Below are 121,896 nucleotides of genomic sequence, written 5' to 3'. Positions count from 1 at the left end.
CCTTCAACTGATTAAGACATCTCTCATTGTAGAAGGCAATTTCCTCTGTTAATTGTAGATGCAATCAGCCATAGATGCAATCAATTGACTGGTGATTTCAGTCCATGAAATGTCTTTGCAGTCACAATCAGGCCACTAGTGGCTTGACCAGACAACTGGGCACCAAAACCTGGCTGCATTGACACATGAACTTAACCAGCCTACTGCTTTAACACATTACCACAGACTCAGTGGCTTAAAACAATACAAATTTATTCTCTCTCAGTTCTCAAGGGCAGAAATCCAAAATGAGTCTCACTGGGCTACAGTCAAGGTGTGAGCAGGACTGGTTCCTTCTGGAGTCCCAGGGAGACTCTGCTCCTTGGCCTTTTTCCAGCTTCTAGTGGCCACCCACATCCTTGGCTCACATCCCTTCCGTGCATCACTCCACTCCCCACTTCTGCCGTGACGTAGCCTCCTCCTCTCAGCCTGGCCTTCCTTCCTGTCTCCCTCTTAGAAGGGCTGCTGGCACTGCCGTGGGCCAATCTTCCTGTCTCAAGAGCCTTAACGTAACCACATCTGCAAAAAATATAGACCATTTGCTATGTAAGGTAACAGTCCCAAATTCCAGGGACCGGGACGTAGACCTATCTGGGGGTTGGGCATCATTTGGCTGTATCTGTAGACATTTTTAGTTGTCACAACTGAGGGGGGTGGCGCATGAGCTCTTGGTGTCCAATGGGTAGAGGTCAGGGATGCTGCTAAACCCCTGCAATGCACAGGGCAGCCCCCACATTACGGAAGGCCCAGCCCCAAATGCCAATCAAGCCAAGGCTGAGACTCTGCTTACATCGCACCAGAGCAGCGGGGCCTGTCGGCATTCCATTTGAGCTCAGGACGTGTTTGTGGTGGCTTCTGGTCTCCTCCGGCCGTCTCAGCCGCCCTGGACACAATCACTATCCCCACTGTACACAAGGCAGCGGGGACAGCTGGGTCCCCGCCACATCCACAGGGCTTAGAACTGGAGGGCAGGATCTAATCTAGTGCTGACTCTGGCATCTGAGCGTCACTGGTGTCCTTAACCGCAGCCACGTGTCCCCTGCTGAGAGGGGGCCGGGGGTTCTGGGCTGGTGCTGGGGTCCTGGGAGCACAAATGGAGTGAGGAAGAGAGGAGGCAAAGATGGAAACCCCCAAATCCCACACAGGGTGGCCTGGTGACAGCATGTCCGATCTAGGACTGGCAGGGTGGCCAGGCCAGGGTCTCTTCTGTGTGATCAATGTGAAGCTGGGTCCTGGGGACCGTGCAGTGGCCTCACCCCATGGCCTGGAGGTGCCCTCCTTGGCTAGTGCTGCAAGGGGCTGCATGGCTGTGGGAGTGGACTTTGGGTGAGTGGTCCCACTCCCACAGCCTGCCCAGGCCACGGAGCATCTGTTCCCAGCCCCAGGCTCGGTAGGGCCAGCTCTCCTGGGGAAATAGGCGGGCTGGGCCCCCCAAACCGGGTTTCTGCTCCTTTACCCGCCCTCTTTCCTCTGAGCCTAAAGAGGCCTCCAGGGCTGGCTGTGAAAAGCTGGAGCGGGAGCCAGAGGGAGAGGAGAAGGCAGCCTGTTACCAGGCCCAGCTGGGCTGCAAGTGGCCCCTGGGAGGGGCTCCAGGTCCCAGCTGCAGCTGAGAGCCCCGGATGGCTCTGCTCAGTTCTGATTACCTCCGGGAAAGGAACTGAACTCCAAGCGTGTAATCGGAAGGGCCTCGAGTCAGCCTTAGATCAGCACCATTATCTTCATCATCATCACGGCAGCTGGTATTTATAGACCACTTATTATGGGCATGCCAGGCTCAACACTAAGCTGTGCGTGTGAGCTCATGTCATCCTTTTGAGACTTAAGAGAGGCCTGGTGCCTGTCCCAAGGTCGTGCTCGGAGGAAGCGGCAGAGCTGAGGCTGGAGGCCCGGGTGTCCTGCACTGACTCTCGGCAGGGAAAAGGTCCAGCCGGGCTGCCCACGTGCTCACCTGCAGACAGCAATGCAGCCGAGATGCCGGCCACAGAGCTGACCCTCAGACTCGGGGAGACGTGGGGGAGGACATAAGAAACCCCCATCTGGCTGGGCTCTGTCACGTGGCACCCAAGGTTGGCAGGGGAACGGGGCTGAAAATAGAACCGACATTCTGCTCCTTTGCACGCATTTCCCTCCAATTTGCATATTTTGTGCCAGCGACGTTAATTCTAGGATTATAAAATCAAATGCATGCATGAATTCACATACCCAGATCTAGAAGAGTCAAACTCAATCTTTAGCGTGTTTCTGAGCCCCTAACACACACGCATACACACGTAACTTTCTATCCCTACCCCCACTTAAATGTGTTCATGCTTTAAGGAAATTCCATGCCATGTATAATTTCACTTATTAACCAGAAAACCAGGGAGTGATTACAAAAGAAATTTGGCATTGTGAAAGGATTCTTACTGGGGGTTCCTTTCAACAGCATTTCTCAAATAGAAACATCTGTTTCGGTTTGCTAAAGCTGCCGGAATGCAATACACCAGAAATGGAGTGACTCTTACAATGGGGATTTATTAGGTTACAATTTACCAGTTCTAAGGTCATGAAAATGTCCAAATTTAGGCATCAAGAGGAAGATACCATTGCTGTGAAGAAAGGCCAATGGCATCCAGGGTTCCTCTGTCACATGGAAAGGCACAAGGCAATGCCTGCTGACCCTTCTCTCCAAAATGTCTCTGGGCTTCTGTGTGCCCTTGCTTGTTCTCTCCCGGCTTCTCTCGGCTCTGAGCTCTCTCCAAAATGTTCCTCTCTTAAAGGACTCAAACAAATGGATTAAGACCACCTTGAATGGGCAGGGTCACATCTCATGGAACCCTAATCCAAAGGTCCCACCCAGCAATAGTTCTGTTCCCACAGATTGGATTAAAAGAACATAGGCTTTTTTGGGTACAGTACAGACACAAACCAGCAAAACATTAAAATATGGTCTGATGTCCTGGGAAGGCGCTTATTGAGTGGGTAGCAGGCTGCTGCTTTCCCAGTGAGGCTCAGCCGAACAGCCAGCAGGAAGGCCAGCCTTACCTGCCTGGGACACTTGGGGGAGACTTTGAGTCCTGGTCGCATGTCTGGGTTCCAGGCCCTGGTGGCTGTTCTCTGCTCACAGGGAGAGACCGCCAGATGCAGGAGAAGCTACCCAGCTCATTCCTATCAAGTACAGAACCCAGGTGAGAAAGTCTATGCCTGACAAGCCGCTGGGGAAAAACAAGCTCTTGCAGGGCCCTGGAATTTAAATGTACGCTTTTGGACAACCAAGATTAATTTTTGCCCTGTGTGAGCATCTGCCAACTCAGGGATATCTAGGGGAGAATCCAACTTCAGGTACATTGAAATTGTGCCTTCTGTTAAAATTGTGCCCATCCTATCTGCCTGCTTTTGTAATCGCCAGGGCACCAAGCTCAGAGCCCGAAGCCAGAGGCCAAGCCCCAGCTCCAGCATGGACTGGCTGTGTTATTTTGGGCAAGTGTCTTAACTTCTCTGAGCCTCAATTTCCTCTTCCCAGTCATGAGGGTGTTGGATGAGATCAGTGGTTCTCAGCAGGGGATGATTTTGTTGGCCACAGGACACCTGACGATGGGAGGACTTGGGGGTGCGGGTGGTGCTACTGACAACTGGTGGGTAGACAAGGGAAGGTATTAAACATTCCACAATGCACAGCTCCCACCACAGATAGCAATAGTGCTGGGGCTGGGCAACCCTGGAGTAGACAAGTCCCCATTTGTCCATTCCATGGTGACATCAGGTTGATCTGAATGACAGGCAGGAGTGCCCCTCCCACCCACTCCCATGGGGCAGGACTTGAACTGGGGAGATGGAGAAGGCTGGGTGGGTCAAAAAAGTTGCAGTACGGGCTCTTCAGAGTGGGGGACACAAGTCCCAGACCTGCCCTCGCTCCTCATCCTTGCTGCTGCTTGATGATTCCTTAGAGCTGGCCAGGCCACCTGGGGTCGGGTTGGTGCCCTATGATGTCACCCTCAATGCTGCTTCTCTGCGACAGTCATTCAGAGAGACAGAGGGACCAGTGTCCTTTACTTGCTTTTGATAAAAACCTGTGTCCCCTTTTCAAATCTGGAGAGCAAATCAGGCCGTGCCCAGGAAATGCCGTCTACCCCAGAGACTGAGAAACAGCCTCAGCCTAAGCCACGTCCCTGCACAAAGCGGAGCCGGTGACCTGGGAAAAGGAGAATCAGCAAAGCATCCCCTGCTCAGAACTGCATGGAATCTACAACGTTCTCAATAAAAACTTCCACTGAAAGAAACAGGCAGCAGGCTTTCCTTCAGTACAGAGAAATGCAATCCGACTGCTTCATTTTGGTTTTGCTGTTTAAAAAGCAGTGAACTCAAGGTGGCACCATTAGTAAACAGACTTGTACTCACAGAGAACCCACTTTGGCTAGAGAACTTGACTTCTGTGCAAAGCCCTGGAGCCTGTTTTAATTCGGCTTGGGGCCTCTGCACAACCTTTGGCGCACATGCATATAATAACACAGCTCGTGTTGTCAGGGGCAAGAGACCCTCCACCCCCCACCCTGATCTGCTAAGTTCCGTGGTCCAAAAGTCACATTCCACGGCTGTGAAGAAAATACCAGTGGGCACCTGATCACCGAGTCACTAACACACTCAGTCCTTGTTCAGTTTATCATGCGTAACTCAGATATCCTCTATTTTGTTACCCAAACCAAAAAGGCCCCATTCACTGATCTCTCTACTTGGATCTTAAGCCAGGTGCTCACAAACTTCCCCGAGACTCCGGAGCACACGCGTCCTTCTCAACCCCACGCCCTGGAAATTTCCCTGGAAACGTCCCCAGCATGAAGTCAGGGGAACCTCTATCTGAAGCTGGCCTTGTTCTGTCTCTTGGACTCTGTGGGCTGGTGACAGAGCTGAGGTCACCTTGAGGTGATACACTGAGCCATGGGGCTCTAAATTGTCTACTTTAATCTGGAGTTAAAACAGAATCTATTAGAACTCATTGCATCTGTACTGTCTGGGAGGAAGGCATGGACAGTTAATTTGCCTTTTAATTAGGCACCTTCCCCTCATCTGACCAGGGGCCAGCTCCTTGCCCAGCTGTGGATGGGCTCCCAGGTCAGGCCGGTCCTCCCGCAGAGAAGGGTCACCCCTGCCATAGGTGCACTGGGTGGGAATATGAAACCTCTCCCGAGGAGGGCAGGTTGCTGTAACTTCCAGGCTCTCGCACCCTCACTTGGTGGCTCATCGCCTGCAGCTCCCCGCGCTCAGCTGGCTCTCCTGTCCCCAGAGACGCCCCCGCGGGCAGCCGCAGCGAGCGGGCAGGTAGGTTCGCAGTCCTGGGAACAGGGCTCCTGAGCCTTCTGCAGCCTCCAAGTTACCCCCAAACCCTCCTGCGTTTAGCACGTGAAACTGTACAACATGTTCTGGCAATTGATAAAACTAAATAGAGAAAGCCACAGGGACCGACGAAGCCAAAAACAAAAACATGCCCTCCTTCCTCTTTGAACTCCCTCTTGAGTTTCCTCTTTATCTTTTCTTTCCTTTTGTCTTAAGAGTTAAATGTATAATTTTTATTGCAGTTTTAGTGAACAATATTCAGATGCCATACAATCCACCCAAAGTGTACAATCAGTAGCTTTTAGTATAATCACAGAGTTGAGCATTCATCACCACAATCAACTTTACAACATTTTCATTACTTCAAAAAGAAAAACCTCAACCCTTCAGCAGCCACATCTCAGTTCTTCCCTCCTTCCCAGCCCTACCTGACCCGGATCTAATTCTGTCTCTATAGACTTATTTATATTTACATTTTATATACATTGAATCATACCATATGTAGTGCTTCCTGTCTAGTTTCTTTCACTTAGCATAATGTTTTTAAAGAATTATTATTATTTTTAGTTAGAGAAGGTTTACAGGAAAGTTAAGTAAAAAAATATAACATTTATGCTGGTTTGAAAGGATGTATGGACCCCAGAAAAGCCATGTTTTAATCAAAATTCCATTTTGTAGAGGCAGAATAATCCCTATTCAATACTTTATGTAATTAGATCATCTCCCTGGAGGTGTAACCTAATCAAGAGTGGTTGTTAAACTGGATTAGGGGAGATGAGTCCCACTTGGGTGGTACTTGATTGGAGTCCTATAAAAGAGGAAACATTTTGGAGAATGGAGATTCAGAGAGAGCAGAGCAGAATGACATAGCCACAAGAAGCAGAGTCCACCAGCCAGCAACCTTTGGAGATGAAGAAGGAACATGCCTTCTGGGGAGCTTCATGAAACAGGAAGCCAGGAGAAGAAGCTAGCAGATTCTCCTAACTTCGCCATGTTCGCCATGTACCCTTCCAGGTGAGAGAGGAACCCTGACTGTGTTCACCATGTGCTTTTCCAGACAAGAAAGAAACTCTGTGTTCGCCATGTGCCCTTCCACTTGAGAGAGAGAGACCCTGAACTTCATCGGCATTGAACCAAGGTATTGTTCCCTGGATGCCTTAGATCAGACATTTCTATAGACTTGCTTTAATTGGGACATTTTCTTGGCCTTAGAACTGTAAACTACCAACTTATTTAATTCCCTTTTTTTAAAGCCATTCTGTTTCTGGTATTTGCATTCTGGCAGCTAGCAAACTAGAATAGTGTTCCTATGTGGTGGCTTTGTTACAACTGATGAAAGAATACTGAAATAGCGCTGTGAACTATAGTCCATAGTTTACATTAGGTGCATGTTTCCCCACACACCACACCCTGTTACCAACACCTTGTGTTAGTGTGGTACATTTGTTATAATTCATGAGAGAACATTCTTATATTTGTACTATTAATCATAGTCCACTGTCCACAACAGGGTTCATTTTGCTATATAGTTCCAAGTTTTATCTCCTAACTTTCATTCTAGTAACAAAGCCCCAAATATCCCCTTTTGGCCACATTCACATACACAGTTCAGCACTGTTAATTACACTCACCATAATGTGCTGCCATCACTCCCATCTACTTGTAAACCTTTACTGATTAGCCTAAATAGAAATTCTGTACAAATTAAGCATTAGCTCCCCATTCTCTACCCCCAGTCGAACCCCTGGTAACCTATATTCTATATTTAATCTCTATGACTTTATTATTATTAGTTCATATTAGTGCGATCATATGATATCTGTAGTGTTGTACCTGGCTTATTTCACTCAGCATGATGTCCTCATGGTTCATCAATGTTGTCATATGTATCAGGACTTCACTCCTTTTTATGGCTGAATAATATTCCATTGTGGGTATACACCACATTTTGTTTACTCATTCACCGACTGATGGATATTGAGTTGCTTCCACCTTCTGGCAATTGTGAATAAGGCCGCTATGAACATCACTGTGCAAATGTCTATTTGAGCCCCTGCTGTCAGTTCTTCTGGGTATGTGCCTAGTAGAGGGATTGCCAGATAATAAGGTAATTCTATATTTAGCTTCCTGACAAACTGCCACACTGTCTTTCACAGTGGCTGCACCATTTTACATCCCCACCAACAATGAACGAGTGTTCCTATTTCTCCACATCCTTCCCAACACTTGTAATTTTTTTTAAGTAGCCATTCTGGTGGGTGTGAAATAATATCTCATTGTGGTATTGATTTGCATTTCCCAAATAGCTAGTGTGGTTGAGCATCTCTTCATGTGCTTTTTAGCCATCTAAATATCCTCTTTGGAGAAATGTCTACTCAAATCTTTTGTCCATTTTTTAATTGGGTTGTCTTTTTAGTGTTGAGTTGTAGAATTTTTCTGGATATTAAACCCTCATCAGATATGAGGTTTCCAAATATTTTCTCCCATTGTGTGGGTTGTTGTGCGGTTTAAAAGTGTTATGTTTCCCAGAAAAGCCATGTTTTCTTTCCTAATCCAGTCTTGTAGGGCTGGACCTATTGTTTAGGGTGGAAAGCTTTGATTAGATTGTTTCCTTGGAAATCAATTCATTCAGGTGTGGGTGTGGCCTTTTGCTTAGATGGAGCTGTGACTCTGCCCATTTAAGGTGGGTCTTAATTAGTTTACTGGAGTACTTTAAAAGGGGAACACTTTGAAGAAACCTCAGAAGTGACAGAGACATTTGGAGATATAGAGCCCAGTAGACATTGCCATGTGCCTTCTCATGAGATGCTAAGCAAGCCAGAACCCAGACTTGTGTCCTGGAGGAGCTAACTGAAGGCCCACAAATGTTTAGAGGGGAAACCACTGGCGTCAGAAGCTGTAAACAACAGAACTGGGAACAAGGATCAGAAGACACCAGCCACATGCCTTCCCATATGACAGACATCGGCCTTCCTTGAGTCAAGGTGTCTTTCCCTGGCTGCCTTAGTTTGGACATTTTTATGGTCTGTAAACTTATAACTTAATAAACTCCCTTTATAAAAGCTGTTCCATTTCTGGAATCTTACATTCTGGCAGCATTTAACAAACTACAACAGTCGTCCTTTCACTTTCATGACAAAATCCTTTGATGCACAAAAGTTTCTGAGGTGGTTCTATTTATCTATTTTATCTTTCAATACTTGTGCTTTAGATGTAAAGTTTAAGAAACCATTGCCTAACACAAGATCTGAAGATGCTTCCCTAAGTTTTCTTCTAGTTTTATAGTCCTAATTCTTATATTTAGGTATTTGATCCATTTCGTTAATTTTTGAATATGGTATGAGATAGAGGTTCTCTTTTTATTCTTTTGCATACAGATGTCTAGTTCTCCCAGCATCATTTTTTGAAGAGACAATTCTTTTCTAATTGAGAGGACTTGGCAACCTTGTCAAAAATCAATTGACCATATGTACGAGAGTCTATTTCTGAACTCTCAACTCTACTCCATTGGTTGATATATCTCCTTGTGCTAGTACCATGCTGTTTTGATCACTGTAGCTTTGTAATATGCTTTAAGGTCAAGAAGTGTGAGTTATCCAACTTTATTCTTCTTTTTTCAAGATGGCTTTGGCTATTTGGGGCCCTTCACCCTTCCAAATAAATTTGATGATTGGCTTTTCAATTTCTGCAGAGAAGGCTATTGGAATTTTTATTTGGATTGCTTTGAATCTGTAAATTGCTTCAGGTAGAACTGACACCATAACAATACTTAATCTTCTAAATCATAAACACAGAATGTCCTCCCATTTATTTATGTCTTCTTGGATTTCTTTTAGCATAGTTTCATAGTTTTCTGTGTATAAGTCCTTTATGTCCTTGGTTTAATTTATCCCCAGATATCTGACCCTTTTAGCTGTTATTGTAAATGCATTGTTTCCTTGATTTTCTCTTCAGCTTGCTCACTATTAGTGTGCAGAAATACTATTGATTTTTGCATGTGGAACACTTTGCTGAATTTGTTTATTAGCTCTAGTAGCTTTGTTGTCAATTTTTGGGACTTTCTACATATAGGGTAATATATGTTGCATCATAATCTGGAACAACCCCAAATAAGATGAAAGTTCTACTTCTTCCTTTCTAATCTGGGTGCCTTTTATTTCTTTTGCTTGCCTAACTGCTCTGGCTAGAACTTCCAGAACAAGATTGAATAACAGTGGTGACAGTGGGCTTCCTTGTTCTGTTCCAGATCTCAGAGGGAAAGCTTTCAGTGTTTCATCATTGAGTATGATGTTAGCAGTGGTTTATATATATGCCCTTTGTCATTTTGAGGACGTTTCCTTCTGTTCCTATTCTTCTAAGTGCTTTTATAAAGAAACGGTGCTGGATTTTGTCAAATCCCCTTTCTGTGTTAATGAAGATGATCATGTTTTTCTTTTCTCTTTGTTTTGCTGAGGTGGTGTATTGCATTAGTTGATTTCATGTTGAACCACCCTTGCATAACTGGGATAAAATCCACTTGATCATGGTGTATAATTATTTTGATGTGCTGTTGGATTTAGTTTGCAAGTATTTTGTTGAGGATTTTTGCATCTATATTCATAAGATAAATTGGCCTGTAATTTTATTTTCTTATAGTATCTTTATCTGGCTTTGATATGAGGGTGATGTTGGCCTCATAGAATGAGTTAGGTAGTGATCCTTCCCCTTCAGATTACGGGAAGAGTTTGAGCAGGATTGGTATTCATTCTTCTTGGAACAATTGGCAGAATTCACCTATGAGGCCATCAGGTCTTGGGCTTTTCTTTGTTGGGAGGTTTTTGATGACTGATTCAATTTCTTGTAATTGGTATGCTGAGGTCTTCTATTTCTTCTAGAATCAGTTTAGGTTGTCTGTTTCTAGGAACTTGAACACTTCATCTAGGTTGTCTAATTTGTTGGCTACAGTTTTTCACAGTATCCTCTTAGGATCCCTTTTATTTCTGTGGGGTCAGTAGTAATGCCCCCCTCATTTCTGATTTTATTTATTTGTGTCTTCTCTCTCCCTCTTTATATTTTGAAATTTGAAATCCCCACCAAGGTAGACAACCCAGATAGCGAGTCAACCTCTAGTTCATTACATTTAACTCAATACAAAATACAGCCCACCTGCCATAAACTCAGCCCTATAAGCTACAAACCTTCATGTAATCAATAAGAATCAAGCTAATTTTCTTATGTCTATAAAAATCGTTTGCCATTTCTAAAAGCCTGAGACTAATTCCAATTATTGCAAGTGATCTGCCTTTCTTGTTGTAGCAAAACTCCTGTAACCTGAATAAAATGTTGTAGTCTGCCAGTTTGACTCCAATTTGTCTTTTGACAATCACTTACTCATCACATCTGGAACAACCCCAAATAAGATAACATTACCTGCTTCCTTCCATTCCATGGATCAATGACAGCAACAATGAGATGAAAGCGCCATTGAGATCTTTAGATTAAGCTGTCTCTGTTTACAGATGGGAGGCGGAGGCTCAGAGGGGTTAAATGGCTGTCCCAGGGCCACGACTGGCCAAAGTCATAGCCAACAGCCCTGTGTAGCCAGGAATAGTCTCCTCCCTGCCTTGGGCTCCAGCTTTCCCTGCTGTGCATGGAAGAGCTTGGATTAGATAATTTCTAAATTCTTCCACATTTTTTTTGTGGGTGGGAGGGTGCATGGGCCAGGAATCAAACCCAGGTCTTCCGCATGGCAGGAGAGCATTCCACCACTGAACCACACAATTTTATTCTTTAATCTGAAAGGCAAACTTGTTGATGAAGGAAAAAAATACCCAAACCAAACTGCATATGCAAATACATCCAATACAAACCAAGGAGAAATGACTGCAGATTAACCAGTGTTTATAAAGCTCAAAGGCCTCAGTCACAATTTCAGGTTTTTTGGAGGACACCCCCCTTTGAGGTAAGACTTCAGCAGGCACAAGTGCTGGAGAATTTCCTCCCCTGGCCCTGACTCCAGGGGCAGAGCTGATGGGACTGAAGGCTCTGAAAGCTTCGGCCCTGGGTCAGCAGGTGATGTCCCCAATGACCACAAGATGGTGCCGAGGGAGTAAATTCCTCCAGACAAAGCCACTGTCCATCCCGTTGGACTGTGAAAGAACAGGGTGGTGCCCTTGCTGTGGTACTTGGGTGCAGACTGGCCTTGCTAAGGGGAAGGAGCAGGGCTTGGCAGCCAGACAAGCATTTAGGTTTCAACTCAGCTGAATCGTCATTCCATGGAAATCTGGAGTGTAGTGCTGTCAGACTGGGAGGGGCCACCTTCCCATAGCTCTGCTGCGTCTTTGCTGCCAGTCTTTCCGTTAGAAATCGACCAGGCTTCTTGGCCTTCACTGGATCCCAGAAGCAGCACAGAGACAGCAGGGAGCAGATTTTTCTCTCCTTTGTGTGCCTAACTTTGACATGAAGCGGTCAGGACTAGTGCACAGAGGCTCTGACTTGGCTGTCTAAGAGCCCAAGATTGTTTCTCTTTTGCTCCTGAAACTGGGTCCCGGTGACTGGGTTCTTAAATCCAGAGGCAAGGTCAGCGTGGGAAACAGTCGGGTTACTTCTATGTAGAGGGGCAAGGAGGGTCATGGGCAGCATGCAGCAAGGGGCAGCCTCAGATTCCACCCTGGAGAACAAAGGACACGAGGAACAGCATGGAGCCTCTGCGGAGCTGCTTTGCTCCCAGGCCACAGCAAACATGTATCAAACATTAGCCACCCAGGTACCAGCCACCACCAGGTGCCTGCACAGCAGCCCCACCCCCACCCCATGATTGGGGTTAAAAAGAGGAAGCCTGTGTTCCCAGCTAAAGAACAAAGTAAATTTTCTCTAAAGCAAATAAACATGACAAAAGCCCTACCTAAAAACTAAAGTAAAACAAGTTTTACTGTAAAATAAAGCACAGGTCTAGAAAGGCCACTCAAGTCAAACGTCTGACTCAATGGAATAGAGTTTGGCTACACACACCCCAGAAGGCCCTTTCCTGGGCGCCGCTCCCAACAGGAATCACTGACTGCCCTGACCTGCTGTAGTCATCACTCTCTGGTGCTTTAAAATCGTTTCATCACCCACAAGTGCATCTCTAGATAATGGAGTTTGGTCTTGCCCATTTATTAAAAATTTGATAGGTCTCTTTTAATCTGTAAGTCCCCCCCTATTCCCCCATTCTTTTCCTTTCCTTACAATTTGTCAGATGAATCCAAGCCTTCTGACCTTTACTTTCCCATTATGTGATTCAGCATGATCCAGTCTTGTGTATCTCCTGCAAGTCGGCAGCTGAATCCAGAGATGGAATCAACTCGGGGTTCCATCATTGGCCAAACTGCAGGGTCTTCAGGAGGTGACATGACCAGGTTCTTTCTTTTTTCTCAATTTAGCAGCTGATGATGCCTAATACCTGTATCCATTCATTGGGATTACAGAATGGTGTTATTCTAATCTATCATTTCTTTTTCACTTACTAATTGAAATACTTTATAAAGAGATACTTCTTATTGACCGTACATTTAGGAACAGCATCATAGAGGTTTGCTCGTTTCCTTTTATTTGCCAATTTTCAAAATAATGAATTGCCTCCCTATCATCATATTAAAATTACAGTAAAATTATGACCTCATGGATTTGGACACATTTCATGGGGTTTCAGTCCATTGCAGGTATTATTATTGAAGCTCAAATGGTCTCATCCTGGCCAGTGGGAGCCTTGTCAAGTTGGCCCCTGAGACCTTTGGCCAGGGCCCCAGAGTCTCTGATCGCTTGCTCTCCAGTAAGACAGGCTGTCCCAGGCCCGTCTTGTACATTTCTGGCCCCTTTCCTAAAACCAGCCATTTCTCCAAGAAGGCCTGGTTCCTCTTAGTGAGAAACGATATTCCAAGACCACAGTCCTGGCGCTAGTGAGGCTCACTGCTCTTGAGTTGGGCATTGTTTCCAAGCACATATGCAGATGAAGATGAATATATATAAAGATAAAAAATATCTTGTAAGTTCACGTTAACCTTCCAATTCAAATTCGTGATTATACAGCTTTTACTTAACCTCTTCCTGACTACATCGTCCACACAGAGCATCCTGGATATAGGGCCACGGGGATGCTAGAATTAGGATATCTCACAATGACTCATTTGTTTGATCATGCATTATACGCCAACACCCTCAAAATATCAATGGTAATACTATCACCATGATTACTACAAACATAAATACGATTACTACAAACATCTTTTTGCCCCTAGGGTAAACAAAACAAAAAAATTTTTTTTGCGTATGCTCTTCCCATTCTCCCCCGTTTAAAAAAAGTTGTGCAATGCCCACCTTGTCTGAGCAGGCAGCTACTCTTTCCTCTGAGCCTTCCTTTAGTCTTAGCTGTGCAGCAGTGTGGCCCGGAAGCTCCTCTGCCCCCTGGCTCTCTAGCTCATTCTCCAGTAGCCTGCACAGGAAGAGTGCAGGGAACAAAGTTCCCTGAGTCTTTGCACACAGATACCTTCCTCTGTGCCCTTTGCACTTGAAAGTTGGTTTTTCTGAATGTAAAATCCTTGGCTCACTCTTTATTTCCTTGAAAATCTGAAATAAATTGTTCCATTTTCTTCCAGCAAAGAGTGGAGCTGTTGAAAAGATTGATTCCTCCCACACCCCTAGCAGATGCTCAAAGGATTTTTCTTTTTCTTTAAAAAGGCCAATACTTTTATTAGAATATTTCTTGGTGTTTGTCATACTTTGGACTTGCTCTTTTAATGGTAACCATAGTTTGAACATCTTTGCTTGTCTTCAGTATCTGTCACTTTCTCTAAATCTTTTAATCTTTTTCTTTTTGATTTGTAAAATATCACTCTTTTTCAACTTTCATTTCTCTTGGGGCATTGTTTGTTATGTTTATTCACCCCTGCTTTCCTTCTAATTTAGTATTAATTTCTGAAATGAACTTTTCCTTCATTTCTAATTCTTTCTTGAGTTCTCACCTCTTTTTTTAGCTTTTCAAATTTTGATTTATGCTTTTATTTCATCTTTTTTTTAAATGTTTCTTAAAATTAAAAAAATAAGTTACAGCTTTTAATGTTTGCAAGCATATCTTTCTGGCTTGTTTCATTTTTCATTGTCTGGAGAGATGTCATTCTGCTTTTTATTTTCATTTCTCTTACAAGTTTTGTATGGATTTCTGATGCTCTTTTATGTAAAAGTGATTTCATAAAGTTTTAGAATAAGGTGGACTTCAAGAAAGCTTTTCTAACTTCACAGAGCTCCCTCTTCTATTGTTTTGTGTGGTGTTAAAAATAACATGGCCAGAGTTTTGTGGTTATCAGTCTCCTCAGCTTCAGCCTGGGCCTTCTCTTTCTTTCCTGTTTCTTATTTCTATCCTGATTAATACTTTTTTTTTCTTCAGCTCTGGGGACTTAAGTATTAAAAAGACCCTTGGCGGCCCACCCTCTCAGTTTTTTTTTTTTAAATTCAATTTCATTGAGATATATTATATATTCATATACTGTACAATCATCCAAATTGTACAGTGATTCACAGTATCATCATATAGCTGTGTGTTCATTATCACAATCAATTTCTGAACATTTTCTTTACTCAAAAAAAGGGAATAAAAGTAAAAACACCCCAAACATCCCATACACCCCTCCCCCCATTATTTATTTATTTATTGTCTTTTTTTTTTTTTCTTACTCATTTGTCCAGACACTGGATAAAGAGAGTGTCACTCACTAGGCTCTCACAATCACAGTCGCTATAGTGTGATTAAAAGTGTTGTAGTTATTCAATTGTTTTCAAGAACCAAGGCTTGGAAATACTAGTGGTCAATGAGGGGTAAGGAGTATGGGATGTATGAGTTTTTTCTTTTTCCTTTTTATTTCTTTTTCTGGAGTGATGCAAATGTTCAAAAAAATTATCATGGTAATGAATACACAACAATGTGATGATTTTGTGAGCCACTGATTGTACACCATGTATGGAATGTATGTGTGTGAAGATTTCTCAAAAAAAAGTAAATTAAAAAAAAAAAGAACCAAGGCTATTAGATTACAGTTCAACAGTTTCAAGTATTTCCCTCTAGCTACTCAATACACCAAAAACCAAAAAGGGATATCCATATACTGTGTAAGAATAGCCTCCAGGATAACCTCTCAACTCTATTTGAAATCTCTCAGCCACTGAAGCTTTATTTTGTTTCATTTCTCTTTCCACTTTTGGTTAAGAAGGCTTTCTCACTCCCATGATGCCAGGGCCAGGCTCAACCCTGGGAGTCATGTCTCATGTTGCCAGGGAGATTTATATCTCTGGGAGTCATGTCCCACATAGAAGGTGGGCAGTGAGTTCACCTATGGAGTTGACTTAGAGAGAGAGGCCACACATGAGCAACAAAAGAGGTTCTATAGGGGTGACTCTTAGGCATAATCATAAGTAGGATTAGCTTCTCCTTTGCAGGAATAAGTTTCGTAACAGCAAGTCCCAAGATCAAGGGCCTGGTCCATCAAATTGGCAGTCCCCAATGCTTGTGAGAATATCAGGTCTTCCCAGGTAGGGAAGTCCTTTTCACCTTTCCCCCCAGTCCCTCAAGGGAACTTTGCAAATACTTTTTGTTTTTTTAATTTTTTAGTAATTAAAAAAAATTACAAGAAAGAAACGCAAACATTCTTAACATTTGCTCATTCTGTTCTACATATATAATCAGCAATTCACAATATCATCACATAGTTGCATATTCATCATCATGATCATTTCTTAGAACATTTACATTAATTCAGAAAAAGAAATAAAAAAGACAACAGAAAAATAAAATGAAAACAGAAAAAAATTATACGTACCATACCCCTTACCCCTCCCTTTCATTGATCATTAGCATTTCAAACTAAATTTATTTTAACATTTGTTCCCCCTATTATTTATTTTTATTCCATATGTTCTACTCGTTTGTTGACAAGGTAGATAAAAGGAGCATCAGACACAAGGTTTTCACAATCACACAGTGACATTGTGAAAGCTATATCATTATACAATCATCATCAAGAAACATGGCTACTGGAACACAGCTCTACATTTTCAGGCAGTTCCCTCCAGCCTCTCCATTACATCTTGAATAACAAGATGATATCTACTTAATGCATAAGAATAACCTCCAGGATAACCTCTCGACTCTGATTGGGATCTCTCAGCCACTGACACTTTATTTTGTGTCATTTCACTCTTCCCCCTTTTGGTCGAGAAGGTTTTCTCTATCCCTTGATGCTGGGTCTCAGCTCATTCTACAGTTTTTCTCAATCCCTTGATGCTGAGTCTCAGCTCATTTTAGGATTTCTGTCCCACGTTGCCAGAAAGGTCTGCACCCCTGGGAGTCATGTCCCACATAGACAGGTGGAGGGTGGTGAGTTTGCTTGTTGTGTTGGCTGGAGAGAGAGGCCACATCTGAGCAACAAAAGAGGTTCTCTTGGGGGTGACTCTTAGGCTTAATTTTAAGTAGGCCTGACCTATCCTTTTTGGGGTTAAGTTTCATGTGAACAAACCCCAAGACTGGGGGCTCATCCTATAGCTTTGGTTGTCCACACTGCTTGTGAGAATATCAAGAATTCAACTTGGGATGGTTGAATTTTCCCCCGTTCTCACCATTCCCCGAAGGGAACTTTGCAAATACTTTTCCACTCCCTGATCATATCACTCTGGGATTCATCAGGGCATCACTCTAGACAAACCAACAAAATCTCATGTCCTACCCAAGGTTCCATGTACTTATGTTGTTCAGCCAACTAACTACATAAGTTATATTAGCAGATGCACTAGCGAAAATATAAATTTTGTACCAAATAAACACTTTTTGCTTTAGTCTCACACATAAGTTGAAATTTTAGAATATTAATTACCATCTATTTTAGCACCCTGCATAATGACATTCCTTTGTTCTTCCTCATGCAAAAACATTTTTTAAATTTGTACATTTAGTCACTATCCGTATACATTCTAGGCATTCCTAGATTATACCATCTCAATCTTTATCGTCTATCTTTCTTTGTGATTTCATTTATGTCCACAGCCCTTCTCCCTCTATCATTCTCACATTCAGCTTCATTCAGTGTTTTAACATAATTGTATTACAGTTAGGTAGTATTGTGTTGTCCATTTCTGAGTTTTTATATTCAGTCCTGTTGCACAATCTGTATCTCTTCAGCTCCAATTACCCAATATCTTACCCTATTTCTATCTTCTGGTGGCTCTGTTACCAACGAAATATTCCAAGTTTATTCACTAATGTCAGTTCATATCAGTGAGATCATACAGTATTTGTCCTTTTGTTTTTGGCTAATCTCACTCAGCATAATGTCCTCAAGGTCCATCCATGTAGTTACATACTTCATAACTTTATTCTATCTTACAGCTGCATAATATTCCATCGTATGTATATGCCACAGTTTGTTTAGCTGCCTGTCTGTTGATGGACATTTTGGCTGTTTCCATCTCTTTGCAACTGTAAATAATGCTGCTATAAACATTGGTGTGCAAATGTCCGTTTGTGCCCTTGCCTTCATGTCCTTTGAATAGAGACAGCATATAGATGGGTCCTGTTTTTTAATCTATTCTGCCAGTCTGTCTTTTGATTGGGGAGTTTAATCCACTAACATTTGGTGTTATTACTGCATGGGTAGTACTTTCTTCTACTATTTTGACTTCCAGATTTTATATGTCAATCTAATTTTCCTTCTTTTTACTTTTACTGATAGTATTACTTTTACACTCTTCCCCACACCCCTCTCTTCTGTCTTTTCGTATCTGTCTCTAGTGCTCCCTTTAGTATTTCTTGTAGAGCTGGTCTCTTGGTCACAAATTCTCTCAGTGATTTTTTGTCTGAAAATATTTTAATTTCTCCCTCATTTTTGAAGGACAATTTTGCTGGATATAGAATTATTGGTTGGAAGTTTTTCTCTTTTAGTAATTTAAATATATCATCCCACTGTCTTCTTGCCTCCATTGTTTCTGCTGAGAAATCTACGCATAGTCTTATTGGGCTTCCTTTGTATGTGATGGATTACTTTTCTCTTGCTGCTTTCAAGATTCTCTCTTTCTCTTTGAACTCTGACATTTCTGATTAGTATATGTCTTGAAGTATGTCTATTTGGATCTATTCTATTTGGGGTATTCTTGGATCTGTAATTTTAAGTCTTTCATAATAAGGGTTGGGAAATTTTCAGTGATAATTTCTCCATTAGTTTTTCTCCTCCTTTCCCCTTCTCTTCTACTTCTGGGACACCCGCAACACGTATATTCATGTGCTTCATATTATCATTCAATTCCCTGAGTCCCTGCTCATATTTTTCCATTTTTTCCCTATATTTTCTTTTTCTTGTTGGATTTCAGATGTTCCGTCCTCCACTTCACTAATCCTATGTTCTGCCTCTTGAAATCTACCATTGTAGGTTTCCATTGTGTTTTTCATCTCTTCTACCGTGCCTTTCATTCCCATAAGATCTGTGATTTATTTTTTCAGACTTTCTATTTCTTCTTTTTGTTCATTCCTTGCCTTCTTTATATCCTCCCTCAATTCATTGATTTGTTTTTTGATGAGGTTTTCCATGTCTGTTCATATATTCTGAATTAATTGTTTCAACTCCTGTATCTCATTTGAATTGTTGGTTTGTTCCTTTGACTGGGCCATATCTTCAATTTTCCTAGTGTGATTTGTTATTTTTTGTTGGTGTCTAGGCATTTAATTACCTTAATTGGTTTATTCTGGAGATTTTTTTTCACTTCTTTTACCTAGGGTTTTCTTGCTGGATGAATTTGTTGTCTATCTGTTCTTTGACATTCAGTTCAGCTTTTTCTGGACCTCCAGCTTAGGTTTTGTTTAACAGAGGAAAATTTTTCAGTTCTTGTTTTCTTGTTTCTTGCCCTGCTTGTATGGTGCATTCCCCCCGCCCCACACACTTAGGAAGGTCTACTTAGGTATCATAGACCCCAGCCGGATTTAGCCAGACCAAACTGGTCTACTATCAGGAGGAAAGAGTCACCTGCGTTAGTTTTCCCTGAGGTTGAGACCCAGCAGTTTGAAAGACCTTCCTGAGAAGTCTCTGGGCTCTGTTTTTCTTACCCTGTCCAGTATGTGGTGCTTGTCTGCCTGCAGGTCTCACCAGCATAAGATGATGCTGAACCTTTAACTTTGGAAGACTCTCCCTGCTTGGGACATGGTGGAGAGGTTGTAGGCTGGTTTTAATGGCTTCAAATTACCAAGTCCTGGTGTCTGAATTCATTGAGGGAGGGATTCCACCTGAGTTGGGCCTCACCCCTCCCCTGGGGAAGTCACAGGCTCCAGACAAGCCCTCAAATGAGCTTGTTTCTGCCTATGCCTGGGGCAGTTGCAGCCTGAGAAGCCCTGCAGCTGTATCCAAAGGCAGTAAAGCCCTTGTAGAAACACAGCCACAAAAACCTGTTTCCTTTTTTGTTTTTTCTTTTTCCGTCAGCCCTGCCCCCTTGGCAGTGGGGCAAAAATGAGTGACCTCCGCTTTGACCAGGTTCATCTAAGCTGAGGGCCTATTTTTAGTAGTCAGAATTTGTTAATTAATCCCACAATTAGCATTTGGTTGGGCTCAGCCCCTGCTGCTGGTAAAGTCCCTTCCCTTTCCCCTCTGGGAAGCAGCCTGTGGGGGAGGGGCACTGGCCGCCATGGCTTGGGGAACTCACCGTTCTGGGGAGGCTGGGAGCTGGTCCAGCTGGTCTAGACTCGGGTATGCTGTGTGTTTGGTCACTGACGTGGCCCCAGGAGCTGTTCTGTTCTGTTTCTGGTTATTTAGTGGTTGTTCTAGAGGACGAACTAAAACATGCACATTGCTAAGTTGCCATCTTGGCCCAGAAGTCCTGCATATGCTTTTTTTATTTTCTGCCCAGATTATTCTGGGATATACTGGGGCATCACAACAACCTGTATAAACCAACAAGAGATCTTACCCCCTATTCAATGTTCCATGTTATGATGTTTGAATAAGTTTACCTTACAAGTTAAATTAGATAGTGTGCTACCAAAAATATAAGTTTTGCACCAAATAAACATCCTTCCCTTTGGTTTCACACAGAAGTTGATGTTTTTAAATATAGTCCATCAGAATACAGGTAAATCACAATACAGGGTAAAGGACGATATTCTCTGTATTTTAGAGCTTCACTTACTGTCTGAGACCAAAGGAAGAAAGGGTTATTTGTCCAAAACCTAAATTTTCTGTAGCACAAAATCTAACACAACCTGCCTAGATAGATCATTTAAACAGCCCTAACACATGGAGCCCAGAATGGGAATGAGGGCTTGTAATTCTATATAACTTAATGTAATATCTGGACAAATCTCAGAATGTGTTGGGCAGATAGTTTAAAAAGTATTGGCAAAGTCCCTTGAGGGACTGGAGAAAAAATATGCAACTATTAGACGTTTTCATGTGGGAAACTCCTGATACTCCTTCAAACATTAACGACACCAAAGTTAATAGGCCAAACCATTGATCTTGAGGCTTGCTCTTATGAAACTTATTTTGTATTGGAAAAGCAAAGCCTACATATAATTATACCTAAGAGTTGCTTCCAGAAAACCTCTTTTGTTGCTCATATGTGTCCTCTCTCTCTCTCTAAGCCCAACTCTTCAACAAAAATCATTACCTAACCCCTACATGGGACATGATATTCAGGGGTGAAAGTCTCCACCAGGGGTGGAAATGTGGGACATGGCTTCCAGGGATAAGTTTGATCCTGGCAGCATGGGGTCAACAACACTTTCCTGACCAAAAGGGGGAAAAGAAATGTAACTAAATAAGGCATCAGTGGCCAAGAGAGTTCAAATGGAGTCAAGATACTATTCTGGAGGCTACTCTTATGCAAGCTTTACAGCTAGATAGGGCTAATTGCCATGGTTTGCCAAACCCCAGCGACATCATTCCTGTTATTCCTAAAGAACGCCTAGGGCTCTAACTGAGACTCTAAAAAAGTTTCATGTACTAAGTTTACTTTCCTGAAACCCATAACCTCCAGATGGTTTCTAGGCCAGATAAGTCCTGAAACCCAGAGGTGCCAGCTGCTCCAAGAACATCAACTAGTTCCATCCCCCTCTTCTATATTGTTGAAACCCCTTTTTAATGTTAATAGTTAGAATGGGATAGTGCAAATATATCTAAAGATTGGGAGAAGGATCCAAGGAGAAGGAGGAGCTATAACAGAGAAGATAGGTTCTAACAATTATGACTGCTGAATCATTATATTGATACATTTTTTTTTTTAGTCTCCAGGGTCATGGAGTAGCTAGAAGGAAAAATCTGAAATTGTGGGATTGTAACCCATACCAAACATTGAAATCTGTTCTATAACTACTTGTTAAAATGTACTTGAAAATTTATTGCTTTTGTATATATGTTATTCTTCTAATTTGAAAGCTGCCAGAATGCTATATAACACAAATGGAATGGCTTTAAAAAGGGGAATTTAATAAGTTACAAGTTTACAGTTCTAAGGCTGTGAAAATATCCACATTTAAAGCATGGCTAGGAAATGTTCAATCTAAGGCATCCCGGGAAAGATATCTTGGCTCAAGAAGGCCAATGACTTTTAGGGTTTCTCTTTCAACTGGAAAGGCACATGGCAAACATGGTGACATCTGCTAGCTTTCTCTCCAGGTTTCTTGTTTCATGGAGCTCCCCCAGGGATGGAGACCTTCTTCATCTCCAAAGGTCTCTGACTGCGGGGGCTCTCCTGGCTTTTTGCAAAATGCTTCCTCTTTTAAAGGATTCTAATAAACTAATCAAGACCCACTTGGAATGGGTAGAGTCACATCTCCCTCTAATCAAAGGTTAAAACCCTCAGTTGGGTGTCACATATCTGTGGAGATAATCTAATCAATTTTCCAACCCATAGTGCTGAAAAGGGATTAAAAGAAACTGCTGCCTCCACATGATGGATCAGGATTAAAACAACTTTTCTAGGGCACATAATCCTTTCAAACTGGCGGTTATATTTCACAATAAAAAACATTTAAAAAATATAGTGAACATCATCCTTTACTCTTTAGTCTGATATACCTTAGCCCTACTCAGATTAGCTTTATTCATATCTCTAATTGAAGTCTGATAACTTTTTCAGTGTTTTAACAGTTGCTGTTTGGGGTAATGCTGATCTTTGCAGCGGAAGAATTCTAGCCCTAAGTCTCACCTGTCACACAAATACCTGAAGTTCCAGGGAATGCTCAGGTCATATACAAAGGGCTCAGCATCTCAGAAGTTAGAAACAGCAGTTACAGCTCTGGAATAGATGTGACTGCTGTTAAAAGTTTACAGTCTAGGAGCCTTTACAATACACTCCAATCTGATAACTTATACTCTCAAATTCAATTCTCAGAATTTGCACATTATAGTTAGTCATATTAGTGAGGCATTATAATGTTTGTCTTTTCATTTTTAGCTTATTTCATTCAACATACTGCCCTCAAGGTTCATTCACCTAGTTGCAAGCCTCACAATGTCATTCCTTCTTGCAGCTGCTCCATAGTCCATTGTTTGTATACACCACAGTTTCCCCTTCCATTCCTCAGTCAATGGACCCATAGACTACCTCCATCCCTTGCAAAACACAAAACACTGCCACCATAAGAACCAGTGTGCAAATGTCTATTTGCGTCCCACTCTCAGTTCCTCCAAGAATATACGTACCAACGGGGTTGCAGGATCATATGGCAACTCCACCCCTAGCCTCCTGTGGAGCCACGACACTGCCCTCGGGAGGAGCTACACTGTTCACCTTCCCTACTGACAGTGAATAGGCACATCTCTCTCTCCACATCTTCTCTGCACTTGCATCTGTTCATTTTTAAACAGTTTTATTCACTCATCATACAATCCAACCGAAGTAAAAAATCAGTAGTTCCCATGCCTTCACCACCACAGTCTATATATGAAGGCCTTTCCATTTCTTCCTCAGAGAATCCCATACCTGTACCCCCTTTCCCCACATACTAATATTTAGCTTTGGCTTACTGCCTTTGTTACATTCAATGTGAGCATATTATAGTGTTACAATGTTAACTACAGACCCCACATTTTCCCACCCCATATACCATTCCATTTTCAACACTTTGCAATGTTGACACTCATTTGTTCTTCCACATGCAAACACATTTTTATATTTGTACATTTAATCGTCATCGTTGTCCACTCAAGGCATTGCTGAGTTACACCACCCTAGTCCGCATCCTCTGTCTTCCCTCTGGTGTCACACTTACCAGCCCTCCTCTCTCAACCGTGCTCACACTCGGGTTCTTCAGTGTACTAACAATATTGTGCTACCATCACACAACATTGTGCTATCCATTTCTGGATCTTTACAATCAGTCCTATTGAACATTTTGTACTTCTTCAGCACCAAATGTTCAATCTCTCCCTTCTATCTCCTGATCATCTGTGTTCTTAACTTTGACCCTCAAAGTTCACTCATTAATATTAGTTCCTATTAGTGAGATCATACAGTATTTGCCCTTTTGTTTCTGTCTAATTTCACTCGGCATAATGCCCTCAAGTTTCATCCACGTTGTTACATGCTTCGTGACTTTATTCTGTTTTATAGAATATTACGCGATATTTTATCATATGTATATACACAGTTTGTTTAGCTACTCATCCGATGATGGACATTTGAGCTGTTTCCATCTCTTGGCAATCGTGAATAATGCTGCAATAAACGTCAGTGTGCAAATGTCTGTTTGCATCCTTGCCTTCCTCTGAATATATACCTAGTAATGGGATTGCTGGATCTTATGGCAATTCTATACTTAGCTTCCTGAGGAACCACTAAACTGCTATCCAAAGTTGCACCTCCTACATTTCCACAACAATGAATAATGTGCCCCTTTCTCCACATCTTCTCCAGCACTTGTAGTTTTGTTTTTTTGATAATGGCCATTCTAGTAGGTGTGAGATGACATCTCATTGTAGTTTTAATCTGCATTTCCCTAATAGCCAGTGAGGTTGAGCATGTTTTCATATATTTCTGAGTCATCTGTATTTCCTCTTCTGAAAAATGACTATCCGTGTCTTTTGCCCATTTTTAAATTGGGTTGTTTCTTATTTTCTTGTTGAGTTGTAGAATCTCCTTATATATTGTGGATATTAAACTCTGCGCTGGTTTGAAATGATGTATGTACCCTAGAAAAGCCATATTTAAATCCTAATCCCATTTTGTAAAGGCAGCATTTCTTCTAATCCCTATTCATTACTGTATGTTTGAAACTGTAATTAGATCATCTCCCTGAAGATGTGATATAATTAAGAGTGAGAAGGCACATGGCGAACACAGTCACTGTTTCTCTCTCAGCTGGAAGGGCATGTGGCGAGCAAGGCAACATCTGCTAGCTTTCTCTCCTGGCTTCCCATTTCATGAAGCTCCCCAGGAGGCATTTTCCTTCTTCATCTCCAAAGGTCGCTGGCTTGTGGGCTCTTTGCTTCTGGTGGCTATGTCATTCTTCTCTGCTGTCTCTGAATCTCCTTCATTCTCCAAAATATTTCCTCTTTTAGGACTTCAGAAACTAATCAATACCCACCCAAATGGGTGGAAACCCATCGTCACCTAATCCAGTTTAACAATCACTCTTGATCAAATCATTTCTCTGGGGAGATGATCTAATTACAGTTTCAAATATACAGCATTGAATAGGGATTAGAAGAAACGGCTGCCTTTACAAAATGGGATTAGGATTAAAACATGGCTTTTCTAGAGTATATATATCATTTCAAACCAGAACAGCAGAACTGTAAACTAGCAACTTATTAAATTCCCCTTTTAAAAAACCGTTCTGTTTCTGGTATATTGCATTCCAGCAGCTAGCAAACTAGAACAAACTCCTATCTGAAATATGACTTCCAAGTACTGACTCCCATTACATAGGTTGCCTTTTAATTTCCTGGCAAAGTCCTTTGACACACAGAAGTGCTTGATTTTGAGGAGATCTCATTTATCTATTTCTTTTTCATTGCTTGTGCTTTGGGTGTAAGGTCTAAGAAATCACCTCCTATCAGAAGATCTTTAAGATATTTCCCTACATTTTCTTCTAAAAGTTCTATGCTCTTAGCTCTAATGCTTAGGTCTTTGATCCATTTTGAGTTAACTCTTGCATGAAGTGTGATATATGGGTCCTCCTTCACTCTTTTGGATATGGATATTCAGTTTTCCAAGCACTATTTGTTGAAGAGGCTGTTCTGTCTCAAGTAAGTGGATGTGACTGTATTATCAAAAATCAATTGTCCGTGATGAGAGGGTCTTTTTCTGCACACTCAATTAGAGTCCATTGGTCAGTTTATCTGTCTTTATGACAGTCCTATGCTGGATTTTTCTGTTTTTTTTTTTTTTTTTTTTTTTTTGGCATGGGCAGGCATCAGGAATCAAACCCAGGTCTCCAGCATGGCAGGTGAGAACTCTGCCTGCTACGCCACCGTGGCCCACTCAATACTATGCTGTTTTGACACTTTGTAATATGCTTTAAAGTCAGGTAATGTGAGACCTCTCACTTCACTCCTCTTTCTCAAGATATTTTTTGGCTATTTGGAGCACCCTGCCCTTTCAGTTAAATTTGGTTATTGGCCTTCTATTTCTGCAAAGTAAGTTATTGGTATTTTAATTGGTATTGCATTGAATCTATAAATCAATTGGGTAGAACTGACATCTTAACTATATTTGGTTTTCTAATCCATCAACATGGTATGCCCTTCCATTTATTTATGTCTTCTTTGATTTCTTTTAGCAATATCAGTTGTTTTCTGTGTATGGGTCTTTTGTGTCCCAGGTTAAATTTATTCCTAAATATTTTATTTGCTTGGTTGCTATTGTAAATGGAAAATTTTTTTCTTCCTCAGATTGTTTATTACTAGTGTATACAAACACCACTGATTCTGGGGTGTTGATGTACTCTGACACTTCACTGTACTCATTTATTAGCACTAATGGCTTTGCGTAGAATTTTAATAATTTTTGACATATAATATCATGCCATTTGTAAACAGTGAGTTTTACTTCTTCCTTTCCAATTTGGATGCCCTTTGTTTCCTTTTCTTATCTAATTGCTCTAGCTAGAACTTTCAGCACAGTACTGAATAACAGTGGTGACCATAGATATCCTTGTCTTGTTCCTGATCTTAGGGAGAAAGCTTTCATTTTTTCCCCATTGAGGATGATGTTACTGTGGGTTTTTCATATAGTCCCTTTACCGTGTTGAGGAAATTCCCTTCTATTCCTATCCTTTGAAGTGTTTTCAATAAGAGAGGATGTTGGATTTTGTCAAATGCCTTTTCTGCAGCAATGGAGATGATCATGTGGATTTTCTGCTTTGATTTGTTGATAGGGTGTATGACAATTTTTCTTATGTTGATCCATCCTTGCGTACCTGGGATGAATTCTCCTTGGTCATGGTGTGTAATTCTTTTAACGTGCTACTGGATTCAATTTGCAAGAATTTTGTTGAGTATTTTTGCATCTATATTCATTAGAGAGATTGGTCTGTAATTTTCTTTTCTCGTAGTATCTTTGTCTAGCTTTGGTATCAGGGTGATGTTGGCTTCATAGAAAGAGTTAGGTAGCCGTCCTTTCTCTTCAATTTTTTGAAGAGGATGAGCAGGATTGGTACTAATTCTTTCTTGAATGTTTGGTAGAATTCACATGTGAGGCCATCTAGTCCTGGACTGATTCAATTTCTTTTCTTGTGATTGGTTTGTTGAGGTAGTCTATTTCTTCTTTAGTCAATGTGGGTTGTTCATGTCTTTCTAGGCAGTTGTCCATTTAATCTACGTTGTTTAATTTATTAGCATAAAGTGGTTCATAGTATCTTCTCATTACCTTCTTTATTTCTGCAGGGTCAGTGGTTGTGTCTCTTCTTCCATTTCTGATTTTACTTATTTGTATTCTCTCTCTTCTTCTTTTTGTTAACCTTGCTAAGGGTCCATCAATTTTATGATTTCTCATAGAACCAACTTTCTATGATTTTCCCATAGAAAACCAAGTGGGATTTTCTTGATTGTTTTCATGTCCTCAATTTCATTTATTTCTGCTCTAATCTTCATTATTTCTTTCCTTTTGCTTGCTTTGGGGTTAGTTTGCTGTTCTTTCTTTAGTTCTTCCAAGTGAACAGTTAATTCCTCGATTTTTGTTCTTTCTTCTTTTTTTGATATAGGTATTTACGGCAATAAATTTCCCTCTTAGCACCGCCTTTGTTGTATCCCATAAATTTTGATATGTTGTGTTTCCATCTTCATTTGCCTTGAGATATTTACTGATTTCTCTTGTAATTTCTTCCTTGACCCACTGCTTATTTAAGAGTGCGTTGTTGAGCCTCCATATATTTGTGAATTCTCTGGCCCTCTGTCTGCTATTTATTTTCAACTTCATTCCTTTATGATCTGAGAAAGTGTTTTGTATGATTTAAATTTTTTAAATTTATTGAGACTTGCTTTGTGACCCAGCATATGGTCTATCCTTGAGAATGATCCATGAGCACTTGAGAAAAAGGTGTATCCTGGTGTTGTGGGGTGTAATGTTCTATAAATGTCTGTTAAATGTAGCTTGTTTACTGTATTATTCAAGTTCTCTGTTTCTTTATTGATCCTCTGTCTAGATGTTCTATCCTTTGATGAGAGCAGGGAAGTGAAGTCTCCAACTGTTATGGTAGAGGTGTCTGTTTCTCTTTTCAGTATTTGCCTCACGTATTTTGGAGCACTCTGGCTCAGTGCATAAATATTTATGATTGTTATGACTTGTTGAATTGCTCCTTTTATTAATACATAGTGTCCTTCCTTGTCTCTTTTAATTGTTTTACATTTGAAGTCTAATTTGTTGGATATTATTATAGCTACTCCGGCTGTTTTCTGATTGTTTTCACATGAAATATCTTTTCTTTAAGGGAAAGTCTGGCAAGGGTACTGATGGATGCACCAGCTTGTGGTCACTGAAGCCTGGTTCCAATACCATATTTTAAAAAAAACCCAGAGGCATATAATTTCAATGTCAAGCTAGCTTTTTGCCATGTTGTTCAACCTTCTCTTTCTGAGCAACCTGTAGGTAATATTTTATCAGTTGGTTCATGCTTTGTGTGTAAGGATTTTCAGGTTTTTGCCAACTGCTACTAGCCACAAATTTGTCTGCCATGCACACATCTTTAGATGTCCAGCAACAAAATCCACATGCCAGGTAATAGGCTTTCTTCATGGTGGTTTTGGCTGGGTCATCTGGGTGCTGCATGGAGATACTTGTTGCTTAGGTGGAGAGGGTATGCATGCAGCCAGGGCAATCAAAGCAGTTGGCATGTCTATTCTTTTTTCAGTTTGGCTTTAGCCAATGACATATTTTCTAAGCAACTAGGACAATGATGGAGTTCACCATGTGAGACACATATTCCAGTGGCTGCAGTTCACTACAATAATGGCAGAAGTAAAGTTGCAAGAGCAGGGCCTGAGCCTTTTCTCCCTGGACTAAAGAGCCCACTTCAACTGCAGCAGAAACACCACTTGGAGAGCAGATCGACCCTTTTATTAATATATAGTGTCCTTCTTTGTCTCTTGCAACAGTTTTTTACTTAAAGTCTATTTTCTTTTCCAGTATTAGTTTAACCACCTGTGCCCATTTGAAAGGATTCATGTACCCTAGAAAAGCCATGTTTTAGTCCTAATCAATCTTGTGGGAGCAACAGTTCTCCTAATCCCTACTCAGTACTATCGTTTGGAAACTTGATTAGGTTATCTCCATGGAGATGTGACTCAATCAACTGTGGGTATCAACCTTCATTAGATGGAGACATGTCTCCACCCATTCTACATGGGTCTTGATTAGTTTATGGGAATCCTATAAAAGAAGTATTTTGGAAGAAGCTTCAGAATGCCACAGAATCAGAGAGAGCCCACCAGCCAGCAACTCTTGGAGATGAAGAAGGAAAACGCCTCCCGGGGAGTTTCATGAAGCAGGAAGCCAGAAGAGAAAGCTAGCAGATTGACTCCATGTTTGCCACATGCCTTCCCAATTGAGAGAGAAATGCTAAACTTCACTGGCCTTCTTGAACCAAGGTATCTCTCTCTGGATGCCTTAATTTGGACATTTTTTATGGACATGCTTTACTTGGGACATTTTCTTGGCCTAAGAACTATAAACCAGCAACTTAGTAAATTCCCCTTTTTAAAAGCCATTCCATTTCTGGTATACTGCATTCTGGCAGCTAGCAAACTAGACCACCACCCCAGTTCTGTTGGTTACTATTTGCATGGACTGTCTCTTCGCATCTTTTCACTTTCAACCTCATTGCATTTTTGGGTCTAGGGTGAATTTCTCGTAAGCAATATATAATTGGATCATGCTTTTTTATCCATTTTGCCCATCTGCATCTTCTGACTGGGGAGTTTAATCCATTTATATTCAATGTAATTATTGATAAGGCACGACTTACTTCAGTCACTTTGCTCTTTGTTTCTTATACATTTTATATCATTTTTGTGTCTTTTCCTTTATTGCAGCCTTCTTTTGTGCATAGTTGATCTTTTGTGATGTACCTGATTGACCCCTTTTTCATTTCCTTTTCTGTTTGTATTTTTCTTTCCATGGGCAGGCACCAGGAATCAAACCCGGGTCTTTGGCATGGGAGGTGAGAACTCTGCCTGCTGAGCCACCATGGTCCACCCTCTGCATGTATTTTAAATGCTTTCTTCACAGTTATCCTGGGGTTTGTCTTAAACACCCTAAGTCTAAAATATCAAAAGATAACACTTAGGGCGGGCCACGGTGGCTCAGCAGGTAAGAGTGCTTGCCTGCCATGCCCAAGGACTCAGGTTCGATTCCCGGTGCCAAAAAAAAAAAAAAAAAAAAAAGAGATAACACTTAACTTCAATAGCATACAGCCCCAGGAATCTGGGTCATTCAAATGAGCTATCTAGACAAGGTGATTCAGATGATGCGTGACAGAAAATTTAGGTTCTAGACAATGAATCTTTCTGCTTTTGGTCCCATACAGTAGGTGAAGATCTAGAGTACATACATTATCATCTTTTATCCTGTATTTGATTACCTTAGACTCAGCCAGATTGGTTTAGTTTTTAACTCTAATTGAGGGCTGATCTTCCCTTTGGTGACTTTCTGTATTATACATAGCTATGCTAACCTTTAGGGCTGCAGCACTCCATCTCTGGGTCCCAGTTGTCACAGAACTACTCAAAGTCCCAGGGAAATACAGCTGATACATATACAGATCAGCATTTTAGCATCTAGAAATACATTTGAAACTTTAGACTAAATGCGGCTGCTATAAGGGCTTACAACCTAGGCTCCAATTTTCTTATAAATATTTTCTAAGAGACCTGAGCATGCTTGTTCTTTTGTTTCTGGGTTATTTTGCACAACACATTGTCCTTAAGGTTTATTCAGTTCATTGCATGCCTCTTGACATTCTTCATTTTTCTAGCCATACCATATTCCATCATATAAATGTATCACAGTTTGCCATTCTGCTTCTCAGTCATTGTGCCCTTCAGCTCTCTCCATCTATTGGACATCAAGGATAATGTCCAAAATAAGCAAACTATGTCTTACAGTATCCTTACTTGATTGTACAATCAGCAGCACTCTCAATTTTAGACAATTTTCATTGGTCTTTACCAGAGTCATAATGCAGAATCATGAAGTATTGGTCCTCTGCATAATATTCCATCATGCATATATACCACATTTTGTTTATCCACTTGTCTGTTGATGGGCATTTGGATTGTTTCCATCTTTTGGTAATTGAATGGTGCTGCTATGAACATCAGTATGCAAATGTCTGTTTATTCACCGCTTTCAGCTCTTCTGGACTTATACCAAATATTGGTATTGCTGGGTCATAGGGCAACTCAATATTTAGTTTTCTAAGGAACTGCCAAACTGTCTTCCACAGTGGCTGCACCATTTTACATTCCCACCAACAGTGAATAAGTGTTCCAGTTTCCCCACATCCTCTCTAACAATTGTAGTTCTGTTTGTTTAATAGTAACCATTCTTATGGGTGTGAGGTGATATCTCATTGTCATCTTGATTTGCATTTCCTTTATGGCTAATGAAAATGAGCATCTCTTCATGTGCTTTTTAGCCATCTGTATTTGCTCTTCAGGAAAGTGTCTATTCATATCATCTGTCCATTTTATAACTGGGTTGTTGGTTCTTTTGTAGTTGAGCTGTATAATTTCTTTATGTACACAGAATATCAAGCCTTTATCCTGTATGTGGTTTCCAAATATTTTCTCCCATTGAGTTTTTTGTTAGTTTGTTTTTTGAGTCTTTTGCTCTCTTCACATTGAGACAAAGTCTTTTGAGGCACAGAAGCTTTTGATCTTAAGGAATTCTCATTTATCTCTTTTTTCCTTTTGCAATATAATTTATTATATTTCCTTTTTGTAATATAAATATATTACATTAGGTAATGTTTATGTATATAATGGATAAATGCTTGTGCTTTAGGTTTAAAGTTTAAGAAGCTACCTCCCATTATTAAATCTTGAAGATGTTTCCTTGCACTTCCTTCTAGAAGTTTTATAGTACTGGCTCTTACATTTAGGTTTTTAATCCATTTTGAATTAGTTTTTGCACAGGTATAAGGCAAAGGGTCCTCTTTCATTCTTTTGGCTATTGATATCCAATTCTCCCATGCCCGTTTATTATTCTGTCCCAGATCAGTGGATTTGGGGGTCTTATCAAAGATCAATTGTCCATAGATTTGATCTATCTCTGCACTCTTGATTCGATTCCATTGGTTGATACTTCTATCTTTGTGCCAGTACCATGCTGCTTTGACCACTGCGGCTTTATAGTAAGCTTTAAAGTCAGAAAGTGATGGTCCTCCCACTTTGCTCTTGTTTTTAGGTTATCTTTTGGCTATTCAAGGTCTCTTTCCAAGTAAATTTGATAACTAGTTTTTCCAGGTCTTCAAATAAGTTGTTGGAATTTTGATCAGTGTTATATTGAATCTGTAAATCAACTTGGGTAGAACTGATATCTTAAGGACATTTAACCTTCCTATCCATGACCATGGAATGTTTATCCTTCTATTTAGATCATTTTTATTTCTTTTAACAATGTTTTGCAATTTTCTGTGTACAAGTCCTTGACATCCCTGGTAAAGCTTATTTCTAGATACCTGATTCTTCTGGTCTCTATTTTGAATGGAATTTTTCCCTTGCCTCCTGAGATAGGTCATTGTCCACTTAATTTTTATTCCACCCCAAGCAGGTTTTCCTCACTGAGGGTCCCCTTCCTACAAGGGAACCTGCCAAGTCAGTTTGGGAGTTCCTAGGTGGGTAGACTGTACTAAGCCCTTCCGACCTCTCCACGGTGTGCCCTCCATACTCACCCACTATGGGGATGGGCAAAACTCCTGTCTATGGTGCTTCCCATTGAGTCCCCCTTGGCTCTTGGGGGCTCTTTTGTTCTCAGGTGGCTCATACATCCCCGTCTGAACTCTTTCTCCCTCACAGATACTAACAACACATGGCTCTTTTGATTATCATAGTTTGCCACCAGAAACTTCTATTTGGGGGCTTGGGGTGTACACTACTGCCTATTTTTTGGTGTAAATGATGTCCATGGGTTTTTTGGTTTTGAAGTCAAGTTGCTGTTTTTATGTTGGGGTTCAGAAAGACTGAATCCTCATTCCATCACCATCCTCCCAGAATCCCCTGCTTTCCAAAGCCTCAACTGCTCAAATGAAACCATTGCATTTATTTATTGGCAACATTTTAATGAGAATGCCTCTGCCACAGCTCAAGAAACTGAAAAGGCATCTTATGTTTTAGGCTTTGTCTGTTTTATAGCAAGATATTAAAGGAGACCTGGTGTATTTAAGGACAAACATTAAAGGTTCAGTGGCCAACACAAAAACATGATGACCCTTGTTAGGACAGTCCACTTCACCTTGACACCAAGGGCAGTTAAGAGACAACAGCTAACAGGGGCTTACAACCCCCGCCATCTCCCATTTAAGAAAAATTAAGTTGCTTCCAACTTCTACCATGAGACCCTAACTGTTAAACCAAAGGCCTGGCACCAGGAGGTCTGACTCGACAAGCACAGAGACATTATAGTGGAAATGGAATCCATGTAAAAAGCTATTTCCTTCCTTCAATAACAGGTTGGCAAAGTAATTAAGTAAGTAATGTAGGCACCAGCTGGAGATACGAATGAAGACTTTTAGCTATCTTACATGCTTGTGGGTGAAGTTGTTACCCAGGTGAGCAACAGGTAGGCAGGGCAGATCCCTGCCAGACCCCCGCGCCAGAGGCCTGAGGACAGACCTCAGCCAGGAAAGCAAGGACCTCACGGCACCTGATGGGGCCAGAAGTGGCTTCCCTACCCTTCAAGGTGGCAACTGGCTTCTATGCTGGCCTGCACCTGCCCTGCACCGAGACAGCGGCCCCCTCTTCCCACCTGAGGTGCCCCCCCGCAGATACCACCTGACGGGCAGAGGAGCCAGAGCCAAGGGGAGCCGAGGTTCTGAAGGTCTACAAGCAGCCTGTTCTGTTTCAATCAAGGGAGGCCATTTAATGAAAGTGATTCATGATATAACTAAAGAAACACAACAACATATACCACAATGTTCATATCGCTCTTTGGCAGGTTTTCTTATGTGGAAGTGGGGAGGGCACAAGCACTGGGTCTCTCCTACATAACAGCAAACATAACTGCGATCAGGTCTGTAAGACAGTTTCACTGTCCTGTAAATTTCAGTCCTGGACCAGCTACACATTTTTCTAGGACTTCCAGAATGTATGATCACTGGTACTCTAGTTTCAGTATATCTCTTCGCTCTTCAATCCCCGAAGTCTCTCAAGAATTTCAAAGTCTTCAAGGGAGACCGACATTTCACAGTAAGAAAAAGACACTCTTTTCTTTAAACAGTTCACATTTATTATTGATAACAATAAAAAAATCTTTTAAAGACTATCAGTATTGTATTACCAAGAGTGAGGTAATAAGTTTACAAAACATTTTATAGAATTCGATATGCAAATAATGGATTTAGGAAGGAAAGTAATTAGGAAACTAGTAAGGGGGAGGGACGAGGAGTAGCAAAACAATTATTAGTGCTGAAAGAAAGGTGAAATGACAGAACCATTTTAAAAAGAGTGGCAGGGTACTAAAAGTAAAGAGACAATGCAAACTGCATAATCAAACTGTATATGCCCCATAATTTCCTTACAAAGAGAATGAGGTGTTACTTTACTCATGAATAAACCCTGTAAGCATTTGTGCAGTAATGTGCTTTGAACTCTTAAAGATGCATTAAATTCTTTGAGGGATAAAACAGTGCCACTTTTGAATCAATGAAAAAAATAGATCGTCAGACTGGGGGTAGGGGAAATGGCTGCAATTCAAATAGTTCTACAAACATCTCTGGGTAGATGTGGGCTGTTGAGTGAAGCATTTTCTTTGCAGCTGTCAGCAAAGTCGCCATCTGAGACACAGAGAAAGAGAGAAAGAAAGAAAAGAAGGGGCCACCTTCAGGTCCTTATAATTTGGAAACAAGAAGCACTGTCTGGAATCAGCACAAATGCACTAAATAATCCTATTGTGCTTTCAGGAAACAAGGCTTCAGGTGCCAGTGAAGAGCTCAACCTTTCAGAGGAAACACAGAGGAGGAAACATGGCCCAGGCAGGCAGGCATTTCAGCAGAAGCCCCAGGGGAGTTAGTGTGCGGACTGGCCGGTAGCTGACTGTGCTGAGGGGTTAGATTTCTGAGCTGCCTGTTCGGTTTCTCCCCAGCCCTCCCACACCCCTGACGTGGGACACACACACCTTCTCCACACAGCTCCCCTTTAGAGGTCCCCAACTAATGCCTTAAGGTGGTTTTACAACCACAGGGTCTAGGACCTGTGTGCCCATCCCACACACAGGTGATAGCTGTCTGGGTCATGGCGCACATCTTTAAAAGCACAGCCTCTGGCACATGGGAAAAACACATCCCCTGTCTCCATCATGGAAACTAGTCCCATGCAACTCCAGGATAAATTCACAAATAACCTGCTTTTCCCATAATGAGATGAAATGAGGGCCCAGGGGTGATAAAGCAGGCTTTGTAGCTGGGAATAAAACAAAAATATAAAAGGCAAAAGAATTTCCTATTTTGATTTGCTTCTAGGAAGAATACTTTGTTGCTTGAACTAAATTTCTACTTATCCTACCCACCTCCAGCACCTGCTGCCACACACACCCACAATCCCCATGCACACAGAAGGGCCCTGTGAACACACGCCATCAGGAAGTGACAGCACGGTGAGGATGCTGGCTGTCTACAATGCACACTGTGGGACAGCCTCAAACTGGCAACTGTGACTCTGTTTTCAAAATGCTCTTCCAGCGAAAGGAAGGACTCTCTGGGTTCTGATCACCTGATGCAACTAAAGGGCAGTGGGGAGACAGAGCTACAGTGAGCTCAGCATAGACATCCTCTAGGCAGGAAGAGCAACATATCAAAAGAAAAAAGGGAGAGAATCCCTTCCACCCACATTCACATGCAGAAAAACCCTGCCCTGAAAAGTATCAAGTAGATGTGTAAAGGTAGAAAGAGAAAGGAACATTTACCGATGGCGGCATTGTTCTTGGAGTCCTGGGGAGTCTCCTAGAGCCCTCCCTGGTCCCCTAACACCCACTTCAGAACAGTGGGTGGTTCTGGCCCCTGAAGCAGGGCTGGGGGTCCCAGAGGCTGCCTCTGGGTCCTTCGGATTTAACAGCGGCTGCCCAGAGGAACAAGGATCTGGGGGCTGTCACTGGGCCAGCGGAATGTCCTGAATGACAGCAAGGAGAGCTCGGAGGCCGCCACACGGTCTGTGGGAAACAGGCTGGCAGGTCTCTGCTTGCTTAGTAAGAAGGTGGGACTCACCTATGCAGGTGATGTGAGAATCCATTTGCTAACGTACAATGAAACAATTTGGTGGAGTTTGTTGGAAAATTTTTTTTGCATCAACATTTGAGACAAAGTTAATCTCCTAATCTGTATATAAACTACTTTTCTTTCAAGAGAGCCCTTGTGCTCTGGTTTGATTTTGTGCATACAGTATACAAAATCTATGGCTATTGAGTTAAATTAGGGTTAGAGTTAAAACTACCTGTTGAGATGGTTTCAGGATCAAAATGACTACATTTACCACCTGGAGAGCTATTTTGCTACCTAGAGGGTGAGAGGAGTCTGCATAAGCGTCACCGCTGGGCGGGGCAGAGCCCGCTGGCTGTCCTGAGGAGGCGTGGCCATGCCCTCTGCACACTGGGCACAGGCGTCGCTGCACTACCTGGAAATCATGGAGCTGGAGTGCGACTGGCTGGAGGAGGTGGTGGCGGCGCTCAGCTGGGAGAACCCACTGTGACTGGACTCCAGGCTGGTCATAGAGCCTCTGAAGACCCAGTGAAAGGAGAAGGAGAGAGTAAGTGTGTATGCCATGTACCCTGGATGAAGCAGTTCCACTCTCAAGCCTGCCACATGCCGACACCACCCACAAAGCTTACTAACCCCCAGTCTCCAGGGACAAACCCCATCTGTTTCCCCTTGGCACCCACAAAGGCACACCCAAGGGCCGCAGCTTTCCACTGCCTTTGCACCCAGGTCACATCGGAACCAGGCACGTTCCATGTCTTGACTCTCCCACTACACACAGACAGTGTCACCAAGCCAGTCAACAACCCCAAAGCTGCCCCTTGGTCTACCTAAGACCCACGAGAAGTGTTGGCCCTGCATGAGTTGTGAACACACACCTCCCCCCAAGCACACCTAACCCTAGTGAGACTACCACGTGGAAAGGGCAGCCGCACCTGAAGTCCTCAGACCCGATCACTTCCGTATAGTACATCACTTTACACTTGTGAGAAGACACCTGCAGGGAGGCCAGCACGTCATCCACCCGGGGCAGGTTGGTGGCAGCACAAGCCGGCATGCTGTGAAACTTCCACTGCAGGATGTAGAACCCTGGCCATCTCGTCACGTGTGAGCCCTAGGAACAAGAAAGCAGTCACGATTAAGGAGGACTTATCTCCCAAGGCCTTGTCCTTTCTGGGTCTGACAAATGCCAAGGGCATCAGCTCCGGGTCTCACTAGTATTTAGCAGTAATTACATGACAATCCCAATGGGATTAAAGACCTACTATTTTTGGTTGATCTCAGGAATCAGTATGACAATTTCCTGCCATCTACCAAGTGCCAACTCAGGAGCCCTCAGCCAGGAGCTGAGAAGGCCACAGGGAGGGAGGATCCATGCCTCAAGGACTCAGCTTTGAATGCAAGCGGGGAGAACGCCCAACAGAGGCCAGTGCTGGGTGCAAAGGGAACGCTCAGGAGGCGCAGGTCAGCCAGGCTTGGGGGTCCACAAGAGTTCTGTGTGATACACTTCCTGTGATCTTACTGGGGTAATCTGGGTTAAAATCATGTCATTTTGTAAAAATTACTTTTTCTGTTAATTCTGGAACTAAAGACTGTGATATTTTAAAAACTGAATAAAATACTTCAATTTTCTTTACTTTGCTTCTTAGACCATCAAACACTGATAGGCTCATCCTTGAAAATGGTAAAGGCAGCACAGTTCAGCACCTCTTATGAAGGCTGGGGCACCTGGAGGACTGCCAAACTGAGCACAAGCACTAAGAACAACTGGGCAAAATTTAAACGTGAACTGACAGAGCATTTTAAAATAAATTAGAATGTTTACTACTGGTGGTAAATAGTTCCCTAAGTACTTGTTTCTCTGATTTCTATTTAGGGTGAGTGTCTTTGAAGGAGACAAATGCACACAGTCAAATTCCATCTCATGGGAGGTCTGGACCCCAGCAGTCTGCGTGCACGTAAAGCTTTGTCCTTCCTGTCCTACACCGCTTGTGTGAAAACAGTTCTAGAGAGAATGCATCCACTTTCGACAGAAGTCATGGATCCATCAGAACCATGGCTTTTCTTTTGAGTCCTTCTTCTGCTATGACTCTTTTGGCTTCCTGAACCATTCTAACAGCTGAGAAGCCTAACTAAAACCTGACCCACCTAACCACTCCTCCACAAACAAACGGTGCCCTGCAAAGTGGACGTACTGTGGATGCAGCCAAAAACTAACTTCTCAAAACATAATGACAAATCTGTAGAGAACTGCACAGGAGTGGTTTTTACCTGCACACTTTCTCCTTCTTTGCAAGTAAGAGGTGATTCCACCATGCTGTAGTCCCTGCCCAGCTGCCAAGCTTTGTCTATCAGCTGTGTATTATTCCCTCCTGGAGAAGTAATGCTGTGGGCTCCCAGGGAGTCCTTTTTGGGAGGCTGTGGAGATCTCTTGGAGTGATAGATGTTGAAGACAATGTCTCCTTTGCACACGTCAAAATCCCAAGTGATCACTGAAGAGGCTTCCACAATCTGAATGAGAATCTGGAAAAAAGACTTCATCAATCAACCAAGATTCACAAGCACAAGGCCCCGTGCTGTAGCTGTGACAGCAGTGAATGTCCATTGGCTTTTCAATCCAGATGTGTGTGTGCTGGGGGTGGGAGAATAGACATTTATCAAGTGATCTCTTTACCCAAATTCATAACTGAACAATTGAGGTTGCCCACTGGCTCTTTTCATTCTTTCAACCAACAGGCCCTGCTCACGCGTCAGCCTCTGTGATCTTAATCCCCTCCTGAACACGAGATCCCCAACCACATGACCCTTGGCACTCTGAAATGCTTGGTCTTGGATGTAAAAGTCTACATAGGATAAGACTATGTGTAAGTGGTTTGGTGGATTAGTTCAGACTGGCTGAGCACAGGGGAGGTCCTAACAAAGGCAGAAGCTGAACAGCGCATGGAAGAAAGTGAAGAAAGTATTCCCAGCAAGGAGAGTGGCATGAGTCAAGGCAGCCCAGTAGAGCAAGCTGGCCTGCATGCAGCTTTCAATGAGGGAGTGGGGGTGACCCGGCTGGAGAGGAAAGAGAGGAGCCATATGGCCTGGGGCAAAGGCACTGAGCATGGCTGCTGAGTGGCAGCCTCAAAACACCTTATACTGCACTTCTGTAAAGCTTCCCAGCAGGGCATGGTTAAGTTATACTTTCAGAAGATTACTGTTGGAGGCATGTGAGTATTCAAACCAGCTGTAAAAAGTTATGTATTCACTAAAAAATGGAAGCCTAACTCAGAAGCAGAAGCTGGGGCATGTGTTCTTCCTCCCCCTTTCCTCCCTTCTGCCTGCTGAGTCCTCTGCAGGACATATGCTGTGCTCTTCAGGGCTTCAATTTTCTTCAAGCCTGGCTCTTTTTTCAAGCAGACTAAAAGGTTGTCTCATGATACCCCTGCAACTTATCACCACCAAAATACCACTTCAGAATCTCCTTAAATAGCAGACCCTATAAATCACAGTAGGCGCATCTAAGAGCATTACCTGGCACTCAACGGCATGGCTGTCTCTTCAGCTGAGCGGCTCTCTAGGGGCCACTTTATTCAGAGACCCTAGCCACCACACTGGCCTGCCAGGCATCACTTCTTCCCAACTCCACAAGGGGACATGGAACTCATTCCTCATTTGAGGCATATGCCCCTCCTTAATGGGTGCTTTATTTAATCCCCAAAGTGGAATTGGAGTTCTTTCCCTTTGATGTAGAAGTCTTAGCTAAGTATTTCTACTGATACCCTATGACATACATGAAACACACAAAGCTACTAAGTTTCTTAACGTGGACCAGATCAATGGTTGCTAATAAAGGCGAAGACTCAGCTGTCACAAGCCAGACTCTAAACATAAAAGGAGAGCAATATCCCTCAGTATATGATAATATAAGATACACACAAGCTACTTCGAAAGTTAAGAAATTAATACAAATCATCCTCAAGACACATTTATGAAAAGTTGAGATGGCCCCTCTAGAATCTATAAATCCTGTATACCAAATCTGTCTCTGCTCAAACACAGTAACAGTAGTCCCTTTATCTTTCTGCCCCACAAGTACCGGGCCAGCTGAACCAGGTGGCTGAGCAGTATGGAGGACTAAAGCTAATAACTAGGTCTCAAGCTAATTACTAAAGCCAACACATTTTCACTGACCACTGACTTGGTACAAAGTGCTGCTGACCTCTCTAACCACTCGGCTTCACAAACCCTGCCCTGGGGGTAAGGCGAGAGTGAAAGGGCGATCCCAGGGGAAGGCGCTCATGCTTCAGGTCACTCAGGACCCAGAGGACAGGGTGATTTCCTCAAAAAGGGGCATTGGTGCATCAGCACCACAGTGTGACAACTAGGAAGGAAAATGGACGTGCTGCCTCCTCACACCAAAATCAAAACTGAGGCCAGAAAATGCAACTGGTTCTATATAATCATTTAAAAAACTAAATTCAAGAGGTAAAAAAATCTCCCACAAGACAAGAATGGCTATTCCTGCTTGTGGTCAGGGCACTGATTAACAATCAGGAGGCAGACCCGCCAGGCACCCCAATGAGGCAGGCTGCATTCTGAGAGAACTGCTCTACGCTGTTAACATTCACTTAAATTATCAAGTGTCAAAAAAAAAAAAGTATCAAAACAAAGTCAAAAAGGATGAGTTGATTCTTCCAAACCAAACCCTCCTCCTCCGCGCCCTGCAGGCGCCTTTCTCGTCTGCCAGGGGAGCGGGGCACCAGGCACACGGGAGGGCACGTACCTCGTGCGGCGCGCCTTTGAACACACTTGCAGACTGGTAGATGGTCTCAGTCCAGAGCTTCAGGTCCTCGCTCTCCAGCTCCTCCGCGGTCCGGTACAGAGACTTGGGAACCAGCCCACCCTCCGGCACATCGCACTGCAAACGGAAGCACACCAGTGAGAGCTGTGCCAACACAAACCAGTCCTCAGAAAAGCAAACCTATTGGCAAGCGCTACATCCCGATATGCTCAACTCCTTGAGGCTGGTTAGAAAATGGAAAACATTGGCAACACAGCAAAATATTCTGTACTACTAAGCAAAACATTCTCTTAAAAACCACTTAAATGCATGTGCTTTGCTTTGAATAAATGAGAACAACTTGAAGCTGATTTACCGCAGAATTCACACTAATATTTGTGATGTACGGACTCAATTTCTAAAGCTAATTTATGTAACATTTAGAAGTATTTATACTTCTAGAAAAAATTTTGTTCAGAAAAAGTTTTATTCTCAACAGTTACAGGCATTATTTTTCCTATGGGCAATTATAGTCAAGATACATAATCAAGGAAGAAAGCCTGGTGTCTAACTTAAGCCAAATGGTGACCCAGACCACCATCCAAAATGTAGTATGGGAGAGCTTTTGAATTTGCTTGAAACAGGCAGCACTAAATTAAAATTTCTACTTATCATAATTTTCCTAGTTGATACAATGACATAACACTCAAGTTCATAAAATCCAAGTACTCCCTCCATTACTGGCCTGGGGAGGCAATACTCAGGGAATAAAGTTTCAGTCTTCAATGTACAGTGTGTGTGAATGAAAAAATGCTACAGCAGTGATACAATGTTAGAAAAATACCCAACTGGCAGGGGTTTAAAATCCTCAGGCCACATCACTTCTTCAACATCAGGCTGAAGAGCACCCAAGTAAGTTGGAGGGGGGTCTTTTAACGCTCAAGGGTGGAGACCTCAATTAACCAGGAGCTCTGACGTTATGAATCCAACATCAGTTAGTGCATGGCAAATGCAGGCACGATTTACTCAGAGTCAAGACTTCTGCTCCAACTCAATCCTTGCAGGCATAATGAAAAGGAGCAACAACATGGGCTCTTTATCATATCTAACAAGAGTAGTTTATGGGTTTCTACAAATCTAACCTCACAGTTTAATCTCATGGACACCTGATAAGCTAAGGGTCCTATAATTTACTTGCTTTTTGATAACATTCTACTATTACGCCTGTAATTTTCTTAAAGTGGGACTGATGAGCTGAGGGCTAAACTCAAGTGCTTTTTAAATTCCTCTAACCATTCAGGGACATTCCTCTTGAAGCCCAATTCATTAGCTAAATAATTTACAGTGTGTACACTTCCCAGAAGGATAACTTTCTTTACTACTAAAGAACATAAAAAATCCTTTCTCTGATTAGAATCAGACATAATACCACAGAAAATTCCCAATTCCTACTGGCCTCAGCTGCTACTGTATGCCATGGATCAAATCAGACCTTGACAGGCTTTGATTTCTTTATATCAGATCAGCGGGGGCAGAAAGGTCTTTAAGGTCCTACATTTCTCAGAATCCCTCATAAAATAGTACAGGCATCAAAGTAGAGGCGTCTGCCTGATTATCTACCAGGCAACCCCATCTACATGGGTATTTTTTTAAAGACCCAAATTTACATAAAAGTGAACAAGATTCCTTAATTTTTCCACTTTAAGAATGTTATCCTGATTTACTGTCTGGGAGGAAATCTTTCTGAGAATCAATGATATCTAAATAGCATTAAAAAAATATATACAGCTCCTCTAGAACAGTTAAAAGATCTGATTCACACAAAACTGTGTGACAGAGCAAGCTGCATTTATATTAGATTCTATAACAAATTCTCATCAGTATTTAATAATGAAGAAATGGGCAAGTAAAAAACAATTACCTAAAGGGTTCTATTTAGTTCAACCATAGAATGGGGAGATGACAGCCAAGAAACAAGAGCAAGCAAAAACCGACAATCCAAACCAAAAGTTCTGAAAGTCATTCCTGCGAACCAGCACCCAGACAGCCCCCTTACTTTGAAGTCGCCGAATGTGCAGCACCTCTCCTCAGTACATACCATGCACTCTCCGCTCAGGAAATCTGGAATGATCTCTTTATCAATGTAATCCAGCAGGCCTCCAGGACCCTGATAGTCATTGCCTGCATAAATAAGGAATTTCCTTCTGGTATTGTCATCAATGAATGGACTAACCTGTAAGTGATGGCAAAAGACCATTTGGTCAGATCTGCTTGGCTGTCAGACTCTCAGAGGTTAGTTACAATATGATAGCAGAAGCAGGTGGGTGGGTGGAGGAAAGACAATTTGAGTTTGATATACTTTTTCTGTTAAGTCCATTTGCATGGCATCAGGACACTCAGAAAAACTTTGCCGTTTCCTCCCTTACACAATCTGAGAAACAATGTCCTTCCACGTTTATTTTGGTTTTTCCTCCTAGTGAAGACCTGGGTCACAGGACACACATGTATGAACATGTACACATTGACTCTGCAAATGGCTAATCGCTACCACAGAGCAGCAGCTGAACCCACCAGTGTCCAGAGGACAGGAAACACCCTGGGGGCTCTTAGGATGAGCAGGCGGCCCAGAGTTTCGGGGTAGTTAGCTTCTACCACTTCGATGATTCGAAGCAGGGCTTTGACTCCAGGTCTCCACAGGTGGCGCATGTTCAATCCTTCTAGATCCACCAGGCAGGTCCACGAGCTGCAGAGATTAGGGATGTGGGTTTTATTCAACAAATGGCATGGTTAGCAAACTGGGTCCTCTATATTATTACTTTTTTCTTTTTGATATTATAAAAGTCATTTACATCCAGTTCCAAAAATGTACCAGTTTTTAAAAATTCTAGTTTTCTGAACTATATTTTTATTTCACGGTTCCTACTCACACAGAGCACACAGGGTCAACGTGCCGGACCAAATGCTCAGACGCCAGCGCAGCCAAGGGCTTATGGACCATGAACAAAACCTCAGATGTGCTTAGTGGTCCAGCAGGTAAGGTGATAACATGCTGCCCTTTACGTGCTAAGTCACCTGTACCGACCTACTGTCAATAGGATAGGCAGCTGTGTGAATAAACGGCAAAAAGCCATTCTTCAACAAATATTTGAATCAAGCACCATGCTAGGAACTAAGGGGAAAGCAGTGAACAAAAATCCCTATAAATCCCCGCACTCAGCATATTACATTCTGGTGAACCCTCTGTACCCTCCTCAAATGTCAACTTCTGTGAGTTACTACACAATTTTTAAGATAATTCATCATAATTACAAGAAGGGTTTATGAACAGTGTCTCCCCCCACTCCAAAATTAACTAGCTGTGACTTGAACCTGCAACCTTGAGGTTCCAAGGATCCTGCAGATGAACCAGGTAAGCCCACCCATTCAAACTGACATGCCAGCAACCCCTAATGCAGAAAGAAATACTAAAATCCAGCAACTGTCCCTCATAACTCATAATGTTACATTCTTATTTATTTTCTACCATTTTTAAGCACTATGGAAAACGGAAGATTATCAGATTTTGGTTCTAAAAATTAACTAGAAACATATTCACATAGCTAACAGGCTGGAAGCAAAACAAAAATCCCACACCTACCTGATAGGCCGACCAAAGACTTTTGTATTTTCTTCACATCGTCTTAAACCTTCTTCATTAATGGAGAGAACCTGTGCATAAAAGGGCCATAATAATTTACCATGATTTGTCTAAATGGGTGAAATATCTGCATTATATTGAAACATTGATGCCAACACAGCCTATTACAGCCAGGCATGCAAACCAAAATAGTCAGACATTAAGATTTTTGCATTTTCAAAATGCAAAGCATGTAACTGACCAAGAAGAATCTTTTACCCTCAAAAGAGAGCAAACATTTTCATCTATGGCAAAAGTCATAGTCATCCCAAGTAAATAACAGAGAGGTCGCCAGGTGAAGCAGGGAGGCTATGCTCTGTCTTCAGAACAAACACATCTGGAATGGTAGACAGTGAATGTCTGCTAAGTGGGGGAACATTTTGATACTAAATGTCCCAGCCAAGAGACAGAGCAGGCTGAGAGAACCTTCAGTTTGGAATAACAAATCCTCCCCCTACAGAAGTCCATCCATATCTTTACCACCTTATGTATATATGTGTATACATGTGGCAATGTATGTACAGGCACAAGGATACATGTGTGGGGAGCTAACAGAATATACAACAAATGTTAACAGAAGATACTTTAGAATAATGGGATTATAGATGTTCCTTTTTGTTTTAAATTTGTTTTTAAGGACAATGTTCTTCTCTGGGTGCTCGGGGGTAACAGAAGTGTCACACTTCAAAGGCTGCACTGGAAAGGGATAAGGCTGGAACTAGGGAGACAAACCAGGAGGCGTTTAAACCAGTCCTGATGCTAAGAGCTTGATTAGGAAGAACCTGTGGAAAGAGCACCATTAAGGGGCTTCAGAGCCATCTCAGCAGGAGAGCTGGCCGTGAGGTGTAGGGACCAATTCACTGTGGGAATCAATGCAAATCCAACCCCCAGGAAATCACTATGAGTGGATGCACTAACTGGTTTACTGACTCTTCCATGGTGAGAAACACTTTAATGGCTTTGGTCTCCTTTTGAAATTCTTCAAATATACTGAGATTTTCCTTACCAGCTACAAAAGCAACAAGTGTTTATTAGAACAGGTCTAAGAAGGTAAAGATGAAGCCAAAGACGACAATCTCCCCTCCACTCACTCCTGGTAACTGATCTTAATAGTCTGGGGTGTCTGCATTCATACAAATATATGCATGTTATTTGTGAATATCACTTCAAAAAGATATGATTTGAAATTTTTCTATACTTTTAAAGAAAACAAGATCAGACTGTCCAAATTACATAGCAACTTGCTTTTTCTCTTAATCACTGAGCATGAATAGCCCTCATGTGAAACACACATCCCCAAAGTAATCTTCTCAGCTGCATACATTTCCATAGAATGGAAATACTTCAACCATTCTCCTATTAATGGACATTCAGATTATTCCTTTTTCTAATATTAAAACAATGTTGCAATAAAGATCCTTTTACCCTGGTGTTTCTAGAAGCCCAGCAGTAAGGTTCCTCGGTAAAAGTTAGGAATATTTTAAATGTTAATATATATCTGCTGGTTTACTTTCTCAAAAAGTGGTAGCAAATCACAGCCCACTGGCCAGGTTTAGTCCCCGCTTCTTTATACCCTCACCAGCACTGAACACTAGCAGCATTTTTAATTTTTACCACCTGATGGAGAAAAATGGTGCTGGGTGTTCTTCTGATGTGTGATCCCTAACTGCTGATGAGATAGAACATGTTTTCACATTTATTGCTCATTTTTGTTTCCTTTTCTGTAAATAGCCTCTTCATAAACTTTGCTAATTTTTCTACTGGGATATCTTTTTATTAAACTTGCAGAAATTCTTGATACATTAGAAATATTTACCATTTGTCTAGTAAAATATATGTTACAAATAAAAATACTTTCTTCAAGGCTATTTTCTGCCTTTGACTGTGGTGGGTACAGGTGTACCCACAGAGAAATTTTTACACATCCATGCAGTCAAATCCAACCTTTTCTTTATGAGTTTCTTGGTTTCCTACCTTGCTTAAGGACTTTCCCCCACCCCAAGTTATACCAACAGCCTCCTAACTATTTAGATCTTTCTTCCTGGAATTCATCACCACATACTGTATGAGGCAGAGGTTCAATTCTGTTTCATCTGGGAAGTTGACTACAGCATAAATTATGAAACAAAATATTGCCCCACAGTATTCGAATGCTAATTTTAGCTAATTTCCATTGGTGTTAGACCTGTTATCTGTATTGTCTGTTCCATCTATTTTATGCCAACATCAGTTTTGTTTCTAGCTGCTTTCACATTGTTTTATTATCAGATAAGGCAAGTTTACACCAAATTATTTTTCTTTAAACACAAAGGAGTTGAGCAATCGCACATTTATTCTTCCCTAGAACCCTCAGAACTTTCCCCTAAAAAAAAAAAGCCACTGAGAATCTGACCAATATTAGATTTATTTGCTATTATAAGAAACACTGAACTTATTACCATATCAAATTCTTCCCACCCAGGAATATTGTATGTTTCTCCATTTAACCAGTTTTCTTAGTTTATGGCATTCAATAACATTTTATGGTTTTCTTCATGCAACTTTTTTACCTTTAATGCTATGTTAATTCCTGGATGATTTATATTTCAGATAGTAATAGGATTTTTAAAAAATCTTCCATTACTTATTGCCAATACAAAGAAAATCCATTAACTTAACACTTACTAAACTCTCTTCTTAAATTTAATAGTTTTTAAAGTGATACTTCTTTTTTTTGTATGGTGCATGGCAGGGGTCACTTTTCCTTCTTTTTCCAAGTAAGTATTCGTTATTGCAGCACCATTTGTTGAGTTTTTCTTCGTGTTTTTGTTTGCTTGTTTTATTTAAGGGGGAAAGTACATGGGCCAGGAATCGAATCTGGTCTCCCACATGGCAGGTGAGAATTCTACAATGAACTACCCTTGTAACCCCTATTTAACAGTTTTTAATAGCCTACTGAATGACACTGACATACAATCACATCCACAAAAAAAAGAGCAGTTTTGTCTTGTTTCCAGAATTTAAGCCATGCTTTCAATTTGTCTTACTGCATTGGTGAGAAGCTCAACTACAATACCGAATGAGAGGCTCAGAGGAAACCTTCCTAATTTTCATTTTCATGGAACTAGTTTCTAGTACTTTACAATTCCACAGTGTTTTAAGCAATGTTGGTTTTTGAAAATTTATCTTTAACATGCATAGATGCTTTCTATTTATTCTTTTTATTATTTAAGTTTTTATTAGGAATGGCAATTTGCTGAATTTTATTAAATTTCTCTTGAGTAGCCTATGCTGAAAATATTAAGACTTTTTCTTTTATATTATCAATGTAAGGAATTATGTTTACAGACCCTAGTAATTTATATTCTCCTCTTTAGGATGATCTGTATTTTATAAAATTTTCTACAAAATAAAAAAATACATTAATTTTGCTTTATCTTTCCTGTAATCAGTGAAAATAAAGACTCTTTAAAAATAACAACTAGAATAGGTCAAAACTTGTACAAACTGTAATGACGAGCTATTGGGAAAAGTTCATTGTAACCTCCCAGTCCAAAGGCAGAACGGCACTCAGTGTCCTGCACTGGGCACTTACGTATCTCAGCAGGGCCTCCTCTCCCAGGGCTCTCACCAAGCCTTTGGTGTCCATCTGTCCCAGCCTGAGCACGTAGAGGGGCCGCCCGTCTACAGGAGAGAGGAAGAAAACACTATTATCACCATCGTTCCTGACATGAAGCTGAGTACACAGAGCTAAGATCCTTAAAAAGGAAATGTGCTCTTACATATTCTAGATGAGCTTCTCCTACTCTTAGAAACAAACAGCTGGTTTCTGTGGAAGCTTCTAACATTTACCCCTAAGTTGTGCAAGAAAAAAATAAAAGCCAACTGTCAAGCATCAGCGTCCTGGTGAGAGCTCTGTCTGGGGTAGGTGGGGAAAGAAGGGAGTTAGGGGCTCAGCCTCCACACTTACACAACAAAGAGGATGAACAGGCTCAGACGTTCATTAGCAGGGGAACGTCAGAAAATTCAAAGAGGTTTTTTCCACGAATACACAGTGTTTTTTAAATTTCATTTCTTAAGATTACCAAAAAGTTAATGTGAAGATTTTTAAAAAGCCAGCTTCTCTCAATTCCTACCTAAGGGACCAAAGATAAATGAGGACCTTCTGGAAATTTTAAAATTCATACCAGCCAGTAAATATTGGCTCTACTTCCTTATAGCCTAGAAGTCTGAGGGGTGAAGCTTGAAAAGAACCTAACTCATGGCATAAACTCCATGCCACCACAAACCACAAGGGGAGAACAATTTCGGTAGCCAGAGTGTGTCCCAAAACTCCTGCCGCTCAGTGCCAAAGGAGAGGAGCAGAGACAAAATGGATTGATCCTGGTCCTGAAAAGCAACCAAGACTTATCTTCTGCTGTTAATGGTGGGTCAGTGGTATCAGCTTGAGTTAAGGACGCCACCTTTATCCTGAAATTATTACCTGGCAAACTTTACCTCCCTGGAGAATCTGGCTTTGGTCTGTCTTATCTAAAACAGAAAGTTTGTTGTGCCTGAAAATTTTGCTGAAAGGCAGATTTATATAAAAAGTTTTTCCCAACCTTTAATAAGATAAATTTGTCAATGTCTCATTACCAAACTTTTTCCTCTCATAAGGGATGCAAATTTGAATAAATATAAATATTACATGTCTACAGCAAATCTTAGTAAAGCTACAATTAATTGGGAAAGATAAAGAAATTCAAGTCTAAAAAAACAGACAAATGGAAACACTTCAATTTTGAAAGGACCTGTTCAGATATGGAAGGGGGGGGGTAGTTCTACTGTAATCCTCTGTGGCTTCTCTCCAGTGCTGCAATTCCATTCTGTCCGAACACCAAATCTGCAATCAGGAATAGCATATCTTCTACAATGCCGGGTTTGTTGCAAGGTGTGACATGAAAAGCAATCTAGTGAAGTGTGTTCTAAAATTCTCATTTAAAACATCATACATTTTAGGTATTACCATCATCCTTGACTTAACGTTTCACAAAACAGAACTGAAGTTCTTTACTGTTTGGATGTAGAAAGCCCATCTAAAGTAAACATTTTACAGATGTGGTAAGGGTTGAAATCACTGAAAATCCCTCTGCCAGCACTGTGCTAATTGGAAGAACTCTGCCTTCAAATACTTCCGAGCAGACAGTCTTGTTAATCAGTCTAAACTCTTTTTTCAGCAGTGACTCGCCCACAGGCAATGCAAGTCCCTGAGGACGATGCTTACATAGACACAGGTCCTTCCTTGGGTCCTGATGGGGAATTTCCCGGGCTGGGCTAGGAGAGGGCCACTGGCTGGGTGGCTTAGAGAGGAGAGAGGAACAGGAAAACACAGAAACAATTTGTTTCTAGCTGGCAAGTTTCCAAATCCTCTATGTGAGAGGGGCAATGCACTCATCAGGGCTCCACTCATTCACACTGAAGGAAGTCTCTAGAAAAATCTGGACTTTAACGATAGAAATGGAGATATGTTCCAGGTTACCAATCACCTTTGTCGTGATGGTGCCAGCCTCCTGCATAGTAATCTTGAAGGACCTGGGGTGGGTTCCAGGTATCGAGGATGTAGTCCACCTGGTGCTGCTTTCGCCATGTCAAAGACTGACACATTATCTCTCTGGCTTTGTCCATATTAAAGTCCCGAGCACGCAAAAACCGAAGAATGTGCTCATCCTTTGGAATCTATTAAGAGAAAAAGATTTTGCTAAGCAATGGTAAAAGTGGCTGAGTAAGATTTTAAAACTCTCACTTCCTAAGCTGCATTATTAAACCAGCTAAAATTACTTGTTAGCAGAAAAATTTTCCTTAATGTTTTAGGAAATCAGCAGTATTAGTATGAAAACTCTTTACAATATTTCATTTTGTCTTCAGAAGAGTTGAATGAAGGCATAAGAAGGTCTTAAACATCAAATGCTTCAATTCACCCAACTGATCTATGAATTACTATGACCTGTGCGTTTTTCTGTGTTTATGTATGTGCACACACACAAATGCAGTACACTTAATTAAAAAGCTAGAATACAGAAACGCATTGGTGTTGGTGGAGATTGGTGATGTTGGTGGAGATTGGCGGCGGTGGCAGTGGTGAGCAGCAGTGGTAGCGGTAGTGGTGGTGGTTGTGGTCCTAGTGGCGGCAGTGGTGGTACTGGTGGTGATGGTGTTGGCAGTGCTGATATACAGGAACCTTCTCCAGACTCCTTAATTGGGGATCACTAGGTCTGCTTCTCCGAATAAAGAGCAAGGCCAAAACTGCACCTGAGCCCCATATGGACCAGGCGTCCTCCTCAACGGCCACACGCTCACAAAAACAGGCTGCTGGCTCCCAGGAGATCTAAATGTGAGTGGGAGGAGGAGCCTACTCCCTACCCCACTCCTGGAAAAACAACTCGAAGCAGTTGGCCAACCAATGTGGCAGAATCTCTGTTCAGAAAGGACCACTGAATACCAGTGCACAGGAGTGGCTAAGAATGTGAGTTCTGGAACCCAATGGCCTGGGTTCAAACCCTGGGCCCAGGACTCACTTGCTCTAAGACTCTGGGCAAGTTGCTTAACTTCTCTGTGCCTCTGTCTCCTCATGTAAAATAAGGGTGAAAAAATGACACCCACCTCATAGGGCCACCAGAGGATTTAATAAAGAGTTGACAATAGTATCTAGTATGTTGTAAGTGTTGACAGATGGCAGCTATCATGACTGTAGTTGTTTCCAACAGTCCTCAAACAGTTGGTCTCCAGTAAGCAAGCCGCACAGAATTTGAGAGCAGGCCAACCTGATGTAACGCCTGGCTCCCTTTTACCAGGTAAGGCCAGTAACGACCCACAAACCGCCTCTGCTTGCTACTAAACCCCATTGCTATAAAGCTCATTACAAAAACCTAATACCTTATAAGGTCAAAATTTCACCAGAAAACTTAAAATTAAAGCGCAAAAATTTCTAAGGTCTAAATAAATCATCTTTGAACATTTTCCAAACCTTCTGAAGACTAAAATTTATAAATACTTGGAATATAACATTGCTTTGTAACTTGACACTTAAGTATTGCTAACCTAGACTGTCTCCTGTAAAACCTAGAAAAACTGCAACTAATTATTCACACAAGAGCATCATAACCTGCCATAAAGAACTGAGGGGCCACACACAGAGAAATGCACTCAATCGCTCTTAGATCGAAGGAACTTTCACAGTTCACACACTCAGGAATATTCACTCTCAGTAATTACGATTTACTAAGAAAGGCTCAGGCTCAGGACAGATGAGGTCACTGGGGATTTCACGATTTCCCACAGAAGAGACCTCTGCGTACTTGGTGGTGACTCTTACTTTGCCCTTGTGGGTTTCCTGGAGCCACTGGCGAAGTCTGATGAGGCAGCTCTCCTGCAGTGGAGTCAAGTCACCCAGATACCTCTTGATGTAGTCCGCATCTAATTTGTCTGGAATAAAAGTCACATGACATTACTCATAACTAAGAGCACTAGAGCTTGAAGGCTTTTGCGTGATGATGTCCATACATGGCCCAGAGTCTTCCAGGAACAGGAGACTGCTGAGACATCAGACTAAAACCACCCACTACAGAGAAATCCCACTACAGGCTTTAAAATCACAATACTGAATAGGGATAATGCCCTAAATATGTACTTCACTGAGAAAAGGGGGGCAGGGTCAAGCTCAAGTGGCTTCCCTCCTTCAGGAAATTCAGGCCCCAGGGGCTGGAAAACAGAAGCAACCTAAGCTGCCCTCTACCGCAGCCCCGGTTCCAGCCATATCACTTGCAGAGAAGCTCCACGTGCTGCAGAATAGAAACAGCAGAGTCTAGAGGGTTCACAGAGGGTTCACAGGGAAGTATGACAACCTGCTGGGTCTCTCCCTCAGGAAAATTTGATCCTGGTTACACCCTCCTTCTGAGATGTAAGCCTGTTTGATCTTGGAAAATCTGACTGGGTTCTATCATATTTGAGGAAACCCTCCCCCAAAAACGGTTCCATATGGGCAGGGAAAGAGTCAGAAAAACAAGAGCTGAAACATTCTGACCAATTAAACAGAAGCTATGCTAAAAGTCTATAATAAGTTGAACTGAACACTAAAAAAAAAAAAAAAGAAAAAAAGATAGAGAACAAGGCCAATCAACTAGAAAACCCTAGGTAAAAGAGTGAAAATAACATCCAGAATAAACTAATTAAGGGAATCAGATGTCTAAACACCAGCAAAAAACGAGTCATATTAGGAAAATTGAAGACATGGCCCAGTCAAAGGAACAAACCAACATTTCAAACGAGATACAGGCGTCAAAACAACTAATTAAGGATGTTTGAACAGAAATTCAAAATCACATAAAAAACCAAATCAATGAGTTGATAAAGGATATAAAGACGACATTGGGTGAACATAAAGAAGAGCTTAAAAAAAAAGGCAGAACTTATGGGAATGAAAGGCACAGCAGAAGAGATGAAAAAAAAATGGAGACCTATAACAGCAGATTTAAAGAGGCAGAAGAAAGGATTAGTGAAACTATAGGACAGGACACCTGAAATCCAATACACAAAAGAACAGGGAAGAGAATGGAAAAATATAAGCAGAGTCTTATGAAAGTACACAAATATATGTGTTATGGGTGTCCCAGAAGGAGAAGAGAAGGGAAAAGAGGCACAAAGAGTAATGGAGGGAACAATCACTGAAAATTTTCCATCTCTTAGGAAAGACATTACATTACAGATCTAAGAAGCAAAGCCTACCTCAAAGAGAAAAGCTCCAAATAGACCTACTCCAAGAGGCTCACTAATCAGATTATCACTATCAAAGGAAAAGAAAGAATTTTGAAAGCAGCAAGAGAAAAGTAATCCATCACATACAAGAGACACTCAATAACACTATGTGCAGATTTCTCAGCAGAAACCATGGAGGCAGGAAGCCAGTGGCATGATATATTTAAGATTCTGAAAGAGAAAAATTGTCAACCAAGACTTCTATACCCAACAAAACTGCCCTTCAAAAAAATGAGAGACACTCTCTTGGCCGACACAGCAAGCAAACTCACTGCCCTCCCCCCCTCTACATGGGACATGACTCCCAGGTGTATGGACCTTCCTGGCAAAATGGGACAGAAATTCTAGAATGAGCTGGAATCAAAGGACTGAAAAAATCTTCTCGACCAAAAGAGGGAAGAGTGAAATGAGACAAAATAAAGTGTCAGTGGCTGAGAGATTCCAAACAGAGTCAAGAGGTTATCCTGGAGGTTATTCCTATGCATTAAATAGATATCACCTTGTTAGTCAAGTTTAATGGAGAGGCTGGAGGGAACTGCCTGAAAATGTAGAGCTGTGCTCTGGTGGCCATGTTTCTTGAAGATAATTGTATGATGATATGGCTGTCACAGTGTGACTGTGTGGTTGTGAGAGCCTTATGTCTGATGCTCCTTTTGTTTACCTTATCAATGGACAAATAAAACATATGGATTAAAAATAAATAAATAATGGGGGAACAAATGCTAAAATAAATTTAGTAGATTGACATGCTGGTGATCGGTGAAAGGGTGGGGTAAGGGGTATGGTATATATGAATTTTTTTCTGTCTTCTTTTTATTGCTTTTTCTGAATTGATGCAGATGTTCTCGGAAATGATCATGATGATGAATATACAACTATGTGACGACAGTGTGAGATATCGATTATATAACAAGAACAGAATGATCATATGATAAGAATGTTTGCGTTTGTATGTGGTTATGTATCATAAATAAAAAATAAATAAATTAAAAAAAAGAAAGGAGGGTAAGGGGAATGGTATGCATGAATTTTTTTCTGTTGTCTTTTTATTTCTTTTTCTGAATTGATGCAAATGTTCTAAGAAATGATCATGATGATGAATATGCAACTATGCAATGATATTGTGAATTACTGATTATATATGTAGAACGGAATGATCATATGTTAAGAATGTTGTCATATATTTTTTAAAATTTTTAAATTAATAAAAAAAATGAGAGAATTTAAAATATCTTCAGAAAAGCAGTCACTGAGAGAATTTGTGACTAGGAGACCAGCTCCACAAGAAATACTAAAGGGAAAACTATAGGCAGATAGAAAAAGATAAGAGAGAGAGATCTGGAGAAGAGTGCAGAAATGATGACTATTAGTAAAGTTAAAAAGAGGAAAAAAATAAGATATGACATATAAAATCTAAAAGACAAAATGATAGAAAAAAGTACTGCCCTTATATTAATGAAATTAAATGTTAATGATTAAGCTCCGCAATCAAAAGATGTAGACTGGCAGAACGTATTAAAAAACAGGACCCACCTATATGCTGTCTTCAAGAGACTCACTTTATACTCAAGGATAAAAATAGGTTGAAAGTGAAAGATTGGAAAAAGATATTTCAAACAAACAACAACCAGAAAAGAGGAAGTATAGCTATACTAATAACCAACAAATTAGATTTCCAATATTAAAAAAAAAGAGAGACAAAGAAGGACACTACGTATTAATAAAAAGAACAATTCATCAAGAAGACATAAGAATCACAAATATTTATGCACCAAGCCAGAGAGCCCCAAAATACATGAAGCAAACACTGACAACACTGAAGAGAGAAGCAGACACCTCTACAATAATAGTTGGAGACTTCATTTCCCCGCCCTTGTCAATGGATAGAACATCTAGAAAGGGGATCAATAAGCAAACAGAGATTTTGAATAATAAGATAAATGAACCAGACTTAACAAACACTTATAGAACATTACATACCCACAACAGCTGGATACATATTTTTCTCAAGTGCTCACGAATTAGTCACAAGGATAGACCATATTTCTGGGTCACAGAGCAAGTCTTGAATCTTGATAAATTTAAAAAGACTGAAATTATACAAAACACTTTCTTGATCATAAAGGAATGAAGGTGGAAATCAATAACCATCAGAGGGCCAGAAAATTCACAGATACATTTAGGCTAAACTATACATTCTTAAACAACCAGTGGGTCAAGGAAGAAATTGCTAAAGAAATCAGTAAATATCTCAAGGCAAACAAAAATGAAAACACAACATATCAAAACTTACAGGATGCAGCAAAGGTGGTGCTGAGAGGGAAATTTATTGCCCTAAATGCCTATATTAAAAAAGAAGAGCAAAAATCGAGAAAATAACTGTTCACTTGGAGGAACTAGAGAAAGAACAGCAAACTTAGCCCAAAGCAAACAGAAGGAAAGATATAATGAAGAGTAGAGCAGAAATAAGAAAACTGAGAATATGAAAACAGTAGAGAAAACCAAAAGTTGGTTCTTTGAGAAAATCAATAAAATTAATAGATGCTTAGCTACACTGACCCAAAAAAAAATCAGAGAGAGAGAGAGAGAGAGGATACAAACTAATAAAATCTAGAAATGGGAGAGGGACATAACCACTCACCTCACAGAAACAAAGGAGATAAGGAGAGGATACTAGGAACTATATGCTAATAAACTAGACAACACAGATGAAATGGACAACTTCTTAGTAAAGCATAAACAGTCAACACTGGTAGAGAAGAAACAGACAACCTCAACATACCAATCATAAGTAAAGAGATTAAATCAGTCATCAAGAAACTCCCCAAAAAGAAAGTCCAGGACCAGATGGCACCACATGTGAATTCCACCAAGTATTCAGGAAAGAATTAGTACCAAACATGTTCAAACTCTTCAAAAAAAACTGAAGAGGAGGGAAAGCTACCTAATTCATTCTACGAAGCCAACATCACCATAATACCAAAGCCAGCAAAAAATACTACAAGAAAAAAATATGATGCAAAAATTCTCAACAAAATACATGCAAATCGAATCCAGTAGCACCTTAAAATAACCACATGCCATGACCAAGTGGGATTTATTCCAGGTGTGCAAGGCTGGTTCAACACAAGAAAATCAATTAATGTAATATACCATATCAATAAATCAAAGTGGAAAAACCACATGATCATCTCAATTGATGCACAAAGGGCATCTGATAAAATTCAACATCCTTTCTTGGTGAAAACACTTCAATGGACAGGAATATAAGGGAACTTCCTCAACATGATAAAGGAATATATGAAAAATCCACAGCTAACATCATACTCTATGGGAAAAGACTAAAAGCTTTCCCCTCTGAGAGCAGGAGCAAGACAAGGATATCCACAGTCACCACTGTTATTCAACACTGTGCTGGAAATTCCAGCCACAGACAAGAAAAAGAAATAAAAGGCATACAAAATTGGAAAGGAAGAAGTAAAACTCTGTTTGCAGATGACATGACACTATATGTCAAACATCCCTAAAAGTTTACAACAAAGCTACTTGGAGCTAATAAATGACTGTAATCGTTTTCAGTAATTATGATTAGAATCTTTTTTTTTGGCACGGGCAGACTCCAGGAATTTCACCCAGGTCTCTGGCACGGCAGGCAAGAATTCAGCCACTGAGCCACCGTTACCCACCCAAATGATTTTACTTTTTTGAGATGTGTGTGTGCGCGTGCATGTGTGCACGCGTGCGCACGCAGGTCCAGGAATCGAACCTGGGTCTCCCGCATGGAAGGCGAGCATTCTACCACTGAACCATCCATGCACCCATTAGAGCTAATAAATGAGTGTAGGAAAGTGGCAGGGTACAAGATCAACACCCAAAAGCCAGTAATGATGATTAATCTGAGGAGGAAATCAAGAAAAAAATTCCACTTAAAGTAGTAACCAAAAGAGTCAAATATTCAGGAACATATTTAACCAAGATCACAAATGACCTAAACACAGAAAACTAAAAATTGCTAAAAGAAATTATGGAAGACGTAAATAAATGGAAAGACATATCATGCCCATGGATTGGAAGACTACTGTTAAGATGTCAAGTCTACCAAATTCATTTATAGATTCAATGCAATACCAATTAAAATCCCAACAACTTACTTTGCAGAAACAGAAAAACCAATGATCAAATTTATTTGGAAGGGCAGGATACCCCAAATAGCTAAAAATATCCTGAGAAAGAGAAATAAAGTAGGAGGTCTTACATTATCTGACTTTAAAGAATATTGCAAAGCTTACAGTGGTCAAAAACAGCATGGTATTGGCATACAGACAGATAAACTGACCAATGGTATCTAATCGAGGGTTCAGAAATAGACCTACCTATCTACAGACAATGGATCTTTGATAAGGCAATCAAGCCAACCCAAGTGGGACAGAGATGGCTCTTCAATAAATGAGTTTAGAGAACTGGATATCCATATGCAAAAAAATGAAAGAGGACCCATATCTCACACTTATACAAAAGTTAATTGAAAATGGATTAAAGACCTAAACGTTAGAGCTAAACCCATAAAACTTATAGAAGAAAATGTATGGAAATGTCTTATAAACCTTGTGATAGGAGGTGGTTTCCTAGACCTTACACCCAAAGCAGAAGCAATGAAAATATAAATAAATAAATGGGGTCACCTCAAAATTAAACACTTTTGTGCATCAAAGAACTTTGTCAGAAAAGTAAAAAGGCAGCCTATGCAAGGGGAGACAATATTTGGAAACTACGTTCAGATAATGGCTTAATATACAGAATAAAGAGATTCTATAATTCAACAACAGAAATACAAACAACCCAATTTAAAAATGGGCAAAGGACATGAACAGACACTTTTCAAAAGAGGAAATACAAATGGCTAAAAGGCATATGAAAAGATGCTCAACTTCACTGGCTATTAGGGAAATGAAAATCAAAACCATAATGAGATATCATCTCATACCCACTAGAATGGTCATTATCAAAAAAACAGAAAACAACAAGTCTTGGAGAAGATGTGGAGAAAGAGGCACGCTTATTCATTGCTGGTGGAAATAGAGAAAGGTACAACCACTCTGGAAGGAAGTTTTGCAGTTCCTCAGGAAGCTAAGTTTAGAATTGCCATATGGTCCAGCAATCCAATTACTTGGTATATATTCAGAAGAAGTGAAGGCAAACATACAGACATTTGCACACCAATATTTATTGCGGCATTATTCACAATTGCCAAGAGATGGAAACAGCCCTAATGTCTGTCAACGGAGGAGTGGCTAAACAAGCTGTGGCGTAACATACGATGGAGGTAGCAGTGTGGATGAACCTTGAGGACATTATGTTAAGTGAAATAAGCCAGACATAAAAGGACAAATACTGTATGGTCTCACTAATATGAACTAATATAAATGAGTGAACTTTGAGAGTTGAAGTTAAGAACACAGGTTATCAGGAGACAGGAGGAGGGCAGAAAGTGGGCATTTGGTGCTAAAGGAATACAGAATGTATAAAAGGACTAACAGTAAAGATTCAGAAATGCATAGCACAATTAATATCTGATGGTAACAGAATAACATAAGAACACTGAATGAAGCTGAATATGGGAATGGCTGAGAGAGAAGAGCTGGGGCATGTATGACACCAAAGGGAAAGACTGAGGATAAAGACTGAGATGGTATAACTTAGGAATGCCTAGAGTGGACAATGATAGAGATTAAATGAACAAATGGAAGAAGGCTTTTGCATAAGGGAGAACAAATGAATGCCAAAATGCAAGGTGTTGAAAATGGAATGGAATACAGGGTAAAATACAATCAATGCAAGCTAGGGTCTACAGTTAACAGTAACATCATAATATGCTTCCACTGAATGTAACAAAGGCAATATACCAAAGCTGTATGTCAATAAGCAGGGTATACAAGGAAGGGGTACGGGATTCTTCGCAAAGAAAAGGAAATGTCCTTATATAGATTGTGGTGGCAAACCCATAGCTATGTGATTTTATCAGGAACCATTAATTTTTTACTTAGGTTGGTTTGTATGATGTGCAAATAAAACTGTTTAAAAATGAAAACAAAACAAAACAATGAGATACTGACCAAACCACAGGTAAACTTTCTGATTCAATAATCTTTCACTGATTACCATCAGGTCACCTCTAGCATAACTTCTATACTATTCATTATAAAATGATGGACAGTTACTTAATACTTAATGACTGTTTCAATTTAGTTATATAAAAAAGTCTTATATGAAATTAAAAAACAAGTAGACCTAAAGCTATTCTGGATAGAGTTACCCTGTTTAAGACGATAAGAAAACCTCATTTTCATGATAATGTACCATAAACTGGAAAAGTAAGTAGCAAAAGCATAAATACCCAAAGAAAAATTTATGAGGTGAAACATAAAATATAGCCATAAACTAATTTAAATGGTTGCCACCTGCTATATGTTAATAGGTAATAAATGGCAGAGTTAAGCTACAGGGAAGAATGCTTGGAAAGATGTATATACAAACATTTTAGAAAATGTATGAGTGGTAGAATACTCTTCTTATTTTTCTATGTGTTCTAAACTTTCTTTTTTTTTTTTTTTAACATGGGTCTCCGGCATGGCAGATGAGAACTCTACCTGCTGAGCCACCGTGGTCTGCCCTAAACTTTTTATAATGAACATTACTCTTATAATTACGAAAAGGTGTTTACGTGTTTGTTTGAAACCCATGAAAGACAGTGCAGCATGGGGGACCAGGCAGTCAGCTCAGCTGGGCAATCCCGGCTCTGCCACTTACCAGCCAGGTGACCCAGGCAGGTCACTTCACCTTTCTGCGCCTCAACTTCTGCATAAAATGAGGATAATAAGTGTTTCTTATCTCAAAGGGGCTTTTATTAAATGAGTGAATACTCCTAAAGTGTTAGAACACTGCCTGGCCTATACTAAGTGTAAAAAGAGTTTGATGATTATGATGATATAATTTTGTATTAAAAAGATTATAGGATTATTTGCTACCTTAACATTCACTAAAAATAACTTCAACTAAAATAAATGAAAAACATTTCCTGATTTCACTGAAAGAAATGTCAATATTTTTGACATAAACTTTCCTGCCTATTAAAATAGAAACTCTAAGTTATTCATTCTGATAGGAAAAAAACAAATGTGTTACAGAAGCTAGAGGACAAGGGCAAGAATGACAAGACCAGTTTTTTTCTGTATGTAATATCTAAAGGTCCTAAGAAAAGAAGAAAAGGTAGGGTGGACAGAGAGAAAGTGACCCCATACCACTGAATGGTCCTGCTCTAAGGAGAAAGCCTCTTTCAGACCTACCCTCTGGGGTTCCCACCACCAGCTCAGGGACTGTGCTGGAGCTACCGAGGGCCTCGCTGCTCAGCCCTTCCTGCAGGGCAGTGTCTGGGATGGCGACAGCCAGCGCCATGCCTTGTTTCTTGCAGGAGGCAGCAGTCTCTTGAGAGGGTGTGATGGCAGGTGGAGTCCAACGGGGCACAAAGGTTATGCCTTCTTCTTCTAATTGACGAAGATAATACTCAATTATCTCTTTTCCCTTTAAAACAAAACCAATGTTAATGTTACTGTGTATGCAATACACAAATTATTGATCCCTTAAAGTTTTGGGGTGTTTCTTTTGTGATATATTCACACACTATACAAACCATCCAAAGTGGATAATCACTGGCTCACAGTATCATCACATGGTTGTATATACAACCCCAGGATCAATTTTAGAACATTTTCTTACTACAGAAAAGAAATAAAAAGAAATCTTCTCATCTTTAAAGGTTTTTAAAACATGAATTAAAATTGCACTGCTACAGAATAAATAGGGAAAAAGGCTACTGCCTTTGTGGTTTCATTTCTCTTAATTATTTTACTTCCTCTTCTTTAAAGATTGAGGAAACAATATCTAAAGAGGTTGAATTTTTTTATATGACTAATTTAAAGCACTGATTCACACTACTGATACTTAATATGTCCTTGATGTCTCAATCCAAATTCTTTCTAATACAATACCCTAAAAAGAAACAAGCCTTTAGAAAGCACCCCCCAACACCACAGTGACACATTTCAAACTTCAAATTCCACAACAGTGATGGGTAACGGCCTAAAAATGAGAGGGTCCATAGAAGACGGAAGGAACCACTCAAGGGTTAGGGGACCCCTGAGAGGCCCTGCAGTAACCATCTGTGAGTACAACAGTACATCCCTCAGCAGACCCTGAGGCAGAGCCTGGAGGGCTTAAGCTAGTTGCTACCGCCTCACCCCAACTTCAACCTTTCCCAGCAATTCCAAGCACAGAATGCCACAGCCAGCAGCTTTTCCTCCTCCTTGCCTTCAACGGCAACTAGCATCACCTGCAGCCCATCTCTTCCTTCCATTCCCTGGGTCACAAGGCACTGGGAAGTCAAAGTGGTTCCTCCCCATGAAATGGCTGGAAATCCTTGACCAGCCCCTCCCCCACCTCCCCAAAAGACTGTCAACTCAGAACACCTCAGAGATGCCTGTTTGCCCTTTTCCTAAAATCCCAAGATGGGCTCACTTTTTTAATGTTGCTGGTATATTGCTTCATTGCGATCTTTTCCACTGTACTTTCAAAACCAAAGAAAGATTTAATATCTAAACTGGCAGACTGTTCAAAACAGGTCCAGTCTTCATTTTCAGGGTGAACCTGCAGATAAAAGAGAATGTATTCCCATTAACTACACCGACAACTGAAACAATCATTCATCTGCTACTGAGTCAACTGGTAACCAGAAGAAAACACCTATTTGCTAATCATGTTATCATCATGAAAACAGATGGAAAAGTTACACAGAGAGGTTCAGACTCCTGAAAGACCCAAATAATCTTCCCCAAATATGTTTTAAAATGACTACAAAAGGAAAGCTTCTTTTTTGGTTCCTTCATTCACCCAATATCCTTAATGAGCACTGCTTGACAAGTACTGATTTTCAACATAAACAAAACAAAGGTCCCTGCCTTATGAAGCTTACAGTCTAGCATAGGAAGGCAGGAAATTAACCATAAACATAATAAGTAAGACAAATTATAGCTGTTGGGAGATGAGTTATATGGAGAAAAAGGAAAGGTAGAGTAGGGTTAGAAGGATGGGGAGGGGGATGTCAGCAGGAGGCAGAGTTAAATATGGTGGTCAGGGCTGGCTTCATCCAGAAGGGAAGATTTAAGCAAAGACAGAAGGAGGCGAGGGAGTGAGTCTGGCAGAGATCTGAGGAAGAGCGTTCCCAGCAGAGCAAGCACTCAGAGCCAGGGTCCTCAGGGGAAGGCATCTGTGTGGTCAGACAACAGGGGGTCATGCAGCTGCACGCAAAGGAGAGGCTCAGTAGAGCCGGGGTTAGAAGAACCTAGGGTCCTATGAGCTTGAGAAGCCCCTGGGCTCTTACAGGAGTGAAAAGTGGAGACATTGCAGGGTTCTGAGCCCAGAGAACTGAAATATCTGACATATTTTAAATGAATCACTTTGGAATCAGTGTTGAGAATATATTACAGGAGGATAAGGGGAGAAACAGACAGATCTATTAAGAGGTCATTCTGACAACCTGGTAAGAGAAGTATCTTGAAACAGGGTGGTAAGCAGTGAAGATAGGAAGACAGATAATTACTCTTGGATTTAATTTCAAAGGTAAATAATACCCTCGGTCCTTCAGTATATATTTCTGAAGTGTTAGATTGGGAAAAAGTGGCATGTTAAAGTAATATTAAATATTTATTTTATTTTGTCTATTTAATATTAAATATTAAGTAAATTTAAAAATAAATCACCATTTCATTAGTCTACTTTAACTGTCACAAAAAATAATCCATTCTGCTGTAAACGACCGAGCCACCCTACTGATCCCACTTATCTGAAATGAGTGACAACCTTTGATGAAGAACTGCCCTCTAAGACAAAGAACTGCACTGTTTAAAATGATAGTCAGCACATCTTTCCCTGCCTGCTGAGTACTCACGGTATAGCAGCAATGCTCGTTAATGATAACCCGATTAGAAAACGTTTCATTATGGGCCTCTATATGCAGAGTACGTTCCCGAGAATTCAGTGAGTTTTTCTGGACAAAATACACATAATCAACTCCTGCAATCTGAACAGAAATAGAGAGAAGGGGTTCATTAAGAACACCCACTAGCAATAGAAGTGGTATATTACAGCCATAAGCTGTATCAAAAAAAATTTTTTTTTAAATGAGAGTTGCCTATTATGATGCCCTTTTAGTTACCTTTTTCAGCAGTCTGGGTGCATCTATGTCCAGTTTACAACGTCGTTCAATAACATGAATAGCCCCATCTTCACTCTTGAATTCATTCACAGTGTCGCTGTCCACAAACATTGGAATCAAAGGACATGTAGGAAACCTCCTTTCATAGGCCTGTATATTAATGAATTAAAAAAAAAAGGACTGAACAAAAATGCAATTTAATATTTTGTAATTGATAGTTGCATCACAACCATCTTAGTCTTTACATCTTAAGCTTTCATTAAAAAACATAAAGACTTCTGGTGTTTGTGGATTGAAGACTCAACAGAGTAAAGATGTCAATTCTCCCGAAATTGATATACAGGTTTAATGCAATTCCTATCAAAATTCCAGCAAGAAATTTTTTGCAGCTATAAACAGGATTATTTTAAAATGTATATGGAAAGACAAAGGAAGCAGACTAGCTAAAAAAGAAAAATAAATTGGGAGGAATCATGCTACCTGGCATTAGGGCTCCCTCTATAGCTACATCAAGACTGAACGGCACTAGCAGAGGGATAGAAATACACAGCTAGGGATAGAACAGGGAAGCCAGAAAGAGAGCCACACAAATAGGCCCAACCAACTTTTGAAAAAGGTGCAAACACAACTGAATGGAAGAAGGATGGCTTTTTCAGCAAATGGTGCCAGAGTAAGTGGATATCCAGAGGCAATGAAATTAACCTCAGTCTAAGCGTCACACCATCACAAAAATTAACTCAACCATGGACTTAGACGCAAAAATGTAAAACTATAAAACCATGAGGAAAAAAACATTGGAGAAAATGTTTGGAATCTAGGGCTAGGCAAATAGTTCTGAGACTTGACACCAAAATCACAACCCATAAAAGGAAAAACAGATAAAATATGCTTCATCAAAATTAAAAACTTTTGCTCTGCTAATGACCACGTTAAGAGGTCTTCAAAAAGAAAAGCTATGGACTGGGAGAAAATATTTGCAAACCACTACCCAACAAAAAACTCATACCTATAATCTATAAAGAGCTCTCAAAATAAAACAATTTAAAATTCTGATTAGAAAACAGGCAAAAGACATGAACAGACACCACCAAAGAGGATACACAGATGGCAAAAAGCATGTGCAAAAATGCAAAATTAGTCATTAGCCATCAGGAAAATGCAAATTAAAACCACCAGGAAATACTACTTACACACCTATTAGAGGGGCTAAAATTAAAAATTGTCACCATACCAAATGCTGGAAAGGATGAAGAGAAATTGGATCACTCATACATTGCTGGTAGGAGTATAAAATGGTATAACCACTGTGGAAAACAGTTTGGCAGTTTTTAAAAGTCTATATATGCAACTGCCATACCATCCAGCCAAGGCATTCACAAACTTTTCTCCCCAAGAACCAAAACCTTACGTTCCCAAATATCTGTACATCAATGCTCAAAAAAGCCTCACTCATCAGAGCCCTAAGCTGGAAACAGCCCAGATGTCCTTTCACTAGCAGCTGGTTAAACAAACTGTGATCCACCCAGACCATGGAAAACTGGTTAGCACAGAGAAGAATGGCCTGCTGATGTACATTACAACATGGATGGCTCTCCAAAGCAGAACACTGAGTGAGAAAAGCCTAAAAGCTGTAATTGATATAATTTCACTTACATATCATTCTTGAAATGACAAAATTATAGAAATGGACAACAGCTTACCAATTGCCAGGAGTTAAAGAGATGTGAGGGCAGGAAGGAAGTTGGTGTGGCAATAAAAGGGCAATAAGAGGGACATTTTAGATCAACTGTTATTGAGGTCACTCTCCTGGTTGTCATATTATACTATAGTTTGCAAGATGTCACCACTGGGGAAAATGGGTAAAGAGCACATGGGCTCTCTCAGTGTTATTTAACATCAGTGCTCAATGACTGCAAGGTAGTACTTGGGTTGGAGTTACAGATGACCCTCTTTTCTAAGGTTGTTCTAAAGCACTGGGTGAGAAGGAACTATGACTTTCACCTTAACATGTTTAAGAAAGTAATTTACAGTGTGCAACATTAATGGAAACAGAACAAATTGCGGTAATTTTATCTATCACAGGTGCAAGCAGTTTTGGCGCATCATCATAGTAAACCCTGACTTTCATGGAGAAGTTTCTTGACGTTCACCTTGCACAAGCTTGACCACCTGGGTATAAGTAACATTCAGATCACAAAAGCTATGATGCAAGACCCCAAAAGCACCGGAGTAGTTATTCCACCTAGGATATGTGCTATAATTAGGTTCAAAGCAATTTCTTGAATGAATCTCATTTTTCTCTCCTTAACATTACATGGGTAAGTTGATATAAAGCATTTGTGCTGAGCTCCCACTCCCTATGTCTTTCTAAGGTACCATGATAGGCAACACAGAAGAGAGGGAGGGGGAGAAGAGATGAAGAAAAGAATTTAGCAAAGGTAGTAGTGAAATGCGTAAGTGTCCGGGCATAAGCATGAGCCATGACTTAGAAACAGGAGGTGGAAGGTCAGAGGTTTAGGAGAGGCCTCACAAGGAAGGAAGCGTTTACACTGGAACTCAGTTTTGGGAAGGTTTGCTTATAGTTAGCAAAGATGGGGAGGGTGTTCCAGAAAAGCTACTGCAAGGGAAGCTGGGGTGTGAGCAAGGATCCAGCTGGGGTGTGAGCAAGGATCCTGAGGCCGGGGGAGGGAGAAGGTGGGAGGTGAACGGGGAGGAGCACTCTAGGTCCCTGCTTCTCTGAGCAAATGCAGCCAGGTACAGAGAACAGGTGGGGGAAGAGCTTGGCTGCTGCAGCTGAGCCTCCCTCAGCAGGGAGGAGGGAACACCATCATGTGATTAGTCAGGTTTTCAGAGAATTAGTGCGCAGGGGTCACGTGTGTGACAGTCTGGGGGAGGGAGGAAGGTAAAACCCACATGCAATGACTAATTGCATTTGCTGGTTAAATGTTTCCACTTTGGCACTGAAAACACATTCTTCCATATTAATGTACAATTTCCCCCAAATATATTCTGAATACCACCATTGTCATAGTTTTGATAAATCATACAATATTTGCTTCTTAATGCATATTATAATAAAAAAGGATTTAAGAAGATTATTTAACTGCTCAGATCATATCACAGGTAAGTCATATGAATTATAATCTTTGAGCATTAAGTATTGACACTGAACAATGAAGTCTAGAAAAAAACTGCAGATTATCATTTGTTGTACAGTATCACAGAAAACTGTCTAAAGTGCTTTTTAAAATTGGACTACACTCAAGCAAAAAAAAAAAAGCTGCCTAAGCACATTCTAGAGGTATGAAGTACCAAGAAATTGAGAATACAAGAACTTCAAACAAAACTGCTAACTTACACAAAGAGTACAGTGAGCACTGACCAAGAAATGGCCTAAGCTACAATCTCTCCTATTTAAGTATATGAGTTAGACCATTTTCAAAATCCCCAGGACATCCTTTAAATTCTTGAGAAGTTGTCAGTATAAGACATTACCCACATAGCCTAGCCTAGAACTTAAAATATACTAAAAACTTTCCATTCTCTGGAAAAGTACCCATCTATGGAGACTTATGTTTGCACAGACATCCTATTTTACCTTGGTTTACCCCAGCCAAATGGCATTCAAAGCATCCAGACTAAAGAGCGACTAACAGAGCATCAGCCTGTTTCTCTCTGTAGCGCTGTGCATATACAAGAGTGGTTAGTAAGCGTCTCTACTCCTCCCCCTGCCGTCTCTTCTGAGTCCTGTCATCCTGCTACCAAATGTGTCAGCCACAGAGCAGAGACAAGCCCCATTTCTCTTTGTATCTCCAGGACCTTAGCTGGGGCCTGAAATGAAGTCACTGTTCAATACACATTTTTGAATTAAGGGTTAAATGCTTACTAAATAAACAAATGAATCCAGTATTTTCTTTCTGTGCTCCCTCAATGTGGTCTGTCTTTCAGACATGTGAAGTTAATGAATTCTGCAGACTGTTAGGAGGTAAAACCCTGGCTTCTTAGAGGATTATGGGAAGGGAAGACTGCAAACAATTGATATAACTTTTGTCTCTGAAAGTGCTTATATACCAGTACCTTGGCTTTTCTCTATAAGGTATGTCAGCAGCCCCTGAAAAACTGAAGCATTCTGATTTCATGAAAACATTAAATATGTACTAGCCCTATCCCCTGGAAGGGCCCTGAAGCACTGACACCTCAATAGCAATGAGCAAACCTGGCATCCAGATTTTAATTTCTAAATACAATTCCCTAACAAAAAGGAATCGGGACTCCTTGGAGAATTGGTGATTACAAGTCTGGTGCAAGGAAAGTTCAAGGTGAGTGAAGTATTTTTACCAGAAAACAGGAAGTGCTCAGTGTCTGATGGGGACAAGTCACAAGGTCACAGGAAGCAGCCTGGAGGGTTATACTGGTTTATTCTTACGGTGTAAATTGAACACCAGGAAAAAAAAAAAGATTGTAAGCATTATAAAACCACAGCGAAACTCAAGTATGGGCAGGGGAGGAAATTTTCAAAGAATGCCAACTAATAACACAGAACAACTGGCAGAAAAAGCACCACTTTCCAACAACCACTGTAAAATACTGAATGGGGCAAGAATCATCAATGGTGCTTAAAGGACCATAAAGGCTGTTGGAAGAGATACACAATATCTCCAGTTACCTTCCTTTAGAGAGTTACAAAGGGACAAAGGTGCCTTTATAATGGAATGATCTGGCAGGAACCACCTTGGAGCCTGGGCCCTCAGGAGCCTCAACTGAGGACCAACAGTGAGACAAGCTGACAATCTGGTGTGGCGAACACAGGACCACTACATACATCTTAACGGAAATGGTTAACCTGAAGCTAATCCTGAGGAAACAATCAGACAAACCCAAATTACGGAACATTCTGCAAAACACCCAGTCTGGACGCTTAGAAAAGAGGAAAAAAGTGTCTTGAACAACAAACAAAAAAGTCAACTGAAGAGAGGACTTTCAAATAAAACACTTCACTGCTTCTGGATCAGGAAAACAAAAAGGCAGTAAAGAACATTTGAAAGCGACTATGCATTACATATTAAATAATAATATTCTAACAGTGTGAAATTTCTTGTGTGTGATGGTGGTACTATGGTTATACAGAATATCTTTATTCATAGGTAAGACATGCTTTAGCATGTAGGGTAGTGTCATGATATATAACTGACTTTCAAATGGCTCTACAAACAAAAGTGTGTGCACATGAGAGAAAGCAAGCATGTTATTTTTTTTAGGTAAAATATTTACAGGTGTTCGCTATACTTTTTTATCTACTTTTCTGAAAAAAGAAAAATTTTCAAAATAAAATTTTGGGAATGAAAAAGTTAGAATGGCCATAACTCAAATACCCCTAAAGAGTGGGATAGAAAGATCAAAGGTGATGGTGGAATTATACAGAGAAGGTAGGATTTAACAAATGATTATGATTGCTGAATTGTTAAACTGGTATTTCTTTTAGTCTCTAGGATCTTAGAGTAGCTAGAAGTAAAAACCTAAAATTGTGGAATTGTAACATACCAAACTCTGAAATCTGTTCTATAACTAATTGTTGTGTTGTGCTTTGAAATTTATTGTTTTGTATACATGGCATTTTTCACAAAAAAAGAAAAAAAAGTTGATTGTGATAATAAAAACATATTTATTCCTCCTAGCCTCCTATATTCTGGAGAAGCTAGAAGGAAAAACCTGAGAGGATCATATAGTAGCCCATGACAAACTCTGGGATCTGTCCCGTGTACTTATTGAAGAGTGCTTTAAAAACTATTGCTTATTTCTTTCTTGCTTTGTATATCTGTTATATTCTACAGTAAAAAAAGTGAAAAAAATAAAATAAATAAAAGGGGAAAAACATCAATAGGAAAAAAAGGTGGCTTTGAGGTTAAAAAAAAAGGCCATATGTAAGATAAACACAGCACTAGAGCTTATCCAGGTTAGCACAAATCAACAAATATCACATTTGTATTGTCTTCTGCACATAATTAAGTGCTATGTTGCCATGTTTTATATGTGAAAATTATACAAATTTTAGTTTTGCTCAAAGCTTTGGTCCCAGATAGAGGGTAGTGGGCCGGGTCTGCAGTATGAGGGAACCAGCGTCTCTCCCTGGCACCTCCTGTCTAGTCCCAGCTCGCAGGGGCTCGGAGGAGGTACAGGCCCAGAGGCCACTCTCAAAGAGAGGACGCTCTCAAAGAGAGGCCAGTAATCTGGATTTTTATGTGAAACGTCCCTATTTTAAAAGCCCTATTTAAGCCAAAGAGCCCATGTCAAGCAGACTTTCAATTTTCATCTCTGTGGCATGACTCAGAGAACCTAGGCAGAAGCCCATATTTCAACTTTGACCAGGTTCAAATCACCATACCATAAAAGAAGCATCAGTTTTCAAATGCCTGATTTTTTTTTTTGCAAACTATCTGCCATTTCCTTATCATGTCCAACATTTGTGAAATACAAAAATCAAGAAATGCTGAACAAAATTAAATCTTCCAGTAATAATTTCTTCAGAAGAGAAATATTCTTTGATGCCTTCCTTTTAAAGAAAACATTACTTTTGTAAGAGAAAAAAAATCATAATCATTTGCTCACTTTTTGTTTAACCCATCAACCTTTCAATAATAAAAACAAAACTAGGGCCTAATCAACTTGCCCCTGAAAGGAAATCTGCCTTTTGGGAACTTGGCTTCCTCCTGCTTCCCCACACCCGCTCTTCCTCTTTCAAAAGAGATTTCTGAGCCTGCAATTTGGGAGCTTGACAACAGTACTTTCAGTTTTTAACAACCTTTGAATGCAATTCTGACATATTTAAAGGTAGTACTGTGCTGCAAAAAAACCATATTTTAGTGAAGGAGTTTCAACTTGGGAATTAATGAATTTGATGCCATATTATTCCAGGAACAGCTCTTAAGAAGAAATCCCATTTAAAGAGCCTACCTTTCAAATGAACTATATTCATATCCAACTAAGCCAACGAACCAAGCCAGCAGCTTTCCTGTAACAATTTGGATATTCTACGGCACTGGGCTTGATTTACAGACAGATCTGGTTTTACCCTGGAACGACTAAGCAAATGAGAAAACAAACTATAGCTTAAGTCCCTCTTAGAAGCTGTGAGGACTCAAAGAAACAAACAATATTCCACATATCAAGAGAATGCGGCAAAACTTGGCAGGTGAACTCACTGCCCACCCCCCCCACCCCCCCAATGTGGGATATGACTCTCAGAGATAAGCCAGGACCCAGCATCATGGGACTGAGACACCTTCCTGACCAAAAGGGGGAAGAAAAAAATACGACAAAATAGAGTTTCAGTGGCTGAGAGATTTCAGAGTCGAGAGGTTATCCTGGAGGTTATTCTTTTGCATTATATAGATATCCCATTTTAGTTTTTAGTGTATTTGAATAACTAGAAGGAAATAACTGTAACTGTTGCACTGTATTTCAGTAACCCTGATTCATGAAGATTGTATAAATATAGCTTTTACAATGTGATTGTGAAAATGTTGTGGCTGTTGCTCCCTTTATCCAGGGTTTGGACAGATGAGTAAAAAATTAAGGACACAAAATGAATAAATTATAAGAGGGGGAATAAGGGGTAAAAAAAAAGGGTAGATTGTAATACTAGTGGTCAATGAGAGGGAGGGGTAAGGGTTATGGGATGTATGCTTTTTTTTTTCTTTTTTCTTTTTATTTCTTTTTCTGAAGTGACGTAAATATTCTTAAAAAAATCACGGTGATGATACACAACTATGACTGCACACTTTGGATGGACTGGATGGTGTGTGAAGATATCTCAAAAACAAAAAGAAAAGAAAATGTGGCAAACTGACTGAAGTTCCTCAGACATACAGTTTTCTAATTCATTCACCATCAAAACAGCAGATGTGTTCAGAGGGCTTTCCTTGGGTAGGCACCATGGTAAAGAGTCTTCAGAATACAGCACAGGGGTCAGTTTCTTTAGAGAGACAATACAAAAACTACTAACTGTGTACATGGTAGAAGAAAAGCCCGAGGAAGGAGACTTGCTGTCAAATGAGCAGTCCTAACAATACAGTTGCTTAAGATGCTCAAGGAAAAGTCATTTCTGGTCCGGGTGGCCAAGGCTTTACTCAGGAAGTACATCTGCAGAGGATCTGGAAGAGTGGGCAGCTTTAGAGAAGTGACCCAAAGAGAAGGGAACATTCCTGGTGAGAGGAACAAGAGCAAAAACCAAAAGGGAGCAAAGCCAGGACGGACTCCAGAGAATTCTTTCAGAACCACTGACAAAATGTCAGTTTACTCAGAAGTTGGCTCAATACAGGAGGTATTGAATAGCTTCAAGTGCTATGGCCTGCTGCTGAAACCCAAAAGAATCTAAGCGAATTCTCGATATGAAAAGTGACAATTACCCAGGGTGCAGGGGGGGGACCACCATTTTACCTTATCACAATTCAGACCTTTGTGTGGTTTGTGCCACTTTTTGTTTCTATCACCAAATAAAAAGTCACCCAGGTGTCAAATTACATGCTATTTGTGAACAGATGTGTTCTAACTTAATAAAAGATTTAAAGTCCAAAAATTTTGAACGCTTTTAAAGAAAAATTATAGCCCAGTGACTTATGGCCTACTTGGTTTATTCACCCAAATACTCCATGACAGCCCCAGAAGCCCGGCCCCTTCGACCTGGTGCGAGACCACTCACGAAGGGCAGGCCGCTCCCGCGGTCCCACTGGCAAGGGATGCCCTCCACCCAAGCCACTTTCCTCAAATGGGCCAATACATCAAGTCGTAGCAGCAGACTGGAATATCCACTGGTAAGATCATGACGACTATACTAAAACCGGGAAAAAAAGACGCAAAAATTTGATGCCCCCATACTACTCCCTTCAAAAACATTTCACATTTAAATTATGAACTTCATCTTAAAAAAACTCAAATCTCACAGCCCTAATAAAACACTTTGGCAGAGGTAACACTGACTCTGGAAGACAAGAGTTCATCTGTGGTGCTGTTAGGTCCATGGAGAGAGGGCATCTAAGGTCATCATGGAAGGGGCAAGGGTAACCTAAAAGAAAAGGTTAAACTGCTTTTCTAAGACCTTCTCATGAAAGTGCCATAACTTTTGGTTATGATGAATATTATGGAAGCCATAAATATCACAGAGAACAGATGGTAAATGTGTTGCTCATGTAACATGCACCAAGATATCTGCAATTCCAAATATTTTAGCCATTTTAGACCAGGAACACATTCTTTTTACCCCTTTCTCCTTATACACACAGAAATTTCAGTTTACCACACAATGGTATAAACCATCCATATTTATTTTTGATAAAGGAGCCTTTTAATATATTTCACACAACACAAAAGAAAGGGAATTAGGCAAACACTGGTAAGAAATGTGAGGAATTCTGCATCTAAATAACATAGTTTCTATCATTCATATACCCATTCCTTTGTTCTAGGAATTCTAAATATGAAATATTCTGGTTAAAGGACAAGAGAAAAAACTTCAGACTTTTTCTTAAAGCCCATATATTTTCTTTAAGGAAACAGCATGACGACTCCAGGCACCAGTACCAATCCAAGCGCTGGGACTGCATCAAAAAGAGATCCTTATTTCCAATGACTGACTGCCACTCTACCCTCCAGCCTGCACTGAATTCCACTCTGCCCACCTTTCCTTTAACAGATCTACATATGGACTTAACTGCTAAAAACAGTAAGGCAATTCTAAAGAATTGGTAAACCTCAACCACAACTCTAAAAGTCTGCATATGTGAAAAACTTTAATTCCACAGAAAGGTCAATATCTCATTTACCCCTACTGCGATATTTTAAAATAGCACTCAAATAAGACAAAACCTACAGTAGTGGGTGGGCTATGGTGGATCAGCAGGTAGAGTTCTCACCTGCCATGCTGGAGACCCGGGTTCAATTCTGGATGCCTGCCCATGCAAAAAAAAAAACCTACAGCAGTAGGTTTTTCTTCTGACCTCTTACAAAAATTTGGCTTAGTGATACTCGAATTATACGTGACTCTTCCAAAGGCAGTCTTTTTGCAGATCTAATTGACAAGAGGGATGGAAGTGCAGGGAACCAAAATGAATGACAATGGTCTCTACCTAAAGCACCAAAGAATAAAGTTACTAAATACAACCCCATCCATTTTAAGATTTTCTGTCATAAGTTCTTTTTAGCCCTTTAGATCCTGGAAAAAAAATCAGTGCACAAAGGAGTGGGTAGCAAAGGAGCAGCAAGCCAATCTGAGCAAAGATGGAGACACCGCGGCGAAGGCATAATTTGACAGCTGTGTCCCCTCCACCCAGCACACTCCATTAGTGGCTTTTAAGTATTTAAACCATTATTATAAGCCACAAAACAAATTAGAAGGCAAAATGAAAACAAACAATTATAAAGAGCAGAAAAGTAATCATCTAAATCTACAAAAAATTTAGCATGGTACATTTGGCTAGAGTATGACTATCATCCGAATCTTGCTTTAGATATAATATTTAACAGGAGGAAAGTTCCAGATTGTTCCTATTCCTCTCCTTGCTCAACCTGCCTGCCACGAATGCAACCTAACTGGGTAGCTAAAACCAGGGTTTTCTGTACTATCTTACTTATTTATAATGTATTCCTCTTTAAGAACTTCCAGGTAAGACCAACTGGAGACTTCTGCCAACACAACCTAACAGACTGACAGAGAGTTACTGCACTTTCAAGTAAAATTTGGAGTATAATCTAGTAGACTTGGTTAGGTCCATCTTTTGCATTTTAACTAGATCAGAAAACTAAAGCCCGTATGTGTTCAACTGTCCTAACTTTGTGAAAGATCTCAAGATCGACTTCTCAGACCAGAACCTGGAGGCTTTAGCTTTAACTTTCTGTTTATTGTCCTGAAGATAAGCACTTAATTCTGACCAACTTGTCTGACTACATTTGGTCTTAAGCACTGTCATGTGATGCCCTATGTCAGAGGTTTCCAAACTGGTTTACCCTTGGTCTCAGTAACTTTTTATGGTGCCCCAAGGCCAAAATAAAAAATACAAGTTACTTAAAAAGCATTTATGAATCTTAATAACTTGGTAACCATTTGAAAAAATAATAAAGTTGGAGGAAAAAATGTTTTTATTTTATTCTTAAGTAACCAGAATTATTTACAAGGACAGATGCATCTCTAGGCCTGGCATACCTTGGGATCAGACTGGATACTGCCTTCCTCATTTCCTGTCCCTCACTGATTTTCATATAGTACTTGCTTTTTTTTGCCATAGCAACCACCCAAAATCCAGCTTCACAAACACATGACATCATCAAAAGGGAAGCAGGGTGATCTGACACTGAAACCATAAACCACTTCGAGCTAGGGGGGTGGGTAGTGCCCAAGAAATACTTCCCTTGAAACCTGAATATACCTCATAGTACTGTGGCATTCACAGGCCCTCAGCACACAATTTGGGAACTATGGCTCTATAAATTGTAGATGTTTATTCACAAATCACTCTGCCTGTAGAGGCATTATTCAAAATTCAAACATAAGCTTCAATCTAATTGGCTATCCTTTTCTCTCCATCTTTCTATTGGATGCAAAGGGCCAGTGTTCGGGTAAGTTTCTGATTTCTCAGTAAATGCCTTTAAACATCTAAGAGAGGGATGGGCAAACTTTCATAAGTAAGGAGCCAGAGAGTAAACTTTTGTAACTTTGTGGGCCAAAAGTCTCTGTGGTTACTCAAGTCTGCCACTGCAGGGCAAAAACAGCCATAGCCCAAAATGTGAACAAGCCTGATGGAGTCCACGAAAACTTTATTTATGGACACTGAAATATGAATTCATAAAATTTAAGTGTCACAAAATCTTTTTTATTTTTTCCCAACCATTAAGAAAATGTAAAAACCAATCTTAGCTTGCAGATAAAAACAGGTGGCAGGGCATGGCTTGCCCATCCTGACCTAAGATTAACTGTAATAAGTGTCATTTAATTATTTTCTCACAAAAATTCACAAGTTCTTTTAAATGCCAATCAGTCAAAACTATGAAGGATAAAAAGCTTTAAATAAAATAAAAAGGATTATAAAGCAAATGGATTTCACCTTAATATATTTATATGTAACTTACGTACACAAATTTAACTACATGCAATTTACCCCAAAAAGAAGTAGGTGGGAGAAGAGCGAATTCATTGGAATAGCGAGCATGTCAGCCACTCCACTCAGTGACCAGCTGCTCCAGGCCTGTGCTAACCTCCACCAGCAGCTACCACACACAGCTATTTAACTTTAAATACAGTTAAAGGTTATAACTAACATTAAAATTCAGTTCTTCAGTCTCACTAGCCATACCTCAAGTTTAAGAAGTTGTTCTGATATACTTGGCTAACTCACAATGAATTTTGTAATGAAATTTTGACCTGACAACCACACATCTTTGATCTAGCTATTGTCCTTAGAATTGCTGTAGGGCATGGTGGCAGATGCCCTGAAAATCAAGTCTTATGATAAATTTCTTCTCCCCCTCAAAACCCAGAAGGACTTAAGAATCACTCTTATTTATTAGATAAACTAATTATTCTAGTAGGAGTTTCAAATCTGTTTTGTTAACTAGGCTTTATTGTTTAAAGCCTTTTGTCTAGACATAGCATGGATGCAGTTGTAGAAACAAGGGTTGTAGATCCTGTTTAAAAATGTCAGGGATCAGCAAAAGAAGTGAAGGCAATTTTTTTAAAAAGGCAACTTCTGAAATCACACCAATCTTAAGGTTAAGAGTAAACACCAGCTAATCTTTTAAGGAGAGCATCCAGAAACACTCAGGGAGGCCCAGTCTGAGGAGATGCTGGAGGCAGAGACAATGTTTCCATGCCCTAGACCCCTCCCTGCCTCTGGAAGCTTCCAAAGCAGACCCTATGGCATAACATCCCTTCTGGCTAATTGCTCCCAGCTTCATCCCTCCCCTCCCCTGGTCCCAAGATTTGCAGATCTGGTTTTATTTTCTGCCTAGAATATAGCTTTAATAACTGTTTTGCTTTTTGTTTTTTTTGTGTGTGTGTTTACCAACAACCTGAAAACTATCCCTTTGTTTTAGTTTAGAAGTACTGATCCAGATTTTCAAATGAACTATAGGTTTACTCTAGATTCTAACAGATCCAAAAATCTTAGAAAGGTACTGTAAAATCAAAAAGTATTATTTTTTCATGCCAAGATTTTCTACTGCCATATATACAGATAAACTGTAGTCTAGCCACCCAACGTAATATACTACTCAGTGATAAAAAAATTAATGAACTATTGACGCATACAATAACATGGAAAATCCAAAATAATTAAGCTGGAGGCGGGCAAAAAAGGAATATATATGAGTCCACGTTTGTAACATTCTAAAAAACACAACCTAATTTATAGTGACAGAAAGCAGACCAGTGGGGTGGAAGTGAGCTGGTGGTGGCAAAGAGGGAGGGGACTGCAATGGAGTGTGAAGAGCCCTGGGGGGTGATGGATATGATTTTTACCCTTATTGTGGTGATGGTTCATCAGTATTTAAATATGTCGAAACTGATCCAGCTGTATACTTTAGAAATGGACAGTTTACTGTTTGTAATTTGTATTTCAGTAAAGCTATAAACAACAATACGTATGGTTTTCACTGACAGGGTGACGTGGCGTGTTGGGCATCTCTCATTGAGACCAGAATCTCCTGGTGAAGAAATCTGGCTCACCACCACTCAGCCCGGAGCAGGGAAATCTCAGGGTGCTTGAAAAGGAACACAGCATGAAAGGCATCAGGTAACAGCATGAAAGGCATCAGGTAACACCATGGCCAAAGTAGAACACTATTCATTGTTCGTGTTCTAACAGAAAAAAAAAAAGACAAACTTCATGCAGGAAAAAAAGCCCCCTGGAAGAACCAGAGAAATGTATAACATCATTACCAACAAGCTCTCACTTTCCTTCGCTGTGACGGGCAGGGGACAGCGCAGCACTGAGGCTGCACCAACACAAGACAAAAGCCCTCCCTGGAAGGGCTGAGCTGGGGCGGAGGAGCCCGAGCGCACTGCTGAGCCAGCTCTGACGCTGACTGCGCAGTCACAGGAACCACTGCGGTCAGCGTTTCTCCCCGGTCTAAAAATGAGGAAAGTGAGACTGAGAGGAGTTAAATAAATTCTCAGCATTTGAACCCAGGTCTGTCCGCCTTCAGATGTAGTCAGTATTCTATCCCAGTACAGACTCTGGAAGGGAAAGACCCGGGTTCACATACTGGTTCCGCCATTAGACACTGTTCTTGGTCAGGTTAAAGCATCGTTCAGCCTTACTTTCTTCATCTTCTTTGATTTACAGGCTTGCTGAAAGATTAAATAAGAAAACTTAGAGTTTGGCAGGCCCTGACACTGAATAAATACAATACTCAATAGATGCGTCTACTGTTCCATGCTGCGTGTGAACTTCTCAAAGGTGAACCAAGTTATTCAACACTAAGTAAAGAAAACTGCCAGGCCAGTAGCTCAGGAACCAACTTGACTCTTCACACAAAAACAGAAGGGGAATCTTTCTCACGCAAGCAACTTAAAACTCTAGAATTTTTCATTTGACACATATCTTTCTACTGTACTTTGAAAATATACCAAATAAAACCCATGTGTTCACCAAACAAAAATGATAATCATCTCCCACATGACTCTAAATTAAACACAAGATGTAAATCTCATGAGGCATTAGTGGAAACCAAGTATTATGAGTTTATAATTAGCCAAATAATAAAAAGGAATTAAGTTTAAATAATATAATACAGGTCTCCTTCCTTCTGTAAGGAAAAGGAAGAGCCAATAAAACACAAATTTAGAAATCATTTTACTTTCAACTTAGACAATGAAAATACAAGACAATAAACAGGTGGATTTAGTTTGTTATATGCTTCATTGATAGTTAAATATACCATACTCAGTTGCTACAACCAGAAAACAGGGCGCTGAAGATAAACTTGACCATAATTGGGAAAAGAACCTCCATCAAATAAAAGGGGGGGAGGAGGTACTGAACAATACGATGTTCTCAGAAAAGGATTCCAGTTACAGGTAGCCCTGACTCAGGCTTGATGCAAATGGAATTAACATTTTTCACAGAACAAAGAAACACAATATACTTGGAAGAAAAAGTACTCATGTCAGGAAACGAATCAGTCCGCTCCCACTGGGGCCTGAATAAATGTAAACATTAGACTCTGGTTCCCACAGTCCTGGGAGTGGAGCTACTGTTCTCTGCACAAAAGCCTTCTCTGGATAATTTTGCACAATTACCTACTAAAGATATGACACTGGTAGCACTGATAGCCTCCAACTATTTTAAACTCAAATGTTCTAGAAACTTTCCATCCACTTCTCTATCACCACCCACCCAATTATATCATATATGTGACTCAAGCTGTGGCCTGCTCCTCCACTCCTACAGCACTAACATTTGAAGACTAAAACATAAAACCAGGGAGGCAATTAACAGAGCATGTTTCTAGCCTGGGCTCCAGTGTCAACAGACCTTAGAAGCAATAGACCTTAATAATTGCCTACTGTAAAGAAAACCGACTGTGAGCTACCAAAAATGGAGAGGGCAGGGAAAAAATTTTGTTGCGCAGCAAGAACACCAGATCAGAGACTCTGGAGGAGGGGGACATTTAGGTGGAGGAGGAGAAAAAAGATAGTTTTTTTTAAAGCCCAAGACTGCAAGCTCACTCTGCCCCCAAAGTGGGAAAGCCAAGTTGGAGATCTGCGGGTCACTGGCAATAGCAAGTTTTGCTGAGGAGGTGAGTGCTATGAGTGCTAGTTTCACAGCCTGCTGGGTTTGTGGAGGGCATCTGTGGATCGTGGTCCCTGGCCAGCCCATCCTACTGTCGGCAGGCTGGAAAGTCAGATCTGGAATCACTTGACTACTATTTCAATCTCAGTTTCTTAAATTATAAAATGGGGTTAAAAGGAAAAAAATAAGAGTGAGCAGTATGTGAGATCGTGATCTGTAAGCATCCCCTAAATGCTAGCTGATGATCCCTGTTCTCTTAAGTGTTCTTTACCTGTTGTACTTTGGGGTTCAGGGTAGGTAGGAGCCCTGTCAGCCACCCTGGAAGCCAGGCTCGTCTTCTCACTGGACTGCGCACTCACTGAGGGCAGAGCCCCTGGACGTGGTCTGCTTGCCCACTGCAAGCTTAGTGAGCAACACTGATCCCCTCCCTCCAAGAAAGAAGGCCCCAAAAGGCAGAAACTGTTTCAGAACTGTTTCCCATCCCCCGAGTCCTACTTGTTCTTCCTGGTATATGGCCAGAACATCTTAAGCTGAATTACTTTAAAAGTTCAAAACACAGCACAGTTGTATTTGAAGATTTTAACATCATTTACAAAGCACTCTAACATTTCCTTCATGAAAAAGAAAACACCATAAGAATCCACAAACACAAAGACTATTTTTTTTAACCTTTCCACTGTGGAGTGACAGCAGAGTCCACATGTGTTGTGTTACTTCTCCCAGCTCTAAGCTCTACCCTGGAGATGCTGGGGCCCCTGGCATTACTATTTTCCATTCTCATCCTCCCCGGTCAATATTAATCTCAATTAAATGACTCTCAAAGGACTACCAGTACTTATTCTAATTTAAAATACTTGAGCCAACAAGCCACTTAAGTACAGTTAGAAAAACATAAGAACGTTTATTTTACCTCTTAACCTCTAGTTTTCAACAAAACCCAATATAAGGACATAGCCAATTTGGATTCATGATAGCATAGCAAAATCTCTATGACTCAGAGAAATTGTTTATCAAACAATGTACAAACTCCTTTCAAAGAGAAAATTTTTCTGAGACCTTTAGTACTGATCAGCTTTATTTATTTATTTTTTTTATAAAATGTTACTTCAGTATGTACAAACCAGGTAAAAGCTCATATACACAAAATCAAAACAAATTTGCAAATTAAACAATAAAATTCAAAGTAACAACACACATTTGATGGGAAGCATGACAATTTCTTGAAAACAAATTCCCCCTCCAACATGAACAAGAGACTGAAGGGGAAGACACAGCTGCTTTCCCAAACCCGGCAGTTCCATCCAGAAAGGCAGGTGAGAAGTCATCGCTCCCACCACTTTTCTCTTTGCATCTTTATTTGTGCAGCTCCCTATGAAGTAACTTGGCCTATACTTGGCTCAGGTGCAATATTTACATGTCAAGTTCATCTCTACTCTCTTTGTATTTGCTTTCAACCATTAAAATAGTATTATTTGGTACCCAGAAAACAAACACAAAAGCAAACCACACTGAAATGTCTGATAGTACTTGGCTACCCATGTGACAGGCTTCGAGATAATCTCAGACAGTACCTCTTCCTTTTAATTATCAAAATAAAAGTGCAAAATGAACCAATCCTCATCAGAGAATTAAAAGACAGTTGTTGGAAAAAAATGAAGGCACACAGGTCTTTAAGTAGATCCCTACACTTAAGATATCTTACCTCTGTCAATAAATCTTGAAGGTCAAATGCTCTGCATGCCACAATTACTTAAGACTTTGGCAAACAAGGAGGTCTGGAGTGTTATGAAAGGTTTCGCTACTCTTAGTTTCCCCTGTGCTTAATTATGTATTTAAAATAATCACATGATGCTGAAAGGATCTAATGGACACCAAAACATACGATTTTCAAAAAACATTCCTAATCTATAATTTTTTGGCTATTGAGAGCTAACCGATATAAATGTATCTGAGACAACAAAATAGCAGCTTTGCATATTTCATGTCAAATCAAGTTGCATTTTGCAGAGTACTGTTTTACTTTCCAAAGCGTAAAAAATGAATGTGTGGATTTCAGAAAAGCATTTGGTGTTCCAGGGAACTGCAACTGTCAGCTTTTAAAGATGCCATGTGTTTGCCCACATAAGAGAATGCAATGAGCTATGGAAATATTATCTGGCTTTAGAGTCAGGAGGCTGCTAATATGAGTTGATTTAACCCATCAGGAAAATATCTATCATGTATTATTTATCAAATGCCCATACAACAAGTATCATAGACTTCGAAATGTTTGCAATTTAAATCATACTGGAAGGAACAAAGAAAAGAAAACTAAGCATAATGCTTTGGTTTAAACATGAACACTTACATGGCCTGTAGAATTCCCCATCTTCCCTCCCACTTCCATCCCCTTGTGCACTGATGCACACCCTTTTCATCAATGGATCAGTGACAATTCCCCTTGCTGCTCTCCCCACACCTGCTTTTTATATGCTATTCTACCATTAAGAAACTGACAGCAACAGCAATTGAAAGATGCAAATTAAAGATGTATTTTGACTAGGTGTAATGAAATGCAGTGCTGGATTCTTTAGGAACTTTTGTTTTTAATCTGGAATCTATTAAATACAAAAGACAAAAATATAGACCTAGATATATAGAGGTATATAATTACTGTTCACTGACATTAAACAAAAACTAGTCTTTTTTTTGTTTTTGCATAGGCAGCACAGGGAAGCAAACCCAGGTCTCTGGCATGACATGTGAGAACTCTGCCTACTGAGCCACCATGGGCTGCCCTAAAAACTAGTCTTTTAAACACAGTACAAATCTACTCACCCTGAAAATTAGCAAATGAGTCATATAAATAATTAAGACAAGTTCAAGGAAGCACATGCTTGTTCATATAACTTTGGTATCAATAAATAAACTCAAGAACAGCAGTCTGACATACGATTATACCTAAGAGTCACCTATGGAGAACCTCTTTTGTCGATCACATGTGGCCTCTCTCTCTAAGCCAACTCTGCAGGTGAACTCGCTACTTTCCGCCCTACATGGACATGACTCCAGGGGTGTAAATCTCCCTGGCAATGTGGGACCCAACTCCTGGAGATGGGCCTGGCCCTTGGCATCATGGGATGAGAAAACATTCTTGATCAAAAGGGGAAGAGAAATAAAGTTTCAGTGGCTGTGAGATTTCAAATAGAGTCAAGAGGTCTTTCTGGAGGTTATTTTTATGCAGTATATAGATATCCCTTTTCAGTTTTTGGCATACTGTAGTAGCTAGAGCACAATACTTGAAACTATTGAACGGTAATCCAATAGCCTTGATTCTTGAAGACATAACTATAGCGCTTTTAAGGTGTGACTGTGAAAAACCTTGTGACTGACACTCCATTTATCCAGTGTATGGACAGATGAATAAGAAAAAATAAATAAAAGAAATAAACAATAGCAGGTTTGGGACGTTTTGAGAATTCTTTTTTGCTTTAATTTTTATTCTTATTTTTATTTTTTTTGGAGTAATGAAAATGTTCAAAAATCGATTATAATGATGAATGCACAGCTTTATGATGATACTGTGAACCACTGACTATACACTTTGGATGATTATATCCCAATAAAAAAATCATTGAAGAAAAAAACAAAACTGGAAAAAAAAAGAACAGCAGTCTGGAGAAACTCATAAAGCAAACAAACAGTCTTTCTTTAGAAAATATCAAATCCTACAAAAGAAAGTATAATTTAATAAGAGTTTCTGTTGCACTGTTAAGGAATCTATTCCTTTGGAAATTAAAAAAAAAAAAAGACAATTAAAACCAACTTCCTTTCTTCTTACTCAAATTTCTACAAATTCAAACTAAGGAGAAGTAACCCTTCTCCTTAGTTGAGTGGATCTCAAACTTGAGCATGCATCAGAATCACCGGGAGGGCTTTGTAAACCAGACCGCTGGGCCCCAGCACCTAAAGGGTTTCAGATTCTGGAGAGAATCAGAATTTAAATTTTTAGAGTTTGTATTACAAATCAACTTTATTGTCAAGAAAATTAAAATCAAAGACAATAGGTATTTGGGGATTAGCTTTCTAAAAATATCTGTAGCATATATCCTGTGACAAAATCAACAAACTATGAAATCAATTTACTTTTTGAAAAATGTTCTGGCCTTGGCTTTTAATATATACACAGGCATTAAAATTTCCAAAGAAATGTAATTTGAATTTTCTATGTGCTTGGTATGCATCACCAGAGGAGAAAAACCATTCAAAAACACCAAGTATTCACAAACCAGGACATGTTTTTCAGTCAACTATGGTATTATAAGCTTCAGTTCACTGAACATAAACTCTATTTTACACACAAAATATGATGTGCACACTCCTTCAAAATAAAATACCTCCAACCAAAAATATATGTTCCAATATGACCCTTTCTCAAAATTTTCATTTCCTTTTCTGCATCAAAAGACATTATCAAGAAAATGAAGACAAGCTACAAAATGGGAGAAAATTGTTGCCAATCATAAATCTGATACATGTTTAATATTCAGAATATATAAAGAATTCCTACATCTCAACAACAAAAAGACAATCCAATTGAAAAAATGGGCAAAGGGCTTGACTAGACATTCTCCAAAGAAGATATACAAATGGCCAATAAGCACATGAAAAGATGTTTAACACTATTAGTCATTAGGGAAATACAAATCAAAACCACTTCATACCAACTACTATGCCTACTACTTAAAATTATGAAAAATAACAAGTGTTGGCAGGGACATACAGAATGTAAAATGGTGCAGCCATGTGGAAAAGTTAAACATGGAACTATCACATGATCCAACAATCCTATTCCTAAGTATATCCCCCCAAAAAATGAAAATGGGAACTCGAACAGATACTTGTGCACCAATGCTCACAGCTGCAATATTCTCAATAGCCAAAGCTATAAATAGCCCAAATGTCCATCAACAGATAGATGGATAAGAAAAATGTGGCCTATCCCCATAATAGAATATTATTCAGCCATAAAAGGGATGAAGTTCTGATACATGCTGCAGCATAGATGAAATTGGAAAATCTTACACTAAATGAAATAAATCAGATGAAAAATGATAAATATTGCATAATTCTGCTTAAATAAAAAGTTATCTGGAAATATCAAATTCATAGAGACAGAAAGTAGATAAGAGGTCACCAGGGGCCAATGGAAGCAGGATTGGGGAATTATTGCTTAATGGGTCCAGAGTTTCTCGAGGGCCAAAAAAGTTTTAGTAATGTATGAATGGTGGTAATGGTAGCACAACACTGTAAATGTAATTAATTCCACTTAAAAGGACAATTTAAAATGTTATATATACATACGTTAACAGAATTTTAAAAATATTCAATTAAAAAATCTTTTTTTACCAAAAGTAGAAATAACATAGGTAGTATAACCTACCTTCCAAGACTCATTTATTCATTAAACAAATGTATTTTTGAGGGCTCAATACACAACTTTGATAAAAAAGCAACATAACTTTACTCCTGTCTTTGAGAAGCTGGCAGCGGGAGAGGAAGCAGACAAGCAGACTTGGCTAGGAAGGGAGGGTGACAAGTAGGTGACAGAAGGCCCTAGAGCACTGTCAGAGCCACTGAATCCCCTACCAGTTAGCTAGCCAGGGAAGAAAGTGGTTAGAGGCATTCCAGGCAAAGGAACTGAGGCCATGAAAAATATGGTACAATAAGGAAACCTCAAGTAATTTAACATTGTGAAATATATGTGGGAGCCTCTCCTGTGGAGATGAGGAACAGAGAAAGGTAGGAGGCAAGGTAAAGAAGGTGAACTCCACCTTGAGGTGAGAGACAGCCACTGGGAACTTTTAACTACAAGCGGCATGGTCAGATGCACAACTGAGACGTCTCTTCAGCAGCAACTCTTTCTGAGAAAGCACAGCTATGGGTGAGATGGGGCTGGGATTCAAGGCAGAGGTTAGAGCAGGACACCACTACGGTGGGACGAGGTGTGATCTGAGGCCACGCCCGGAAGTTTAGAGAGGGGCAGATTCTGAGATGTGGGCCCAGCTCTGACAGGCCAGGACTGGGTTATCGGCTGGACTGAGGGCTCAGGAGGAAGGCCTGGGGACACCCGCGTTTCTGAAGTGGGACCATCTGTCACAAGAAGCTCAGAGGGATAGGTCAAGATTCTGCGTGGCGGTTTACTGGTTTGGCTTATACTAGTTTAGTGTCTTGGTTTTCACGTGTGTGCATATTTGTTTTCACATTGGAGTGCGGGTTCTCAGTGCAGGCAGGAGGGAATGAGTTCGGTTCCAGATGTATTAGGTCGGCCTTGGCTAGTCACGTGGCAGCTGGCTAGGAGTCTGGAAGTTCCTGAGTGGAGTCTCGAATGAAGATAAAGCTTTGAGAGCTTTGGTTTATAAGTCACAGGTGAAGCCATGGGTCTAAATGAGGCCGCCCAGGAAAAGGCAACAGGGGAGGGAGAACTGGGTAGATATTTCTGAAATAGCATAAACTTCTAATTAACCAATACCTGTGATGGCCAGAAAACACGAACTATGCAACTGTGGGTCCCAGAGCAGCAAACAGTCGTTGGAGGAAGAGGAGTAGTTCATCTGTGCCCAAGAAGGCGAGGACGTATAGTGGAGGGGAAGGAAGACAAGTCAGGAGGGGAGGGCCAGAGACCTCACTGTGAAGGGGAACTAAGCATAGAGCCATCGAGTCAAATAAACCACAGAATTACAAACTGCATGCTTATCAATAACTCAAAGGGCTCCTCTGAATTCTCTCGTGCAAAAACAGGGCAGGAGGGATCTTTGAAATACAGACAGCTGATCTCTGAATGAAAAATCCATTTGTTCACAGATAAACTCTTTTATGTAAGATTTATGATAAAACTAGGTTACAGTACATATAAAGATAAAGCAATTATCTTATAGTGATACATGATTATATATGCATAAAAACTTTTCTTAAAAAAGGCTAGTAGCAGCACATGTCCCTGGAATCATCCAAATAATTTTAAACGAGAGGAGAGGCTGGTTATTGGCAAAAGATATATACCTTCTTACTTTCCTATGAAAATGAATTAAAGCACTAGAATAAAGATTCGAGAATCCTTAAAATACAAACTAAAAGGCTAGAAGCCCTAATACCAAACTGTATCTTTCATGAGAATTAAAATGCAATTATATGCTTTCTATCACAACATGGAGAATTACTCCACTAGAAACATACAAAACTGTCTGTTCTACTCCTGGACAATTTCAAAATCAAGAAAGAGGGGCAGGCCATGGTGGCTCAGTGGCAGAGTTCTCACCTGCCATGCCGGAGACCCGGGTTCGAGTCCCAGTGCCTGCCCATGCAAAAAAAAAAAAAAAAGTTATGAAAGATTAATTCATTATAATACCTGCCAACCAAAGCCCGGTCTGTGGGAGCCTTCCACCCCCACCCCCTTCATCCCACCCCCACCTGCCCCAGCCTGACCTCCCTATCCAGGGCTCTCATGAGAGAAGCCTAGACAAAGAGCCACTGCCCAGCACATGGGGCCCCTCAAATCACAACCAGTAGCCCTTCAGGGGCCTGGAGCTGGGCTCTGCCAAGCACTGGCTCAGGTGCTACACAGAAATCCTCTCCTTCATATCCTGCCAATAAATTAATTCCTCGTTCCATTCATTTGCTTTCTGTACGAAATATCAGGACCAATCTAGCAAGTTGAAAAGTAGCTATAAATAGAAAGACCCAGTTTAAACTGAGAAAAAATATTTGGCTTTTTTATTTGCAGCTCAGAATTATCTGTGAAAATCAAAGGGACAAAAGGGAGCAGCCATTTGAAGCATTAGCTTCAGACTCCCTTAGCAATGCTAGAATGTGGCTGAAGCAATTGAGTTCAGGTCTGTACTTTTTCCTTGTGTCTATTTGCTACAACGAACAACTGAGTGACCAAAAGGCTAAGGTAATTTTACAGGGCAAATAGCCCAGAGTTTCTCTAATAAGTCAATGGCACAAAGGAAAACAAAAGACAAGAGAAACGGAAATTTTAGAAAATAAAGGAGACTAAAAACATGACCAAACACAAGGTGAAGATCTTGGTTTTCTTTGAAGCAGAAAACAAAAAAATTATTTTAAAAGTTTTTATATAATTAGGAAGATCTGAATGTGGATTCAGTGTCAGACAACATTTAGGAATTATTAGTAACTTTGCTTGGTGATGACATTGGGGTAGTTATGTTTAAAAAGGAAGATCTCTAAAGTTAGTGATGCAAGTTGAAGTATTTATGGATAAAATAACAAGATGACAGTCTGAAATCTGCTTTAAACACCCAGCAAAAAAATAGGGATGGGAATGGAAGAATAGATGAAATAAGACTGGCAAAATGTTTATAATACTGAAGTTGGGTGATGGGTACAAACAACATTTATTCTGCTATTTTTTTTCATTGTTTCTGCTTGAAAGTTTGCATAATATCAGATTTTGGTTTTGCTTTGTTTTGTTTTTTACAAAAACAGTCAAGGTAAATCAGAGAAGCAATGAGCTGATTCTGATTCTACTTCATTTCTCCTTGAAATTTTTTCCTTCAGTACCACAACTTTCCTCACCCTAACACATTAAAAATAATTCAGATTGCATAATGTTTGGGGGAGAGTAGGAGTGAGAGAAGGGAAAATGCCTACTTCTGTACAAAGTAGCTTTTAATGAAAGCATACTATAATTGCAACTTTGAAAACCAAGTAAATTTGAATAATTACAGCCTAGCCTTTTATTAAATGCAATAGAACTCACACTACGGCATTCAAAAACACTGCAAATGAAAAGAGTACAATTTCCCACTAAAAATCAACCAGGATCCTAAATGCACCATCAGAAAAAGTGAATATTTTCCTCCATTCCCAGACTTGAACAAAACTGAGTTTTAAGTCAGTTACCCCAAAATGTGGATAACTTACTCACTAGAATAAAAATCAATTGTTGAATATTAGGCTGCTTGAAGATGTAACAATACCTCTATTAACAAAAAGGATATATTTCAGTATCATTCAAACCATCCGAAAGTTGGAAACCAGCATCAGAAATACTGATCCCAGGGTGAATTCTAGGATGAGAGAAAGAGGAAGTGTTTCAAGAAACAAAACGAAAGATGCAACAAAAATATTTTATAATGACTAAAATAACATGGAAAATCTGATATGCATGGGATTCTTCTTTTTAAAGAAAACATGCTGGAGAAAAAAATGGGATAGTTAGCTCAAAGGATTTTCAGACAAGGCTGGACGTGTGCTTCTCTGCCCTAATCAACTAGAGGAACAATCTGGAAACAGCTGCACATGGGGCAAGAGTTTGCCAAGACACCTCCTTGGAAGGCATGCTCTCTCTCTCTCAATCTCTGAACACCTCCCTCCAAAAAGATGAGACTCAATTTAACCGAGAGTACGCTAGTCTTCCTCAGTACTAAGGAACAAACTGATCCTGTGTCCCCACATTTCTCCCTAGCTGTTTTGATATATGAAATCTGATTGGATGAAATAAAGCTTAACTGTAAACACAAATGCCTATTTGACCTATCAGAGATAAACACATTCATATAAAGTCATTTACATACAGATAAACTAATTCATTTCACCTCTTATGTGGAGGTGGGCAAAGGGCTGGGTGTAAGCAAAGGGTGAGAGGGAGGACACAAAATCACCGGCCCTGCCCTAACCTACTTCCCCAACGGAGGCTTTCTGAATTCCATAACATCCTCACAACAGTCTTGTGCTAGTAAATGACTGAGCTTAAGGAGCCAGCCTCTGGCAGGGCCAGGATTGGCACCTCATCTCAAAACAAATATCTCTCTCATCTTTGTATCCTCTCATCCTAGTGGGAAGACAAAGAAGGAAGGGGAAAAGGGCCTAAAACACAAGAGAATGAAGCAAATAAGAGAATGAGGAGAGAAAGAATAAATTCTGTCATGGGCCATTTACTGATGAAGGTAGAGACTGGCAAATTGGTGATTTCAGCCTGTAAAAGCATGCCACTCAGGCCACTGTCACGATGTTGGCCAACATGACTGCGCATAACTTAAGAAGATTTTAAAAAAATGGCTTAGCCAACCTCATCAACAAAGAGCTTTGCTCCAGGAATGGCCATGGTCAGTGGCATTTTTCCTATGGAGAAACAGAGACCCCTTGACTGAGGGATGTCAGAATTACAGTGTAGACTTGAGTTTCCATCAAACCCGTTGCAAAATCCTCAGACTCAAAGCTTATGTGAACAAACCGAAACCACCTGCCCAAATTCATGAGTGGTAAGCACAGTCACTCGAAGGAGACAAGAGAAATAACAAAGGCCCTGCCATTAAGGAATAAGCAATATAGATGGAGGGTAACCCACAGGAACCTTTGAGAATAAAAGAAACTCTAATTACAAGCTCATGTACCTAATACTGACCACGAGATCAAGAAAGTACCAGAGAATGCATCTTTAAAGGTATCAGGGAAGTGGGACAGACTGGGGTTTCAAAAGACAAATAAGATTTGAAGAGACAGAAAGCAAAAAGGCAAGGTAAGTATCAAGGGAATAGGGTGGAAGGCAGAAGGTGGGAAAAGGAACTATGGGTAGCAAACCAGGACACTATGAAAATGGAGTTCAGTGTTCACACTGGGAAGTTTGCATAATTTATGAAATAAGGCTAAACAGGTAGAGTAGGGCACAATTATGAGAAGCTTGAAGGAAAAGAGAAGGCATTCAGAAATGCTGTAACGCTTCTGATACGAGATCACTAAAATAGAGAACCGACAAGATGGAAACACTGCCTGGTGGTGGAATGCACGATGACCCAAGGAATAAACTGCGTCTAAGTATGAAAACGAACAAGTAAACTCCTGTCCTCTCCCTCCAAAGAGGCACGGCCTTAGGCTGGAACAAAGGCAGTTCCCGGGAGAGAAAGAGACAAAAATGCACAACACGGGGAGGCCCTATCTAAAGGGTATGTCTGCTGAGGGGACACAGATGAGAGGGGAATGGGGGAGAAACAGGGGAACTGGGGACGGGTGGAGGGTGAAGTCAGGAAAGAACAACGTGACCAAACCTGCTGTGACACAAGAAGGCCCAAGGAGAAAGGGGACAGAGGGGATTTCTGGGATGTTAAATGGGAAGCAAGTGTTCCAACCAGTCAAAACGACAGCTGTCTTCAATAGTAAAAGGACAGAGACCAAGTCGCAGCCTCACTTACAACTGTCCTACATAGGTCTATTCCAGACACCCGGTGGGCTCTCATGCTGCTTCTTTCTGACCATTCTCAGTAAGACGGCCCTCCAACGCTGAGCTTCTATTTATTCTCTAACCGCATTTACTTTTCCTTTGTATGTCTTATTAAGGGGGCATTAACATCAGGAAGGAAAGCTGTACTTGAAATGGCTTAAGTTTTTTTTTACTTGGGCAGGCACCAGGAATCAAATCCGCATCTCCAGAATAGCAGGCGAGAACTCTGCCAGTGAGCCACTGTGGCCCATCCTGAAATGGCTTAAGTTTTAAAATTGTATTTTATCTTAGAAATTTCAAAATGAAACATTCCTACTCAAGCATTTCAGCTTTCAACTTCCCATTCCAGGTTCCTTCTCTGCAGGATTACCTTTTCTCCCCATGTGAGACCATAAATTCTTTAAGACACAATCAATGATTAATTTCTCCTCCCCACAAGCCAGGCAGGAGTCCCAAGAAACGTTTCTGGGTGAGCCTTGAAAGACTTACAGACACCTTCTGGACAGGAGCCTTTATAAACCATTCAAGGATATACGTTATTTGGGAGGGAGCCTGGCATGATAAAAAAGAACACTAAACTCAAGAATCCAAAGCTCTCCACCACTATCCCACTTGTGCATGCTTTAATTTCTCTGGGTCTCAGATTCCTCACCCTCAAAAGGCAGCTGGGCTAAGGTAACTTCTGTGACTCACTGAAGTTCGAACATTCTGTTTCTAGGTTAATATCTAACAAGGGAACAACCATGAAATCTCACAACTGCCTATTTAAAAATCTACATACCAATTTTGCTTAATTTAATATCACTTTGAATTCAGATGCATTAATGACAGGACTAACATGATTTCTTAATACATCCAGAAGGACCCCAAAACAAGCAGCCGATATTTCTATTCGATAAATCAAAATGCAGTCAATGGATATGATGCCCCCGTCTGTACAGTTACATGAAGCACGCTCTACCTGAATACTTTTCTGGCAATACAAATCACAGGAAAACTCTTGGCTCAAACGAAAAAGCAGGGCATACGTTGGGTGTTATGTTGAATGAGTAGTAGTTTCTCCAACAGCCTTTCTTGTCACAGGGCCCTTGTAAATTAGGACTTGGAGCCACCTACCAATGACGACACGTCTGCCACCTGCCAAACACTCGACACCGTCATGTGCCGTGGTTATTGAAGTACACTGACTTTTTGGGCTTCTCACAAATACCTAAGTTGAAGCTATTTGTCCTATTCCAGCCTAAACTGTTTGCCTCCTTCCTCATTCTGAATGATGACCCGAAATGGACATTATCAGAGTAATTCCATTATACTATTCTTTTACATTGATAAGAAGAAAGTAAAGCAAGGCAGGTACTGAGGATTTTCTGCTATACAATTACAATCAGAAAACAGGATAAGTGACACCACATAAAAATCACTACTGACTTAAAGTTGCTATAACTTATTTGGAAGGGAAAGGGTAACAAATGTTTCAATTCCAGATTAAACAGTATTTTCAAACAATTCAAAAGAAAATTAACCAGTTACTATGCTTTAAACAGTGCTGCCTGGCTGGTTTGAAAGGAAGTATGCCCCCTAAGAAAAGCCATGTTTTAACATAAATCCCATTTCATAAAGGTAGAATAATCCCTATTCAATACTGTATATTTGAAACTGTAATCAGATCATCTCCCTGGATGATGTGATTTAGTCAAGAGTGGTTGTTAAATGGGATTAGGTGATGACATGTCTCCACCCATTTGGGTGGGTCTTGACTGGTTTACTGGAGTCCTATAAAAGAGGAAACATTTTGGAGAAAGAGATTCAGAGAGAGCAACACTACTAAGCAGAGTTCACCAGCCAGCGACCTTTGGAGATGAAGAAGGAAAACGCCTCCCGGGGAGCTTCATGAAACCGGAAGCCAGGGGAGAAAGCCAGCAGATGACACCGTATTCGCCATGAGCCCTTCCAGCCGAGAGAGAAGTCGTGACTGTGTTCGCCATGTGCCTTCTCACTTGAGAGAGAAACCCTGAACTTTATTGGCCTTCTTGAACCAAGGTATCTTTCCCTGGATGCCTCAGATTGGACATTTCTATAGATTTGTTTTAATTGGGACATTTTCTCGGCCTTAGCACTGTAAATTAGAAACTTATTAAATTCCCCCTTTTAAAAGCCATTCCGGTTCTGGTATATTGCATTCCGGCAGCTAGCAAACTAGAATACCGCCTTTCTGCTTCCCCGCTTTCCCACACCCTTCCCCAACTCTGCCAACACCATCTAACGGGACAAGGATGAGGCAACTGACCTTTGGGCAGGTCACCAGACACCCCGGGGCAGGTCATCACAGACTGGCTGGGTCCCAGGGGATAGGTGGGAGGCAGAAATTAATCAAATTAAATTTCTTTCAGGAATCTGAACTAAGAAACGTGATAAGAATAAGTCACTTAGAAACTAAAAGAATGCAACAAGAAAAGCCACAAAGTTGAACTGGGGCCAGAACGGCTTTGGCCAGTTGAAAAAGGACAAGCAAACTGAAGCTACCAGTCAGTGGAGGGAAACTAGGTATAATCACAAGAAGCCATTTGGAGGTGGGAGGGAAAGGCTCTAGCATATGGGGTGAGGCAGTCACATGGGGTGAAGTTCTAGGGACACCTGTTGCTACAATCCACCCCTTCTACCTCCCCCACCCCCTCCCACCCCCCACCCCAGGCCCAGATGCCTGGAACCACACCCTCCAGTGCCCACTCCCTGGAGCTCAGCCCATTGCAGCTGCTGGGCCCAGATTTTTGGGCAGTCTCCTATCACACCACCTGTGTTCCTACTAATAGAACCCCTCTGCTCCCTACAGCCAAAAGCGAAACATGCAGCCTGGGCATCAAACGATAGATCACATTACAATATAGCAACTAACAGGCCTCTCTGAGAACTCATTAAGTCACTGGTCCTAACTTAACATTTTTAAGGGAAATACAGAACTAAAAAAAAACCCACCCTTCCACCCCACCCCCACCCCAAAAAAGAAACCTCACAGTTGACAAATAGGGAGCACAAGGAAACTTTCTAGAGGGATGAATGGAAACATCCTCAGTCTTGATAGTGGTGAGGGCTTTTCAGTGCATCCTTCGTCACAACTGATCAAAGTATACACCTAACACGTGACCATTTCACTTATGTAAATTATACCGCAGTTTAAGAAAAGAAATAAAACACCTCTCTAAATCTAAACTGTTTCCCTGTTTTTCAAAATTACATTGATCTGGATAAATCTCACAAACATAATGCTGAGCAGAAGAAGCCAGAAGCAAAAGAGTACATGCTGGTCCTGAGGTTCTGATTATACAAAGAATAGAAACAAGTTAAGATTCACCCAAGGTGTCAGAAGCCAGGGCAGTGGCTGCCTGTGAGAGGATGGGAGTAGCAGGGAGTGGAGGGACTTCCTGCTGGGCTGTTTGTCCATCTGGGTGCTAGTGCCCTTCATTAGGGAGGGAAGGCGAAGGGATCTAGCTCTATATTAATTTAAAAGGGACTGGAAAAAGGTTTTTTGGTTTTTGTTTTGCTTTACATCTAATGTAATGCTTATTTTCAGCCAAACTTTTCAGGTAAAGAACCAAAAAAAATTAAAATTGTACTTACCCCATTTTGTGGAATTCTAATTTGACTCATGAATGTGATAAAAGGGGGAAAAACTCATTTTACCAGTCATGTGACTAATAAAAGTTAGACTCCATCCTGTAGTGTTCAGCTCTAAGACTACCTAAAAAGTGAGTCCACCCAGACCATGGCACCCTTCCAAAGGAACAGGAAAGAGAAGAAACTATACTCCACATCCTTTATCCTTTAACAACAACTAAAATCCAGAGAGAGAAGCATTTAGTGAACCAATTCTGTTTTAAAAGGGAGAATTAACTCAGAGTTATACATTGTTCTAACATGCATTTTTTAAAAAACAAATGTGAAAATTTTTATTTTCAGAGACTTATATTTTGAAAATATTTTATGCACTCTCAATAAGATTCACAGCATAAAAGCAGGATAAGTAAAAGTAGAAAGACGAAGACAAACAAAATATTCAAAAATTTACAGATCATGACATTTTAATACTTAAAAAAAATAAGAAGCCAATGAATAAACTGAACTGTAAAGTACTTACAGCCATAATTAATTCAAAGGGGTATTTATACACCCTCACTGGTGACTGGTATTTTTGCACCATGATTGTAAAATAATAGCAATCCTCTCACACCTGCAAAACAGAACAAATGTGATAAATGCCACTGTTTGGGGGGGGAAAAATCATTGCAAAACTCAAAGTGTAGGAAGGGAACTCAACAGGTAATAACTCTATGCTCACAAAAATCAAAAGATGACAAAATACACAAAGGCAGGGGCAGCAATAAGACAGTGAGAAAAGGTACAGGCAGCCCAAGGGGCACCATGCCAAAGGCACTGGTCTGAGGGTCCAAGAACGAAAGATCCAGCCCGAACCCTGTCATCCCCATCTCGGAGCCTCTGAAGTGGCTGCCCTGGAATAGGTGGCCTCCAAGTCCTCTCCAGCTATGAAATGTTATGATCTGATTCTACCTTTAACCAGTGGAATTCGTTTTTGAATCTTTTTCTCTTCATCAATACCTACCAGGAGCCAAGTAAAAATGGTGACGTGCTAAGATATTAGGTCTAGGGGTGCACAAAAATAAAAGCAGAAAAAAAAAATCCTACTATTTTTCAAATACAGAATATGCCTCAAAAAACAGCTCTAAAGGGAACTTTTATCAAGCCCTGTTTTTCAACTACACTACATTTTCAGACACTTGTCCTCATATGACAGCGATGTCAAGCACTCTGGCTGGAGAAGCTCAGCTGAAATCTCCAGCTTCAGACAGCTGTAACATCTGTAAGTAACGGATGAAATGCTCTAGCCTAATTCACACGTCAACGAACCCCTTTGCCAGGTACATAATCCTGCTCCAGTTTAAAGGCTCAGTCCAAACCTACATGGATCTTTTTGAAAACACACTTGTATTCGCAATAGTGTGACTATTTGCTTCCCCACTTAAAAGTAAGGAAGAAAAATAAATCCAATGAGCCTATTTGTCCTGCCAAGGATAATCATAAGAATGTTATTTTATGCTGCATGTGGTGAGAAGATATTCAAAAGTACAAAACCTAAGTGTCTTCAAGGAGCCCAAAGGCTAGCTGTAAAACAAAAAAAAATTACCAAATTATCTTTTATTTCAGAAAACTCCTATCTATATTACTACATTTAAAAGGCTGAACTTTCTCTGCTATGTTTTCTTTATGATGCCTGTCAGAAGGCACAGATTAGGGTGGAAAACAGCACCATCTGACTGTTCTGAAAACTGTTAAGAATAATTCCTGGTGACTGTGAGCAAGTCACTTGATTTCTCTGGGACTTGGTTTCATCTGTGTAAAAGGAGGTTTGGAGTGAGATGATCTTGAAAGATTCCCAGCTCTAAAATCATAAGAACCAGTCAAACTCCTGAGTTCTCTTCCAACTTCCATTTAAAGCCTTCCTTTAATCTGGACTCTGTGACTGACCCGTCCTGGTGCATTGGGACCACGGTTCTATCTAGTTTGGCATACCTTACAACGCTAGTGCACGGCATGTCTATATTTTGAAGATTTAAAGGGGAGACAGCAACCACTTTTAGAGTATCTCACTGATAAGGGGGTGGGGGGTGGTCTGTGAAAAATGCTCGTTTACATCTACTGAGAATCCACTGCCTGACAGATTCCGGATGACTACCACTACACTAAGGAACCTGCTTGTTCGCGAGCTTCTGAACTCCTGCCAGTCCGGACTTCGGATGCTCTGGTCCAGATGAGCGTCCTACGTGGGAATCCGGAGTCACCACGGCCGAGTGGCATCCCGGACCCGGGCTGCCTCTATTGCATGACAATGGGCGTTTACAAACGAGCCGATGGCCAGCCCCAACAACTACACCCCGAGCTGGCTCGGGGGTGGCCGGGCACCCGGGACCCTCAGGAGCTGTACGGGCGGCTGCCCCCGGTGGACTCCCCATCCCAATTCCCGGCTCCGGGGACGGGGACCCCGGGGAGCCAGGGACTGGCTCCGGACACCAAACTGTGCTTCCAGCAAAAAGGGGGTCCGGGGATTGGGAAGACCAGGGGATGGGGGCAGGGACGGGGGAAAGCGGGGGGGCGGTAAAGTCAGAGCAGCGAGCGGCGAGGCGGGGGCGGGGGGCGGCAGGGCCACCGCGGGGCGGACGCGCGGCCCGAGGACCCGGAGGGCGGGAGGAGGACCCGCGCCAGGCACGGGGCCCGGGCGGGCGCCGGAGGGGCCGGGGGACGGCGGCCTGAGCCTCCCGGGGGGCGCGGGACCCCCGCGGGCGGCCGAGGGGCCGAGGGGCCGGGGGCGCGCATGGGGCCCTCCGCGGCGACGCGCGCATACCTCTTGTCAGAAAAGCCGGGCCGGGGACGCGGGGCGGCGGAGGGCGCTCATGCCAGCGGCTCCGCGGTGCCGTCCCCGTTCTAGCGCTCGGGCGGCCGCAGCTCGACCGCCGGTTCCGGGGAGTGGGCTGAGGGGGAGGGGCGGGAGCGAGGAGGGGCGCGGCGAGGGCACGAGTGGTTGTTACGGGTGACGGGGAGGGCGGGGCCGAGGAGCCGGAAGGGGCGCGCGTGCGCCAACGCGGCCGAGGAGGGCGGAGGCGGGAGCCGGCGACGGTTGCTAATAGGGGGAGGGAAACCACCGGGGCTTGGCCCGAATGCGCAGGCGCGAGCTTCCGCCCGGCCGGCGTTGGAGTTCGGGGACCGTGTCGGCCCCGACGCCCGGCAGTCCTGTGGCTCCACCCAGTTCTTGCGTTGCGAGGGGCGGGGCGGGGCCAGGGTGAGAGGCGGGGCTGCTCGAGGCACACCGGTGTCCGCGAGCCGGCTAGCGGGGGGACGGGGCAGCCAGAAGGCCCGCCACGTCCGGCCAGCCTTCGCGGTTCTCCCCGAGCCTCCTGGTCTCGGCTTGCCCGCCGCGGTGCCCTGACCACCTTCTCGCCCGAGGGATGGAGATGAGGCAAACTCCAGGGCTTGGGAGAGGCTGGCAGGATCTGCAGCATCCCGGTCCCCAAGCAGCCGGGCTGTGGGTCCCGCAGGCACGGGGGCCCGGGTCTTCCCATCAGAGAAATGAGGGGCCCTCGCGCGTCGCGAAGAGAGGGCAGCTCCAATTTAACAATGCAAGCAGGAGACACACCGAGTCGTTTGGGGTCCTTAGGAGGGGCTGGGGACCAGAGAGGGACGCCACGCACATCCACCCGCACACGAAGGCTTCTTAGCCGACGTACAGTTTCTCCGTCAAGTCACTGTTCGGTTCAAATTAGTCACCGGGGGTGGCTGTGCATTCATTCCACCGACGCTGCCATTGCACAGAGCCCGACTGGAACTCCTTTGGAATTTCCTTCAGAGCCGGTTTACCAGTCACACGAGAAGCTCATTCATTGCTTGCTCACCCCTTGGTGTTGTTGTTTTCTCAGATCGTCCTTTTCCAACCTGATCATTCACCTCCAGTGGACTCTGTCTGGGTTTTGCCAGTGTGTAGAAATCACGTTTTCCTTCAAAAGAAACTTTGAACAAGAGACAACTCAGGTGTGATAAACCTCCTGATAGAAGTACTTATAAAATGGCCTTGCCAAAAAATCGGCCTGATCTGAAAAGCCTCTTGATGACCACCAGTTAAGAGAAGATTCAGAAAAAGAAAGGAGCAGGCAAAATGGCATCGTGAGAAGACAAGCAGCAAAGTACACACCTCTGGAAATGCTGTAAGACAAATATATTCTTTACCAAATAAACTGGAAAGGGAAAAAAAAGGGGGGGGTAGGACAGATTTACAGATTAAAAGGGATTGGAGAAGTCATTGGGCTTTACACTTATGATTCATGCACTTTTTTCTGTGTATAGTATACTTCAATTTGTTTAAATGAAAGAAAAAATGACACTTGAGGATGTCAATCAATTGCCATATATGAACTTGGTTTCCGTCTTCCTTTGAACAAATAGTAAGAGATTTTATGAGACAAGGAAGTGTAAACACTGAACATGTAATGATATTAACAAGTTATTGTTATACTAAAATGTTTATAGTTGAAATGTTATGATATCTGGGATTAGCTTCTAAATAATCCAGATGGAGAAAGGGAGAGCTAAGGATATAGATGAAATAATATTGGTCCTAAACTGATAATTGTTCATTATACTATTCTGTCAACTTTTGATTATGTTTGAAATCATCCACAATAAAAAGCTTTACCAAAAAAAGATGATGGCAAAAAAAAAAAAGCTGATACAAAAGAGATATTCTAAAGCATCTCAAAAAGTAGTATCACTAGGATACAAACTCCCAAGGTCAATGATTTGAAGGAAACAACACTTGTTTAGATGTGTAAGTTATGATATATTCAATTTTTCTTTCAAGTCGGTTTTACTGGGTAGATGTCCAAAATCTGCAAGAAACTCTACGGAACCTCGTTCTTTGAACACATGCCACCAAGCTCGTGTCATGTGTCAGACACTGCGAGACCCTGAGAGGTGAGGAGGGCATGGAGGGGGTACAAGGGATGGCATCAGGACGGGGTTTGGCTGCCAGTGGCCTCTCATGTGAGTGAAGTCCAGGGCCAAAGGGACACTTCCATGATCATTGTCAGCAACTGACTCCCGAAAAGACCACCAGAACAAACGATGGCTGAACCAAGCCAGGTTGAGTAAACCACCTGCAGTGGCGAAAAGCACCACTTCAAGCAGAGTCTTACTGAGGACACTCCTAGTGTGTCGGAAAAGGAAGGTCCAGGTGGGTATCTCAGGGTCTGGAAGTCTTGGCTCAAGTGATCAAGGCAGATATCTCCCCGCAGGGCTCTGAGTTGGACTAGACCAAGTTCATGGCGTGATAGTTTAGACCTGGTGGACGCAGGAAGCAGGAGGTCTTGTCCCGTAGACAGTTGTTGGATAAGCAGGAGAGAAACCTGTCATTCTGAGAAGGGGGTCGTTTGCCAAGGTCAGCAATATTTTATCAGGATAAATTATTTTTTGCGAATTTCCTGAAGTAAACAGTGAACTTATTTATCTTATTTATTTTATCTAATCTTCCTGAAGAAGAATTTCCCAGATCACCCTCAGGCATTGCAGGTGGGAATGTAAAATGGTGTGGCCGCTGTGGAAAACAGTTTGGAGGTTCGTCAAAGAGTTGAACGTAGAATTGCCCTGTGACCTGGCAATTCTTCTCCTAGGTAATGCCCTAAAGAATTAAAAACAGGGACTCAAACAGATACTTGCACACCAGTGCTCACAGTAGAATTATTCTCGAGAGCCAAGAGGAGGAAGCAACCCAAGTGTCCGTCAGAGGTAAATGGAAAAACAAAATCTGGTCTGTTTTATCCAATGGAATGTTATTCAGCCCTTAAAAAGGAAGGAAGTTCCAATCCATGCTGCAACAAGGATGAGTCTTGAGAATAGTATGCTGAGTGAAAGAGACCAGACACAAAAGGACAGATATTATATGATTCCATGTAAATGAACTATGTAAAAAAAAGCAAAGTCAAAGAAACAGAAAATTGATCGGAGGTTACCAGGTTCTGGCAGGGGGAGGGGGAGGGATGGGGAGTTATTGCTTAATGGGAACAGAGTTTCCTTTTGGGGTGATGGGGAAGTTTTAGTAATGGATGGTGGTGATGGAAGCACAACATTGTAACTGCAGTCTCTGGCACCAAACTGTGGATTTTAAAATAGTCAAATGGTTTAATGACAAATACATATGTTACCAAAATAACAAAAAATGATATGTTCCTCGATCACATAGTAAGCCATACTGATCCAGGCTATCTCCAGCCTCAGCCCTGATGGTTAAACTGTGTGGGTATGCCTGCACTCATTTCTCATCACCAGGAATTCGTTGTCTTGCTGCTTTGCCGTCATCACCATATGGTTTCCCCTCCAGCCAGCGGACAGGAAGAAAGGGTGAAGAAGATCCAGCCTCCTCTGATACACTTTGAGGGTGCCCCTACCTTGATGAACATTCTTCCTGGTTTGGTGCTCTCCTGACTGTTGTCACCTCTCACTTTGTGGGTGGAAGCCTGAGTGGATGGCCTGAGGAGGGAGACCAGGGATTCCCGAGTCCTGGCATCCATAGCAATGCACTCGGTTCCCTTGGGATGCTCAGCTGAGTCCCCATTAGGCATCTGAGCTGAAGCTGCTGCTTCTGGGTTTGGCCACCTCTGGGCCAACGTCAGGATATGGTAGCAATGTGCTTACTCGTGCATGGCCACCCACACCGGTGAAGAGAAAGCCCTGTGGTGCATGACATTGGTCACAGCTTCTCCGTGGCTCCACTGCAATATTTGGAGTCATCTCAAGGAGAGCACTGGGGAGTTCACCTTCTTCATATCACAGCAAAAGAAGCAAGAGAAAAATCTGAACAGTCCCTTTGAACGCTACCAAGAGTCAGGTTCCATTAATTCCCTAGGTTGTGCCAAGACCCACACTGGTACTTCGTATTCTCTGGTGGCTTCTCACCCCTGGCACTGAGCTTTTTGCTTTGGTCAGTGTTGCAAGGATATGTTAGAACCCATTCCAAGAGACCACTTTCTTATTTGGTGGTAGGAAACTAAAGACGCCTTTGCAAGGCATGGTGGATTCTCCTGATATGGCCGTTGGGCAAGGTTTTCAGCCTGGAAAAGTACGGAAAATGTAAGTTATCCTACAGATACGAGTTCCTAACTGAACTCTGGCAGGAATCCGGTGGCCTTGAGCTAACACCATTGCATCATTCCCAGCCTGGGAAAACTCCAGGCCAAGAAGCCAGACCTGCAAAAGTTATCATCTGGCTTTATGCATTCCTGAAAGATTTCATTACAATCTGGAGAGTGAAACCACTTAAGTGGTTTCCCTGCCTAAAAACTTCCCTCCTCCAGTCAGCTCTTCATACTGCTGGCAGAAATCTCTTTCAAAAAACACAAGTGGGGTCAGGCCATGATGGCTTAGTGGCAGAACTCTTGCCTGCCATGCCGGAGACCCAGGTTCGGTTCCCCTTGCCTGCCCATGTGAAAAATAAATAAGTACATAAACACAATAGGGGATGCAAGGATAGTTAGGTGGTAGAATTCTTACCTGTTGTGGAGGTAAGGAGACCTGGGTTCGATTCCTGGTCCATGCACTTCTGAAAACAAACAAAAGAAACCAACAGAAACAAACATACAAAAAACTTCAACTAATGGTGCTGCAATAACAGGGTATCACATGGAAAATAGAATGAAATGTGACCCTGCCATGCAGCATACAAAAAAACCACACACAAAAAACACAAACTTACTCCCTCATTCAAAAACTACATCATCTAACAGACTTACATTTAAGCTTCAAGGCCTACTTTTCAGGGTCCTCTATAAATCTTATCTCCCACTTGTCATTGACCAGAATGATTTTATTTTCATCTCCATTTAATTTTTTTCCGTTATTCATTCATCCGTTCTTTAATTCAAGGAACATTTACTTGGCACCTTAATGAACCAGACATTGTATTAAGCACTGCTGGGTAGGAAACTATGCTATATTAAAGCAGACTCTATAGGACGGATGTTTGAAAAGTTAAAACACAGCCTGCTGCTCATGCCTCCTTTCTACATATGTCTGAGCACTTTGCATTTCCATCATAAGACATATTGTCTTAAACTAGATTGACTGTAAAAGAATCTGTGTCTCCCATCAGATTGTAAGTTGCTTGGGTCCCGAGACCATATCCCACTCATGTTTTTCTGCCTTTTATAACCCCTGGCGTTTGTCAGACCCCAGTAAGTCATCAGGGGAGGATTAGACTGAATGCGACTTAGTTTAGGCTGTTACTCGGAGGACATTACCTGCATCTCCCCATCTCACCGACTGAGCAGCTAAGCGGAAGCATCTTGGGTGAGATGCCTTACCCCCTCTGCCTGCGGGCAGCTTTTCTACACCCTGTGTCACCAAACAAGGACATCAAGCATAGGAAGCCAGCCCGCTAAGGCAGAGAATTGCTGCAGGGTACGCTGAGAAGCTGAAGCATGCATCTGATGAGATTTAGGCAGACAAAGGATGACCAGAGGCCTCTGAGCTTCCAGCTCAGAGAAGTAAAAATAGCCAACCCAATCATATTTCTTTCGGGCCTGCTTGTTTCTCAAAATACAGTCCTCGCTTCCGCCAGTTTTGACGCAGCTGTGTGGCACTTTCATGTGCCAAATTGGGACTTAGGTTAGCAAGTCCAGCAATTAGTCCCCAGACGGAGCAGCTGCCAGTCACACAGCTGGACGGGGGCTGGTCTTGCTGGGTCTAAATGGCCTTGCGAAAAGTAGGAAGCTAACCCATGGCAAGCCAATAGCCACAAAGCAAGGAGGGGGGCGAGCAGTACATGGGGAATAAAAAGCAGAGCATCCTAAATTTCATTAGTTAAAGCAATTTTCCCAAAGCTAAATCTGGAAAAGAAAATCCTCTCCCACCTCTAGTTCTGTGGGCAAAGATGGAACCACACGGGGAAGAGGTAGGCAAGGGTCACTGGAGCCCAGCGCGTCTCCCAACTCAGATGATTGTGCTGCCTGCCCCCCAAAACCGCCCGTCACCCCAGACAGTTTTAACCATGGGGAGTTTCTGTTCAGTTCCTTATTTGGGCCACATCCCACAGCCCAGCATCATACAGCTCTGCTTCTGGAATGTTTTGTGCACACAGTGATCCCAGGCCGAGAATCACAAAATTGCTCATTTCCCAACATGCTGAAAATTCCACCTCACCTTACACGGGTTTCCACCTTGCAATGGGCTGGGTGCCTGACTGAGCCGCCTCACGGTGCCCAAAGCACCTTGTAAGAGTTTTCTTTCCTCCAAAGAAAAGAGGGATTTCAGTTGTATGTACGTGGATTTTGGTGTCAAAAAAAAAAAAAAATTATCTCCCAGAGTTGTGAAGCTTGGATGAGAAAATGTTTATGAAACCAATTCTGTAAATGGTCAAGCTCAAGTCAGGGCTACAGAGAGACGATTCTCATCTGCCTTCCTCTCTGGTCAGTCACCTGCATCCACTGCTATTTGTGTAGGTAAATTCTTCTCTAACTGAAATTTCCCCCAAAGAGAAAAATAATCTGGAGGTCATTTGCCAAGAGACCTGTCCTCACGTGTACCGTTCCAAGCACAGACATGCTGAAGCAAGACAGAGGTCTTTCTTGGTAAACTACATTCTAGAACTGCAAGTGCTGCCCACTATATGGGACTTCAGGGCCCAGGAGCCAGGCCGAGGCTGTCAGCTTGCCTAGTTAGGCACCGTGGCTCTATGGCCCTCAAGGTCAGAAGAATGAATGCGCACCTGGTCCCAAAGGGGACTCTGCCTGCTGCCCTCTCCACGGAGCCCCCCGTCAGGCACCCCCGCTCCCCTTAGGCTGCCGGCAATGGCTGGACACAAAACACCGAACCTGGGTGGGCTTCTCCGTGCCCCCGGGAGGCTTTCACGGGGGACTTTTCCCCGAGCCCAGGAAGTACCCTGGCTGGCTAGAAAACGACCTCCTGTTAGAGGGAGTGGGCACCCCACCACATGCCCACCCTCCACGCCACCCGCTGTTTGGGGGAATCTTGTGAAGAGGGGACTCCAGGGGCACTCACCCCAGCCTGGCTGCCCTCTGAAGAGAGCGAGGCCAGAGGAAGGACAAGGCTGGCTGCTCATCCCTCTTACAGGCCCCGGCTCCGAAAGGGTCGGAAGACAAGGACGTCACTTTGTGTCCGCACTGGCCTTGTAGAAAGTTCATCACAAGCCCCTGGAATAAAAGGCCATCTGGCAGGACACGGCCAGGTGCACAAAGGGCTTCTGTGGGCCAGCCTCCGGGCAGTTCTGGGAAGTCTCCCTGGGGCCCCGGCAGGCTGGCAATCTGAGCGCCAAGGTACAAGGAGCCTGGTGGTTTAATCTGTGCGGGTAATTCAGAATTTCAGTGCCAGCTCATAGTCCCCCCCTACCCCCCCGATATGATAGCTAAAAATGATACCCTGCTGCCGAGATTTAATAACCCATCCCTCTAAGGACAGAGATAGCTTCCTCTATTGTGCACACACTGTATCAGGTCTGGTACATCAGCTCTGATTTTCTTACTATCCCATTTTACAGATGCAAACAACAAGGTAAAGAGGGGACAAGTGGCCTCCAGGGGAGAGAATCTGAACCTAACCCTGTTTGGCTCCAATGCTCATGAGGATGTTTCTATTGCACTGAGTTCTCTCTGCTTAACTCAAAGTGTTTCTGCTTTTTGTTCTTTCACCCAGTCCACCAGTTTCAAGATCTGTAAGCCCAGGTGTCAGGGTGAAAACCCTGTCTCCCAATGGGATTCAAGGCATGTGGAACGACCAGGTGGGGTCCAGCCCAAGGACACCTGGCTGATTACCCAGCGGTGCAGTGCCTGAGCAGCCTGGGTCTTCTGGCCACCGGCAAACAAGGAACAGATCTGGGTGAAAAGCCAGCCTACAGAATGGGAGAAGACATTTGGAAACTAAATATCTGATAAGAGTTTAGTATCCAGAATGTATAAAGAACTCCTACAATTCAATCACAAAAAGACAATCCAATTAAAAAATGGGCTGAGGACTTGAATAGAATAGGCATTTCTCCAACAAATTATATAAATTGCCAATAAGCAAATGAAAAGATGCTCAAAATCATTAGCTCTTAGGGGGATGCAAATCAAAACCACAGTGAGATACCATCTTAGACCCACTAGAATGGCTATTATTTAAAGAATAGAAAATAACAAGCACTGGTGAGAATGTAGATAAATAGCGTCACTTGCACATTTATTGATGGGTTTGCAAAATGGCGCAGCCTCTATGGAAAACAATTTGATAGTTCCTCAAAATAACCTGGCCATCCTACTTCTGGGTATACACCCATAGAAATTGAAGCAGAGACTTGAACAGACATTTGCACACTGATGTTCACAGCAGCATTATTCACAGTAGTCAAAAGATGGAAGCAACCCAGGCGTCCATCAACCATTGAGTGGATAAACAAAATGTGGTCTATACACACAGTAGAATATTATTCAGCCACAAAAAGAAATGAAGTTCTGATACATGCGATGACATGGATGAAACTTGAAGAAATATTGAGTGAAATAAGCTGACACAAAAGGACAAATATTGCATGATCTCACGGATATGAAATAATTAGATTATGCAAATTCACATAATCAGAAACTAGAATACAGGTTGCCAAGGGCCAGGATGTGGATAGGAAATGGGGAGTTAATGCTTAATTGGCGCAGAATTCCTTTTGGGGTGATGGAGAAGTTTTGGTGATGGATAGTAGAGATGGGAACACAACTTCGTGAATGTAATGCCACTGAATTGTATGAAAGTGGTTAAAATGGAAAATTTTAGTTTGTATCTATGTTACCAGAATAAATAATTTAAAAAATCACAGAACAGTACAACACAATGAACTGTCATGTAAACTATGGGCTACAGTCAATAGTAATAATTAATAGTATAATGGATAGTTAACAATATTGTTTCATTAATTATAACAAAAGTACTACACTAATGCTGTGTTACTAATAAGAAATGTGTCATAAGGTAACAGGGAATATGGGAACTCTACTTCCTGTAAACATACACCTTCTCTAATTAAAAAAAAAAAATCTAAAGAAAAAGATCAAGTTCTGATAAATGCCACAACATAGGTGGACCTTGAAAACATCATGTTGAGTGAAATAAGCCAGACAGGATAAGAAAAATATTGTATGCTCTCACTGACACGAAATAATTCAAATTCGTAGAGATGGAAATTGACAGCAGGTTACCAGAGCAAGCACTGGGGAGAGGAATGGGAGTTACAGCTTACTAGGTGTTTCTGTTTGCTAGAGCTGCTGGAATGCACCATACAAATGGGTTGGCTTTTGCAATGTGGATTTATTGACTTACACTTTACAGTTCTCAGGGACATTGAAAATGTCCAATTCAGAGCATCAGCGGATGATTCCTGAACTCTGAAGACAGGCCACCGGCATTCGGGACGCCTGTGTCACCTGGAAAGGCACATGGCCGGCATTTGCTGATCCTTCGCTCCTGGGTTTCATTGCTTTAACTTCTGGCTGCGTGTTTCTCTTTTTAGCTTCTGGCTCAGCTTCTCCACGTGTTTCCTTGTCTCTCCGCTTCTCTGGGGCTTTTTCCTTGAGCTTCTCTGGGTTTTCTGCGAGTCCTTTTTCCTCTCATAAAGGACTCCAGTGGCAGGACTAAAAGCCACCTTGAACGGGCTGTTTCACGTCTCGATTGAAATAACCTAAACGAAAGCTCTCACCTGCGACACGGCTGCACCCACAGGACTGGATGAAAAGCACGTGGCCTTTTCGGGGACACACACCAGTTCCAAACCACCACAGTGGGTGCAGAGTTTCTGTTTGCTGTGATGGAAACGTTTCAGAATGGGTGGCAGTAATGGCGGCAAACATCGTAAGTGTGATTAACACCGCGTGGGAGTGGTTAAAATGGAAGATTCTAATGTCATATATAGGTGACCACAATACGCATTTTAAAAAAAGAACGAATATATTTAATATATTTCCATATGGCCCCTATGCAGCAGCTATCTTGGCTTGACTCATAATACCTCTTAACTGCAAGTGGTAATAACCTGTATGACATTTTAAAATGCATTTATTCTTCCATCTGATTACTGTTCTGCGATGTGTAATAGCGCTGTTCCTGGTGAGTACCTAGCAGAGGACATAATGAATCTGCAACTCTGAAATCTAGGGGCTTATTTCAAATTGTAGAATACTGGATGAAATGAAAGGTGCCCTTAACTTTGAGGGAAAAAAAATAGGAAGATTTTGATATTTTAAAATCAAACTTATGTCTTAGCAACAAATGCTGCTAGCTTAATGCAGATCTCAATATAAAGGAAAGCTTACTTCTCTGTCAGAAGTGATAAAATTCACTCTCTTAATTGCTATGAAACTTTCTTTAAAGATTTAGCAAGAAGCTGAAAGGAATAAATATGATTTCTCTCTGTAGCCAGCTAGGACATGCTGAAAAAGCCACCAAGGATGCTTCTGGACCCAGTATAATTGGAGGCGCCTTGAAATGGCTTGTGCTCACTCCATCCCTTAGCTATCCAATGCTGGGATCCTGGTCACCTTTCAGGGGAAGACACTTCATTAACCTTGGCCAAGCACTTAACAGATCATTAAGAAGTCTGCATCAAGTAATGTCCAATAAAAGCTTGGCACTTTCCATCACTAAAGACGGAACTTAATTTCAAGTCATGACAGTTGAAGGAAAGCATGTTAGCCAAGCCAGAAAGCCCCAGCCAAGCCGTCTGGCCGCAGTGACCCAGGCGCCACACACCTGAAGAAGTTGGGGCCCCCCTGACTACCAGGTGGAAGCCATTCCTTTCCTGATGTTCCCAGAGATAAAATCATGTCCTGAAGCAGAAACAGAACAGGGGTTTTTGTTGGTGTTTATGCCACGATCATTTTCCATGACCAGTGAATGTTTTCATAGGTCGGGGGGACCCAACCACACAGTCCCCTGCAGTTCTGACCACAGGGGTAATTTCTCACGTTTTCAAAAGTTATCATCCCTTTTTAAAATGGTAAAATGATGCATGCCAGTGCATTGTTTGTGTTGCAGTCTGCCTCTGTGGCATTCCGGCTTCTTCCTGCTTTGTGTCCACATCCAGCCTTGCCAGCCCCTCCCCCAGCTCCTGCTGGTCAACTGAGCCTAAGGCCACTCTGGAAACCACCTCTCTCCTGTCCCAAACTCAGGAGTAGGCATGTGACCCAGTTCTGACCAATGAGACCACAAGGGGAAGTTGGTGTGGCAGGGGTGGGAGGGAGAGAGGCTTGTGGAAAGAGTTTCACACTATTTTTCTGGGGAGAATGGGGGAAGCGGGCAGGTGAAATTCTCATAACATAAAACTAACCATTTTAAAGTGAACAATTCAGTGGCATTTGGTACATACACAGTCTCGTGTAACTGCCATCTCTATCTCGTCCCCAAACATTTTCATCACCCCAAAAGGATACCCTGTACCCATTAAACAGCCCATAACCCCCATTCTCACCTCCCCCCGGCCCTTGGCAACCACTAATCTACTCTCTGTCTCTGTGGATTTGCCTATTCTGGATATTTCATATAAGTGGACTCTTACAATGTGTCCTTTCACTCAGCATCGTGTTTTCAAGGTCCAGCCACGTTGCAGCGTGGATCCAGTGCTTCACTCCTGTTTATGGCTGAATCATATGCCATTGTGTACACAGATCGCATTTTGCTCATCCATTTATCCACTTTGTGATAGTGGATGGGCATTTGGGTCATTTTCACCTTCAAGCTGTTGTAAGAAGTGCTGCTATGCCCACCTTCTTAAAAAGGAGACCCCAGAAAAGCAGACCCACATCTCTGTTTCTGGACGCTGTCACACCTGTTGTGATTCCTGGGACTCCCCAGCTGTCCCGAGCCCACAGGGAGCCTGCCATCAATGGAGGGGATACTGGGGCTGCAGAGAGGATGGGTGGGGACACGTGCCATGCCTGGGGCCTCCTTCTTCTACCAGTCTCCCAGGCGTGTGAACTAATACCCACCTTATTGTGTATTCTTATTGTGCAATCCAGCTGGAGTCATGGGTCTTTGTTCCTTGTGGCTAAAAGCAACATAAAGCACATGTCCTTTTCAGAAACTTGTTTAAATGCAGAAAGGTATAAAGAAGACAATAAAAGCCGGCTGTAATTCCATCATCCAATAATAACCCGGGCTTATGTTTCGTTGCTTTTCCATTCCTCTTCAGCCACTGATTCGGTGGCTCAAATTGAGATATATGATTATAGAAGTAATTGAAATGGCACAATTGTTGAAGGTAGAAAATGAATAACTTCTTAGTGCTGTACTCTGTTTGCAGTGTGTCATCTATTCTGGGATTTTTCCCCATTGTACCAGTGTTTTCTAACATATGAACTGTTCCGGACTAACGGATGCCCACAAAACTGTTTGAGTCCATGCAGAGGTGAGTGGTAGCATCCCTCAGCCTCCTTGCTGGACATCTGGGCCCTGGAAATGCAAAGCAATGGAGAGAAGAAGGAACAGGGAACGGAACTTTCACTCCTTTCTGCAAACAGGGCTGGCCTGGACAGCATAACAAAGTGGAAGAGCCTGCGCTTTGAACCAAAAGATCTGGGTTCGAATTTCTCCTTCTCTATTACTAGCTGTGTGACCTTGGGCAGGCCCCTTAACCATTCTGAGCCTATTTTCTCATCTGTAAAACAGGGATGATAAATACCTAACACACTTGTCATAAGGGTTAGAAATAACACACATGGAGCAGCCCCAGTAAATGGCAGCCATTATTCAAAAACATTTGCTAGCTTGCCATAACTCTTTCCAGACCCTTCTACCACTTCCCGAGGACTCTTTCCCCCACCCCTGCTGCCGTTGCTCCATCTGTATCAGCCAAGCGGCTCTCAGTTGCAGACAACGCGATCCGCCCCAGCCAGTCTCAGCAGAAGCTGGGGTGTGAAGGGATCTAGGGAGCTCGCGGAATTGGCGGGAGGTCCAGAGACACGGGTACTGGGCAGGCTCCTGGGAACAGCCAGCTCCCTGGACCCCACTGAGGGACTAGCTCAGCTGGGGGGCCGCCCACTCACCAGGAGGCAAAGCCGCACGCTCACTCTGCCAGCCTGTGCTGACAGCAAAAGAGACACCCCGCTGCCCTCCCCTGTCTCCGCAGAACTCAGCTCCAAGGCAAAGCTTCCTGTTGGACCAAGTGGTCAGCTGACCACACGTGGAGCCGAGGAGTGATTATCTTCCTACCTTGGGAAGATGCCAGTGCGTGACGCCTGGAGCATCTCCTGTCTGACCAAGCAGTGGCCTCACCCCCGCCCCACCCCCCTCAGGCACCTGTCCCCATAGCTCCCTGGAAGCCCAGCACACTTTTGGCTGCTGTGACCTGGACCGCTGCCCACCCCCAAGTGCATCTTGTTCTGAGGAAAGAGCACACACCTAGATGCTTTCCCCAGACTTGCACAGAAGCCTCTGGCTCTCAGCTACCATGGCCCCCCAGCCCTGTATAATCTAAAGAGCGGTTGTCCGGGGCGCAGAGTCACTGGAGTAAACATTTTGCCATCTCGCGGTCCGTCGAGAGGCAGCTCAGCTCTCTGTACCTAAGTTCCCCTAATCATGCTCGAGGACCGGTCGCCCTGGCGTTCACAGACTCTGGAATCTCAGCAGGTCCCGTGTGGGGCAGTCCCGGCTGGGTATCCCCCTATTTCTTCTATCAGGGTAAGTCCTGCCACTGGTCCCGCAGGATGCAACAGAGACTTACCGGAATGTAGTGAGATGGTTCAAAAATTGGGGGGCAGCTTCAGATTTTGGAGGCATCCCTACCTGAGGAGTGGGCCACGTATTTTACATTTTTGAGAAGATGCTTGTCAACTCTAACCTCCCACTGATGGAACCTCGGGCAGAGCGATTGGTATGAAAAAGCCGTGTCTTTTTCCTGATCCAGCCTTGGGGGGACAGCCACATTTCTTTTAATCCTGATTCAATATTGTGGGTGGAAACCTTTGTTTGGACTGTTTCCATAGAGATGTGGCACACCCAGTCGTGGGTGTAGCCTTTTGATTAGATAGAGATGTGACTCCGCCCACTCGAGGTGGGTCTTTATTAGTTTACTCAAGCCCTTTAAAAGAGAAAACAACTGGAGAAACCTCAAATGCAGACACAGACAGAGTTTGAAAATGCTGAAGCCCAAGGAAACACAGGGGCTTCAGAGCTGACACAGATGCAGATATTTGGAGACGCTTAGAGTGCTGAGGGACCAGATGCCTAGACACATGTTTGGAGCCCAGCAAACGTCAACATGTGTCTTCCCATGAGATGCTAGGCAAGCCAGAGCCCAGAGTTTTGCCCTGGAGTTGCTAAGTGACGGCCCACAAATGCTTAGAAAAGAAAACACTGGAATCAGAAGCTGGAAGCAATGGAACTGGGAGCAAGGACCAGCAGACACCAGCCACGTGCCTTCCCACATACATGACTGATATTGGCCTTTCTTGGGTCAAGGTATCTTTCTCTGGATGTATTAGTTTGGACATTTTTATGGCCTTAGAACTATAGACTTGTAACTTAATAAAGTCCTTTTATAAAAGCTGTTCCATTTCTGGTATGTTGCATTCCAGCAGCTTTAAAAACCAATAAAGGCAGTATAACAAATGAGCTGAAATTGTTTTTGATGCAATGAAGGAAACTATCTTTATGATGGGCAAATTTGGCCTGAGAATCAGTCCAGCCTGAGAAAAGTTCCAAGGTCAGATTCCTGAAGCTGTTCCTGATTTCTTAATCTGCTCCAGCTCTGGTTTGGGTTGGAACGTATCTGTCAAGGCTCAAATTTTTCCTAATAGCTGTCACAGCCTCTGCACACCAGCGCATGCTCCCGGGTGGCTGTGAACACTGGCTGGTTTCTGTAATCCAGGGATTACTTACATAATGGAAAGATGCACTGCTAGAGTTGAAGGGCCCTTTGAGACAAGCCGGACTGCAGCGTCTTCTTATGGATGAAGTTTTTAATTATCTGCAACTGTCAATAAGTGATTATCAACATAATCAGCTTAAGTGACTCCACCGAATCCGCACTCTTTCACCCTGCAGGTGAAAGAAAGAAATGTCGCTTCTTGTCCCTGCAGAGAGCTGGCACCGTTGACAACAGCCCAGTCCGCTCTCCGACGGGGATGCCAGGTCCTTTGTGAGGTTTTCCTCCAGCTAGCGCTCCTGCCTAATTTAAGTCACATGAGCACCATGTGTGAGTTGAGAAAGGAGCAGAGCATCATTCCAGGGTAGAACGGAGGTCTGGAATTCACTCACAATCCCTACGGAAAGGTGGCCTACTGATTTCCTAGATTTTATTTTCCTTCCCCCATCATTGCCTACAGAGGTTCATTTTCCTCTAGGTTCACCCAGCTCTTGGGACCTTGCTTAGAAAGACAAAGCCGGGACCACTTTCCTCAAGGTGTGGGGGATGGTGAGTGGAAGGAGCTAGTAGTTATTTCTTTCCTGATTTAAGCCTTCCTGGGATCACCTTGCCAGTCAAAGTCTGTGCTCCCTGCGTAATAGCAGAGAAATGCTGCACAGAGGGCGTGCTAATGGCAGCTAAATATAGACCACGCCTTCTAGGTACACGGCCCGTACTGCGTGCACAGTGGAACAATTATGGGAAGGAGACTTCTGCATAATTATAACCTTGATTTAGCAAAGTGTGATCTTCTCTGTCTGGGGCCAACACACTGCCTACATTAAATGGCATTCCTGGACCGGCTGCCAAAAACGCTCTGTACTTCGTCCCCCGTGGACCTGGTGGCATCTGAGAAAACTGTCCTTGGAGCGTGCTGGGCTCCAAGGACAGTCCCTTCTTGGGTGGAGATTAAAAGGCTGGGTTAATGGGTCACATTCCTTCCTTCCTTCTTCGGTCCCTTGTCATTGGGATGACATATGTCCCGACTGGCCAGGGCCAGCCTCAGTGTCTGCTTGTTGACTCAGGGTCACATGACATAGTTGTATAGTCATCACTGTGATCATTTTTTAGAATTTGCATCATTCCAGGAAAAGAAATAAAAAGGAAAAAACTCATACATAACATACTCTTTACCCCTCCCTCTCACTGACCACTAGTGTTTCCATCTACCCAATTTATTTTGCCCTTTGTCCCCCCATTAATTTATTTATCCATATTTTTTTACTCATCTGTCCATACCCTGGTTAAAAGGAGCATCAGACACAAGGTTTTCACAATCACGCAATCCCATTGTAAATGTTATATCTTTATATAATCGTCTTCAAGGATCAAAGCTACTGGAATACAACTCAACAGTTTCAGTTTCTTCCCTCCAGCCACTCTAATACACCATAAATTAAAGAGGTATATCTATATAATGTGTAAGAATAACCTCCAGGATAACCTCTTGACTCTATTTGAAATCTCTCAGTCAATAAAACTTTATTTTGTCTTCTCCTCTTTTGGTTAAGAAGGCTTTCTCAGTCCCTTGATGCTGGGTCTCAGCTCATCCCAGGATTTCTGTCCCACGATGCCAGGGAGATTCACACCCCTGGGAGTCATGTCCCACGTAGTGGGGAGGGCAGTGAGTTCACCTGCCTTGTCGGCTAAGAGAGAGAGAGAGAGAGGCCACATTTGAGCAACAAAGAGGTTCTCTAGGGGTGCCTCTTAGGTGTAATTATAAGTAGGCTTAGCCTATCCTTTGCAGGAATAAGTTCCATAAGGGCGAGCCCCAAGGTTGGGAGCTTGGCCTAATGATTTGATTGTCCCCAGCCCCAGTGATTTTGACCAGCCACATACCCCAGCTGTTGGGGGACTAGGGGGTCTTGGGGGGGCGGACGGACTGGAAAGACCAAGGTGAGCCAGGTGGCCTGCTCAGCACATCCAGATCAGAAAAATCAAATTATCCCTGCCATCCAGTTCACCCTGAAGCTGACCAAGACAAAATGTTCACCTTGCACTGGCCCTTAAATGTGCCGAGCCAGCCTGTGCAGAGAGGGCTGTTGGGCCAGGCCGGCCTTGTCTTCAGGTTTTTCTCGAGGGGTGATAGTCCTAAGGGCATCTCAGGATCTAAAGGCTCCAACATGAAAGTCTCCCTCTAACTCCTTTACACCGAAGGACTTTCTCATCCTTCCCCCTTCCAAACGCTGCTTTGTGGCCAGTGGGGGTGGATTTTCTTTAGCCATTCACTGACGGGCTGACTCCCCTGGGGCAATTCTCATCTGGGCTTGGTCAGTGAAGTTACTCGGTAGTTCATCAGCTCGGCCTAAACACTACAGAACACACTGATCGCCATTAGGCTGTCAAAACATTCATTCTGCCTGTGAGAATCCAGTCTTTTGCAAAGATGCCGGTGGGGGTTCTGCACTCATCCAAAAAAAATGCCTTCACATGCAGGTTATTTGCACCAGCATTTGCAGCAGAGGATAAAGGCTGAAAACCGTTGGGTACGTGGCACTTGACATATGCTAGAGATGGCCAGTCACGGCAAATGAAAATGATGCACTAGATTTAATTTCATAGGGATGGGGTGCAGGCCTGGAGTCTTGGCCCAAAATGCCTCCATGCTGTGCTCCAGCCCCCCTTCACGTCCACAGCAGGGCCAATTCCATAGCCGGCTACTGAGGGTCTCTGCAAGGAAGAGCGAAAAGACATTGTGGGAAAGTCTGTGAAATTCCAAGATTGGCCAGGTATGTTATCGATTTAAAAAAACAAACAAACAATCAAAAACCCTTTGAATTCCGAAGCGAAGTCCTGACTTACTTTTTCTTTTTAGCAAACTCATGCCTGTGCTAGTTCTCCGGCTTATAAAGCACGATATAAAAACAATGACAAAAAACATGAGCTCTTAGTTTTGCTCTGTCCCGAGAGCCCAGAGCTGAGCCTTGGCTGCCTATTCAGAAAGGACTCCAGCTGTCCCGGGGGCAACCCCTCCCTCCTCCAGAGTCTTACAGTCTCTTCCCGCATGGAAGGACTTTTCTCCCAATCTCTGCCCTCCGGAATCCTGCCCCTCCTTCCATCGCTGAGATCTTTCTTCCCTAACACCTCCCTTCTCTGGGTTCTGGGACCTGGTTTTGCTCAGACCTCTCCTGTAACACTCAGCGTCCCACCTAACATAGTAAATCCGTGGTCTCCAGGCACAGGTGCCGAAAAATGCCTGCTAACCACATGTGTTTTTGTAGGATTTAAAAATATGAAAGATCCTTTTTTTTCCCTGCTCTTTTCTCTTATTTTCTTTTACCACACAAAGAAACGACTTCAAAGCAGGCCTTAGTAAAGAATATTTTAAATGTAAGTGTTTTTGCTTTAATCTGCCAAGTGATACTTGGAAAACATTTCCCACGACTTCTCTCAGTGCTGGTTTCGTTCCTCTTCTCTCAGGAAACAGCGATTTGCTTCCTGTGTTTTGAAAGGAGCTGTGCTCGCTGCTTTGGTGTCAACAACTCGCACAGGTAGCCAGCGCTGCAAACTTCTCTCTGGCTGGAGGTTAGCACAAGCAGAGGGCTGTGGCCCCCAAGAGTGAAGGCCCCGCTGTCCCCACTGTCCCCTCCACAGCCAATACCAAGGGTCTGACCTGCCTAAAAGAGCTTGGAGCGTGTGGCATGTTGATGAGCACACCCTGCCCAAACTTAGCTGACAGAGACAAATAAAAAGGCAGGGGAGTGTTTAACAAAATTACAGGGCTGCAGGTTTCTCTGCCTGAGGTTTCTAACGTTAAAGTCCTGCCTTTGCATTTATCAGTTTATTTGCAACCTAAACACCGAAATAACTGGGTGGCTGGTCAGTTCCAAGAAGGACCTGAAAAGGGGCAGTTTTCTGGAGTGAATAATTAAAATAAATGACTAGGGACAAAAGAAGAAAACTGCTCTACAGCCAGGAACTGAGAAGGAACCCGGATTCCTGCAGATTCTGGCTGCAGAAAATGCTCCCGGGACTTGAGAGTGTGTTTGAAGTCTGTGCCTGACCTTCAAGTGTGGGATGGTGTGGGATGGAGGGGAGGGAATAATGCAAGAAATCTCCCCGATAACAAAACATTTATCACAGACATCCAGGGGACCACACAAAGAGCACGGCAGAGAGGTCATGGGTGAGATGGAGAGAGCACACGGTCTCTCACCCCCACACACACCCCCGGGCCACTTCGGCTGCTTCTATCGGCACCGGCATTTAGCAGCCAGAAGCTCTCTCCTTGGACAGGGAGGCGGGCGCCTGGGAAGTATTTTAGGACTCTTGAGTAGGATAAGACGTGGCGTTTTTAGCACAGCTCGCATGGTGGAAATAGCAAGAACAAATATGCCATGTTTGGCTCTCTGCAGCTCCAGGAGCTCCACTTCTGATAGGACACGTTTGCCCCGAAGGCGGAGAGCCTCTGCCCCCGAGCCCTTGGGGTGCGGCCCTCCAGGCTGGCGTTCCTGGGTGACTTGTCCTTTATTGAATGTTGCTGCAGGGCTGTCCCTGGGGGTTCAGCCCACGGCCCAGGAGGCGAGGAGGGCTGGCTGGGGGCAGGGGAGGGGGAGGAGACAGGAGGGGGCGGGGCTCTGGAGGCCGAGGGAAGGTGACTGGGAAGCTTTGTGGGTGAAAAGAGGGTTCGAGGTATTGGTGGTAGGTTATCAATACCCTGTTCCCAAATATGATTCATGCATGCCACGTTTTTTTTTTTTTTGGATGCTGTATGGCAGGGTCACATTTCATTCTTTTTCCATGTGAGTATCTCATTATTGCAGCACCATTTGTTGAATTGTTTGCTGTTTGTTTGTTTGTTTGGAAAATGCATGGGCTGGGAATCGAACCCAGGTCTCCCTCTTGGCAGGCGAGAATTCTACCACCCATGCGCCTCAGCCACATATTTCTTAAATCCTATATAAAACATCCTTCTATTTCGCAATTTAAATTTGAAAGTCTGATCAAAACTTCAGGCAGAAAAGCTGTTTTTCTGGGTACAAAGATGGCTCTGCCTTCCCGAAAAGGGCAGGAGACTCTCTGGGCAGTGACAGCCTGTGATGACCTGTTCTTGTGCCCAGCGCTCCAGGCCAATCGGGGCTCACTTCAAATGTTCAGGCACGTGGTGTGCTGCTCGGGAGGGAAGATGCACCGCACCTTACAAAGAGCTCATCAGTTCAGATAACGGAGATGCAATTTTTCTTATTCAAAAGCCATTTGTGTACTCCAGGAAAAGTGCTGAAAATATAGATAAAAAACTGGAGGCGGGAAATCCTGCCTTTTGGAAATTCCCTTTCTTACCTCTTCATTGCATGCTGTCCAGCGGTACAAGAAAGCCCCATTCCCACCCAGCCTAATCCGGGGAGCCTGGGGCTCTGTCAGGTGAGGCGGCAGAGGGGCCTTAAGTTTGCAGGTGGAAGGAAGCTGGCTAATCAGCTGGCTTTAAAATAGGGAGAATATTTCCCCGTATTTCCCTCGGTGGCCCAATGTAACCACTGACGTCATTTTAAAAGAGAGGGAGGAGGAGCGGTCAGGGAAAGCTAAGGTGGAGGAAGGGGTCCCTGGTCCAGGACTGCAGGTGGCCTCCTGGAGCTAGAAAAGGCAAAAAACAGCTTCTTCCCTAGAGTGCCCCGGAGCGCAGCCCGGCCCTGCCCAAACCTCGAAATTGGTCCATCAAGCTCACCCCAGGACTGGGAGGCCATACATTTGTGTTGTTTAGGCCACTAGGTTTGTGGTTCATTTGTTGCAGTAGCCACAGGAAACGCACAGGATGCCCTCCCAGGTCTTTTTCTTTGCATGCATTTTATACATAAAAGGACGTAATACTGTACATCGTATTTTTGAATAAATATATATTGAAGTGGAGTGTGCCAACGGGAAGTACGAAGCTTCCACGTGCTGCTGCACTTTCATGAGGGGAACACGCGTGTAAGCTCAACCCTGACTGAGACCTCAGAATAAGCCCCCCTCCCGTTCCCAGTCACCCCTCCCCAGAGGGACCCTCACCTTGACTTCTAACATCAGAACTGGCCTGTCCTTGAACTTTATAAATGAACTCATACAGTATGCACATAACGTTTTCTGCTTAACTGAGGTATAATTTATATAAAGCGAAGAGCGCAGGTCTTGGGCATATTCACTCCATGTGTCTTGGGCATATTCATTCCATGCATCTTGGGTATACTCACTCCATGCGCTTGGACATGTGCACACACCCAATTACCCAGTGCAGACCGAGACAATTAGCACGCCCCCAGGGCTCCCTTGTCCCCTTCCCAGACAATACCCCACCCCCAATGACCATTTTTCTGACCTCAATCACCATAGAATTAATGACTTTTGCCCAATTTATGACTTTGTACAATTGGGATGCACATATTATTTCGAAACCCATTTTTCCTCACTTATCAAAATATCGTAAGCATTCTTCCATAGCTATACATAGAGAGAAAACTGTTTCAAAGGTGGAATGACATTCTATTAGTTAGCTGTACCAAAATTTGTTTAATCGATTTCCCCTTTTGTTTCTGGTTGTTTCCAGTTTGGGGCTAATTTTGACAATTAAATATAAAAGATGCATCTTCTTTAATTCATGGGGGTAGGTTTGTAGGTGGTAAAAACCCACGCATACTCAGCTTCCAGCTGCCCAGATCCACGCCCGTAATTAATTCCTGCAAGATCCTGACTCCCTGAGGGTCACTGGGGACCATCACCTGCTGGAAACAACCATTTTCTCACAGTCCCGGGACTGCACACAACTTCCCGTCCCTGCAAGCCGGCAACCAAGAACATATTTCCTCTCTGGAGCTCAGTCAACCGGTCTAATTACCCCAACAAATAAATCACTGTTAAGAGCTTTGTGTACTGAGGCAGGAACCCTTCTTAGACACTCCTTGGAAGACAAAGAATGTTCTCAGTGAAAATCAAGTAAACAAGTCAACGCCCGCCCCTATTCTGGGTAACATGACAAAGGTTAAAAGCAAAACAGTTTGCCCGTAGTCAGTTCCAGCGATTGAGATGTTTGCACAGAAAATACAGAATTAAAGTGTATTCCAAGGAAAATGCTTGCTAGCCTGTAACTGTGATACCACTTTCAAAAACTGTGCCTATTGGGATAGTAGCATTTATGTATTTAGTTAAGGTAAGATAGAAGCCTGCTAAATTGTAATGAGGCTGGCAGCCCTTTGGTGGCTGGCCATCAGTAGATGCTAAGTACTTGCTGGTTGTTTTATTCCTTTTAGAATAGTTCTCAGGCCAGTTGTAAAGACAAAAGCGACAGCAAGAAAAAAAAAATCTATCAGTGCCTTCTCCTTCAGAGGCAGACAGTTTAAAAACCTGACAATGTCTTTGCCACTCAACTATCAGAATTTTTTCTTATGAAAATCAAAGTTGTAATAGGACGGAGATGAAAAAGCATTCATTATGAAAATCATGTGTATGTACAAAAACGTTAGAAAACTGGCCCTTAGCTTAATTTCATTTACCCTTGCACGTGTAAAACTTTGAGACTTCCACTATAAAGTAAATTTTTGTTATTGCTAACTTAGTAAGAAAGTCAAGGACCTCCTTTACGTTCCTGGGAATCACCGGCGGGAGAAGGCGCTGCTTCCCAGGCGCTGTGCACGCAGCGGGGTTCTCCTGTCTGGCGGCTGTAGGCCTCGGCTTCCCTGCTCTTCTCAGAGTCCCTCACTCTCTACCTTTCTCCTCCCGTCCCCGTCCCCGTCCCCTCTGTCTCCATTGACTAAACTTCACATGGAATGGAAATATAGAATAGATATTCTAGTTAAAGCCATTTTAACATGTTTACAGTCCCTGCTGTTTAAAACTAGCTAGATAAAGTTTTTCCCCCACTTTTAATTTCCTGTGGTGAGAGTTTGGGTCCGAGCCTAGCCCCTGCCCCGCTGCCCTCCGCTGCTCGCCTTCAGCCTGTCCCAAGCCCCTCGCCCACGGGCGCTGGGAGCCACCACTCCAGATCAGCACCCTGACCTGTCCTGGACCCTTGCCCACGGGCGCTGGGAGCCACCACTCCTGGTCAGCACCCTGGCCTGTCCTGGACCCTCGCCCACGGGCACTGGGAGCCACCACTCCCGGTCAGCACCCTGACCTGTCCCGGACCCTCACCCATGGGCGCTGGGAGCAGCCACACCCGGTCAGCACCCTGCTCAGGAAATTATGGCAGAGGAGGGCAAAGTGCCATGACCACGAAGGTACAGTTAAGGGGTCCGTATATGGAAGCTGTTTTTTTTTTATTTGTTTGTGACTCTTTTTGTCTTCCCCTTGGGGGTCTAGAGTGGCTGGTTCAATAAATAAAGATTCTTGGAGGTGCGAGGGTGGTGCAGTGGTAGAATCCTCGCCTGCCGTGTGGGAGACCCGGGTTGGGTTCCCGGCCCAGGCACTTACCTCCCCGACGCGCCCCCCCCACAAAATCAACAAATTATGCTGCAATCAGGAGACAGCCACACGGAGAGAGAGTGAAGTGTGACCCCACCACCACCACCACACAGCAGGCAAAAAATAAAATAAATAAATGGAGATTCTTGCTCTTGCCACCGAATCTGAAGTTACTAAGGTGCTCTCCAGCGATCTGTCGCTTTCTCCAGCACCGCAGCACTTCCTCGAGGGCGAATTCCACACCTGGGGACTGCATGACCTTTCAGGGGACTCCCACACAACGGCTCCTGGCACAAGACGGAACTGTGGTGCTGGACACAAATGTGTCCCGGAGTTTAGATGGTGGTGTGAGGGGAGGGCGCCGGAGCTCCTGGCCGGGGCCTCAGCCTGTCTCTCTCTTAGCTTCCAGAATGTTCCCAGTAATTCCAAGTCCCTCTTATTTGGGAAGGAGAGAAGCAGAGGCCCCCCCTCCTTGCCCATGTAAAATGAGGCAATACCTGCCATGAGGGGTTGCTGGCACTCAGCAAGGTGACATTTGCAAGATACTTGGCACATAGAATGTCTGTGAAAAATGATATACTATTTCCCTTTCTCCCATACTTGAGAGAATGTTTGGAGTGACCTTGGAATGATTAATGAGGGTAAGGTTTTAGCAGAGGGGTGCAAACAGCTGCCTCACTCTTACCTAATTTTACTACCAATGGAGGAAGTACCCTGCCCTCCAGGGTAGTGAAGATGGGTTTTCCTACTTCAGATTGGGGGCAAGGGAGGCCTCCTTGGTGGTATCTGAGCTAAGAGCTGAATAAGAAGCAAGAACAGGCCTTGGAAAGGGGAGGGCATTCAGGGGGCAGAAGCAGCAGGTGCAAAGGTCCTGAGGCAGGAAACAACTAGTGGCAGCTCTGAGAGTCAAACCCAGTGCTGTGGGACTCCCAAGTCCTTTGTCTTCCCCCTGCATGTCCAGGCCTTTGTGTACCTAACCCCAAGGAAACCGGGCCTTTTTGCTACTGAGTGTCAAACAAAAAACAATGTGGACTTAGAAAGGAGAGACGACTGGACAGGATCATTGCAAGAGGGAAGGGAAGGGACTAGTGCAGGAGGGAGAATGGGCCCTGACCTAAGATTGGCAAGTGCCTCAAGGCTTAAGCAAGAAGATTTTCTTTTATAAGGAAGAGTAAACAAAACTAGAAAGAACCTGGTGTCCGGACACAGGCTGAATGTTTTGCCCTGCAGACAGCCTGTTCTCAGAAGGGTCTGTGCCGGCCCAAGCCGAGGGCAGCCATCATGCCCGGACAAAGGGGCAGGAGGGAATCTCAGCCAGGGTGTGGTTAAC

The 121,896-nt window shown here is 42.2% G+C and overlaps 1 protein-coding gene across 4 annotated transcripts; it reads right to left on the bottom strand.

Annotated features, from left to right (window-relative positions):
- Positions 1-256: 256 nt before the first annotated feature.
- Positions 257-97,269, bottom strand: SEC14L1 (SEC14 like lipid binding 1). 4 transcript variants are annotated; one of them, XM_077163949.1, is made up of 17 exons: positions 96,472-96,805; positions 94,842-94,934; positions 63,710-63,859; positions 63,443-63,574; positions 62,014-62,142; positions 60,786-61,020; positions 52,004-52,113; positions 50,178-50,367; positions 48,248-48,336; positions 44,635-44,705; positions 43,569-43,740; positions 43,096-43,230; positions 41,001-41,135; positions 38,507-38,758; positions 37,171-37,349; positions 36,654-36,755; positions 257-558 (listed from the first exon to the last, which is right to left on the bottom strand). In XM_077163949.1, the coding sequence occupies exons 2-17, from the start codon at positions 94,902-94,904 to the stop codon at positions 309-311; spliced, it is 2,394 nt and encodes a 797-aa protein (XP_077020064.1). In that variant the 5' UTR covers positions 94,905-94,934; positions 96,472-96,805; the 3' UTR covers positions 257-308. The 4 variants fall into 4 exon arrangements, with proteins under 4 accessions (XP_077020064.1, XP_077020063.1, XP_077020065.1 ...); XM_077163948.1 differs by lacking the exon at positions 96,472-96,805 and adding an exon at positions 97,122-97,269 and having other exon boundaries at positions 258-558; XM_077163950.1 differs by lacking the exons at positions 257-558; positions 96,472-96,805 and adding exons at positions 20,122-20,164; positions 97,122-97,261.
- Positions 97,270-121,896: the final 24,627 nt, after the last annotated feature.

This window comes from Tamandua tetradactyla, chromosome 6 (genome assembly GCF_023851605.1).
Source record: "Tamandua tetradactyla isolate mTamTet1 chromosome 6, mTamTet1.pri, whole genome shotgun sequence".
In the NCBI taxonomy this organism is placed as follows: Eukaryota; Metazoa; Chordata; class Mammalia; order Pilosa; family Myrmecophagidae; genus Tamandua; species Tamandua tetradactyla.
Note: the sequence above shows the minus strand (reverse complement) of the source record. Positions and strands in the feature narration are given on the sequence as shown.

Excerpts from the sequence above, each read along its gene's own strand:
- SEC14L1 (XM_077163948.1), bottom strand. The coding sequence starts at position 94,904 with ATGGTGCAAAAATACCAGTCACCAGTGAGGGTGTATAAATACCCCTTT. Across the intron at positions 63,575-63,709 it reads CACCCAGACTGCTGAAAAAG|ATTGCAGGAGTTGATTATGT; the intron begins GTAACTAAAAGG and ends ATTTCTGTTCAG. Across the intron at positions 43,231-43,568 it reads TTCCTGTCCTCTGGACACTG|GTTAGTCCATTCATTGATGA; the intron begins GTGGGTTCAGCT and ends CATCACTTACAG.